At 49.1% G+C, this 121,829-nt stretch overlaps 6 protein-coding genes and 2 non-coding genes across 12 annotated transcripts; 3 read left to right on the top strand and 5 right to left on the bottom strand.

The window, feature by feature from the left end:
- The first annotated feature begins 9,147 nt into the window (after positions 1-9,147).
- Positions 9,148-55,800, top strand: Dnmt1 (DNA methyltransferase 1). 4 transcript variants are annotated; one of them, XM_027411471.2, is made up of 39 exons: positions 9,148-9,303; positions 18,887-18,923; positions 19,542-19,649; positions 19,740-19,950; positions 20,848-20,923; positions 23,060-23,132; positions 24,232-24,263; positions 24,619-24,697; positions 26,494-26,531; positions 28,882-28,969; positions 31,335-31,375; positions 32,226-32,310; positions 36,761-36,795; positions 37,078-37,123; positions 37,216-37,296; positions 37,375-37,487; positions 39,043-39,161; positions 39,365-39,457; positions 40,198-40,349; positions 40,655-40,842; positions 40,933-41,116; positions 42,988-43,085; positions 43,235-43,382; positions 44,852-44,967; positions 45,120-45,321; positions 45,396-45,535; positions 46,250-46,423; positions 47,454-47,672; positions 48,968-49,160; positions 50,151-50,235; positions 50,493-50,621; positions 50,738-51,020; positions 51,171-51,312; positions 52,622-52,788; positions 53,018-53,195; positions 53,610-53,805; positions 54,175-54,458; positions 55,073-55,163; positions 55,484-55,800. In XM_027411471.2, the coding sequence occupies exons 1-39, from the start codon at positions 9,224-9,226 to the stop codon at positions 55,519-55,521; spliced, it is 4,842 nt and encodes a 1,613-aa protein (XP_027267272.1). In that variant the 5' UTR covers positions 9,148-9,223; the 3' UTR covers positions 55,522-55,800. The 4 variants fall into 4 exon arrangements, with proteins under 4 accessions (XP_027267272.1, XP_027267274.1, XP_035299384.1 ...); XM_027411473.2 differs by lacking the exon at positions 9,148-9,303 and adding an exon at positions 9,483-9,616; XM_035443493.1 differs by lacking the exon at positions 9,148-9,303 and adding an exon at positions 16,727-16,855.
- A 5,209-nt stretch (positions 55,801-61,009) lies between these two features.
- On the top strand, positions 61,010-65,980 carry Eif3g (eukaryotic translation initiation factor 3 subunit G). The gene is made up of 11 exons (XM_027411469.2): positions 61,010-61,120; positions 61,237-61,283; positions 61,476-61,559; positions 61,664-61,752; positions 61,875-61,934; positions 63,885-63,989; positions 64,081-64,270; positions 65,056-65,163; positions 65,296-65,432; positions 65,530-65,636; positions 65,889-65,980. Exons 1-11 carry the CDS (start codon positions 61,101-61,103, stop codon positions 65,902-65,904), a joined length of 963 nt encoding a protein of 320 aa, XP_027267270.1. The 5' UTR covers positions 61,010-61,100; the 3' UTR covers positions 65,905-65,980.
- P2ry11 (purinergic receptor P2Y11) lies at positions 65,979-68,087 on the bottom strand. The gene is made up of 2 exons (XM_027411468.2): positions 67,951-68,087; positions 65,979-67,227 (listed from the first exon to the last, which is right to left on the bottom strand). Exons 1-2 carry the CDS (start codon positions 67,964-67,966, stop codon positions 66,140-66,142), a joined length of 1,104 nt encoding a protein of 367 aa, XP_027267269.1. The 5' UTR covers positions 67,967-68,087; the 3' UTR covers positions 65,979-66,139.
- Positions 68,088-68,181: 94 nt separating this feature from the next.
- Positions 68,182-71,920, bottom strand: LOC100772531 (suppressor of SWI4 1 homolog). The gene is made up of 12 exons (XM_027411464.2): positions 71,785-71,920; positions 71,525-71,695; positions 70,923-71,024; positions 70,686-70,736; positions 70,428-70,598; positions 69,725-69,801; positions 69,431-69,538; positions 69,216-69,339; positions 69,063-69,141; positions 68,848-68,977; positions 68,605-68,774; positions 68,182-68,522 (listed from the first exon to the last, which is right to left on the bottom strand). The coding sequence occupies exons 1-12, from the start codon at positions 71,800-71,802 to the stop codon at positions 68,314-68,316; spliced, it is 1,410 nt and encodes a 469-aa protein (XP_027267265.1). The 5' UTR covers positions 71,803-71,920; the 3' UTR covers positions 68,182-68,313.
- Positions 69,611-69,690, bottom strand: LOC113835268. The gene has a single exon (XR_003484644.1). It is a non-coding gene; the product is annotated as a small nucleolar RNA U105B (small nucleolar RNA).
- LOC113835267 lies at positions 70,800-70,883 on the bottom strand. Its single transcript, XR_003484643.1, has one exon. It is a non-coding gene; the product is annotated as a small nucleolar RNA SNORD105 (small nucleolar RNA).
- A 173-nt stretch (positions 71,921-72,093) lies between the features above and the next one.
- Angptl6 (angiopoietin like 6) lies at positions 72,094-81,577 on the top strand. The gene is made up of 7 exons (XM_027411466.2): positions 72,094-74,899; positions 75,556-75,619; positions 76,605-77,156; positions 78,732-78,909; positions 79,773-79,960; positions 80,046-80,316; positions 81,310-81,577. The coding sequence occupies exons 3-7, from the start codon at positions 76,611-76,613 to the stop codon at positions 81,498-81,500; spliced, it is 1,374 nt and encodes a 457-aa protein (XP_027267267.1). The 5' UTR covers positions 72,094-74,899; positions 75,556-75,619; positions 76,605-76,610; the 3' UTR covers positions 81,501-81,577.
- Positions 81,578-81,619: 42 nt separating this feature from the next.
- On the bottom strand, positions 81,620-86,574 carry Shfl (shiftless antiviral inhibitor of ribosomal frameshifting). Of its 2 annotated transcripts, none has more exons than XM_027411470.2 (8): positions 86,554-86,574; positions 86,044-86,167; positions 85,857-85,906; positions 84,411-84,449; positions 84,136-84,285; positions 82,435-82,538; positions 82,164-82,318; positions 81,620-81,837 (listed from the first exon to the last, which is right to left on the bottom strand). In XM_027411470.2, the coding sequence occupies exons 1-8, from the start codon at positions 86,572-86,574 to the stop codon at positions 81,620-81,622; spliced, it is 861 nt and encodes a 286-aa protein (XP_027267271.1). The 2 variants fall into 2 exon arrangements, with proteins under 2 accessions (XP_027267271.1, XP_035299033.1); XM_035443142.1 differs by having other exon boundaries at positions 82,164-82,210.
- Positions 86,575-121,829: the final 35,255 nt, after the last annotated feature.

Raw genomic sequence — 121,829 nt, 5'->3', positions numbered from 1 at the left:
CCGCTTGCAGTCATCAATTGTCTCTTTTCCACCAAGGGGGCCTGGGATTAGAATCAGGTTGTCACATTAGTAGCGAGGGACTTTACCCATTGAGCCATCTGGCTGGTGCAACATCAGGTTTCTAAGATGGAAGTCAGGGCCTTGAGCCTGCAGCCTTTGCCCATGTACTGGTACACATGCTTCTGCTTTGGGCTGCCTTGGATCAAGTGTCTTTTGGCACTGTGTTATCATAGCAACAGGAATCTACCATGCTTATTGCTATGATTATGACAGGATAATTTTTGAAATTTGCTTCATGACTCAGAGGTTCTTTTTCTCAGTGGTATCTAAATTAGACACAGTTGTAATTGATAATTACTGATACAAATCCTACTGAATTCAATGACAGGAAAAGTGAGTTTTCTCACATTTAAAAGAGATTCGAAGTACTGACAATTTTATCATCTATTCACCCATCTACCCACTAATACATCCTTCCTTCCTTCCATCCACCTACAATCAATCTATCCATTGATCCATCCTCCTACCCATCCATCCTCCTACTTACTCATCTATCTATGCATTCATGTACTCATCTACCCACCCACTTACCCATCCATCCATCCATCCATCCATCCATCCATCCACCCGGTCAACTGTTCATCCACCCATCTATCTACTCAATGTAAATACTCCTATGAATTTCCTAAGATTAAGACACTCTTCTACAAAACCCCAATAACTCTAAAAAGCAGCAATCTACAGACCGCATCAGATTTCACCAATAACCTCTCTACTGATCAGGTTATCCTTGTGTCCATTGTCTCTGTCAGTTGGAAGTATCACTTTCCCCTTGTCTTTCACAGCCTGGACACATTGGAAACAGAGGTCTGTTAGTTGCTAGCTGCTTCCCATGCTCAGGAGGCACCTGCTGACAGCCCCATCACTGGTCTTATGCACTGCTATCCTTTGCAATCCCAGCACCAGAAAAAAACAATTTCCTCTGATCACTCATCTGAGTCAGTGTCTGTCTGTCTGTCTGTCTGTCTGTCTGTCTGTCTGTCTGTCTGTCTTCTCCCCATTGGGGCTGCTATTTCCTTTTCATAATTGTGAAGGTCCTGTGGTGAGATCTCCTCAGGGTACAACTTCCTGTATGACTCAGCCCACTTTCACCTTCTCTCGCCAGCTCTTGCTTAGCCCTATTCTCTCTCATTATTTAGAAGCAAACATGAGAAGTGAAATAATGTATTTTTCAAAACTTTGCTTTGTATCTCTAAAAGATAGCCAACACAGGGAGGAAAAAAAGCTTAACCACAATACTATCATGCTTACCGTGAGTATCACAATTGGCCAGGCATGGTGGCACACACCTTTAATCCCAGCAGAGGCAGGCAGATCTTTGAGTTTGAGGCCAGCCTGGTCTATAGAGGAGTTCCAGGACAGCCAAGGCTACACAAGGAACCCTGTCTTGAACCCCCACACCCCAAAACAAACCCCCCAAAAGAAGAAAGGAAAAGTGTAAGAATTGAACCGAGATGACTCTCCTGGCGAGGGCACTTGCCACTGAAGGTGGTGACCAAAGTTCCATCCTTAGAACCCACAAGCTAGAAGCAGAGAACTGCTCTAGTGGGGTGTCCTCTGATCTCCACACACTTACACAATAAATAACCTAATTGAATTATTGCTTGTTTGTTCTGTGAAACAGGGTTTCTCTGTGTAGCCCTGGCTCTCCTAAAGCTCACTATGTAGATCAGGCTGGCCTCAAACTCATAGAGATTCACCTGGGATTAAAGTGCTGGGATTAAAGGCATGCTCAACCACTTTGGTCCTAATTTAAACTTTTTTTTAAAGCATCAGAGTTAAAAGTCCCCCATGTGAACTTCTTGGGAAGGAGGACTGATCAGGAGTGGGGAGGAGGAGAGAGAAAGTCACAGGGTGAAAAAGAAAAGACTAAATAACATTTATGCATGTAGGGAATTTCCAAAGAATAGTAAATTAAAGAAAAAAAAACCCAAAAAGTTTAAGTTGCTCTCATGTGTCTCAGTTTCCTTCCTTCCCTCCCACACATACTCTTCCCCCATTTCTTTCTTGTGAAAGGGTCTCTCATTAAGTAGCCTAGGCTTTGCTGGGCCATAGCAATGCAAGCCTTTAGTCCCAGCACTTGAGAGGCAGAAGCAGACAGAACTCTGTGAGTTCCAGGCCAGCCTGGTCTACAAACCAAGTTCCAGGACAGCCAGGGCTACACACAGAAACCCTATCTCAAAAATAAAACAACCCCCCAAAACAAAAGAAACAAAAGTAGCCCAGGCTAGCCTTGAACTCCTGATCCTCGTGCTTCGGCCTCCCAACCATTAACAATGTAGCTTGAGCCACTACATCTAGTTTCCACTTTTCTTCTTTAGATTTCACTTTAAAACAAAATCAGAATCCAAACAAGGTTTTCACAGGCATTTAATCAAGGACTCTATTTAACCTTTAGATCTTGAGACCTTCAACCCTCCCCCCTTGTAATTTGTGTGTGTATGCTAAATTTTACGTGTTTGGGTGTGTTGCATACATGAAGAGCTGCACTATGTGCCTAGTGTCCATGGAGGCCAGAAGAAGGCCTGGAACTTGGCTGTGGGCTGCTGTGTGGGTTCTGGCAGTTGAACCCAGGTGCTCTGGAAGAGCTGTTAACACTCCTAACCATTCAGCCATCTCTCCAGCCTTTTAATTAATTTGTGGAATGACTAGGTTAATTTGAGACTTTGCCATAGTTCAGATACTGCTGACACCTCCTTATGCTATTTAACTTCCTCTTCAGCGCCCCAAGCAGGGTTAGGATCAACTATTACTTTGGGCTTCAGCTTACCATAATAGATGGTTCTGGAAACATTTTTAGAAGCCATTGATGTCTGTCTGTCTACCCCTTGTAATGATAACTAAGACTGACCCAAAAGTTTCAGGAGCCTCTCTTTGTCAATTTTTTTTTCAAGACAGTGTTTCTCTGTACCTTTGGAGACTGTCCTGCAACTGGCTCTGTAGAACAGGCTGGCTTCAAACTCACAGAGATCCACCTGCCTCTGCCTCCCAAGTGCTGGGATTAAAAGTGTGCACCACCACCACCTGGCCATCAATTTTTTTTTATTTTGTTGTGTGTGTGTGTGTGTGTGTGTGTGTGTGTGTTGTGTGTGTGTGTGTGTGTTAGAGAGAGAGAGAGAGAGAGAGAGAGAGAGAGAGAGAGAGAGACAGAGACAGACAGAGACAGACAGAGACAGAGACAGAGACAGAGAGACCGAGAGGTCAGAAGACAACTTGTGGGAATAAGCTTTCTCCCTCCACCTGTGGGTTCCAAGAATTGAACTCAGGTCCTCAGTCTTGGTAGCTTTACCATTGAGCTACCGTCCTAGCTCTCTCTGTCAATTTTTCATTTGAATCTTCTTTCCCCTTGATTTATTATCTATAATGTGCATTCCCTGGATTCATCATGTGATTAACATCCTGGTCAATTCCCAAGAGGAGTTATGCTCCAAAGCTACTCAGACATACCCTGTTTCCAAAAACAACAACAACAAAAACAAAAAAATAAACAACTTCCCAAAATTTAGACCACTAACACCTGCCATTACCCCCACAAAGTTTTTTGTTTTGTTTTGGGACAGGGTTTCTCTGTGTACCTCTGCGGTCTTGGAACTCCATCTGTAGACCAGGCTGGCCTCAAACTCAAAGATCCACCTGCCTCTGCCTCCTGAGTGCTGGTATTAAAGGTCAGAGTTGCCACCACCACCCAGCTCCCTCAAAGTCTTTTTTTTTAACACTTAATTCACTTTATTCCTTAAAGTCTTATTTGGGATTACTTGCCCCTGCCAAAATCAGGAAATGGAAGAGCTAGAGAGATTTCTCAGTGGTTAAGATATCCTCCAGAGGTCTGGGGTGCAATTCCCGGCACCCACATGGCAGCTCACAACTGGCTGTAACTCCAGTTCCAGCAGATATGTCCTCTTCTAGGCCCACTGGGCACCAGGCATGTTTGTGTTACACAGACGTATGTGCAGGCAAAACACTCAAATACATAAAATAACAATAAATAGAAAATCAGGAAATAAAAGAAAATGGAGCTGGGTGTGGTGGCCACACACTGTGATCCCAGTTCTTGGTAGGCAGAGGCAGGAGGATCCAGGGGCTCAGCTGGTAGAGTTGACCTGGAGTGTACAAGGCTCTGGGTGCGGCGGTCCTGAGCACTGAATAAACCTCGCATGGGGCAGGCCAGGTGGTTCACCAGGTGAAGCAGCCACCAAGAAAGACAACCTAGATTTGATGCCCAGAACCCACATGGTGTAAGGAGAGAACCAGCTGTCAAGAGTTGTTCTCTGACTTTCAGGATGCTGGTCTCCTGTGATTCACTTCTAGTAGCCATTTATGGTGTAAGATTGCCTACAGCCCTTCACGACCCAAGTAGGTTTCAGGCAGACCACCTGACAATGCACAGCTCTTCTATTTTTTTTTTAAAGACAGTTTTGCTATGTTGGCCATGAACCCATAATCCTCTTGCCTCAGCCTTCTAAGTGTTTAGAGGACAGGCATGAACTGTCTGTCACACTTAGCTTAGTTTGCTGTGTCCCCCATCCCCCTGAGCCACCCCACCCCACACCCTGCAACCAAGGGTTTCATGTAGCCCAGGCTGACCTCAAGCTTACATTGTAACTGTGAATGCCTTCCAATTCTTTGCCTGGCTCTGCCTCTTCAGTGTTGGGATGACACACATCCCTAAATGGCGCTGAGGGTAGAACACATGGCCTTGGGGATTCCAGGCAAGTCCTCCTTCAAAAGAGCTACATTCGGGCTGGAGAGATGGCTCAGAGGTTAAGAGCACTGACTGCTCTTCCAGAGGTCCTGAATTCAATTCCCAGCAACCACATGGTGGCTCACAACCATCCATTATAAGATCTGGTGCCCTCTTCTGATGTGCAGATATATATGGAAGCAGAATGGCTCACAACCATCCATTGTAAGATCTGGTGCCCTCTTCTGATGTGCAGATATATATGGAAGCAGAATGTTGTATACATAATAAATAAATAAATAAAATCTTAAAAAAAAAGAGCTACATTCCCCAGCCCCCATTCTATCTCTATCTGCTCTGATGATTTAGGGTTCCCAATCCAAGATTGGGACTGTAGAGGGAAATAGTGGAGGAAACTTCTAGAAACATCCCCAATACCCTGACTGGAGAGTATTGTCTGTGTCACGCACGTGCTTTCAATGATTTGTGATGACTTCCTTTGGAGCATCTGCTGGGGTTGACGGTCATTTGGGACAGGACCCAGCAGGTGGAAGCCCTCTAGTTTGATGGCCAGGGTGGGGTTGGCCCTTATATCTACAGGGCTCTCATCTACAGGGCTCTCACTTTGCTGCTCAGAACCAGAGGCAGTGCTGCGGGACTTCTCGTCTTTCCTAAGGTGGGCCATTCTCTGAGCACAGATGGCTGCTGTTCTCTAGGGCTGTAAGTGGGCAAGGGGCATGTCTCTGGGTTCAAATGATGAGAGAACAGCCCTCTGTAAGTAAGAAGGAAGGTCATGCTTAAAGTGGGTGAGGAAATCTTGGAGGTCGGTTTTGGGAGAGTTACAGAAATACAGTTCTGGGGTGTATGCTTGCCCTAGCTTCTCCCTTGTGCACCATAAGTTGTAACTGTATCCTTTCTCTGATTTCTGCTGTCAGGTTTGCCTATGTGCTGGATTAGCACTGTCCCAGAGCTATGTCCCTATTATGTGTTTCTGATTGAAGCTGTAACCTACTTCTTCAGGAGGGATTGTCAAACTGCTATCCATGGGTCAGATCCACTATGTAGCCTCTAACCCAGGCTGGCCTTGAATTCCCAACTTAATCAAGGATAATTTTGTCCCCTCCCCTCCCCCCCAAAAAAACCAGGGTTTCTCTGTGTAGTTCTGGCTGTCAGTTTGTAGGTGAGGCTGTCCTCAAACTCAAGGGTCTGACTGCCTCTGCCTCCCAAATATTGAAACTAAAGGCGTGTGCTGCTGCCTGCTTAGTTAAGAGTAACTCTCAGGCGGGCGTTGGTGGCGCACGTCTTTAATCCCAGCACTCGGGAGGCAGAGGCAGGCGGATCTCTGTGAGTTCGAGACCAGCCTGGTCTACAACAGCTAGTTCCAGGACAGCTTCCAAAGCCACAGAGAAACCCTGTCTCGAAAAAAAAAAAAAAAAAAAAAAAAAAAAAAAAAAAAAAAAACAAACAAAAAAAACCTCTCAATTCCCGAGTCTCCTGTTTCCCCATGCTTCAGTGTTGAGAGTGCCACCACACATGGTTTATATGGGGCTGAGATGGAACCTGGGGCTTCCTGAATGCGAGGCAAGTGCTCCATTTACTGAGCCCCATCCCCAGCCTTTATAGGTTTATCTTCATAGGACAGTAAACTGAACTATGAATGGTTATTCCACTTTTTACATTGTAGAAAACAGCTATTATCCCACAATTGATGACTCCTCGGGACAGCATGAAAGGCAGGTTTGGGTGCTTATGAAGAGCTTCACTGGCACGTAGCCCGAGCTCATTGGGGCTTTGGTGTCTTCACAGGCAGAGCTGGCATTTGTAACATCACCTGTGGGGCCCACACATTGTAAATTACTTGCAGCTTAATTCCTTTGTGAAAACTTTGATGGTGTTGGGTCTGTAGCTCAGTGGGTAGGATGCTTGCCTAGCATGCACAAAGCTTGGGGTCTCTCCCCAGATCTGTATCAACCAGGCATGGTGGTGTATGCCTAACATTGAAGCACAGGGGAGGTGGAGGCAGGACTGGGAGTTTGAGGTCATCCTTGGCTGTGTAGCGTCTTACATGACGAGTTCCAGGTTTCCCTTTGCAGCTGAAGGAACAACCTATCACCAACCTGAGATGACACATTCCATTTCATGGTGAAGTAATTGGCTTGGGTTTGGGACTGTTGTAAGGAAACTGCTTTGAACATTTTTGCATATATCATCCAGTTACTACACAAGTGCTCAAGGCGTGTAATTGCTGGGTCCTAGAGTGGGAATACACTAAACAGTACATGTTGCCAAACCAACTTCCAAAGTGGCTCATTTAAAATTTCACTTAAATTGATCATGCTTTTTTGTTTGTATATACATGTGTGTGGGTAAATACATGTCATGGTGTGTGTGTGCGTAGGTCAGAGGACACTTAGCAGCAGGGAGTCAGGTCTCTCCTTCCACCTTTTGGGTCCCAGGGATTGAACTCAGGTCTTTGGGCTTGGCGGCAAGCATCTTTACCTGCTGAACTGTTTTATGCCCCCCCCTTTTTTTTCTGAGGTAGGGTTTCTCTGTGGCTTTGGAGCCTATCCTGGCACTTGCTCTGGAGACCAGACCGCTTGCCTCTGCCTCCCGGGTGCTGGGACTAAAGGCATGCGCCACCACCGCCTGGTTGGCCCTCACTTTTTAATTGCATATGTATGCTGTGTGTGCAGTGTCACACATCTGTGGAAGTCGAGGGCAGCTTTCAGGAGTTGATTCCGTTTCCACCTGTACTTGGGTTCTAGAGCTCCAATGCAGGTTGTCGGGCTTCTGTGGCAAGTGCTTTTCTTACTCATGGAGCCAGCTCACTAGCCCACTGTACTGGTTTTCGACTTCTTGCAGTGCCAGGAAAGTGTTCCAATATTAACATTGAAATTTTCCTTTTCCTTCTAAAATTTGACCCCTCTCTCTCTCTCTCTCTCTCTCTCTCTCTCTCTCTCTCTCTCTCTGTGTGTGTGTGTGTGTGAGTGTGTGAGAGAGAGAGAGAGAGAGAGAGAAGGGGAGAGAGAGATTTTTATGCTTCTGTGATGACTAATGAGCTTGGGCAGTTGAACCAGATGAGCTCCTTTTACCACCATTGTGGGTGAAGCATCTCAGTAGCCCTTTCTGTCCCCAAAGGCCCATCATTGAATTTGAAGGCGTTCTGACTATAGGCTATAGCTAGCTTTTTATCAGGCCTGTAGGCTGCTGTGGAGGCTGAGGGGGTCACCAGGAACTCTGAGAAGTCACTCAGGTGTAGTGAGGAGGGCCAGGTGTTCTGATGCATATGACTTTGCCCAGCTCCTCCCTGGGCCTGAGTCTAGGCTAGCATCAGCTGGAAGGTCAGGAGCCTAGGGTTGGGGAGGGCACCTGGAGGGCCAGTTTGCCAGCTGACTCAAGGGCTATTTGATATAAAACTGGCAGGTGCTGGAGCCAGTACTTGTGATGCCAGACAGAGTTCTGGGCTTGCTCAAGGAGCTCTGGAGGAGGAGGTGGCTCTGCCCAGCATACTCCAAGGAACTTGGCTATCTAGATTTCTGGCTTGGGCAAATTACTCAAGTCTGGAGAGAGGGTGTGTTTAATTTTCTGTATTTAAAAGCATTTTCCTATTAATAGGTCTGACTGTCCTGGAACTCGGTATGTAGACCAGAAGGTCAACAGAAGAGACTATCACTTCTGTGTTCTGTTAATTATTTTTATTCAATGAAATGTATGGACATGGTTCCTGGCCTCTCCATCATGCTATATCCTTGGTATATTGGCTTAAAAGTCTCTTTGTGAACTGGACAGTGGTGGTGCACGCCTTTGATCCCAGCGCTAAGGAGGCAGAGGCGGGATCATCTGAGTTTGAGGCCAGCCTGGTCTACAGAGTGAGTTCCAGGACAGGCTCCAAAGCTACATAGAGAAAACAAAAAACCAAACGCACAGCAACTTCTTGTGAACTGAATTTTCAAGGACGTGCTTTCAGCCCTGGTTGGCTGATGAGAACACAGGATGAGTCCGGATGGTGTATTCAAGGTCGTTTTAGAGGGCAAGGGGCAAAGACTGGACTAGATGTGAGGCCTTTTGTGTAGCACCGCTCATATTTTTTTTTTTCCTTTTTCAAAATTGTCTTTGTGTGTGTGTGCATGTGAGGGCAGTGCCCACAGAAGCCAGAAAAGGGCGTGAGATCCCTTAGAAGTAGAGTTACAAGGGCTTTAAGAGATGGGATGTGGGCACTGGCAACCCACCCGGGGTCCCCTCCAGGGAAAGAGGAGGTGAGTGGCGCCAGCCCCAGAGTGCGGACTAGCCCACTGCAGCAGGAGGTGCGGGTGCGATGTCCTGCGCATGCGTGCTCGCTTCGGCGCAGCGCGGGCTTCCCCAAGTCCCTCACCCTGTGGTACACGCTGCTTCCGCTTGCGCCGCCCCCTTCCAGTTGGTTTCCGCGCGCGCGAAAAAGCCAGAGTCTCGTTCAGAGCTGCCCTGTCGCCTGCAACCTGCGGGATGCCAGCACGAACAGCCCCGGCCCGAGTGCCCGCGCTCGCCTCCCCGGCAGGCTCGCTGCCCGACCATGTCCGCAGGCGGTAGGTGCCGTGCAGGGTGGGAGTGGGGCCCGCGCCGATGCCAGGCGTTTGTGCGGGCATCTCCTCTCAGGCTGGCCCTGCGGCCGCTGACAGCCGGGGCGCGCATGCGCAGGGCAGTGCTTGGCGCGGGCCGCGCTTCCGGTCGCGCGTCCCCCAGGCTGTTGGCGCCAAAATGGGTGGGGGCCAGTTTGCTGTCGAGTCCACTGACTGGGAACTTGAGGCAGAAAGGCGAGAGTACCACCTAGCCTCCTGAAACAGAACGTGATTGGAGGCATCTTCAGGGTTCCTCCTCTCTGGTCAGCCAGGCTCCTGGGTATGCAGGAAATGCACCCCTCACCCCCGCGGCCTGGGGACAGACACTCCTCGGCCCCCACCAGCTCCGGCCTCCACTTCCGGTGCCCTGTAGGCCCCACGGTGCCCACCCCAGGGCCGTTCCGCAGGGTCCCCGAGGCCCCCGTGCAGGAGGCCTTCCTCTGCGTCCCCCTCCTTCCCCGCTCAGCTGTCAGGTTCTAGGAGCTGCTTGAGCTGCTTCCACGGTGCGGCCCGCGCAGGGCCCCTGGCTGGGCAGCTTGCAGCCCACGTGGGTTTTTGTTTTGTTTTTATCCTAAAGTAAAGGAGCTCCTGCGATCCTGGAGAGGGATGGTGCAGAATGGACCCTCCACTTTTGCAGTGACGTAAACCAGGTCCTGAGATCCAGAGCAATCGAGGAAACGTTTGACCCTGTCCAAAGTGTGTATCATGGGGAGGGAACGATGGATACTGATGGCAGTGAGCTGTCTCGGCCCCAGCCCCATGATGGTAACCTCTGTGGACCAATTCCTTTTATCCTGGCACCCTTGAAGTTTTTTGGTTTTTGTTTTTTTCTTTTTGTTTTTTCGAGACAAGGTTTCTTTGTGTAGCTTTGGAGCCTATCCTGACACTCACTCTGGAGGCCAGGCTGGCCTCGAACTCAGATCCACCTGCCTCTGCCTCCCGAGTGCTGGGATTAAAGGCGTGCGCCACCAACGCCCGACTAGCACTTGGTTCTATAGACAGTGAGATGACCTACCTTACACTCTTTCCTGTCCTTTTCTTCATTTGTTCATTTGTTTTTGTTTTCCAGAAAGGAATTTCTTTAGCCCAGGTAGGCTAGCCTCAGCCTGTGCCCAGGCTAGTCTTGATCTTTTTGTATCTACTTCCCCAGTGCTGGGATTACAGGACACCATATCTGGCTTAACTTGATTTAGGAAAATTTAGTAACATTATAATCTACAGTATGAAGAGGTACCTACATCTGGTAGGATAGTCAGACGGTAGCTGAATTAGGGCTTGTAGTAGCTTCTGCATATGCTATTTATTTAAACGGCAGTTTAAGTTTGCATAGTTCTGCCAGACATATAAAATGTTTTCTACATTTTGGATTTGGATTCTAGGTCTTATTTAGTATGAATGTGAGTACATGCTTCAGTTTGGGTGTGGAGGTCAGAGGGCATTCTGCAGGAGCTGGTCTTTCTGAGTTTTGGGTACCCAGAGCCCAGATCATTGGTAGCATTTCCCTTACTTGGTGAAATATCCTGCCAGCCCCAGACTGTTTTCTTTAAAATATACTAAACCCTACATATTTTCCCCAACAAAACCCACATGGAGTTTATTGGGGAGGGGGAGAAAGAGGGGAGGAGTTGGTGTTGGCCCACCAAGAGTGGAAATGGAAAAGGTAAACCCCACATCTTTGAAAAAGTCATGATTTTTAGTCAGGTGTGGTGGCACATGGCCTATAACCTAAGCCCTTGGAAGGCATATGCAGGTGGTTCACAAGTTAGAATTCAACCGAAGCCTTGTTTTAAAAATTCATGTCTTTCAGATGAGGTATTTTCCTGAACAAGGTGGTATCTTTTTCCATAGCTGACTCCTTGTTGACTCAGATTTCTAATTTCTTTGAATTTTATAAAATTTCTTGAAGCATAGTCTGTGTGGTTCCAATGGCCTTGAACTTAATGATTCCTGTGCCTCCTGAGTACTATATTGACACACATGCGTTATGTGGCCTGTCTTGCTTACATTTTTTTCTAAACTTATGTATGAATGGTGTGTTTGATGTACATGTGCCACAGCATGTGTGTGTATAAGGACAACTTTTTAATTACGTGCACATGTACCACAGTGTGAGTGTGGCAGTTAGAAGACTTGTTTATACTGTCACCCGCCTTCACATGTGGATTTGGGGTCAAACTGAGCTTGTCAGGCCTGTGTGACGAGTGCTTCTGCCCACTAATCCAAGTCAGTCATTACTTATTTGCTATGTCTGTGTGCACATGCTTACCATGTGGAGGTCCAAGGACCCCTTTCCTGAGTCAGTTCTGAGGGGGTCTTGGAGTTGACAGTCTGTAGCACAATAAAAGATCTAGAGACAGAATTCAAGCTTCAAGCTGAAGACAGCAAAGCAGCCAGCCACCAGCTCTTTCCTCTACCTCAGCTCAGACCAAAGAGGTGATCCTCAGACTGCTCCTGACTTCACTGTTCCTCAAATTCATTCAGACTGCTATGCTCTCAACGTGGCTAGAGACTAATCCTCAGACTAAATGTCTCTACCTTTTACAACTCTCCTATCCTGGGATTAAAGGTGTAGGCTCTGATTCACTCTCAGTAGCTCAGGGTGGTCTTGGACTCAGATTCTTCTACCTCTTAATCCTGAGTCCTGGGATTAAAGGTGTGTATCGCCACTGCCTGATGTCTATAGCTTGAGGCTGGGTTCGCTGTCTGAATCTTCAGGTAAGCTTTAATCGTAAGTAATATACCACCACAAAAGTCAGGATGGCAACAACTCAATAAATCGGACAAGTGAGCAACCGGTGCTTTTTTTCACTCATGGGCCATCTCATCTGACCTTTAAAAGTTTGGGTTTTTTTGTTTTGTGTTTGAGACGGGTCTCGCTATGTAGCCTTGTCTGTCCTGAAATTCCTTGTAGACCAAACTGTCCTCAAACTCGTATCCACCTGCCTTTGCCTCACAGATACTGGGATTAAAGGCGTGTGAAATCATGCCTAGGTTGTTACATTTAAATTTTTTAGAGTTGATTTTTTGCCTTCTTTATGCTGAGTGTGTCTTTGTGCATGCACTTGTGTGTATGCGTGTGCATGTAGAGGTTGTAGGTGTTTTGCCTAAGGGTATATCTGTGTGCCACGTGTGCCTGGTGCCCAAGGAAGCCAGAAGAGGGCAGTGGATTCCTGGGACTGATTTTTGCTTTCAACCTTATTTTGAGACAACCTGGCTATTCTGGAACTTGATATGTAAACTAAGTCTACCTGGAACTCTATAGACCTCTTCTACCTGTGTCTGAGTATGAGATTAATAACTTTTTCTTTGAGACTGATTGCTCATAACCTTGAGCCAGTCGGGCTGGCCAGCAAGCCCAGAGGTTCTTTTTCCGGTGTTTGTCTTTCCTTGGGTACTGGTATCCAGACTTCGTTCTTGTGCTTGTGTGACAATCGCTTTACTGACCATCCCCAGCTCTCTTTTACTGAGTTTTTCAGATGGGTGGGTAGCCTAGGCTAGCTTCAGTAGCTCTGTGTAGCTTAAGATGACCTGTATTTCTGATCCTTCTGCCTGCACTTCCAGGTGCTGATACCCATGCATGCAGGTTTACATGGTGCATGCCAGCAGAGGGCAACCGATCTCATAAAGGGTGGTTGTGAGCCACCATGTGGTTGCTGGTAATTGGACTCACGACTTCTGGAAAACCAGCTAGTGTTCTTAACCACTGAGCCATCTCTCCAGCGGGGGGCCCCCTCTTTTTTTTTTTTTTTTTAGACAGGGTTTCTCTGTAGCTTTGGAGCCTGACCTGGAACTTGCTCTGTAGATTGGACTGGCCTTGAACTCGCAGAGATCCACCTGCCTCTCCCTCACCAATGCTGAGACTAAAGGTGTGCGTCACTACCACCTGGCTCCGTGTCCATTTTTTAAAGACTTTTACTTATGAATGTGTCATGTGCATGCAGGGTACCCATAGAGACCCTTCTGTTTTGAAACGGGGTCTTTGAAACCCAGGCTATTTTTGAATTCTTTGTCCTGCCTCAGCCTTCTAAGTGCTTGCTGTTGGGGTTCCTGGCATGAGCTGTGAAGACTAGTTTTAGATCTTTTTCTTTGGTGTTGATGTGACCCTCTATTCATTTTCTTTTTGTATCTCCTTTTAGTGCTGGCTGTGGGTCTGTGCTAGGCAAGTGTTGTCTGTGTCTCTGAGCCACACCACAACTAAAGACTGTCAATCTCTTGTGGTGTTCTGGAGGTCAGAAATGAGGGAAGAATGGGGTAGAAACTCAAGATGTTCCTAGGCTGGGGTCCTTTCTAGAAGTACATAGGAAAGAATGTGCCCTCTCTGGGGAACTGGCAATTTAGCTTATTGCTATTACAGGTGTGGGTTGTTTTCTTGTGTGTGTTTGTAATTTTTTTTCTTTAATTTTAAGACAGGGTCTCATACCTCAGACTGATCTTGAATTTAGTGTTCCTATTCCAACCTTGTGATTATTGTGATAAGTTGTTAGACCTAGCTAGTTCTCTTTATTGTGCGTATGTGTGTGAATGCAGGTGTCCTCATCAGCATGTGTATAGACATCCAAGGACTATTAACTTTATTTGTGATTTAAAAAAAAAAGTTGATATAACAATAGTGAGCCTGGGGGTTGCTGTGCTGCCTTGGAGTGTATGTGAAAGGCAGAGGTCAAATTGTTGGCATTGATGCTCTTTGCACTTCTGTATGGATTCTGGGAATCAGACTTAGGTTTCCAAACTTGTGTGGCAAAGTTTAACTGCTGAGCCTTCTCACTGGTGATGTGGTTTTTAGTACATTTATCTGTATAGGTGTGTTTAGGTAGGCCAGAGGTCAGTGTTGGCTTGTCTTCCAAAATTGTCTCCCTTATTTTTTGAGACACCTCTCACTGAGCCTAGAGCTGAGTTCTTTGGCTAGATTGGTGGCCAATAAACCTAGCATCATTTTCTCCTTACAGTGTTTAACACTGGTCCTTAGAACTCTAATTTGGGTCCTTGCTAAGTCATCTCCCCAGCCCTCTCCAGACTTGTCATGTAACTAGGATGACCTGGAACTTGTTATGTTCCTGCCTCCGCCTTTTGAGTGTTGGAATTACAGGTGTGCACCACTGTGTCTGGCTAGGTCTGTTTTGTCAGTGTAAACTGAGGACTGTCTCCAGCTTCTGAAATGGTCTGACCATTTGACTCCTATCCCCTCTTCCTATCCCTGCCCTCAGCTAGCCTCTTGGGCCATGTCCTTGTCGCTGACCTTTCCTCCATGCTTTAGTGTCTTTTGCAGTGCAGCTGTAAAGCTCCGCTGAGGGAGTTTAGATTAGACCAGGCCCATGCTGATTGTCCCTGGGGGTCTTCCCATCTTTCCAATCAGTCGCTGTTGCCACATAAGAGTCAGGTCCTGGGGTGAGGGCAGCAGCATGGTGTGAGAGAGATCACATCAGATTGCCTCACTCACCCCATCTGTCTAGCCAGAGGCTGTGGGTATAGCTCAGTGGGAGAGTGTCTTTAGCACATTTCAGGGCCCTGGCTTTCATCCCCAGCAGTGGACAGAAAGGGCAGGTTTCTAGAACCCTGGGCTTGCCTTGCAGGCCCCATTTCACTTCCAAATTATCTCAGACCAGCATTTCTGGTTTAAGATGGTGAAGTAATATAACCTTTGCAATCTCCTGTCTAGTTCATGTTTCTGTCAGACTGATTTTCCTAAAATTGAGGTTCCAATATTGTGGTTCTCTCTCTCCATGGTTCCTTGGATGGTCTTTTGACCTTGGAATAAGGTCAGTGCTTCTGAGCACTCCTCTCTGGACTTCTTTCTGCACTGTTTTTTGTTTTTCAAGATGGGGTTTCTCAGCTTTGGAGGCTGTCCTGGAACTAGCTCTGTAGACCAGGCTGGCTTCGAACTCACAGATCCGCCTGCCTCTGCCTCCCAAGTACTGGTATTAAAGGCATGAGCCACCAAAGCCTGGCTTCTTTCAGTACTGTTAATGGCTATTCTTGGGTGTGTCCTGAAGAAGCTTCCCCACTGAGACTGAGACTCTCTTGGGGAGGCTCCCCTCTGGATCTCCTTGTGCTACTGGGCTTGTCTTCTCACCAGAGAAGAGCTACGGTTTGTGTGTTTGTGTTTGAGACAGTTTCCTGTGTAGCGCTGGCTGTCCTAGAACTCAATCTGTAAACCAAGCTGGCCTTGAACTTGGGTCTACCCGCCTGTCTTCCTGAGTGCTGGAGTTAAAGGTGTGTGTCCCCACTGCCTGGCTACATTAGGTTTATTGTGTGTGGCGCGTGTATGTGGAGGTTAGGACAGCTTCAAGAGCTGGTTCTTTTCCTTCCACTTGCAGGAGTTGAACCTTGGTCAGGTTTGCAGGAAGTGTCTTTACCTGCTGAACCATCAACTGGGGTCCTACATTATGTTTCAGACAGACTAGAGCAATAAAACCCACATTGGCCTGAAACTTGCCATCCTCCTGCCTCTAACTCTTAAGTATTGGATCGCAGTTCAGTGCTGCTGTACCTGGCTATGTCTGCCTACTTCTTCAAGGGTTTATGTATATTTTATCCTCCCTAGGTGGCTAAGCTGTTGGAAATAGGAATGAATTGTGGCCTGTAAAGTCAACATGGGGCTAAGGATGTTCTCCACTTGGATTTTCTGTCTGTCTCTGTCTCTCCCTCTCTGTGACATACTGCTTCTTGTAGCATACTGCTTCTTGTAGCACAGGTTAGCTTTGAACTTGAGATCATCCTCTGCTAGGAATCTAGGCCTGCACCACCAAACTCAACTAAGTCTTACCTGGTAGAATCCCAGGGTCTAGGGACTATTGAGTTAGTCACAGTAGTTGTGTCCTGTCCCATCACCATCTTAAGGGAGAGTAACTGGGTTTAGGAGTATGACTCAGTGGTAGGCCTCTTGCCCAACACTTGGTCTTGGTTCCATCTCTGCATCTGGTGGGGCACAAAAGGGACAGTCATGTGGGCTGCTGAAGCAGCTGTGTTTATGCCTTTGGCTACAGATGTCCACTGTGCAGCCGCCTTTCTTTGAGTCTTGCCTTTGGCCAAGTTACTGTAGAGTGGGATGACTTTTGCCTGTGTGGGGCTCTGAGCTCCTAGAGGGTTTTTCTTTTCCTTCTGGGTGCTGGGGTAAAACTCAGGGCTTTGTGTGTGTTAGGCAGCACTCTGTCACATTCCAACCTGAGCTTCTGGAAAACAGCCATTCAGAGCCTTTTGTTTTAGATTTATTATGTATACAGTGTTCTGCCTGCATGTATGCCTGCAGGCCAGAAGAGGGCACCAACCAGATCTTATTACAGATGGCTATGAGCCATATGGTTTGCTGGGAATTGAACTCAGGACCTCTGGAAGAAGTCGGTGCTCTTAACCTCTGAGCCATCTTTCCAGCCCTCTCCAGAGCCTCTTTATTTTTAGTCTCATGGAGCCTAGGCTGGCCTTGAACTCCTGAACTTCCTTCCACTAACTCCGAAGTGCTGGGCTCACAGATGTGCACCACCACACCTGGGTGCTGGGGTAGAACCCAAAATGTGTATACCAGGCAAGTATTCTCAAGCCCTAGCTCTCCAGAGCTTTTGTCCTGTTACAGTGTAATTAACCATTAAGTACAGTTTCAGGGTATGGAGTAGTATCTTTTCTAAGTGAGAGCCCTTTTGCTGATATTAGTCAGCTTACCCAGCTTCTGGCCTGGAACTAGATAGGCACCCTTGTACGGGAATGGTGCTAGAGGGAGGAGGCAGGATGTGCCAATAGCTGGAGTAACCACAGTGCCCCTGGTCCAGCAGCTGCCGGGAAGATTGAATCTGTTCTATAGCTACTGAAAAACTGAGCATCAGACTTCAAGCCTGCTGGGATGGGGCAGAGAGATGGCACAGACCTGACTCCTGTCCATGGTGGTTAAACCTGTTTACCCTCCACTGTCCCCATGCTGGTCACAGGCTACCACTTCTTCTGTGGCTTTTCCTTCCTCTAGTCCTCCCTAACCAGAGAGGTAAGGTAATCAGTAATCTGACCACAATTTTCCCAGACAAATCCAAGAGAATTCTGTACTTTCAAACTTAAGTACATATTCTGGAGGTTGTACTCTAAGATTTTTGGCTTGCTTTGTTGTCACTCCCCGGTAGTGCTGGGAATAGAATTCAAGGCCTTGATGTGCCAGGCAGTACTCTACTCCTGAGCTGCATTCTCAGCTCATCAGCTGACTCTCAGATTTCATCTCTAGGGCCTCTGTATGTGGGCATGTCTGATGCCCCAGACGCATCATTTTCCCCATTTAATTAGTTCTACAATGGAAGGCTGCCACTGCATACCTGGCCTTTAGAAGCCATCAGTTGGTTGGTCCCTACAATGTAGCCATGACTCATGCTGATATCATTCATGCTGTGGTGGGCCTTTTAGGAACTGACCCAATTGGGAAAACAGTTGTAGGCCATCCCGATTATTGAAGGACACTGACTGACCTGTTCCCCATTTCCTTTCTTGTACTTTCTCCCTCTGCTCTGAGACAGCGTCTCCTGTAGTTCAAGCTAGCCTCAAACTCACAATGTACAAGCAAGGATGACTTTGAATTCTTGATCCTCCTTGCCCCTTCATACTGAGTGCTGGAATTACAGGTGTGTACCACCATACAGTTTATGAAGAGCTAGGAATGGAACCCAGTGGCTCATGAATTCTAGGCAACCACTCTACTGGCTGAGCCACCTCTCCAGCCCTGTTACTTTGAGGTAGGGTCTCGCTATGTAGCCCAGAGTGTAGCCCAGAGTGTGATGCTGACAGTATGAGCAGCTATCTGCTAGCTCCTTTGCTATCCTTTACCCTTCCATGAAACTCGTGTACTTGCTGTTCAGACTAAGGACGTCATGGGAAGGCATAGAAGTGCACCCTAGAAATGGGGCATGGTGGGATGTACTTTTAGTCTCAGTGCTCTGGAGGTGGAGGCAGGAGAAATAGAGTTGGAGGGCTTCCTCAGCCACCCAGCAATAAGGAGACCCTGTCTCTAGAAAAGAGCCAAGGAGAAAGTTGTTAGACACTAGGGCCAGCAGCCAGAGGGTACTGTGGTTTTTCCCAACACTCAATGTTCACTCCTTTTTCGTTATTTGGTGGTGGGGGGGGTTGTTTGTTTTTTTAAATTTGAAAATAAATTTAATGCACAATAAACAGAAAGAAATTAAAAGCAGGCAGACAGATTAAAAAACCAGAGTCCGGGTTGTTTATTGAGACAGGGTTTCTCCGTATAACCCTGGCTGTCCCAGAACTCCAAGACCTGCTGGCCTTGAACTCAAGAGACCACCTGCCCCTGCCTCCTGAGTACTGGATTGAAGGCATATGCTACCATTGTGCCCGGCTTTTCTTTTTTAGGATACAGTTCTCACTATGTTGCCCAAGTTGGCTACAAATTTGTAGGCTTGAGTTCTCCTCCTGCCTTAGCCTTTTGAGTGGCTATACCACAGGCACTTAACACCGCCCCGCCCCCCCCAATGCTGGCGCTCCAAAGTTTTTTTGTTACAGATTGTGGCATTGATTCTCAAAGGTAAATGGAGTTGCTTATTTTTGTATCATTTCCTTTACCCAGGCTCAAAGACTTGGAAAGAGATGGTTTAACAGAAAAGGTAACTGTTCCTTCAGATATTCACTTGTATATGTACTCTATGTGCCTGTGCATGTGTTCACATATATATGGGTGCCTATATGCAATCAGGTGTATGCATGTTCGTGTAGTGGTCAGAGGTTGATGTCTGTCTTTATCACTGTCTCCTTACTTAACTGTGGTGGAGACTCAATGAATCTGGAACTCATGTGTTCAGCCAATCTGAAGTAGTCAAGCTTGGTCTAGGGATTCCCTTTCTGCCTACTGAGTACTGGATTCTGCCAAGCTTTTTATGCCAGCACTGGGAATCTGAACCCTCGTCTTCGTGCTTGCACGACAAGTGCTTTAATGACCAAGCTATGTCCCCAGCCCCCTAGTTCCTTTCTGAGGCAGGGTTTTGATCCATAGCTTGGGCTGACCTTGAACTTAGTAGATCACAGTGGCCTCATTAAGTTGGCAGCCCTCCTTCCTGAGTGTTGATCTCGGGCATCCTGCACTATGACTCACTTGTATTTAGATTTTTGCAGAGCCAGGGCTGCTTAGCACCCAGCCACTGGGGCAGCCAGGTGGCTTAGTCTTTGTATTAGTTTTTTAATTGCTCTTGGGAGTTTGGGGGTTCCTCAGTTGTGTCCTTCCACAGGAGTGTGTGAAAGAGAAATTGAACCTGTTGCATGAATTCCTGCAAACAGAAATAAAGAGCCAGTTAAATGACTTGGAAACCAAATTACATAAAGAGGAATTGTCTGAGGTAAGTCTGTTTCCCAGTTTTTAGAGAAGCAGAGGCTCTTATTTGTTTTATTGTGATGTCTTCCTACTAAATTATCCTTCCCTGTTATAGGAGGGCTACCTGGCTAAAGTGAAATCCCTTTTAAATAAAGATTTGTCCTTGGAGAACGGAACTCTGTCTCACACTCGGAAGGCCAACGACTATCCAGCCAACGGGAGCCGGCCAAGCCGGAGAACAGGAATGGCAGACTCAAAACAACCCTCCAAACTCATGCCTAAAGCTCGGGCACCCAGGAGGAGCAAGTCGGACAGTGAGACCAATTGTAAGGACACATGGCATAGTGGTTTAGTTTGCTTATTTTGGGTTTTCTGGCTGTCTTGAGACAGTGCCTGTCTATATAATGTAGGCTAGCCTTAAACAGTGTCCTCCCGTTTCAGCCTTCTGAGTGCTGGGATAATTGACAGGCCTGTGCTACCTTGTCTGTCTCACATGACTGGTTTCCCTCTTGGAGGCTGTGTGGTTCCCATGAAGAGACGGTTCATTTTGAACCTAAGAGCATGTGCCACATAAATTCTAGTTTTTCCTGTTAGCTTCTGGTGCTAAATAGGAAGCCTAAGGTCCTGTGAACACTTAAGTACATGCTGACATTCAGCTGCACCCTTATTCTCTGGTTAGTTTCTTAACCTTCCTTTCCTTGTCTATCTGTCCTGTTTGTCTCTGCTTCTTTTGCAGTACCAGGGATGGAACCCAAGACCTGCAGTGTGCTAGGGAAGGGTACATCTGCCTAGCCCCAGCTGTTTTCTCTTTTGGGGTAGTGGTGGGTAGTAGAGTTGGAGCCCAGAGCCATGTGCATGCTGTATAGGTGTTTTGCCATGGAGCTGCACCGAGCCTCTAGTTTATTTTCTGTGCACTTGGACCTAGTTTAGATTCACACAAATGGTTTGGTCCCTATATAAGGTTTCAGTTCAGGGGTTTTGATGTTTATAATGACAGTGTGCGGTCACTGTAAACCATTCTTGGATTCTGGGCTTTCTTTCCCTGGGTTGTATGATGCTATTGCCATATCCTGAGCAATGGCAGCTCTGACATGTGCAAGCTGGTATTCAATTTAGTGTAGATTGAAAGCTTAGAAGTGTATATTCTTGCAGCACCTGGCCACTTGCAGTCATTTGTTCTCACTGAAGAGTGTGATGTCCTTTTTCTTTTTGTTTATAAACAGCTGAAGCTTCATCGAGCTCCATGGCTTTGAGGAGAACCACCAGGCAGACCTCCATCACCTCACACTTCACGAAGGGGTCAGTATGTAAGGAAGGGGCTGTTGGTCATTTCTTAGGGTCTGGTGATTCTGGGAAAACATGAATGGAATCAGAGTAAACTGCCTATCTTTCATAATTCATAAGTTTCATTTTTTTTGCCTTTATCTTAGTACTGAGGATAGAATCTGGGGTGTGGTTCATGTTAGAAACTCTACCACTGAGCCATGCCCCTGCCCCTCATAGGGATTTCGGGCAGAGGATTCCCACTGAGCTGCAGCCCTACGTAGATATCCATTTTGCAGGTTGTGTTCACTAGACATTCTCTTCACTTTCTTAGAAAACTTAAAGCATAAACAAAGCTGTAGCATATAGTACAAGAACCCTAATGCTCAGTGCCAGAGATATGGTTTAGCAGATCCATCCACTGGCTGCTCTTGTGGAGGAACTGGATTCAAGTCCCTCAACCCACGTGGTAGTTAATTGCCATCTGTAACTTCAGTCCTGGCAATATGATGCCCTCTTCCAGCCTCGTTGAGTACTGCGTGCATGCAGTGCAGACAGACATGCAGACAAAACATCCATATACATAAAACCAATAAAGAACAAAGAACCCTCACACTCATCAACCAGTATTAGAAAATACTGTTTCCATTTTTTTTTAAGATTTTATTTATGTATACAACATTCTGCTTCCATGTATATCTGCACACCAGAAGAGGGCACCAGATCTCATAAGGGATGGTCGTGAGCCACCATGTGGTTGCTGGGAATTGAACTCAGGACCTCTGGAAGAGCAGTTGGGGCTAGAGAGATGGCTCAGAGGTTAAGAGCACCATGTTTCCATTTGTATAATAATAATTATTATTTCGAGACAGGGTTTCTCTGTGGCTTTGGAGACTGTCCTGGAATTAGCTCTTGTAGACCAGACTGGTCTCGAACTCAGATCGTCTGCCTCTGCTTCCTGGATGCTGGGATTAAAGGTGTGTGCCACCACCGCCCAGCTGGCTTCTTACTTTACAAAGAGGCACAACAGGTTTTTGACAAACATGACTCTGTCCTTTGAGTCAGTCTCAGAAAGTACAAAACTGAGGAGCTGCTTTCCCAGAAGACCTGGCTTTAATTCCCAGCACTTTGTGGTTCACAACCATCTCAGGGATCTGCTGTCCTCTTCTGGCTTCTGCAGGTACCAGGCATACACAGTGCATAAACATGCGTGTAAACAAAACATTCTAAAAATCTTAAACTATAAAACTGGAGACAGCTGGGTGGTGGTGGTGGTGGTGCCTTTAATCCCAACACTCAGGAGTCAGAGGCAGGCGGATATCTGAGTTTGAGGCCAGCCTGGTCTACAAAGCCACGCAGAAAAACCCTCTCTCGAAAAATCAAAAATAACTGGAGAAGTGGAATGACCTAGTAGGCAAAGTGCATGCTTGCTCTTCAAGTACAAGAATCTGTCTTCAAATCTCCAACACTCATGTTAAAGCCAAGAAAGCCAGTGCCTGTAATCTTAGTATGGAGAAGGCAGAGACAGGCAGATTCTGGTGGCTGGCTGGCTGGAAAGTCTAGCCAAGCCTGTGAGCTCCATGATCAGTGAAGGACATTGTCTCAAAAGCAAAGAGCAGCTTCCCCAATCCCAAATGGACAGTCACGTTGCAGAAATGCATACCCATAACATCATACACAATCACAATGTGTTTAATATACGTGCGAGGCTAGAGACACTGCTCCCTTGGCAGTCCTGAGTTCAGGGCTCAGCACCTGGCAGCTCCCAACCATTAGTAACTCCAGTTCCAGGGGGCCCAACATCTTCAGAACCCTTGCAGGCATTGCACACATGATACATGGACACAAATGCAGGCATGAAATTAAATCTAAAAGTTTTCAAAAACAAACATATGGTGTTGATCAATGGTATTCACAGCTGTCTGTAACTCCAGCTCCAGGGTACCTAATACTCCTCTAGATTCAAGAGCACATGCACAAGTAATTCAAAATAATACAAGGATTAATTTAAAAGAAACGAGACAAAAAAACTCAGTCCTGGAAAGATGGACCTCTCCTGGAGGGAAGATAACCTGTGCTTTCAAGAGGTTCTTTGTGAAAGAAGGGAATTTATTGAAGGCCACTGGGTGTCTGTGCATCTCAGAATTAAGTCTCTTCTTCACTTTGTGGCAGCAACAATAAACGGAAAACCAAGGAAGAATCTGAAAAGACGATCTCGGATGAGTCTGCAGAGGAGAGAGACCAGGTAGGTCAGTCCTCTTGACTTTGTATTTGTTGGCAAAGTGAGCAAAGGTGGTTTGTCTAAACAAGCATGTGGTAGGGGTGTTGAGAGCATGTGGGTTAAAGGGAGGAACAAAGCTGTTATGTTGTGCTGAATATGGCAGTCCTGTAACGGCTGATGCTGTGCTTCTGATCTGAAGGCATCAGGAGGCAGAGTTCTATTTATTTCAATGTTGGGATCAAACCTAGGGCCTCACCCACGTAAGGACTATACCACACAGGGTATACAAATATATTGAGGATTGTATTGTGTAGCACGGACTGGGCTTTGAACTGTGTGTAGTTGAGCCTGGGCTTGAACTCTTGGTCTTCCTACCTGCCTCCACCTCCTACGTACTAGGATGACAAGTTTGCACCACTCTCCCAGCTGGTTGGGATTGGGGGGGGAGTGTTGCTTTTTTTCTTGGTTTGAGACAGGGTTTCTCTTTATAGCTTTGGAGCCTATCCTGGCACTCTCTCTGGAGACCAGGCTGGCCTCGTTCTCAGAGATCCACCTGCCTCTGCCTCCCAAGTGCTGGGATTAAAGGCATGCGCCATCACCACTAAGCTACTGGTTGGGACTTTATGTGTATATTTGTAGTTCTTGTGTGTGCACATGCGTACAAGTGCTCAAGGAAGCCAGGGGTGCCAGATCCCTGGAGCTCATTACTGGGAGTGGTGAACCACTGACATGGGCCCTGGAACTGAATTCTAGTCCTGGAAGAGCAAAATGCACTCTTGGTGACTGAGCTGTCTCTTCATGCACCTTGCTCCCCCTTTTTAAGACAGGTGTCACTGTATAATCCAGGCTGGCCTTGAATTTATGGTTCTTCTGTCTTGGTCTCTCAAATGCTGGGTTGCAGGTGTGGGCTAGCATACTTGACTTTGCCCACCCTGTTTAACTTGTGTTTGGGGGTTGATCTGCCCTTTTTTTTTTTTTTTTGTCTTTTGTTTTGGAGTTGAGTACTAAACCCAGTGCCTTGCGCTTGCTGCTAGGCAAGCACTGTACCACTGAGATAATGCCCAACACCTGATCTGCCTTTCAAACCAACATTGTCTTATTCTCTATTCCTCCCTCTGCCCAGGATAAGAGACGCAGAGTTACAGGCACAGAGCGGTAAGGCTCCTATAACCTCTTTGATTTGTCTGTTATAGAAATTACTTTCTGAAAGCTGAAGAGTCTGTAGTAAGTTACCCTGGCAACTATAAACCTGTTAAAAATGTTAAATTTGGGAGCAAAGCATTAATCTTCTAATTCATGTAGAATTCTCATCACAGAACGAGTTATGGTCTCCTGGTATTATAAAGCTTGGGTTGAAAGGTCGCCTCTATTCGATGTGAGAACCCTCGACTGTCATGGTCCTGGGGTGGTGACTCCTTGCTCTTAGCATAAGAAGCTGGGCTCATGAAGCTGCTTCTGGGGACTGAGCTGCTTGGGTCCTGCCTATATAATATTCTACTTTGCCTGACAGTGGTACTGGAATTTCTACAGCAGAACTGGAGAGAGTAACACTGGGAACCAAATTGTGTCAGGAAGAGCAAGGTGAACAGGTAAACCTCCTTTACCTTTCCTTCAGCGTGTCTCTGGTTCTCAGAATGAGGTGGAGGTGGGGAGAGCAGAGCAGTTCTTGAGTCACAGCTGATTTAGGAAGCCTTGACTGGAGGTCTCCTTTTTGAGCATAGGAAGTGCTGGAAGTTCCATAGCACATCCAGATACAAAACTGACTTCGTGGGCAGGGTCCTAGCTCAGTGGCAGAGTTGGTGTAGCATGCTTGAGGCTCTGGGTTCCATCCTCAGGTTTTCTTTTTGTTTTAGGATACTATTTAACTTATTTAATTTGTTTAGGATACTATTGCCCCATGGCTGAGAATGTGATCATTTCTTTCAAACCAGCACTATGAGAAAATAACGGTTAAGGTTCTGAGCTACACAGATACTTTGTTTAGCAGTAAGACATCGATAAGACTTTTTATACACACACACACACACACACACACACACACACACTTGAGTGTATGCACACGCGCCTGGCCATAATAGCTTAGTTGGAGTACTTGCCTACCATGCATGCAGCCTTGGGTTTCATATCCAAGAACAGAAAATTTCCAGGCATGCTTATATTCCTAGTACTTGGGAAGTGGAGGTCATCCTTTGCTACATAGCAAGCTCAAGGCCAGTCTGGCTACATGAGACTATATCAAAAAAGCAAACAAAACCAAAAAATTGGTTTTTACACTTAGTTGTGTCTGTGGGTCCACATAAGTAGATTTAAAAAAAAAAAAAACAAAACCTTTTAGGGTTTAGTTCTTAAATCATGTGGGGTCCAGATATCAAACTCTGATCATCAGGCTAGATAGCAAGGGCCTTAATCCCTGAGCCATTTTACGGGTTTGGCTTTCTTGTGTTCAAAGAACTCCAACTCATGTCATCAGGTCTGTGTGGCAGGCCTTTTACTGAGATATTTCCTTAGCCCTTCAAAAATATTTACATATGTGAGTGTGTGCACATGAGCTACAATACCTATCAGCCCAGGGTTTGGTTTAATTTTGCTTCCCCCATCCCCACCCCCAGGGTTTGTCTCGTCTCAGCACTCAGGAAAGCAGAGTCAAGCAGATCTGAGTTCGAGGACAGCCAAGGCTACTTAGAGAAACCCTGCTCCCCAAAACAAAAATCTTGGCAGTCTGCTGACTCTACCAAAAGGCAGTAGTTTTCTTTGTTGGTTTTGTTTTTGTTTTTTGAGACAGGCTCATTTTGGAGCCTGTCCTAGAACTCATTCTTTAGACCAGACTGGCCTCAAACTCAGATCCACCTTCCTTTGCCTCCCAAGTGCTGGTATTAAAGGTGTGTATCACCGACGCCCAGCGGCAGTAGTTTTCTTATGTAATTTACTTTGGTTTTTCGAGACAGGGTTTCTTTGTGTAGCCTTGGCTGTCGTGGAACTGGTTCTGTAAACCAGGCTGGCCTCAAACTCAGATTCATCTGCTTCTGCCTCCTGAGTGCTGGGATTAAAGGCGTGTGCCACCACCACCCTGCTAATAAAGATACTTTAATGTGGGTTTATGTGAGGGTTGAGAGAAACACCTTAGCAGCCTGGGTGTGGCTTCTCGGTCAGAGTAAGACAAATACAATTGTGGGTCTGGACTCCAGGGAGAGCCACCCAAAACAGTGGTCTTGATAAGTATTCACCTTACCAACTTCACTAACTAGAATCTAGGATTATTGCAGGTCTGTTAATTTCATAGCAGGAATTCAAGACAAATCAAAAATGACTTGGTGGTGGTGCCATATGTGTGTGTGCCTGACAGGAACTCAATGTGTAGACTAGACTGCTTTTTATTATCTTTCAGGAACACAACAGGAGACTTCGACGTCAAACCAGAGAACTGTAAGTGCAGCTGATAAGCCTCTATGTCTGCTCAGTTGTACCACAGTGTGAATGAGTACTGAGCACTGTTGTGTTTTGTAGTCTATGGAAAGTTCTGAGAAAAGCCAGAACAAGGCGGGCTGGAGAGATGACTTGGCTAAAAACACTAGTTCCTCTTCCAGAGGAACTTGGGTTCTGTTTCTGATAACCACATGGAAACTAACAACTGGCTTTAACTCCAGATCCCAGGGGAACTGGACACCCTCTTCTGGTCTCTGATACATGATGATGAAACACTTGTATGCATAAAATATTATTAATAGCTGAAAAACAGACCAAGGCCCAGTTACATGGCTCACCAAGTAAAGTTCTTGTTGCAGAAGTCTGACAACTTGAGTTCAGTCCCTGGAACCCACACATTAGAGACCTATTCCTGAAAGTTGTCTTATTTCCGTATATGTCTACAGTCACATTATACAGATAAAGTCAAAGCAGTGGCATGGAGGACACATCTGTAATCTCATCGTGGAAGGCTGGAGGCTAAGGCAGGAAGGTTACCATGAATTAGGGGCCAGCCTGAGATAGTGAGACACTCCCTAAAAAAAAAAATGGGAGCATTGTGGTGCATGCCTTTCATCATAGCCCTCAGGAGAGACAGAGGTGGATCTAAGTTCCGGGCCAGCCAGGACTACATAGACACCTTGCCTCAACAAAAGCAAGTCAGACTACCCCATCAAAGACTTACATCATAGTGACCTTCTCCTGACTCAGGCCCTGCCTCAGTGGCCACACTTCCTTTAGTAGTGTGGCTGAGTGAGTGGTTATATAAGTTAGCTTGTACTTGGAGTGGTGGCTGATAGTCCCAAAGCTCAGCAGCTTAAAGCTAGGCATCCATTGAGCTCACCCGAGGCCTGCTAGCCGGCAGCTGATCCTGGCAGGGAGAGTGGACTGACTTAATTGTCCCATGACTTATTCCACTTGAACACATTCTTGTGGCAGTGGAAAGGCACAAGCAAGTAGTGCTGATCTCTTAATATTTGTGATTTTGTTTGTATACTTTTTTAAAATTGTTTTTTAAAGATTTATGTATACAGTGTTCTGCCAGCATATTTGCCTGCAGACCAGACGAGGGCACCAGATCTCATTACAGATGGTTGTGAGCCACCATGTGGTTGCTGGGAATTGAACTCAGGACCTCTGGAACAGCAGCCAGTGCTCTTAACCTCTGAGCCATCTCTCCAGCCCCTTGTTTGTTTTTAATGGATAGGATCTCCTAGGTATCTCAGGCTGGCCCCAGACTTGACTCGCCTGCCTCAGCATCTGGAATGCAGAGATTGTAGGCCTGTCCCACATCCAAATAGAACCTTTCAGGGTTTTTTTTTTTTTTTTTTTTTTGACATATCTTACTTGTGGGCATGTGTGTATAGATGGATTTAGTAGCCAGAGGCTGACATAAGTGTCTTCCTGTTGCACCTGTTCATTCAGGCAGGAACTCAATTGAATACAGGGTCACTGGTAGGACTAGTCTTATGAGCCAGCCCTCTGAGGCTCCCCTGGAACTACAGGTGGATTGCCACACCCAGCAGTCATAGCCAGTGTTTATGTAGTGTGCTGGGCAATCTGGACTCTAGTCCTTCTGAGCTATTTTCCCAGTCTCAGAGATAGTAGGTTTTGCTTTTGTTTTTTTAAAGCTTCGGTTAATACTGATGCAAATATTGAAGTCCCAGGTCCAGAGGACAGCCAGATACCTGACCTGAGGCAGGGCTGCTCTGTGAGGCTGGCCATCCTTTGTGCTTGCTGATGCTGGCCACATTCCACTCATTCTTCTCAGTAATGTTCACAGGGCAGGTGAAGACAGTCCTTCCAGGCCCCAGATTGCCAGTGGAAGCCTGGCAATTAAGACAAAGTGATTTTGTCTTAATCACTAGCGTCTCTGATTATCACTCATTTGAAGAACTGAGGGGTAAAGCTCATAGGTCCAGGCACTTATGCATGTGCACACAAGTATATTTGAAACTACTCGTGCTACAGGTTGCCTGCATAGGTAAGAGGACTGCTCTCAGGGTTCAGTTCACAACCTCTCATAGTGAATTGTGGGGATCTAACTCAAATCTTCATGTTTAAATGGCAAGTCCTTTATCTCAAGCCATCTGGTGGGTCACAATTGAGTATTGTCATCAGTTCATGATGCACTAGGTTTGAGACCCAATTCTGCAAAAAATACATAATGGATCAGCAGGTGGAAGATGGGAAAGATGGCCTATTCTTGACTCGGAGGAGGTCATTTAAACCCTCCTTTTGACTGCTTGGATGATGCCCAGAGCCTTGGTCACCAGTGTTCATGTGACTTTTTGCTTGTTTTATGTGGCAGAACATTGAGGCAGAGATCAAGGGAAGAGCCAGACAGAGAATCGAGACCAGGAACTCACAAGGAAATGGACGATGACGAAGAAGAAAAGGCAAAGTCCTTATCTATCTTAAATGGGCTTTGTGCACTACTACTGGATTGGCAGAGATGGTGCTGGGCAGGGTTCTAGGTGCAAAATCTACCCTACTTGTGACTTGGGCAGATTTGCCTGGTCACCCTTGGGTGTTGGCTGTCATTGCATGTCTGGTCCTCTTTGCCTGAACCAAGGTCCATGTGAAATCTGCTTTTTTGGAGACCCGATCCACTTAGAGTTGAAGCTTTAAGTTGTTGGTCCAGCAAGCCTGCTCCCTGAAGTCCTAAGTTCAATTCTTAAAAACTTATTATTTACTTAGTTTTTTTGAGACCATGTTTCTCTGTAGCTTTGGAGGCTGTCCTGGAACTCGCTCTGTAGACCAGGTTGGCCTGGAACCCAGAGATCCACCTGCCTCTTCCTCCCAAGTACTGGTATCAAAGGTGTGCTCCACCACCACTTGGCCTAAGTTCGGTTTTTGACTCCCTCTTCCCCCCCCCCTACCTGATCAACTGAGCACTCCCATAATCTTAAACAAGCCAAGCAAGCCGGGCGTTGGTGGTGCATGCCTTTAATCCCAGCACTTTGGAGGCAGAGGCAGGCGGATTTCTGTGAGTTCGAGGCCAGCCTGGTCTCCAGAGCGAGTGCCAGGGTAGGCTCCAAAGCCACACAGAGAAATCCTGTCTCGAGAAAAAAAAAAAAAAAAGCCGAGCAAAATGGTACACACCTGTGGTCTTAGCACCAGTAGGGACAGACAGGAGCAGGAATTTCATCTCTCTACCTAAAGATGAGGATCAAGGCCAGCCTAGGCTTTTGGAGACCATCTCAAAACTACCAAAATCCTCCCTTTGAAGCTAAAGCATGCAGTTGGGAGGATGGTTCAAGGATTCTCAGTAAAATTTGCTGAGGTTGTTGTGTAAACAGCCAGTGTTTGCCTGGGGTCCTCATGACCTCCATAAGTCCCCTCTCGTGCATGTGTGTTGTCTAATGCTACTGTTACAGTATTGTTTAGGGAACAGTGCAAGGACAGTCTGTGTGGTCTCGGGACCATTTTCTGAGCCTCTAGCAGCTGCGATTGGTTGAATCTCAGGGACATTGAAGACTGATTGCCTGGGTGTGAGGCCTCTGTTAGGGTACAGTGCTCAGTCTGGAGTCCTGCTTCATGGAGCTCTAGAGCAGTAGGTGAGGTCACACACTGTGTCTCAGGTCTCCACCTTACGACATGCCTGGGAAATGTCCACCTGCTTTCCTCCCCATTGAGATTCAGAGTGGAGGCAGAGCCAGTGAGTTCTCTTTGGTGGCCTGCTGCAAGGGGCCAGCAGGTGAAACTTTGGTATCACCCCAGCGTGTAGTGATGCTTCCATACCTCACTCTGCCCAGATGACAGTGGGTGGCTTTCAGTGCTTGCCTCCAATCGGGAGCTTTTGTTTGTATTCTGCTTTTCTGTATGTGTGGGTGCATGTAGATGATGGCTTGTACGAATTGTTTGTCTGCCACGTGGAGCCCTAAGATAGTCAGGCTTATTTGCAAGTGCCGAGTCATCCTGTTGGCTGAGCTCTGCTTTTGGGATGAGCTCACCCTATGGGACCAGGATGGCCTCAAGCTTGTGTCTCTCTAGCCGCCATGTGGTGGAAGGGGGGCTGAGGTGAACACTCGGTTGATGTGGATAGACCCATTCATTCCAGATGGGCTTATCAGTGAGGTATACTCCACAAGCTCAAATTGCTAGGTTATCTGTGTCCAGGTGTGTTCTGTTTTGCTTTTCTATTTTAAACAGTCTCACCATATAGCCAAGGGTCACCTTGAACTGGTTCTCCTGTCCCACACTGTAGCCCCCCCAGTGCTGGGATCACAGGTCTGTGCCACTACTCCCAGTTCATACTGAGCTGAGGGTGGAACCCAGTACATCCTGCATGCTTGGCAGGAACCATACCCGCTGAGTCCTAGCACCTGTTATTTGAGACAGGTCTTGCTATGTAGTCCTGGCTGGCCTAGAACTCAATGTGTTGACCAGGTTGGCTTCAAATTTAGGGGGTCCTCTGCCTCCCAAGTGATGGTATGGCAAGTGGGTGTCACCACACACTCAGCTGTGTTTTTTTTGTTTGTTTTATGGCAAGGTCCATGTCGCCTTGGACATAAAGGAAGCCGCCTGCTTTTCCTCCTAGTGTTAGGTTAGAAAGTTCTTCAGATTAGCAAGTTCTTTAGTTCTGCTGATTTGTGGAATTGGGGAAATGGGGAGTTAGTCTTAGCCTCTGGTCTCAGGAGAGAATGTCTCCTGGTGTTCAGAACCAAGATGCTGACCCTGCACACTTCTGCTTGCAGTCACCCTGCTTAGCTTCTGGAAGTAACATTGTTTTCCCTCATTTTCTCCATTTTTTGCTGTCAGGATAAAAGAAGGTCCAGGTCCAGAAGTCAACCCAAAGATCTGTAAGTGTCAAAAGTGCTTGTGCCTTGCTGTCCTCCTAACTCCTAAAGGCTCTTCTAGGAGAGTTACTGGAGTAGACAGAATAGGACAGACGTGGGGAGCCAGGCTATACACCTGCTCAGCTGTGTATGGCTCAGCTCCATCACCTAGCTGGTGAACCTGGGCCATCTGCAGTCCTCATGACTGTTCAGTTTGGGAGTTGGGAGTATTCAGTCATGTCTCTTGAAGCCCATGCTGAACTTGAGTTCCTTATGCTCTGCCTCCATCTTCCCGGGGCTGAGATTACAGGTGTGGACCACCATGCTTGGACTCAATTACTGAGCCTTTTCTCCAGCCTCTTGCTTTTTGTTTTGTTTTCTTCAGTACTGAGAATCTAATGCTACCAGGCTCTTTACCACTGAGCTATGTCCCTTATTGGGTTTTTTTGAGGCAAGGTCTCACTGTGCTCAGGCAAGCCTAGAGCTCATGATCCTGCCTTAGCCTTCTAAGTACTAGGATTGCAAGTATGAGTTACCATACAAGGCAGTGTTTTTGTATGTATTTGTGTATAGTCAAGAGGTTCACACACTGGGCCTTTCACCTGAAGCTCACTGATGGTGGTTACACTAGCTGACCAGAAAACCCCAGGTATCCTGTCTCTAACTCTCCAGCGCTGGGATTTTGGGCCTGTGTCTGCTGTGTCAACTTTACATGGATGCTGGGTATTAAACTGGGGTCCTTAGACTTGTAAGATGTTTTAGGTCCTGAGCTATCTCAACTGCCAGTGTTTTGCTCTTTGAGAGGTGTTTATCTATCATTTTCAGAATAGGTATGCTGGAGTTTTTTTTCCAAGCTAATGTTCCTTGTTCACAGAACCACCAAACGGAGACCCAAGGAAGCAGAATCGGAGCAGATGACTTTAGAGTCTGCTGAGGACGGTTCTGAAGAGGAGGAAAGGGTAAGAAGAGCATTGGCTCTTCTGTTCCTTAACTAACTTAAAGAAAAAGCTGGGGAGGGGGGTGCACACCTTTAATCACAGTGCAGAGGTGGGTGGATCTGAGTCTTAAGACCAGCCTGGACTCAGCAGAGCTATTATAGAGAGAAACCCTGTCTTAAACAAAACAAAACAAATTACTGTACATGTGTGGGCATTTTGCCTGCGTGTATGTCTGTACCATATCCATGCAGTGCTCACAGAAGCTAGAAGAGGGGTCACTTCACCTGGAAATAGCTATGTGTACTAGGAAGGAACAGCCAGTGTTCTTAACTGAGGCAACTTTTGAGCTTCACTTTCATTTGTTTGGGTCATGATCTGCTTGTGTAGCCCAGGCTGACTACAAACTCCAGAAGTCATGCATACCATGACACATTTACACCCACACATAATACACATACATGCACAAGATAGACAAATGTAATTTTAAAATACCTAAGAGGGAAGGACTTGTGTGAATAGAACCACAATGCCACAGTGAATAAAACACTAGCACGTAACTAGTCCGTTAGGGTCTTGGTATTCCAGGGTTTATTTGTATTGAGACAAGGTCTCCTTATAAACATAGTCTGGCACCCCCAGGGTTGGACACAGGCATGTGCCATGTCACTTTGCTTTCTTTGTGCTGTTTTTTTTTTTTTTTTTTTTTTTTTTTTTTCCTTAAGGTTTATTACGTATACAGTGTTCCCTCTTCTGGCCTGCAGGGACACATGCAGAGGGCACCAGATCTCATCACAGATGTTTGTGAGCCACCATATGGTTGCTGGGAATTGAACTCAGGACTTCTGAAAGAGCAGCCAGTGCTCTTAACCTCAGAACCATCTCTCTAGCATTTGTCTGCTGTTTTTTGTTTTGTTTTTTTTTGTTTTGGGTTTTTTTTTGTTTTTTTCCAGTGTGAATTGTGACCTACGTTAAGATCTAGACTATGTTAAACCAAAATGAAAAAAGCTGAGTAGTAGTGGCACCTGCCTTTCATCTCCGTCAGAACTTGAAATCAAAGCAGACAGATCTCTTGAGTTTGAGGCCAGCCTGATCTATAAGTTCCGGGACTGCCAAGGCTATACCAAGAGATCCTGTCCTGGAGCGAAAAAAATCAAATGCTACCTAATGACTTGAATGTGTTCCAGGAAATTAGTCATTAGATAGCTTTGTCCCTAACAAGTCATGGCATGTAGTTACGAAAAACAAAGATTCTTATCACTGTCATCTATATGGTCCATAGCTGATCCAAGCATCGTTATGTGGCTCAGTTTTGTTACAAATAATGTAGAAGTTTTCAGCATAGGCTCTAACTTGTGGAAAGTGTCCTGTGGCTTCCCAGCTTCTTAGTTGTCTTTTGTCTGGCCTGTTTCTTTGTTTCTCGAGACAGGGTTTCTCTGTGTAGCTTTGGAACCTATCCTTGCACTAGCTCTAGAGACCAAGCTGGTCTCCAACTCACAGACATCCGCCTGCCCCTGCCTCCCGAGTGCTGGGATTAAAGGCGTGTGCCACCAGCGCCCGGCCTCTGGCCTGTTTCTTGCTGCTGACTTTTCTTTAGGAACTCGAGTGTGAGTCAGTGGCCCCGTGGTGAGATTTTTTTAGCCCAGGCTTAGGCACTGTGGGCTTCACTGCCCAGTGTACTGTCTCTTTCAGCCTCATAGCATGCTTACATGTGGGGATGAGAGAGCCAAGTCTGTCTGCTAGTCAAGTGCTCTGCTACTGAGCCACATTGTCAGTTCTAACCCCATGTTTTTATTCTTTTTGTTGTTGTTGTTGTTGTTGTTGTTTCTCAAGACAGGGTTTCCCTTTGTTGCTTTGGAGGTTGTCCTGGAACTCACTCTGTAGACCAGGCTGACCTCAAACTCAGAGGCCTGCCTGCCTCTGCCTGGGATTAAAGGTGTGTGCCACCACTGCCGGGCTTTTTTTTTTTTTTTAAAACAATGTCTTATTCTGTAGTCCAGGTTTATCTCAATTCCCTGTATCAATCTACTGAGTGCTAGAGTATAGACATGAGCCACCATACCTGCTTTCCCTAATGTCTTAGTGTTACCTAAAACTGAGTAGGAGTACCTTGAGTGCAAGAAGCTGATTCTCTCCTTTGCTTATTTATGGGAATTCTTTTGAAACTACTGCCTTTTTGCGTAGTAGCTTGAGCCATGTTTTCTTGCTGCTTGAGATAGTGGGTGTCTGGGGTCAAACCTCCATGGACAGTTGCAAGTTAGGCCACTCTGGTGGCCATCTAGCCTGTGCAAGGCTCTGGATTCCATATCCAGCTCTGCAAAGGGAAAAGGGAAAAGTTGAAGGGAGCCCAGGTATAGTGTCTGCTTTCAAAGCACCTGGGGCAAGTGTCTGCTTTCAAAGCACCTGGGGCAAAGGCAGGTTTGCTTTACAATTGAGGTCATGGTGAGCACCAGGGCAGTCAGTGGGACATACTCATGACTCTGGTCACTGTGTTTCCAGATGCCACAAAAAGCATGGTGCTACCTCCCAAATTCCTAAAAACAACCAACAGCCTGACGTCTGCAGGAGACGGGGCTGGCCAGATCCAGAACCTGGGAAACCAGACTGCCTTCCACAAGTTAGGACTACATATTTGAAGCACATAGGCTACATAATACTTGATCAACAGTGGATCACTTATGTGTCAGCTCCTGTGGTTGTCACCCAGTGCTGTCATATCCATCTGTAAGTTCTGACACTGACAGTACATTGTCTCTCGTATGGGTACTAATTTGAACTGTAAAAAACGGCACAGAGAAAGCAAGGTATGGTGGCTCATAGCCATAATCCCAGCATCAGGAAGCTAAGAAGGATCTAGTATTCAATGTCAGCCTGAGCTACACAGCCAGATAATTTTGGGGAAAAAAGTCATTTAATTGAAGACTTGACAGTTTTCATGAGAGGTCAGTTTGAAGCACACAACTAACCTACCTTTCCTAAACAAGGGACGCATTTAGGTGTCGGAATAGTGCTGCTTCTGTGAAAAGCATAACCCAGAGTGTCTGTGCTTCTGGAGCTAGGGTGCTTAGGGATGGGAGGGAAGTGTGAGACCTTGGATCCAACAGGTCTTGACATTGTATGGGGAGAGGGAGCACCGGAGTTTACTCCAGCTCCTTTACTTACTGCTTACAGTTGCCATTCTATATCTATGGCTCATGAGGACCTGCAGAGTAGCCACAACCTCATACTCGAGGCAAGAGGCAGATCTCTTTAAGTTTGAGACCAGCCTGGTCTCCATAGGTACTTATTTCCAGGGCAGCTAGGGGCTACATACTGGGACCCTGACTTTTTTTTTTTTCTTCTAGATGGGGTTTCTTTGTAGTCTTGGCTGTCCTGAAACTCGCCTTGTAGATTAGGCTGGCCTAGATTTTAGAGATCCACCTGCCTCTGCCTCCTAAGTGCTGGAATTAAAGGCATGTGCCATCACTACCTGGCTGTAACCTGACTTCCCTTTTTGAGTTTACTGAAACTCATTATAAATTGAAGTGATTCTATATTGTAGCCTTGGTCAGGCTGCCTGCAATAGGCATCTCCAGTAATGCATGTATCTTTTGAAGCTTGTGACTTCAAGAGGTCCATATTTAGGAGGACCCCACAGTTAAGCTGTTAGAGAGGCTGCTCTGACTACCAGACAGATCCCTTTGGTGTTGCTATGTGTCCTCACACGACTTTTATAGTACATGGAGAGACTGGCATATCTTTTGGATCAGTGCCTCACTGTTAGGGCCTTGTTAAACCTCACTCACCTTCCTAAGGGCCCTAGCTCCTACTGCACTCATGCTAGGGGTGGGCTTATTTACTCTTGTGTTCTTATTTTATTTTATTTTTTTTTTATTTTTTTATTTTTTTTGAGACGGGTTTCTCCGTATAGCCTTGGCTGTCCTAGAACTTGTTCTGTAGACTGGGCGGGCTTTGAACTCAAGAGATCTGCCTGCCTCTGCCTCCCAAGTGCTGGGATTAAAGGCGTGTGCCACCACCTGTTTTCTTTCTTTCTTTTTTTTTTTTTTTTTTTTGAGATAGGGTCTTGCCAAGTATCCCAGGTTGACGTCCAACTCATGATCCTCCTGCCTTAGACTTCTGAGTACTGAGGTTAGGGCAGACTTCTCATGGGATTTGCATATTGGTGTGATTTGGTCCTTATTACCTGAGCCTTAACCAGCGCCCCCCCCCCCCCCCGAGTTTTATGACATGACAGTCACATACAGAAATAGTCTTTTGGGGGGTGGGGTGGGGGTGTCTCTGTAGTTTTAGCTGTCCTGGAATTCACTCTGTAGACCAGGTTAGCCTCAAACTCAGATTCACCTGCTTCTGCCTCCTGAGTGCTGACATTAAAAGTGTGTGCCCACCACTGCCTGGCATTAAAGGAAGTTCTTAATCTAAAGTGCCATCCAAGCCTAAGATGTCCTGACTGTCTGTTCCTCTTGCTCCTGTTTAGGAGGAGAAGAAACGAAAAATGACACCCAAAGAACCGTAAGCACTTAACTTTTCCTTACAGAGCAGGTGATGCTGTTAGACAATTCTAGAAAGAGGGGTGAGAGGTGTCTGTTAGTGAACTACCAGACCAGCCTTAGCTTTCTGTGGGATTGGAGTGGAGGCCAGGTACTCTGCTTCTGCCAGGCAACCCCTCAATGCTGACAGTCACTGGATATTGGCCTCAACATGCATGGAGTAGTTCAGGAAGAGTTAGTGCAAGTCTGATGGTAGGTAGTGTATTGCAGTTTGAAATACCAACAAGCTTGTCTTTCCTTCCAGAATGGTGAAAGAGGAGACTCTAACCAGATCAGCCGCATTCCCAAAGGTAAGGGCACATCCAGGAACTTGGCCCACAGCAGTATGGCAATTCCCAGATGTTGGAGACCTGCCCTGAGGCCATACCTGTTCTTCCCACAGGCGGCCTCACCACGGTGCCCCCAGTGTGGCCAGTTCCTAGATGACCCTGATCTGAAGTACCAGCAGCACCTTCCAGATGCTGTGAGTCCATGCTCTGCCTTCACCCTTTTATCCCCGGCCTCCTGGTATGCCCATGTCTCACTGTTCCCTATCCTTCAGGTGGATGAACTGCAAATGTTGGTCAGTGAGAAACTGTCCATCTATGATGAGTCCAGCTCGACTGTATATGAAAGCTACGAGTCATCTCCCCAGCACAAGGTGACCTGCTTCAGGTAACCACCATGCCCTGTGGTTGTCTCCTACTGGTGGGCACCTATATTCAAGGCATCCAAGTATAGTCATTGGTCCTAACCACAGGACTTCTCAAACTGTTCTTCCTTTGACAATAGCCAAGAAGCCAATTAAGGTTGGGTAGACTTCAGCTACAAGTATAAATTTTGTTATTGCTGTTTGTTGGGTTTTCTGGGTGGGTTTTTTTTTTTTTTTGCTTGGGCCAGCCTCCAACTTGATAGGTAGTCATGGATGACCTTAAACTCCTGGCCTTCTTGTGCTACTAGTCCCAGATTGTATAGTGCTCTGGGGAGTCAGTCTAGAGCTTCATTTATATCAGGCAAGCACTTCACAGATCAGCCATGTTTCCAGCCCTGGTTTTGGTTTTTGAGATAGGGTCTTTATGTCACCACTAAGCTTAACTTAAGTTGGGGGCGGCGGGATCTAGAACTCGCTATGTAGCCCTGGCTAGAACTTTCTAAATTGATCAAGCTGGACTCTAACTCAGATCCAAGCCTAGCTTTGTTACTGTTATATTTTTTTCACTGCTGGGGATAGCACACAGGGCCTCCTGCTTTCTAGGCATGAGATCTAACACTGGGCCACACCCCAGATTGGTTTGCTGCTTTGAATGTTAAATCTTTAGTTCATGCCATTCTGGAGCTTATCCCCTTGCTTATACAATGACTAGGTCTGTTCAGGGTGCCAAGTCAACCGGCACCTCAGACCCTTGCTCTTCTGGTCACAGAAAACCAGTGAGAACTCTGAGGTTGCCAATTCTGCACTGGCTGTGGGCAGAGTTGACCGGTGGAGAAGCAGGGCCAGATGTGATGGGGCTGGGACACAAGTCCTTCTGGGCTGTATGTGGTGGAAAAGTCCCCTCAGTGCACCACTGGTATCCCAGTAGACATCATTGTTGGGTGTTAAATGTTGAACCCACCATGCCCTAGCGTTTCTGGGACTTTTGGATCAAGATCCCTGGGTGTGGCTGTGACAGTACTCCCTACCCACTGGAACATTGATTCCCCTAAAGGATGTCTGCCAGCTATCTACAGGGTTAGGCCCTAATAGAACTGGACCCTCAGGTCTACTGCCTATCTTGCTTGTAGATAGTAGTCAGCTGTGAATCCCACTGTGGTATCCTTGGGAGAGCTGAGACCAAACTTTCTCCTTCACTCAATTACATAGCCTTCTAACTGGTGGGGTAAGATAGCTGAGGGCAATGTAGCCCTTGACTGTGTGGCTGGTTAAACGGGCCCTATGCAGGTTTAGGCCTGGTATTCTGGTTCTTCTTAGTCAGAGATGACTCAGTAGTCAACTCCAGTTCCTGATAAACCTATGTAGGCAGCTCATAACCAACCAGCTGTGACTCCAGGGTCAGGGGAATCCTTTGACGTCTTGGTATGCATATGTCATGCAACAGGGGTAGGAGATACTGTTGGGTGATGGACATTGCTGAGTCCAGAACCTTCACTTTGTCAAACTCAAGCTACACAGACTGACTTATGACCCTCTGTACTGAGTTGGGTGGTAAAGTGATGTTTGTTGCCTGTGTAGTGTATATTGCAATCGAGGTCACCTGTGTCCTGTCGACACTGGTCTAATTGAGAAGAACATTGAACTCTACTTTTCTGGTTGTGCCAAAGCAATATATGATGACAATCCATCTGTGGAAGGTATGTGGCATGGTCAAGGTAGGTGCAATGTTCAAGGGTTGTCTAAATAAGCAAGCAAAATTTGAGGCAAGATGTCCCGTGGGAGGTTCTGTCATCAACTGGACAAAGTGACCCTAAAGAGAAGGCTGCATGTTGGCTGGGTGTCTAGCTGGGGTGAAAGTTGAGTCATGTTTAGTCTGTTTCTTATCAAGACTTTCTCACAGGTGGTGTCAATGCCAAAAACCTTGGGCCGATCAACGAGTGGTGGATCACTGGCTATGATGGCGGTGAAAAGGCGCTCATTGGCTTTAGCACCCGTAAGTTTATGCCCAGTCACAGGTGTTTTGGAGCCTCTGCCTGACTGAGCTTGGTCAGCCTTGGAGGGAGGTCCCGTCAGGCACGAGGAGGACCTGGTGACCTGTGTTCATCATGACTAGCCTGGAAGCTGATCCTCCAGTTGTATGACAGTCAGGTGTTTTCAACTCATAGTCCAAATCTCAGCTGACTCATTTCCATCTGGCTCCAGCAAGCCCAGGTGGAACTAGCTAACAGAGAAATTGGATTCTTTTGGGTTGGGTTGGGTTGGGGGTTTTAAATTTTACTTTGTTCTGGAAGCTCAAGATGAATATTTGCCTGTGTTCAGCCTGGAGGCCATCAGATTGAGATGGCCTTAATTTTTTCTTTATATTGTGTGGATGGGTGTGTGCACCATAGCATGCATGTGGGGTCAGGACAACTTGTAGGAGTTGAGTCTTTCCACCATCTGAGTCCCTGGATCAAGCTCCGGTTGTCTAGCTTATAGGAAAGTGCCCTTATCTGCTGAGCCATCTCAACTGGCCCTCAAACAGCTTTTTAAAATGTATTACCTGCTGAATATAGCAGATAACTTGTCCTAACTATTCAGACTGAGGAGTTTGGGGCTAGCCTAAGCAACGTGACAGACCTCATTAAACACACCAAACAGCTGTCTGCGTAAGGCAGGTGTTGGAGGAGACAGAAATGCTAACAATCACCTAGCTGGACTGCTCTTTAAAGCCAAGTCATATGTCCCTCCCAGCATTTGCAGAGTACATTCTGATGGAACCCAGCCCAGACTATGCACCGATATTTGGGCTGATGCAGGAGAAAATTTACATCAGTAAGATTGTGGTTGAGTTCCTGAGAGACAATCCTCACGCCATCTATGAAGACCTAATAAATAAGATCCAGGTGAGAGCTTTGCCTTCTCTAAGAGGGAGGGGTTTGTATCCCCATATAGTATGGATGATGCAAGAGAAAACTGCATTCAGAATCAAACTTCCACCAGTAGAAGTTTGGTAGATTAATGCAACAAGCCTGGGGGTGTGGCTCAGTTGTAGAGTCCCTGCCTAGAAACCCCAATTTGGGTCTGGGGGTGTGCAGCTTTTGGTACATTGCTTGCCTAGCATACTTGAAATACTAGGGTCCACCTCCCCCAGTATTACAAGGAGGCAAAATATTAGAAACATCTGTTTTGTTCTTTCTCTCTCCCAAAGACCACTGTCCCTCCTTCTGCCCTTAACCTGAACCGGTTCACAGAGGACTCCCTCCTTCGCCATGCCGAGTTTGTGGTCAATCAGGTAGAGAGTTACAATGATGCCAAGGACAATGATGAGACACCCATCTTCTTGTCTCCGTGCATGAGAGCCCTGATCGGGTTGGCTGGGGTCACCCTGGGACAGAGGTAAGGATGTAGTAAGGATTGGATGGGAGACTTGAGACCAGAGAAGGCAGTCTGTGTCTGGTTCCCTAAAATGGCAGCCATCTCTCTCAGGCGAGCAGATAGACGCCGTAAGATCGATGTTTCTGCTAAGGAGAAGGACAAAGGGCCCACAAAAGCCACCACCACCAAGTTGGTCTACCAGATCTTTGACACTTTCTTCTCAGAGCAGATTGAGAAGGATGATATGGAAGACAAGGAGAATGCCTTTAAGCGTCGCCGGTGTGGTGTCTGTGAGGTGAGCAGGCCTAGCCACTCCCCTGAGCCATCCTTGGGTCTTCTTAGATGTATGTGAGGAGTCAGAACTCTGGACAGATGGGCTGAAGTAAACAAGTGTGTCCAGGGCCTTCGATGTGGGTGATGCCATTGGCTATATAGCCTGGTTTCCTAAGACACATTAGCTCTACCTCCATGTCCTGTGGGTGCTGAGAGACGGCTGACCCCAGAGCCACTCCCAGGCTGAAGTCTCTATCCTACCTAATTCTTCCAAGAGCTGGGTTTATAGACCTGTGCCACTATGCCTGGCTCTTGTGAATACTCTTCATATAGATGGCCTTGGAATCAACCTATGTCACATTAAAACAAAACTCAATGTGGGTAAGCTGGAGACGCAAGCCTGTGATCCAGGCACTTGAGAAGTGGAGGCAGGGGAGATCAGGATTTCAAGGTCATTCTCAGTTGCATAGTGAGTTTGAGGTCACCCTGGTCTACAGGAGACTGTTTGAAAAATTAACTTATATCCTGAACCATGGCCTGCATGTGCACATGTATTTTGTTTTTCAAGACAGAATTTCACTGTGTAGCTTTGGAGTCTGTCCTGGCACTCACTCTGTAGACCAGGCTGGCCTTGAACTCGGATCCCCCTGCCTCTGCCTCCCAAGTTGCTGCGACTAAAGGTGTGTACCACCACTGCCCAGTGTGTGCATGTGTATTCTGAGGCAGCTATGTAGACAAGGCTATCCTGAAACTGCTGATGCTCCTTCCTCTGCCTGCTGAGAGCTGGGCATCTAGGTACTGCACTGCCATGCCTAGCCCTGTGATGTCAGTGTCCTGACACCAGCTTTTGGGGCTCACCTTGACTCAGGCTGTAAAAGGGACTTGGGCATCCTGAGAGCTCTGAGAGAGACTTTTACATGTTAGTACCCAATGGACTGCTGGGGTTTTTAGAGGCTGTCACTCTAACCCTGTAACAGCTCAGGTTTCAATCTGTTTCGACATTCCCTGGGTGCAGTAGAACCTGGCTGGTCCCCATGCCGACAGTAGTGCTCAGCCTTTTCTCGTGGCAGCCCTCCTCAGGGTGCCCTGTCCTCATCATGCTTTGACTTTTTCTCGGTGTCCTGGTACCTAATGTGAATCCCTTTTAAAGTGAACAAGGGAGCTGGGTGCTTGGTAGCCCTTTTGTTACCTTGTTCTCATGCTGTTTTTGTTATTGGCTGTCCCCACTGACTCCTCAGTGACAGTTGGGGACATTGGTAGATGTGTAACAGAGCTGTTGGTGAGTTTCTAGGATACTCAGCACCCTGTGTACCTTCAAATACTCAGATGCAGAGGACCCTTCTAAGGGTACAGTGTTGGCACCTGTGCATATCTGTCACAGGGCCCTGAGTCATAGCTGGATGACTTGATACCTAACAAAGGTTAAGTCTGTGCAGTTGTCATGCTGTATCCCTTAGGGAATGGGTGGGAAAAATCTAAAATGCTCAGCATGGATGCAGTATGTCTTACTGGTGACGGTGTGCACACAGGCTGCTGTGTACATGTGGAGGTCAGAAGTAACTTTGTGGAGTTTGTTTTCTATGTTGCTGTGGGTCTTGGGCATTGAACTTGGCTTGGGAGGTTTGGCAGCAAGCTCCTTTACCCACTGAGACATCTCACTGGCCCTGAGCATGCATATATTTTTGAAAGTTTGGGTTGGGTGTGGTGACGCACCTTAATTCCCAGCATTTGTCTGTAGAGGCAGGAGGGTCTGAGCTTGAGGCTAGCCTGGTCTACATTGAGTTCTTCTAGGTCAGCCAGAACTATGTAGAGAGACCTTGTCTCAGAAACACAACAAACTCAAAGTTCCTAGTTATGAATGGCTGGTTGATCAACCCTTTTAATATTTTTCAGGTCTGTCAGCAGCCTGAGTGTGGGAAGTGCAAGGCCTGCAAGGATATGGTTAAGTTTGGTGGCACTGGACGGAGTAAACAGGCTTGCCTCAACAGGAGGTAGGCTGTGCTATGTTCCATTCTTCCGACAAGAGAAGCCAGGGCAGCTGGAGCAACTGTACTGCAGTGTCCTGTGGTGACGAGGTGCGGTGCGGAGCTGGTGGGCGGGATGCTTCTCCCTTGGGTTGGCAGTGGTGTATGTTCTGCAGGTGTCCTAACTTGGCTGTGAAGGAGGCAGATGATGATGAGGAAGTTGATGATGACATCCCAGAGGTGCCATCGCCCAAAAAGATGCATCAAGGGAAGAAAAAGAAACAGAACAAGGATAGAATCTCCTGGCTGGGACAGCCGTTGAAGGTAAGGCCTCTTCCTCTTGTGTGCTGCTGCGCCTCAGCCTAGCCCTGTAGCCAGGAAGCAGGTGCTACCCAGCTGCTGTCCCCTTCCCTCCCAACACTTGAGAGTGGAATGCAAGACCTCAGGCTGGAGCTCTACAACTGAGCCGTATCAGCCTCATTGGCAAATCTGAGCTGCCTTTGTAGCCTGGGCAGCCCATGTACTTGTACACTTCACGCCGCTCTGTTTCCACTTCAAGGGCTAAAGTTATAGACACATTATGCCACCATGTCAGGTTTGGGTTTTTTTGTTTTTTGAGATAGGGTTTCTCCGTAAGCTCTGCCTGTCTTGGAACTCCTAATGTAGACCAGGCTGGCCTCGAACTCCGAGATCTACCTTGCTCTGTCTTCCAAGTCTGGCAGAATCGGGTGGATCGGAGTTTGAGGCAAGCCTAGTCTACAAAGTAAGTTCCAGGACAGCCAGGGCTACATGGAGACTGCCTCGACAAACAAAATTAAAAATTAAGCTGGGTGGTAGTGGTACACTCCTTTAATCCCAGCAGTTGGGAGGCAGAAGCAGACAGATCTGAGTTCAAGGCCAGTCTGGTTTACAGAGCAAGTTCTAGGACAGCCAGGGCTACACAGAGAAAGTCATTCATTCTGAAGCCTTGTTCTTTGGTTTTAGAGATAAGCTCTTACTGTATAGCCCAAGTTGGGTTAGAACTTTATTTTTTTAGATTTATCACATGTAGATTTGTCTACACGTATGTACATGCAAGATGTGTGTGCCGGTGCCCACAGAGGTCAGAAGGGTGTATAGAATCCCCTGAAACTGGAGTTACGAATGGTTGTGAGCCACTGTGGGTCTAGGAACCGAACCCAGGCTTTCTGTAAGGGCAAAAGTTACTTTTTGCTCCTGAGCCATCTATAGTTGCTAGCCTGGAAATCTTGGTTCTCTTTTTAGCCTTTGCTGGGTTAGGATTGCAGGCATGTGTTACCATTTCCCAGCAGCTCATGTCTTTTTTTTCTTCTTTGAGTCAGGGTTTTACTGTGTAGCTGTGGCTGGCCTGGACCTCACGTAGGCTAGGTAGGCCTGACTCTACTTCCAGAGTGCTAGGATTAAAGGTGTCATTACACCTGGCTTTCTTAGTTTTATTACATTATTTGTGAATGCACACATACCACAGTATGAGTGTGTCGGACAGCCTGCATGAGTCATTTCTCACTGTCCTCCGTGTTATAGGTCTCAGACATCAAACTCAGATCAAACTTAGTGGCAAAGCTCCTCTACCCATTGAGCCATCTTATTAGCCCTCGTGACTTATAAAATAAGTTGTGTTTTCACTTTTTTGAGTTGCTGAGGTGGAGCTCAGAGCCTGGCATCTGTTCAGTACTCTTTGCACTGCTGACCTACACCTTAGTCCCAAGTAAGTGTCAGAAAGTTAGGGAGGGAGTTGGACCTGACCATCACCTAGTTCCAGCATTTGGTTTCAGATTGAAGAGAAGAGAACTTACTATCAGAAGGTGTGCATTGATGAAGAGACGCTGGAGGTGGGGGACTGCGTCTCTGTCATTCCAGATGATTCCTCCAAGCCACTGTATCTAGCCAGGTGTGTGTCCTCCTTTTGGCAGACTTGAGTGCCTGCTTTTTCACTTAAACCTGAAATCCATTGTGTCAGAATTAAACCAAAAGGTTTTGTGTGGTCAAGTTCTGCTGGCTCCATATATGGTATATATGCCCTGTCCCATCTTATGACTGCAGGGTCACAGCACTGTGGGAAGACAAGAATGGGCAGATGTTCCATGCACACTGGTTCTGTGCTGGGACAGACACAGTCCTTGGAGCCACCTCTGACCCACTGGAGCTGTTCCTGGTGGGCGAGTGTGAAGACATGCAGCTCTCCTACATTCACAGCAAGGTCAAGGTTGTCTACAGAGCACCCTCTGAAAACTGGGCCATGGAGGTGAGTGCCTCCTCTCCTTCCCGCAGGCTACTTGACTGTTAAGAGCCAAGACTGACCCTGTTTTGTTCCCACAGGGAGGCATGGATCTGGAGACCGTGTTGCCAGGGGCTGAGGATGATGGGAAGACCTATTTCTACCAGCTCTGGTACAACCAGGACTATGCAAGGTTTGAATCCCCTCCCAAGACCCAGCCAACACAGGACAACAAGCACAAGTGAGTGTGTGAGCCGCTATAGGCCCTCTTTGTGCCCCCACCCCCTGCTCTGGGAGTCCTTCCATTCTCAGACTCCAAAGCTACACAGAGAAACCCTGTCTTGAACACCCCCCCACCCCCCCCACCCCGAAAAAAAAAAGTGTGGACCTAGCTGGGCGGTAGTGGTGTGTATGGCTTTTAGTCCAGCACTTGGGAGGCACAGGCAGGCAGCTCTTGGGTTCGAGGCCAGCCTGGTCCTACAGAGTGAGTTCCAGGTCTGTAACACAGAAAACCCTGTCTTTTTTTTTTTTTTTTTTTAAATGTGTGCACCACCTGGGATTTACCTTAAGCAAATCTGGCCATCGGTTTAAAAATACTCATTTGTCCTGGGCAGTTGGTGGTGCATGCCTTTAATCCCAGCACTTGGGAGACAGAGACAGGTGGATCTTTTTGAATTCGAGACCATACTGGTCTACAGAGCAAGTTCCAGGACAGGCTCCAAAGCTACAGGAAACCCTGTCTTGGGGGGTGGGGGGACTAAACAAGCAAACAAAATTAGCTAGCATTAATTTTTTGTCTTTGAGCTGTGGTTCACAAGAATTGTCTTCAAAGTGTGGACGTAGAAGAGTACACTTCCTCTAGATACCTGCAGATCCATTCTTCTCTTGGATTTCAGTGGCTGCCATGGTCACTTCTGCCACTTCAGAGCCTTGAGTTTGTCCTTGGCTTCTACAGGTTCTGCCTATCCTGTATCCGGCTGGGTGAGCTGAGACATAAAGAAATGCCCAAGGTCCTGGAGCAACTTGATGAGGTGGATGGCCGACTCTACTGCAGTTCTATCACCAAGAATGGTGTTGTCTACCGAATAGGTGACAGTGTGTACCTGCCTCCTGAGGCCTTTACCTTCAAGTGAGTGTCCCCATGGTTGAGTTTGTAATCTTTCCAGCTTCTCCTACGTCCTAAGCACTAGGACAAGTTGGAATTGCAGCTTGTGCTCTCTGAACATAGTTGAGTATCTGTTCTTGAGGGTCCAGTGTTCAGTGTTCAGTGTTTCCTAGTGTTCAGTGAGACCTTGGAGTCCCCAAGTTTAGCTTAGTTGCTGTGACCCATGGAACTGAGGAATGAGTGGTTGCCTCTGCTCGGTGGTGTTGGGTGTTTTACCTAATCTTGAAGTGCTCATCTTTGGTGTCTTCTATATGTTATGTGTGGTGTTGTCTACGCCATAGAAGCACACCAGTTAGGCCACACTGGGACACTTAGGGCTGCTTCTGGGGCTTGAAAGTCAAGTGAACTGCCAGCCAGAGTGGGAGCCACCTTGTAAGGTCACTTTCCTGTGTCCTTGTGGGTCCCTGTGGGTAGAATATCAAGAGTGGGCAACCAGCTTTGCCATGAGTCACACCCTATTCTTTACATCACTTTTACATCAGTGCTCCATAGCCAGGGAGGTGATCATGCCATAGGTAATCCCTTGAGGCACCGGACTTCTCAGGACACAGTGGTTGCTTTCTTGGCTGACACCTGGGGAGATGGTACCTGTGCCGTCTCAAGCTGCTGGTTTACCTAGTGAGGAGTCCCCTCCTATGACATTTCAAATTGTGCTTGCTTGACAGGACCTTGTCATATACCTGTCAGTAAGTACACAATGCCACATGGCTGAGAGGCAGGTCTGGGTTGACCTAAAACTCAAGTAGTCTAAGCTTACCTGGAACCTCCTGAGCCTCCTGCATCAATCAGTTTTTCTCCCAAATTCTGGGATGACAAGCACATGCAGCCACAACCACCTGAGCTCTGGGAGTTGAGTTGTGTTTTAAACAGATTTCGAGTTATCTTGCCTAAATGGTATTTGGCTGTACCAGCTGTGAGGAATAGGCTCACTCTAGTCTGTCATGTGGACTCTAAAGCCTCGAGCTCAGGTGTATCCTTGTGTTCCTCTCTGCAGCCTCAAGCTAGCTAGCCCCTTGAAGCGCACAAAGAAGGAGCCTGTAGATGAGAACCTGTACCCTGAGCATTACCGCAAGTATTCTGACTACATCAAAGGAAGCAACCTGGATGCTCCTGAGCCCTATCGCATTGGTCGGATAAAAGCGATTCATTGTGGCAAGAAGAATGGCAAGGCCAATGAGGCTGACATCAAGATCAGGATCAACAAGTTCTACAGGTTGGTGTGGGTTCTGCTTGCTTGGGAGGTCCTTCCAAAGGTTCTGGTAGAGATGGCTGCTTCTAGTTATCCTGAGGGCACAGGTGTATTGCATAGTTGTGGCCTTTAGGGTTGGGTGTGGCTGAGTCTGGGAGCTTGTGTCTGGTATATGGGGTACTATGGGCTCTAACTCAACTTGCAAGGACCAAAAGCTGCAGAGTGGCAGAGAGCAGTCCTGCTTTGTGTGGGTGCTCTGCACCTTCTTTCTGGTTCTTGGGTTTGTTTTCCAGCCCTTGGCTTAAAACCCTACCACCTACCTCTGTCTCTTGCCCGCCCCACTCCATTTGCCCTTGTGTATGTATGGCTTCTTGAGGCTAGGTTTCAGCCAGGCAGCAGGAAAGAGGCCATGGTGAAAAAAAACTGGCCCAGATGACCAGTATGTTGCTTGCTTCACCAGCACATCTGGAACTTGAGATTCCCCCTGTAATTGTGCATCTCAAGTACTAGGATAACAGGCACCTGTCACTATACCTGAGTTTTCTGGAGTCTTTGTAATCAATGTGGTTACAAAAGAATGGAGCACCCAGCACTGGTGGGCAGGATGAAGACAAAAAAGCAACGCATCCCTGATCTGGTTCCCAGGAATCTCATTCCTGCTGTGGTTTTGGGTTCAAGTAAGGGTGGTAGTCACCACACTGAAACTAGGACGTGTGGTCCTTTCCATTATGCTGTTTATAGGTTAAACATCCCCAAACCAAAATACTCAAACTATACAGCTCACCACCTCTTACAGGCTACTTTTAGGTGCACTTAATGCCATGTAAGGGCTGGAGAGATGGCTCAGTGCTTAAGATTTGAGAATTCCCAACACCCACATCTCTAACTCCAGTTCCACAGGCTTCGATGCCCTCTTCTGGCCTCCATGAGCACTGTACTTTCCTGTTGCACAGATAATATGCCAGCAAAGCACCCATACACATTGAGTAGAAATTTATAAATCTTTCTTTTATATGGTGTCTAAAATGTCCTGTGGAGACTGGGTTGGTAGTTGTTACCTGTCATCCCAGCGCTTGAAGTGTTGTGGCAGGAGGATCACTGAGTTTGGAGGTCAGCCTGGGAAGCAGAGCAAGACACTGCCTCAAAAATAAAGGCCTTGTATCCTAAACAAAAAATAAAGGCCTTGAGGTATACAAGACAAGATCCCTAATCTCACACTCAACACCCCAATTGCTGGTTCCAGGAACTTTGGATGAGGGTGCTGTGACCTGTGAGTGATTATAGTAAAGTAATACTTACCTGGTGTCCATCTTTTACAGGCCTGAGAACACCCACAGATCCGCCTCGGCCTTCTACGGTACAGACATCAACCTGCTGTTCTGGAGTGATGAGGAAGCTGTGGTGGACTTCAGTGACGTGCAAGGCCGTTGTACTGTGGAGTTTGAGGATGACCTGCTTGAGAACCTCCAGGATTACTCGAAGGGCGGGCCTGACCGCTTCTACTTCTCTGAGGTGGAGCCAGGCTTTAGGGGCAAATGTGCAAGAGCGGGTTCCCACGAAAGCAGCTCAGGCCGGGGCAGAGCCCAGTGGTAGGGCCTTTGCTGGGCCGTCCTGGGTTTGTCTTAGGATGGGAGATACACGTTAGACCAAGGAAGCAGCTAATGTTCATGTGTGGAGTGGGTTTTGTTTTGTTTTGAGATAGGGTCTCTAATAGCCCTGGAACTGGATATGTAGACCAGGCTGGCCTTGAACTGACAGATCACCTGCCTCTTCCTTCTAAGTGCTGGAATTTAAAGATTTGTGGTCCCCGTACCACCCAGCCTATGTAGTCTTTTGGTTTTTCAAAACAGGATTTCTCTGGGTAGCCCTGTAGTAGTCCAGGCTGGCCTCTTAGGAGTCAGATTTGGGCTTTTACTGCACCATTAAAATTTATCTGAGGGACTGTTTTTGAGGGCCTCTACCAGCCCTACCTAGGGTCTTAATGTGATAGGAAGGTCCCCCTCCTTCAGAGGAGTACACTTTGGCTTTATCTCGTGACCAGGTGGTGGCCCTGGTTTGGAGAAAGGATCCAAGAGCCTCTTGTAGTAGACCCATTTGAATACCTGGAGCTTTGCTCTTTCTTTTAAGATAAGCACCCTTTTTCCCAGATTCTATGTGTGCATGTTTGTGACATTAGACAGCAGGATCCCGTGATGCCTTCCCTTTCCTTAGAATGTACACTCTAGGTGCTTACAGTAGCAGATGTTGGTGCAGAGCACAGGGAGGGCTAATAGATGTGATTTTTAGACAGCCTCTCTATAGAGTGGACTGGCCTCAAGCTCCTAATACTTGTGCCTCACCCTCAGCACCATGACCAACTGGCTGCAGTCTTGTCTGTTTCCAATAAGATAAATTCTGTTGGTGACTGATTGGCCCTTGGTTCTCCTAGGAGATAAGACTATCAGACCAACTGTGAGGGGTCTGTGCATTTCTTCTGGACTAATATGGCTCCTCTCTGTGCAGGCCTACAATGCAAAGAGCAAAAAATTTGAAGACCCTCCAAACCACGCCCGTAACCCTCTGAACAAAGGGAAAGGGAAGGGGAAGGGTGAGTCCCCATCTGTCACTCTCCTGTGTGTATGGTCTTCATAAGACAAGGTTTCATGCTGTCTAAGCCATCCTGGAACCCTGAAACTTCCTGCCTCCACTGCCCAAATTTTGGGTGCTTGTATTTGGGAGGCAGAATCGGGAAGGTTTCCAAGAGGCTACTCTAGGTCACATAACAAGATAGTCTCCTGAATAAAGCCTCTGAGGAGAGGAGTCTGGTAGGCCGTTCTCACAGCTAGTGGCCTGTTCCTCCTTCAGGGAAAGGGAATGCAAAGTGTCAGGTATCAGAGCCCAAAGAGCCTGAGACAGCCATCAAATTGCCTAAGCTGCGGACCCTGGACGTGTTTTCTGGCTGTGGAGGGTTGTCAGAAGGATTCCATCAAGCAGGTAAGCTCTGGGGAAGCTTCAGAGCATGATCCTAGCTGGGCAAGGTGACCATGGCATGTCTGAGCAAATGAAGTGAAAACGGCAGCTCCAAAACAAATCTCTGCTCTGTCCTCCAGGCATCTCAGAGACACTGTGGGCCATCGAGATGTGGGACCCGGCAGCCCAAGCATTTCGGCTGAACAACCCTAGCTCCACGGTGTTCACAGAGGACTGCAACGTGCTGCTTAAGCTGGTCATGGCTGGCAAGCTGACCAACTCCCTGGGCCAGAGGCTGCCACAGAAGGGCGATGTGGAGATGCTGTGTGGTGGACCACCCTGCCAGGGTTTCAGTGGCATGAACCGTTTCAACTCCCGTACTTACTCCACATTCAAAAACTCCCTGGTGGTCTCCTTCCTCAGGTAAGCATGGACAGCCCTCTATCACTTGTTGTCTGGAGTTAACTCCAGGCTAGATACACCTTTGTGGGAGCCCTTCCCTGGTGGGAGATGCCTGCGCCCTGGTGCCTGTGAGGGTTTGTGATGACCTGTTGTGTTCCTCCTGCCCCACAGTTACTGCGACTACTACCGGCCACGCTTCTTCCTGTTGGAGAATGTAAGGAACTTTGTGTCCTTCAAGCGCTCCATGGTGCTGAAGCTTACGCTGCGCTGCTTAGTCCGCATGGGTTACCAGTGCACCTTTGGTGTGCTGCAGGTGGGTACCACACAGCAGGCAGAAGGATAGAAATGGCCTCCCGCCACTAAACAGTGTTTTAGGCCTGCTGGGGACAGTAGAGGGGTCTGTATGATCACCAGTGTGTTGGTGAGGATAGAGGTGGCTCATAGCTCAGACAGAAAAAGCATAGGGTTAGCCTTGTATGGTGGTGCCTACCTTTAATCCCACCACTAGAGAGGCAGGTAGGCAGAACTCAGTTTGAGGCCAGCCTAATCTACAGAGCAAGTTCTAGCACTGCCAGAGCCACAAAGAAACCCTGTCTTGGAAAACAAAAACAAAAACAAAAAAACATGGGGTGACTAGGTATGGTGGCACAGGCCTGCCATTCCAGTCTTGAAAGGCTGAAGTAGATCATGGGCTCAGGGCCAGTGTCTCAGGATTAAGAGCTGGGCTGTAGCTCAGTGCAGTGTATTCACCAGCAACACATTGACTGTACTACATTTGCCAAAAGTAAGCAGGGTTGGCTGGGGCCCAGTTGGTAGAGTGCTTACTAACCTTCAGGAAGCCTAGGTTCCATCCCTTCACCACTAGCCCAAATATACATGCAGCTGTCATCCCAACAAGTAGGAGGTAGGATCAGAACTTCAAGATATGTCATCTTTGTATCCATAGCAAGTTTGTGGCCAGCATGAGACCTTAATTCCAAAATCAAACAACAAAAATAGCTGTCCGAATGAAGTAACTAGAGGTCATGACACCTTACATGGGCAAGTGCTGCATTTCCAACCCTGTCCTGTAGCCAGGGCTGGGACAACAGCCACACAGCTGTAACACCAGTGAAAAAGTGGGCCCACAGCAAGACAGGTTTAATTCAGAGGAAACCTGGGATTGGGGCTTTGCAGTTGGTCACCCAGAGGTCTTGCCATGACCTTCAAATTCATGAATTACTGTGAGGAGGTGGCGGGGAAGACTACAAAGACAAGTGACTAGTTCTGGAAACTCAAATTATTGTAGTCTTGAGGATTGTAACCATTTAACCAAAATGGGAGTTTTGCAAATGGTGTGGCCACTCTTGCTTGTCAGCCAGTGTCAACCTGATGAGTTGCAAGTGTTACCTGCTGGGCGTTGGTGGCGTACGCCTTTAATCCCAGCACTTGGGAGGCAGAGGCAGGAGGATCTGAGTTGCATGCCAACCTGGTCTACAGAGCAAAAGTCACAGAGAAACCCTGTCTCAAAACAAACAAAAAAAGCAAGCGTGTTACCTGCTTCCCAGTTCTGGTTCTCAGCACAGAGGCCAGCTAGGCAGACACTCCATCTGATGCCACCTGCCTCCATTCCCCTGTCACAGGCTGGACAGTATGGTGTGGCCCAGACACGGAGGCGAGCCATCATCTTGGCTGCAGCCCCAGGAGAGAAGCTGCCTCTGTTTCCTGAGCCTCTGCATGTATTTGCACCTCGTGCTTGCCAGCTGAGTGTTGTGGTGGACGACAAGAAGTTTGTTAGCAACATTACTAGGTAGGAGCTGAATTTGGCACCCCCATGTGTCAGACAGGGGTAGTAGGTCATAATGCCCTCATTGCTGAGGTTTGTGCCCGGCTCTGTTTAGAAGCTCAAGACTGCCTCAGGTTCTGCCTTGTGTGCAGGCAGCTGACTTGATTAGAGCACATACTGCAGCTGCCCTTCACATCCTAAGATTCAGCAGAGACTGCCTGCATAGCATCTAAGAGGGCATCCTCTCCTGCAGGCTAACCTCGGGCCCCTACCGGACCATCACCGTGCGGGATACCATGTCTGACCTCCCTGAGATCCAGAACGGAGCCTCGGCACCTGAGATCTCCTACAGTGGAGAGCCGCAGTCTTGGTTCCAGAGGCAGCTGCGGGACTCGGCCTACCAACCCATCCTCAGGGACCATATCTGCAAGGTAGCTACCCTGGGTCTGGTGCTCCCTGGGGTCTTGCCTTGTCCAACTTATCTCAGTGCTTACTGGCATCTCCACGGGCATGCAAGTTCAACAGCTCCAGACTCCCACCCCCGTGGCCAGATGGCATCCGAGCACCCCCCCAATACAACCTCTCCTGATAGCCTTTCTGTATGGGCTTGTGGTACACATTGGACCTTGCCTTTTGTGTGCTTCCCTGGCTGACTTCACCCTGATCCTCTGTCCTGTGCATTTGCCCTGTGCATTGTCCTTCTAGACGTGCTCTTGCCTCTGTTCTTACATGGTTGGCTCTCTTACAGCTACAGTTGGGTAGTTGCTCCTCCTGATAGGATCTGCGCCTCTGGTTCCCTTTTGTGCTTCCTGACCTGGGTTTCAGCGGGGATCCCTATGTTCTAGGACATGAGCCCATTGGTGGCTGCCCGAATGAAGAACATTCCACGGTCCCCAGGATCAGATTGGCGTGACCTGCCCAATATAGAAGTGCTGCTGTCAGATGGCGTTAGAACAAAGAAGCTTCGCTACAACTTCCATGACAAGAAGAATGGCCGTAGCAGCACCGGCGCCATGCGTGGGGTCTGTTCCTGTGTGGAAGGTGTGACCCCAGGCCGTGGTTGTCCCCCTTTCACTCAATGTTCTCCACAAATATGACGCCAGCCCCATGTGTGGTCTGCCACTTAGTAGATGGCTTCTTAAGTTTCCCACAGTCCCACTTGGCATATCTGCTGATTAACCCAGAGGCCCTGACCATGCCTGGGTGCTACTAAGTAGCAGCCAGAGTGTGAGGTTAAACAGTTGTCTGCATGTCTGCAGTACAGGGGTACCAGATGCTCTGCGTCTGGATTAGGCAGCCATCAGGTGCCCCCCCCACCCCTACCCACCCCCCCACCCTTGTGTCTGTGTCTGCGCCCCCGTCCCCCAGCCCTGGCATCAGCCCTGGCTATAGCACAGTGTTCTGTTGCAGCTGGCAAGCTCTGCGACCCCTCGGCCAAACAGTTCAACACCCTCATCCCCTGGTGCCTGCCGCACACTGGGAACCGGCACAACCATTGGGCCGGCCTCTATGGGCGCCTGGAGTGGGATGGCTTCTTCAGCACCACTGTCACCAACCCTGAGCCCATGGGCAAGCAGGGCCGTGTGCTCCACCCAGAGCAGCACCGGGTGGTGAGCGTGAGGGAGTGTGCCCGCTCCCAGGGCTTTCGGGACACCTACCGGTTCTTCGGCAGCATCCTGGACAGACACCGGCAGGTTAGCCCAGCATCAGGACTTGTCGCCAAGCAGCCTCTGCTCTCATGTAGGGAGTAGGGCCCAGGGTTTGTGCGTTGGGCTGTCACTGAGTGTGGGTCATCAGAAGTAACACAGCATAAATGCTTTTCCTAGGCTGGCTGTCCCTAGTCATGAACTGTTATTGGAAGGAAGCTCGTGCCAGCACTGGTCAGGCCTGGGCTCCATGCAGACCAGCCCCATGCTTCCTCAAACCTTTGTTTGGCTCATAGTGGGAATCAAAGTGGGCTTAGATGTGTCTGTTTTACTTCCCAGATTTTCCTAAAGCCTTTTAAAAGCTCACTGTTGGCCAGGTATGGTGGCTCACACCTTTAATCCCAACACTAGAGAGGCAGAAGCAGGTTGATTTCTGAGTTCTAGGCCCGGATGGTCTACATAGAGACCCTGTCTTTAAACAAGACCAGACAAAAAGAACTCCGTTAGTGACCTGTTCTGTGGGTCTCAGGACATCACAATAGAAAGCATTTGAGAAGACGGAGTCCCCAGTGCCCAGGTCACAGTCCTGTCTTGGTTGGAGCTGAGGCAGGCCACTGGTGAGCCTGGTGTCAATCTGGTGTTAACCTCTTTTCTTCCCACAGGTGGGTAATGCTGTGCCGCCACCACTGGCCAAAGCCATTGGCCTCGAGATAAAGCTCTGTATGTTGGCCAGAGCTCAGGAGATGGCCTCAGGTATGTGCCACTTACCTCATGGGCAGCTCTAGGTCCTAGAACTTGGGCACACCACCAACTCTACATGAGGACACAGTAGTGGAAGCCAGGGCTGACTGCACGGTGGTTTTGGAGGCAGTGTGAGTCTTCCTGCTGACATGGTCAGCAGGCACTGGCCTCAAGTAGCGCTGACCCAGACACCAGGGTGCAGAAACTTCAGGAAGATGGCTCAACCCTGAATGTTTCCAGCTGCTGCCAGTTCTCCTCCAGGCCAGCCGTGAGCTTACATGCTGCCTGCCATATGTGTGCTCAGGGTGACTTCTCCTTTCCTTTCTCTTCAGCTGCAGTTAAAGTACAGGAAACTGCTGAGACGGAATAGTTCTGCTCTACCCAGAGCCCCACATGCACTGGTGTTTTTAACCTGTTCAGCTCCATCATTTGAAATGTTGTACACAGTGACTTTGGCCATGGCTGACACTAAGCTGTTTGTGTGAGGTTTGCTTTGTGACTAAGCCGTGCAGTACTTCGTGCATTCTGGATTTGTAAGTCTTTTGGTTTTTAACTCTATTCTATCAGATCTGCCCCTGTGGGTGGCAAGCAAGACTTGATGTAGTTTTTATATGTTGCATATTTCTTCAATAAAGTGCTCTGTAAAGCATCTCAGGTAGTGATTGGTTTATCTGCTGCTTCCCCAACAGAAGAGGGGGAGGGCCTCTGGCTGGGGGCACTCTTGAGGTGCTGCCTGCATCCACCTCACCAGATACATTTCTGTGATTTCGTTTTGGCCAGTGAGAGGCAAATTTGTAGTAAGGCTTTCCAGAAAGCCTCTTAAGAAAATGGTCATTGGGGCTGGAGAGATGGCTCAGAGGTTAAGAGCACTGGCTGCTCTTCCAGAGGTCCTGAGTTCAATTCCCAGCAACCACATGGTGGCTCACAACCATCTGTAATGAGATCTGGTGCTCTCTGCTGACCTGCAGGCAGGACACTGTATACATAATAAATAAATCTTTGAAAAGAAAATGGTCGTGGTTATCTCCGTGGCTGCTTTGCCCTTTTTGTTTTGGAGTTGACTGTTTACTGTGGGGTCTGCTAATGCAGCAGCCATCCTGTGGTCATGAGTACATAACACCTGGATGGTGTGGATGGTGGTGCAAGGACGAGGAGCTATAGCTGAGCTGCCCTCCAAACCCCAGTCTGTCTGCTTTTAAGCAGAACCCTGTTTGGTTAAAACCTGCCTTGCCTTCTGACCGGATCTCCTGAATTCTACGTGAACAAAGCTTCATTTTGTCCTTAGGAAACGTCCACTAGAAAATGCAAACATATGGGGGCTGGAGAGATGGCTCAGAGGTTAAGAGTACTGGCTGCTCTTCCAGAGGTCCTGAGTTCAATTCCCAGCAATCACATGGTGGCTCACAAACATTTGTAATGAGATCTGGTGCCCCCTTCTGGCCTGCAGGAATACATGCAGGCAGAACACTGTATACCTAAGTAAATAAATCTTGAAGAAAAATTCTGTCATTCTCCATGTTATTCCTTAAAACAGGGCCTCTCACTGAGCCCAGAGCTCACTTGTTTCACTGGTTTCTTGGCTACCCTGGCCGTCAGAAAGCCTTAGTGATCCTCCTATGCCTGCCTCTCTGGTACAGGGGTTGCAGGTGTAAGGGGCAATGACAAGATTTTTACATGGTGCTGGGGATCTGAACTCAGGTCCTTTAGCAATTTCATACATGCATAATGCATTCTGGTTCCTCCTACCACACCCTCTTACTTGCCTCCCATCCCTGTCATTCCCCCATTCTCCCTCCCTCTTCCATGCCTGGTGGGCTCACCCTTGGGCACACAACTCAAGTCGATGACTGTACCTTTCTAGAATTCATGTCTGCCAGTAGTTCAGCAGGCAGGGAGGGCTTCATGAGCTCATTCTCGTCCAGGCCAGTCCTGTGCAGCTTACCTGCCGAAGTTGCTGAGACACGTCTGCAATGTCTGCCTTGTCCTGGACTCTCGGCTTTTTACATTCTTTCCTGTCCTCGTTTCAGTGGAGTACATGCCTGCTCAGGGCTGAGCATTCAAGTATCACTTGTTCGAAGTATCCTGAGCAGCCTTGGGTCTGCACCCACCTCCCTTCATTGTCCAGGCCTCTGGTGTCCTCGGGGCCTCTTCTGTTTTTTGAGATAGGCTCTCGCTTTATAGCAAGTTCAAAGTGGCCTTGAACTTGCCATTACCTTGCTTCCTTGGCCTTCTAAGTGCTGGCATTGTTGGTGTGAATGATGGTGGTTGTTTTGAGACAGGTTTGGTTTGTAGCTCAGGATAACCTAGAGCTCATTTGTGTAGGCCCAGGCCAATCTCAAACTGGCAGTAATTCTCCTGCCTCAGACTGTATTCTAGTGCTGAGGTTGCAGGTATGAGTCGCCTTGTGTTTCTGTCTATTTCAAAGGTTCCATCTAGCATATGGTAGAAGGCTGGTGCTTAAGGTAAATAAATACCTAGAAGTGAGTGGAATACTACAGGGTCTGAGAAATCCACTGAATCCCCTGTAAATGCTGCAGAATTATATTCTGTTTCTGAAATAGAGGTTCCTGTAGCCCAGGCTGTTCTTATGTAGCTGAGACTGGCCTTGAACTCTTGATCTTCCTGCCTTCACTTCTGGAGTGTGAATAGATGAAGTGTGCTTCTCCCCTACCCCCACCCCCAACCCCATCCCCAAAGAGAGTGGTCTGAAAGGCAGCCAGGCACAGAGGTAAAAAACTCAAGCCTTAAATCTGCCCCCTCAAACATAAAGCACAGTGCCAAGATGAAGGTGAGTTTAAGCCAAGGTGAAAGGAAAGGCTTTCAGCAGTGATGTGGTTGAAAACCGTACAGGGGCTACGAAGATGGCTCAGTGGGTAAACCCTTGCAGCCAAGCCTAACGGCCTGAGTTGGAGCTCTGGTACCCAGATGATAGAAGATGAGAAGCAACTCAAAGTTTTCTCTGATCGTCCTACAAGTGCACACAAGATAAAAAACAAAACAAAAAAATGCCTAAAAGAAACTTAAGAGTAGATTGTGGAAAGATGTCTTTAATTCTGCACTCGGTAAGGCAGAGGAATGTGAATCTAAAGAGATTGAGGCCAGCCTGGTCTACACAGTGATACTATGTTTTGTTTTAAAGGTTGAGCAAGGTGGTGCACACATTTAATCCCAACACTGGGGAGACAGAGGCAGGTTCGGTGTGTTTGAAGCCAGCCTGTTTTATGGAGTGAGTTCCAGGACACTCAGAACTACACCGAGAAACCCTGTCTTGAAAAACCCCAAACAGGCCAGGAGGTGGTGGCACATGCCTTTAATCCCAGCACTCGGGAGGCAGAGGCAGATGGATCTCTGTGAATCTGAGACCAGCCTGGTCTACAAGAGCTAGTTCCAGGACAGCCTCCAAAGCTACAGAGAAACCCTGTCTCAAATTCCCCTCCCCCCCAAAAAAAAAATGAAAAGGAAAAGAAGAGAAAAACCCCAAACAGAACAAAACAAGCCATGCATTACAGGCCAGGAAGCAGCACTCCTCCATGGCCTCTCCTTCAGTTCTTGTCTCCATGCTCCTGCCTTAAGTCCCTGCACTGACTTCCCTCAGTGAAGGACTATAAGCTGGAAGATAAAATGAACAATTTCCTTCCTGAGTTGCTTTTGGTCATAGTGTTTATCACAGCAATTGAAAATTGACTAAGACAGCTTTCCCAGCATGCACTGGGCTCCATCCCTGGCATTAAATAAGCCAATCTGGTGGTGCTTGCCTGTCATCCCCTCACTGGGGAGGTGGAGGTAGAATCAGTAGCTTGACACCAGCATGGGCTACACAAGACTGCTCCTCAGAAAAAGAGCAAAACTATTTCTCTATAGGTTTTCACTAGTGCAAGCATCGTTTGAAAGGTCACCACTTACACCTCAGCCATCTGAGTGCCAGATGACAGGTGTGTGCCACCACTCCCCACTGCACAGCCTTCTTACTGTCACGTCTTTGCATACAATTTGCTCATAAGTTAAACTATTACCTGGCTCCAAGGAAAGATCTTATTAATACCTTATTTCTGTACTTTTAAGTTTATTATTACTGTATGTGGGTGGGTGTTTTGCCTGTATCTGTGTTTGTGCACCACGTGCATGCCTGGCACCTGTGGATGAGGTCATTGGATCCCTGGGACTAGAGCTATGGACAGTTGTGAGCTGCCATTTGGGTGCTGAGAATGGAACCCAGGTCTGCTGGAAGTGCAGCCAGTGCCTTTAACCACTGAGTCAATGCTGTCCACTTAAATTTTGTTTTTAGAATTTTCCCATTTGTAGACAGGTGATGGTGGCTTATGTCCCTAATCCCAGCACTAGTGAGGCAGAGGCAGGCAGATCTCTGTGAATTTGAGGCCAGCCTGGTCTACAGAGCAAGCTCCAGGAGAGTCTCCAAAGCTACACAGAGAAACCTTGTCTTGAAAAAACAAAACAAAAACAAAAACAAAGCAAAGGCCATTTGTCTGGATTTTGCATTTCTCTAGTAAATTTTTTGTTTTGTTTTTGTTTGGTTGGTTTTGTTTTTCAAGACAGGGTTTCTCTGTAGCCCTGGCTGTCATGCACTTACTTTGTAGACCAGGTTGGTCTCAAACTCAGAGACCCACCTGTCTCTGCCTCCACAAGTGCTGGGATTAAAGGTATGCACTCCTGCACACGCACGCGCGCGCGCGCGCATACACACACACACACACACACACACACACACACACACACACGGCTCCATAATACAAATTCTACGTGCTGGAAATATAGGTCATCACAAGTGCGCCCAGCGTGTGCTTTCCATCTGCACTAGCAACCCAAACTAAGAAAGAACTTCTTGGAATGCATGTTCCCAGAGGCTGAGAATCAAGTAAAGGAAGATTATACCAGAGTTCTAGGGGGTGTAGCTCTGAGGAAGGAGAAAAGCTTAGTATGGGAAATAGTTTAAGATGACACTGGTAGGAACCCATTTCACATAGAGGAATATTCCCTGAGCCTAGACACACGGGGGAGGGCCTACGTCCTATCCCAAAGGATATGACAAACTGATGACCCCCCCCTATGGAAGGCCTCACCCTCCCTGGGGAGCAGAAAGGGCATGGGATAGGTAGGGTGTTACTTGGGGGAGGGAGGCAGAGGAGGAGGGGAGGGAGAGGGAACTGGGATTAACATGTAAAACAATGTTGTTGCTTTCTTCCTTTTTTTTGGGGGGGGGTTCGAGACAGGGTTTCTCTGTGTAGCTTTGGAGCCTGTCCTGGCATTCGCTCTGGAGACCAGGCTGACCTCGAACTCAGAGATCTGTGCCTCTGCCTTCCGAGTGCTGGGATTAAAGGCGTGTGTCACCAACGCCCGGCCTTTTTTGGTGTTTTTTATTTTTGTTTTGTTTTGTTGACAATGTTGTTTCTAATTCAAATAAAAAACGGAGGAAAAAAAAAAGATGACACCGGTAGAACTTGCAAGATGTCTTTGCAGCTAAGAAGGCTGACTGCCAAGCCTGAAGACCTGGGCTCAGTCCACAAGAGAATAAACTGGGGAGATTGCTATGAGTGCAAACCCAGCCTTCGGTACATCAGTGCGTGGTGCTCATGCCTATAATTTCAGCCCTTCGGAGGTTGAGGCAGGAGGATTGTCGGGAATTGCTGGTTATCCTAGCTACAGAGTGATACAGTGACTTCTAATCCCATCACTCCCCCCCAAAAAAACAATAAATTAAGTGGGTGCGGAGAGTTTAAGAAGTTCTGGACGGTCTCTCTGGGACCTCCTTCCAGCTTGGGTCCCCGTACTTCGCTGCACACGAGAGTCGCGTGTCCGCCTTCGTCCATAGGGAGGCGCTGTGCTCGCCGCGGTCTGGCCGCTCTAGGCTGCAGGGGCGGCACCGGAAGCCTCGTTCTCCCCGGGCTTCCGCTCTCTACCCGGGCTGGGAGCTGCGTGGAGCTAGACTTCGCGATGCCGACGGGCGACTTTGAGTGAGGACGGGGCGGTGGCGGGCTCTCCAGAGAGGCGGTGTGGGGCAGCGCTGGGTGTGTGGTGATCCGGGCGGCGCGGGGGTCGGGACCCGCTCACCCTTCTCGTGTCTCCGCAGCTCGAAGCCCAGCTGGGCCGACCAGGTGGAAGAGGAGGGCGAGGACGGTGAGTGCGCGTGTGCGTGTGAGTGAGTGCGTGAGTGCGTGCGTGTGAGTGCCTGTGCGCGGCCCTCCGCGCCCTGTCCCGGGGCGGGCCGAGCCCCCGGAGTCCCCAAACCCACCCACACCTTGGCCTGGACGTCCCAGCCGTGTGTTTCACTTTCCGTCCCCCCCGCCGCCCCCGCATTGCCTCTGACAGACAAGTGTGTCACCAGCGAGCTCCTGAAGGGAATCCCTCTGCCCACCGGGGACACCAGTCCAGAGCCGGAGCTACTGCCCGGAGGTGAGCCCCGTCCAGCCCTGCCGTCCCCTCCCCCTTCCGGCCCTCGAGCCCGTTCCCAGCAAGTCCCCGTTATCCAGGACTCAGTTCCTGTTGTCTTCCCACAGAGCCACTGCCACCTCCCAAGGAAGTCATCAACGGGAACGTAAAGACTGTGACCGAGTACAAGGTAGATGAAGATGGCAAGAAGTTCAAGGTGAGGCCGAGGTGGCCGCGGGGGCGCTTGGATTGGCGATGAGGGCTGTGAGTGTTGGTTTGGATTGGTGAGGAAGGAAGGCCTTGAGGTTCTGGAAGTCCTTTCTCCCTTTCCATCTTCAGATTGTCAGGACCTTCAGGATTGAGACCCGGAAGGCATCGAAGGCTGTGGCCAGGAGGAAGGTGAGGCCCTCCCATCTGACTCACTTTGGTGTGTGTATGCGGAGGGGTCTCCAGGACTGGCCCAGAGGAGTTGGGAAGTCCTTTCCTGTTGATGTAGAATTAAAAATTTAGTGTCAGGCCCTGGAAATTCAGGGTCCAGGAGTAGTTGAGGTTAGATTTTTTTCCCCCCTTTTGTGTGCTCCTGTGTACAGTGTCATTCCTCCAGCAAATTCCTCTTGCATTGAGATGGGCTTTTGTCATCAGGAATTAGATTTGACTAGCTGGCCACCTATCCCCAGTGAGCCTGTTGTCTCTACCTTTGGAGATAACAATCACATGCTTCTGTGCCCAGCTTTTCATTGTGGGTGCTTGGGATTGGACTTTGATGGGTACTTTTGTGACAAATAATTTGCTAACTGGGACATATCCATCCTCTTGAGTTTTTTGTTTTGTTGTTATTTTTATTTATTTTTTGGTTTTTCGAGACAGGGTTTCTCTGTGTAGCTTTGGAGCCTATCCTGGCACTCGCTCTGGAGACCAGGCTGGCCTCAAACTCAGAGATCCGCCTGCCTCTGCCTCCTGAGTGCTGGGATTAAAGGCGTATGCTACCAACGCCCAGCCTTAATTTATTTATTTTTAAAGATTGATTTATTTGTTTATTATGTATACAGTGTTCTGCCTGCATGTCAGAAGAGGGAACCAAATCTCATTACAGATGGTTGTGAGCCACTATGTGGTTCCTGGGAATTGAACTCAGATCTCTGGAAGAGCACTCAGTGCTCTTAACCTCTGAGCCATCTCTCCAGCCCCATTTGTTGTTATTTTTGAGAGGCTCTTGCTGTGTAGTATTCAGATTCTAAATGCTTCTGCCTAGCCTCCTGGGTCCTGACTTAGATTCTTACTCCTTTGCTCTGTCTACTTGAAGGAACAAGCAGCCTCTACTGAGCAAGGGGCAAGGGCTTCTGGAGGAAGGACATCAACACATTGAGAGCAAGGCTCCATGCCAGGCATTTAGCAAGACATGGCTTCCCAACCTCTAGATCAGGCTAGGGAGGCAGGGAGCTTTGTGGTCCCATTTAACTAGCTTAAGGTTCCTGTGATCTGAGTGACTCTTGGACATCCTCCAGCTTCCTCCCTGGTGGGAGCCCGCCCTGCACCTGCCTAGAAACTTCAGTGGCACAGTTGTGTGCCATTCTACTCTGAGTCTCCTTGCTGTTTCCTGGAGTTTTTTTTTTGCTTCTCTCCTTATGGGGTGTGTGTGGGGGGGGGTAGGTGTGTGGGTGTGTCTCGGGGTCATGAATGGCTGTATATTCACACTCAGACTAGAGGAGGAGATTGGGTGACTTGCTCTGTCATGTCACTTTACAACTTATTCTCTTTAGATAGGGTCCCCTGCCCCTGGGCTATATTTAACTCTTTGGTTTGTTTGTTTTTTGTTTTTCAAGACAGGGTTTCTCTGTGTAGCTATGGAGGCTGTCTTGGCACTGGCTCTGGAGACCAGGCTGACCTTGAACTCACATAGATCTGCCTGCCTCTGCCTCCCAAGTGCTGGGATTAAAAATGTGTGCCGCTACCACCTGGCTCATACTTTCTATATGAGAGTTTTGGGTTCTTTCATGTACAATAACCGGTTTTACACACGGAACCACCTCACCAACACCCTCCCCCCTTCTCCCCCACTCCTTTGTTTTGGCCTCATACAGCAGAGCTCAGGCTGGTTTTGAACTTGTGTATCTCAGGGTGACCTTGAGCTCGGAATCTTCTGTTTCCACCTTTAAGTGTCAGGGTAACAGTTACATTCCACCAAGCCTAGCTTAGGAAATGAGAATTGTCACCATTATCACATGGGAGGCCTCTGGGGACACGAGAATGTAGGATTTAAGGCTCTGACGGGGTTGTCTGTCTGGGGTACCCCACTCTGCTATCTTACTGCCTTTGTCCCCATTTTTCCCTATTCTTCTGGGAACCCAGAATTGGAAGAAGTTTGGCTACTCTGAGTTTGACCCACCGGGGCCCAATGTGGCCACCACCACAGTCAGCGATGATGTCTCCATGACATTCATCACTAGCAAAGAGGTGAGCAGGGTGAAGCTGGAGACCCAGAAGTGCAGTGGGGGTGGGGTGGACAGCGGCCGGCTCTGAGCCACTCTTCCCTATTCCCCACTAGGACCTAAACTGCCAGGAGGAGGAAGACCCAATGAACAAGCTCAAGGGCCAGAAGATTGTGTCCTGCCGCATTTGCAAGGGCGACCATTGGACCACCCGCTGCCCTTACAAGGACACACTGGGGCCCATGCAGAAGGAACTGGCTGAGCAACTGGGCCTGTCTACTGGGGAAAAGGAGAAGCTTCCGGGAGGTATGGGCCTAGGGCATGGGAGGGGCCTCAACACTTTTTTTTTTTTCCGAGATAGGGTTTCTCTGTGTAGCTTTGGAGCCTATCCTGGCACTTGCTCTGGAGACCAGGCTGGCCTTGAACTCGCAGAGATCCGCCTGCCTCTGCCTCCTGACTGCTGCGATTAAAGGCGTGTGCACCACCAACGCCTGGCTAACTTTGTGGTGTGCTGTTTTCTTTCTCTGTGGCCATGTTGGTGCAGCCTATGCCTGGGTACCCTCATAGTTACCTCGTTTGCTTGGGGCATGGTCATTCCTATGTATATGTGGCTGGTGACTTATTCTAACGCGCGCGCGCGCGCGCGCGCGCGCGTGTGTGTGTGTGTGTGTGTGTGTGTGTGTGAGAGAGTGTGTGAGTGTGTGTGTGTAGGGAGTATCCGTGTGCTGAGCTCACTGGCTCTGTAGGTCAAAATCTAATGTGCCATGTATGTAGCTGCCTGTTGGTGACTTGTGACTTGTGTGGAGCTTTGCCTCTCACCTATCATGAACAGCCCAGGGACACCCTCTGTCATAGCCTGTAGTCTGGGCTCTGAGAGCCTGGTGTTCTCTAGCTCGTGGGGCTCTGCAGTGCTGGGCTGTGGGTGCCAGCACCACACCTGTCCTGTAGCTTGCTCACTTTACCCATACTGTCTCAGTGGAGACTTTGAAGGGTGGTAGCTTCTGGATGTGACCATTGGGGTCACCAAAGCATGACTGAATGCCTGTAGCTCAGGGCTAGGGCTGAATGTGACTTTGTCCACTGCTTTCCAGAGCTGGAGCCTGTGCAGGCCACCCAGAACAAGACAGGGAAGTATGTGCCCCCGAGTCTCCGGGATGGGGCCAGTCGCCGTGGGGAGTCCATGCAGCCTAACCGAAGAGGTAAGAGGCTAGGAATAGCCTAGGTAGCAAGTACATAACTAGACACCCTGTAATTATCCTGTGTTGTGGGTGTGGGGTCTAATGTGGCGTTCTTCTCACCACCAACTCACCTTCCCTGCCTTGCTCACATAGCCGATGACAATGCCACCATCCGAGTCACTAACCTGTCTGAGGACACACGTGAGACTGATCTCCAGGAACTCTTCCGGCCTTTTGGCTCCATTTCTCGTATATACTTGGCCAAGGACAAGACCACTGGCCAGTCCAAGGTGGGTGGGTTGGTCTGGGGAATGGGTAGCTGGATAGTACTGGTTCTGGGACCCACTTCTTACCCTCCGGCCCTGACTATCTGCCCTTGGCCCCCAGGGTTTTGCTTTTATTAGCTTCCACCGCCGGGAGGATGCTGCACGAGCCATTGCAGGGGTGTCTGGTTTTGGCTACGACCACCTCATCCTCAATGTTGAATGGGCCAAGTAAGATGTCCTCCCCACCCTTCCCACATCCTCTGTAGCTCACTGTGGTTCTGTATCAGTTGTGTGGTTGTCGGGCCTATCTGAAGGAAGGTCCTTTGTTGTGCTCTGGGAAAACCTTTGCCAGATTTGATACCACTGTTCCTAAGCAGGCAAGGCCCGGGCTTCCCTGGTGTGTGACTGTGGAGTCTCGGGTACCCTTCAGGGTCACAAGTCCCTGGCTGTATTCTTAACCTCCTCCCTCCCTCTTTCTAGGCCATCAACGAACTAATAAGACACCTGCTGCCTGCTGCTGTCACCCAGACCCTCAGGGACAGAAAGCTTCCATTAAATAGACTCCAAACACACTTGTTTCTTGCTTGTTCTCATGGATCTCCATTGTCGGGGGTGGGGGTGGGGATGGAGGAAGAGCTGATCCCTGCCTCAGGCTGAGGTCTTGTAAAGAATCTGCCTCAATGGGAGGCAGCCTCCACTGATAAGGGGGTAGCTGCACCTCAGGGCTGTTGTCACAACCCCGTCTGTGAGGAGGAGGCTTCAGGGCTCAGCTGGCTTTGGGAAGTGGTTGCGCTTGCTAGAGGCAGGTCTTGGTGAGGGCTCTGGTCCTCAGGGTCCCCATGGCATGAGTGGCAGTTCAGGCTCGGCGCCACTGCCATGTAGAGCAGCGGGTGCATGCATGTGGCCAGGGGCACAAGGATGCGCGTTGTCTGGTAGCCAAAGAAGGCCCTTGGGTTTAGCGCTGCCTTGGCCTGTGACTCAGTGGAGAATCCGGGGCAGAGAGCCTTCCAGCTCAACAGGGAATTCACATAGAGCACTTGTGTGATGTGGTAGGGTACATAGGAGCAGGCGTAGAGAGCCACACCACTGGTCACCAGCACTACCACATGCAGCTTCTGGGCTGTGGTCATGCTCAGGCTGCGCAGCACCACTGACCCCAGTGCACTGTAGGCCATTAGTGTGAGCAGCAGAGGCAGGATGCCTCCCAGGCATGCCAGCACCAGGCTGTAGTTTCTGAAGGTCTCTATCTGGCTGTCCTCCATCATCCCCAGGCACTTGACACAGGCCTCGCGATTGGTGTTATTGCATGACCCAGGTTTTGACTGGGGCTGGTTCTGATGGGAGAAGCCCAGCATGGGGGCAGCCAGCAGGATGGCCATGGCCCAGCTGGCAGCACTAATAACCCAGGCGTGCTTGGGCCGCAGGTGTCTTCGTGTGAAGAAAGGGTGCACAACCACCATATACCGGCTGAGGCTGATGCAGGTGATGAAGATGATGCCACCCAGCAGGTTGCAGGTGAAGACAAAGCGCTCCAGGCGGCAGGCCACCTCCCCAAAGCTCCAGTTTTTGGGTGGGTAGAAGTAGGCAGCCAGAGGAGGTAGCGTGAATGAATAGCACAGGTTGCTGACTGCCAGCTGTGCAGAGAAGACCACAGCCGGGTTCCAGGGCCTTTGCTCTTGGGTGATAAAGCGGAACAGGGCTAGGCCATTGCCCCCTACTGCCACCAGGAACTCTGCCATCAGGATGGCCCAGAGGTAGCCCTCCTGAAAGCGCCTGTACTCCTGTTCAGCAGCTTCCACGTATTTTTCTGGGCAGTCACCTGTGGGCACAGTAAACGCCTGAGCCACAGCCTGCCTCAGCCCAGCTCCTGCATGGCATGCATACCAATTCCCGAGAGTGAGTGGTGAGCAAGTGGAGGCCTGCATGTAAATGCAGCCTGGCAGGTCCCCATTGCCACCTCAAGGGGACCAGCCTACCTTCAGTCTGGTTTTGAAACAAGCTGGGGTAGCCGTGAGACCCTGTACTGAGTCTGCACAGAAGCCTGCAGCCACCATCCAAGCAGGCCCCCACCACACTACCCCTCTGCTAGCACCGGGGTGTATATTCAACAAGAGGGTACCCACAGGTATCAGCCAGGGGCTGCTACTCTCTAAATTCCTACCATTTCCCAACTCTGAGCCTTGCTTTGTTCCTACACACTTAACCATTCCTATTGAGCAGGTAGCCTCTTCAAAATACCATATGCAGTTCAGAAAGACTGCTTCAGCAGTCTGTAGCACCTACCCCTGATCCTTAAAGAGATGTCCCTCCAAGCTAGTGTCTAGTAGGATCTGGTCAGCACACATCCCATGTCTTTTTTCTTTTTTGAGACGGGGTTTCTCTGGCTTTGGAGGCTGTCCTGGAACTAGCTCTTGTAGACCAGGCTGGTCTCCAACTCACAGAGATCCGCCTGCCTCTGCCTCCGAGTGCTGGGATTAAAGGCGTGCGCCACCATTGCCTGGCATGTCCCATGTCTTAACTGGCCAAACGTTAGCTTACCTACCTGAGAAGGCAGCCATGGTCCTCACAGCAGCTCTGGGTTACAGAAGGTCCCTCCTTGGTTCCCAGCAGTGTGGCCACTGGCCCATCTCAACTTGTACAGCCAGTCAGGGTGACACCTCCCACTTAGCCCACTTTCTCCTTGTACTATCTGGGCTGAGCCTGTCTCTCGGCCTGTCACAACTAAGTACTGTTAGCCCCAGTCCCGCCCCAACTAGTGAGACAGACTCAAAACGCCATGTTGAGGTTTATTGGAGGTGAGAACTGGGTAGTTCCTTTATGAAAGGAAACCAGGCTGCACTGGAGCCCAGGGCAGCTCCCAAGCCCCAATGTGGGGCATCCATGGTCCATCCACTGCCAAGCAGGATCAGGTTCTTCTTGATGGCTGCCCCAGGTTGCGGCGTGTGGCTCTGGGTCCCAGCTTGGTCTTGACTCCTTGGGATCTACCCTTTGGTTTTGGAGGCCGCCAGTTGCCACCTTGACCTCTGCCTGAAACAGGCCTCTGTTTCTTCTCTTGCTGTTTCTTGCCTGGAGGACCTCCCTGCCGTCTCCGCTTGGCCACTCTGGGGAACATGTCTGTAGGGAGAGAATGGTCAAAGTCCTCAAGAAGGAATGAAGGGCCTCCTTGGGAGTCAGCACCACAGACCCCGCCACACACCTTCATCAGGCTCCTCGCCCACAGCTTGGCGAAAATACTCAGCGTCATCCTCCTCCTCTTCCTCCAGCCGCCCTGCCCCCACCGCCTCTAGAGGTGCCCCAGGGTCCTCGGCATCACTGTCGCCATCTGTCCTTGTCCGGGCTCGCTTCATGCCTGCCAGGCTCTTCTTCCTGGAGGACAAGAGTGTCACGGGTTAGGGTGTTCGGGTTCCCACACACCTTCCGCCCTCAAGCCTTTGCATACTTGTGGGCTTCTCGAAGTTCCCGCTTGCGTTCTAAGTTCTCAGCCTGCTGGTTCTGACGCTGTGCCTTGAGCTGTAGTTTCTCCTCCTTTGCTGCCAAGATGGCCTGCAGTTCCTCCTCAGTCTTGTGCACTGTGACCAAGACCAGACATACCTGTCAGGATCACAATGGGATCTAGCACCATTCTGACAGGCTGGCCTTACCCTGCCCTCTTACCAAAACTGTGGAAGAGGACATTGCCATTCCCAACACCTTCTTGGATCTTAATGAGCTGTAGTGTCATCCGGGGCCCAATCTAGAGATAATGGATGAGGGTCAGGCTGGCCTCAGGACTGAAGGCCGTGGGAGCCACCCCGAGCCGCACCTCACCTCTGTAAGTCTGATGGCACTCTGCTGGGCCTGCATGTTGCCACGGCCAGCCACAGCCTGGGGCAGTTCTGTGATATTGTGCTCACCATCTGGTTCCGCCTCACTCTCCGACAGCCCCGCACCCCTGTGTGGGACAGCAGGTTACCTTCAGCGCTCCACAGACCAGCTATGGGACCCCTGCGCTCCAATTGCCACCCACCCAGAGCCTTTCTCACGTGGCCAGCAGCTCACTGATGTCCTGCAGTCGGCTCATGTTGGGAAACTTCTCCTGTAGGAGCTTTTTCATGCCCCGGCTTGCACCCACAGGCACCACTTTGATGCTGCTGCAATGGTAGGAGCAGAGGGAGGAGTGAAGAGCCTCAGGGTCCAAGGTCAGTTCCATACCCTCCCGCTTCTGTGCATGCATCAGGGCGTTTACTTTGAGTCTGAGCAGTCACATGGTCTCAGCAGCAGAGTTCTCATCAGGCGCATGGGGTATCCCACCTCGAGTCCCTCCCACCAACACTCACTAGTGTCGGAAGTCCAGCTCTTGGGAGTCCGGGTTGTAGTTAATAAGGAGGCAGCGCTTAATGGTGTTCAGGTTCACCTGGGGGGCCAAGAAGAGGTTCCAACCAGGTACCTGTACTGACTCCTGCCAGCAGCCCGAATCTGTGGAAGGCACTTGGAATGCTCCACGGGGTTTGGGGCTGCAATCAGTGTCTACAGACTGTCTGGAGCACTGGCTAAAAGGCTCAGTTGCAGGAACCACCAAAGTCAACCTTCAGACTTCTTCTAAGTGGCACCTTGTAATGAGCCTAATCTGAGAACCACCGGGCCAGGTTTAGCAGCTGAAACTAATTCTGCTGGGCTCGGTGGCTGGGCTAACATAAGGCCCTTTGTCAAGAAATGTGGCTAGGATGGGTGGAGTGCTTGCCTACCATACACAAAGTCCAAGTTTGATTACCAACACCTGAAATCAGGTGTACACCACTCAAGGTGTACTAAGCATGCAAGAGATGGAGAGCTACTAGTTCAAGTCCAGCCTCAGTCACACAGCAAATTGGAAGACAGCCTGAGGTACAGGAGATCTTGTCTCAGTAACAAAATCACACCAACTCCAGCCCTGCCTTTGAATTTGAGATCAAGTCTCTCTACACAATAAGGACACAACACGGGGCCTGCAACACCCTACCCAACTGCCCACCCCAGCGGCTGCCAAGAGATGTGGCCCACCGTGTGCACGTTGATGGATGGGAACAGGTTCTGGAACATGGTGGCCATGAGCTTGATGTGCATGCCCTGGGGGCTAAAACTGTTGAGCACCAGGAGGGGTGGGTGGTTAAACTGCTGCTCGTGCATCCGGTGTCGCCGCAGGGAAGAGACAACGTCTCGTACCAGTGTGTACTGAGGGGAGAGTGGAGGCTGAGGGCCATCTGCGTGGCCAGCGCCCCCCCAGGCAAGCTATGCTTTCCTATCACCTGTACCCCTCACCTTGTTGATCTGGAAGGTCAAAGTCGGGCCTCCCGGGAGGCGCATCAGCTTCTGCCGGAGAAAGGATGGGTGAGGCTGGAGGGGTCTGGCTAGGAGGTAGGCGGGCAAGGGGGAAACCTGCTCCATTGCTTCAGAGCGTTTACTTTGAAGCCAGCATCACAACAGCTCAGGGCAGTGGGTTCATCATGAGGCTGGAGCAGACGGGGACAGGGAGGGACAGGCATGGTTCCCACTCACCAAATACACACTGCTGTCTGTTTTGCTCAAGATAAGGAAGTGCGTGACACCGAGGGGGCCAGCTACTGCCACACAGTCCTTCAGTGAGTTCTTCTTTCGAACCTGATAATTAGAAAAAGGAACAGATAATAGATACGTCTTATTGAGCAAACATGCTTAAACGGAGGCTTCTGAGATGTTATTTCTAACCCGCCCCCCAACTTTCTGGGGGTACAAGAGTCTTATCTGTTTCTGAGTTATAGCCCCAGCACTCAATATAATTTTTACAAAGTATTACTTTGCGGGCAATCGTGCAGGGGGCGCACAGGTGGAGGTCAGAGGACAACCTTCACGAGTTGGTCCACCCCTTCCACTACGTAGGTCACGCGGACTGAACTCGGGCTTAGCAGCAATCCCCCCTGGCCGCGGAGTCCTCGCTAGACTGCGCCCCCCATGCCCCGCGCCTTTTCTCTTGCACACACAAGACCTCACCATATACCCACGGCTGCCCCCCGCCCCACAAGGTCCCCTTCCCCTCTCGGGCGCTGCCGCCGCCGCCGAGCCTAACCATCAGGCTCCGGCCCCAGTGCTCGCCGGGGCCGGGGCCGGGACGGGAGGCCGACCTGCAGGCGGGTGGCGGTGAGCGGCTCCATGACCCGCCGCACATCCTGGCTGAGCTGCTGGACGCTGCGCCCCGCCCGGCCTCGCGTGAACACGAACGAGTGCGGCTGTGCGGCGTAGGCCTCGAGGTTGCGGAGCTGGGCCTGGGCGCGCGCGCGCTTCTGGTGCCGGGACTGCAGGGGCGACAGGCGGGAGGTGAGCGCCCCGGCCTCGGCTGCGGCCCCACCGGGGCCCCCTGCCCGCCCGGGCCGCCGTGCCTCACCCGCCCCGACTGCCCCATGCTGCCTGCTCCTCCACGCGGTTGCCTCTGCCGCTTCCGGCGCGCACCGCTCACTTCCGATGCCCGAGGCTCAATGCAGACGTCACGCTCCGCGGACCACTTCCGGCGCCGCGCGGCTCGTACGCTACCCACTTCCGGCGCGCCCGCCAGTGACGTCACTCGGCGGTCCTTAGCGCTACGTGGTTTAAGGACCAAGACTGGATTGCTATAGATTTACCCTGCGGGTTTCTGGGGAAACGGGGGAAGGCGGGCTGGAGGCGGGGGGTGGGGGAGGGCGGGACATGAGCACAGTCTCTTCAGGGTTCGAATCCCGATCCTGCATGTTTCTGCAAAATGACTCTATCCTTTTACCTCCTCCTTCTAGGCTGCTTGCAACTAACCCGCTTGCCTGTGCTGAGCTGTGGGATTAGAGGCATGTGCCACTGTGTCTGACTAGAGAGGTCATTCATTTATATGAACGTATATATGTATACATTAAGTATTACACATTTTTATGACAGGGTCTCAGTGTAGCCCTGGCTGGTCAGCTCACACAGGTCTGCGGGCCTGTCTTCCAAACACTGGGATTAATGGCATACACCACCATGTTTGCTTCCTTCCCAAATGAGTTGCACTTATTTATCTGTGGTGGTGCATATGTCAAGGCACACGGCGAGGTCAGAGGGTAACTAGTAAACTAGAGTTGGCTCTCCTTCCACAATGAAGCCTGAGATGTCAGGTACTCAGGCTTGGTGGCAGTTGCCTCTACTCACTGAGCCATCTTGCCAGATCTCTAAAAATGTTTTAAGTTATTTATTATTTTATGTGTACGGGTATTTTGCCAGCATGATTGTTTGTGTACCATCTCCATGCTTGGTGCCTGAGGAGGCCAGAAGACGGCATCCTGAAGAGGAAACGAGCTAAAGATGGTTGTGAACTGCCCTGTGGGTGCTGGAGATTGAACCTGTGTTCTCGAAAGAAGCAACAAGAGCACTGGGTGGTGTTGGCAGACACCTTTAATCCCCTTATGATTTTTCTTACATCCTTAGGTTGACTTCATTTTCTCTTTCTTCCCTCTCTCCATTTCCTTCCTTTCTGTCTTTTCTCCTCCCCATTCTTTCATTGTGCAATCCACGCTAGCACTGGACTCGGCATCCTCCCGCCAAGTAGGGCATCTTGCTGGCATCAATCTCCCCATCTCTTGTATTTTAACAACAATTTCCTCTACTCTGAGGCTCCTAATAGACCCCTAACTAAGTGTCCTGTCTCCCTGCCCTCAATAAAGAAAGATACCATACTGGTCCTGGGCACAATGGTCCCTAGCATATGGGGTTCAGTCAGTCAATGGATTGAACGCTGAGTGATCCTTCATATTTGTCTTTCAGATCCTGAGGGCCAGTTCTGCTCCCCAGGGTCTCTTTCTGCAGATGGGTGGAAGCTTCCTCTGGAAACTACGCACTCTGAATCTCAAATGGTTCCCCTTCCCATTTTACTCCCCAACATCATCTTGGGCTCAGGCTCCCCCCCCAAAAAAAAAAAAAACAAACAAAACTTTCAGTGAAGGGAGGGACACTCACCTCACCTCAAGGCTTAGCATGTTGTCTCTCCCAGGAGCCTGCACCCAGTAACCCCTTCCTAGCTTCCTAGCTTTTCACCTGTTTACTTCTCCAACCCATCTAGCTTTCTGATTTTACTCCTCCCCTTACAGCATCATCACCAACTGGTCTTTTTCATTATCTCTAAAGTTTTCTCTTTCTCCTGTCTCTGTCTCCATCCATTCCATCTTCCTGCCTCCTATTGCTGCCTCCTCAGTCTCCTGGTCCTTTAGTCCTTTTCTGACTCCAGAGGTTTCTTCTCTCTGTCGGTATCGGGGCACAGGGGGCTGTGTAGGCCCTGCTGTAGCCCAGGGCTGGCAGACGCTTTCTAGTCTGAAACAGCCCTTTCTTTTCTTGGCCCTGGAGTGTCCTCAGTTTTGGGGAATTGAGGAGGACCTTGCTAGGCAGGGAGAGGTATGGTGGGAGATCCTGGGTCTGGGCTGTGGAATCTGTCTCTGGGAAGTGACCACATGGACTTTTTGCTCTTGTTCTGTCTCTGAGTGGTTTGACTGATATGAAAATGTGACTTTGTGAGAGAAAAACAGAATCTGTAGTGGGATGTGTGAGAATTGGCTGTGCTGTGCAGTGTGTGTGCCATGCAGTGTGTGTACTCTGCAGTGTGTACTGTGCAGTGTGCCTGCTGGCCTACATGGCTCTAAGGCAAGTGCTTCTACACAGGCCCAAGCTGTTTTCTTTTTAAGGTTTGCAATAGTACAGGAGTGTGAGAAGTTTCATCCTTTCTTCTCTTTTTCTTTCTTTCTTTCTTTTTTTTTTTTTTAAGACAGGGTCTCACTCACTATATAGACCAGACTAGCCTGGAACACACAGAGATCCACCTGACTCAGACTCCTGAGTGCTGAGATAAAAGGCTTGTGCCACCACACCCAGTGAATAGTTAATGGTTTGAATGAGGCTCATATATTTGAATGTTTGGTACCCAGTTGATCGAACAGTTTGGGAAGGAATAGGAGGTGTGGTCTTGTTGGAGGAGGTGTGTCACTGGGCCTAGGCTTCAAAGTTTCAAAAGGCCCAGTGTCTTTCTCTGCCTCCTGCTTGTGAATCAAATGTAATGATTATGTCTCCCTGCCTGCTGCCATGCACCCTGCCATGCTGGTCAAGGACTCACCCTTTGAAACTATAGGCAAGCCCCAATTAAATGCTTTCTTATGTAAATTGCCTATGGTGTCTCTTCATAGAGGTAGAATAGTAACTAAGACAAAGATCTGAAACAGCCTCAGATATCTTAGAAACTCCCTGCAGATACCGATAAGAGCACCGGGAACTCCCTGCAAATACTGGTAAGAGCACCTTGCCTGACAAGAAAGCCTACATAGTAATGAGAACATCTGCAGTCAGGAGCCAGGAGAAACCTGACCAGGTCAGCATATGATAAAAACATCTGCTGGCATGGCTCAGCCCTGAGACTACAAACACACAGATAAAATTTCCATCTCTTCTCTGCCCTCTGCACCTTGGCACACAGTCTCCACTTCTGCAGTAAAGGACAGCGTGCTTCTGTTGGGGTCAGTCTTCTTTGTTTTATTTCACGTTGCCTCCATCAATCCTGAACTAACACCCACCAACCCCACCCCCTTTTTAGATAGGGGCTCACTGGATGGCTTGGAACTCACAGAGATCCAACTGCCTCTACCTCCCAAGCAAACAGATTAAGCATGTGCCACCACATATTGAGATTTTGTTTTCTTCTTGAAGTACTGGGCACCAACTCAGCACCTTACACGTGATCTACAACTGAGCCATGGCCCAGGCCCTCCATGGGGAATTCTAGGCAGGGGTTCTATAATTGAGTCACACCCCTAGCCTGGCTGCTAGGGTTAAATCAGCAACACCAAGCAGGTTGCTCACTGATACCAGTCATTGTCATTTCAGTTATGTCATAGTTGTCTGAGTCTAGATCCCACACGTCTACCAGGGTACAGGGCCTCCCATGCTCTGTGAGCTTCTGAGAAAAGGGAAGAAACTCAGGGAGGGCAGTGGCCTCTGTTATCACACTCTGGAGGCCTGGGCAAGGGGATCTGGCTTTTCTGCCTGGATTCTCACACTAGAAATACTAAATATTTACACTTGCTGTACTCCCAGGCTCGGGGGATGGGTGGTTCGGTTCTGTCCCTTCAGCCTTCTTTATCCAGACAGCTCAGAGACCCTCTCAATCCTTCAGGTCTCACTCAGATTTTGTGGGCTTGCTGCAAACCTCACTGGAGTCAGCATCTGGGTCGTGAGAGGTGAGAGTGGGGTAGAAGTGGTGGTAGCTGTTTGTCTAGAGACTCCTGGTTTTGATTTGGATATGGGGGGGGCGGGTAGGGTTCCAAGGCCTCTTGTTTAACTCTAGGCTTGCCTGAGAAGGCAGCCACATGGGCCAAAGAGAAAAACCCTGCTTGGTGCTTGGAAGCTCCTGCATGATGGGGGGTTGCTGCAGCTAACACACCCAGGGTCTAGCTCAGAGAGCTCCATGGTTGCCTGCGCTTCAGAGTAGAGTCCTTTGACTCAGTGCTCTCCGTGTTCCTGCTCACTCTTCTCTTCTATGCCACCCTCACAGGCCTCCTTGCTATTTGTCCTTTTCAGTACATCTGAAATGAGATCCAACCCCAGGACCTTTGCACTCATGCTTGCTTCTGAGTAGGTGCGAGTGTGTGACACGGGTGTGGGAGTGGTGGCATGGGGACCTGGGTGTGGGTTCTGCAGGGCCAGAATGGGGAATCCATGAATATTAACCTGGTTGAAGACACTATATGGAGCGTGTCACCGTGGAACACACCAGCCATCTAGCGATGGAGAGGCCCAGGTAGTGGGTAGGATACCAAGTTCTGAACCAGTCTGAGTTACATAGTGATACCTGTCTCAAATTAGAAATGAGTGGCTCAATATGAGCAAGACCTAGATCCCCAGTAACCGCCCCCTCCCCCAACACACACAGCAGAGGTTTTCTCCTGAGGTGGGAGCCACCGAGGGTTCTGAGGGGAGAGTGGTGATCGGGTCCAGGTTTCCAGGTGGCAAGGGATTCTGGGTGTACACAGATGCTGCTTGCCGGATCAGCCATGATAAAAGGAGAATCTGCGCTGTCAGCTGCAGCTCAGCTGTGCCGCAGAGCACTACCGCGGGAGGTGACGCTCGGGGATGAAGACTTCACAGTTCTCCCTGGGTCCTGGGAGCTTTGGGACCAGTGTGAGCTGAGACAGACAGTAGCCTCCTCCTCCCTCTCCTCTGCAGGTGGCCATGGGGGGTGTCGTGTTGCGCACGCTGCAGCTGCTGCTCCTGCTGGCCGCCTGGCGGGCACGTGGAGGTGCCGCGCGATGCCGCGTCACGCTGGTACTGTCCCCGCAGAAGGCGACCGGCGCGGCCTGCCGGACCTCCGACGCCGTCCACGACGGCCAACTGGCCGCGCTGCGCTTGCGCGTAGGCCGCCACGAAGAGCTGCTGCGCGGGCTGCAAAGGCGCGCGGCCGAGGGAGGCGCGCTCGAGGGCGAGGTGCGCGCGCTGCGTGAGCACAGCCACGGCCTCAACAAGCGCCTGGGTCAGCTGCGCACGCAGCTGCAGCCGGAGCCGGGGGCGGAGCCCGACCCTGGGGCGGAGCCTGCTGCCGCGCTCAGTCTGCTGGCGGAGCGCGCGCTGTACGCCGAGGCCGAGGCGCGCCGAACGGCGGCGCGCCTGCAGCAGCTGGACGCACAGCTCCGCGAGCATGCGCAGCTCGTGAGCCAGCATACCCGCCTCCTGGGTCGCCTGCAGCGCGCGTGCGCCAGCCCGGACCAGGGCCAGCAGCAGGTACCTACGCCGGGCAGTCACAGGTCCGCAATCTGAAACGGTGCCTGCCTGCGGCGCCACCCACTGCTCCTCCGGGCCCACCGCTGGGGAGAGCCTCATCCGCTCCACAGAAGAATAGTCCCAGGCGCCCAGGCTCGCGCTCGCTATCACCACACCCAAGGACAGCATATTCTTTTGTGTTTGTTTTTTCAAGGCAAGGTTTCTCTGCCTAGCTCGTGGAAGTCGCTTTGTAGGTCTGGCCTGGAACTCACAGAGATCCACCTGCTTCTGCCTCCTGAGTGCTGGGATTAAAGGCGTGCACCACCATTGCCGGGCTTTTGAATATATATATATATATATATATATATTCTGTTCTTTGATCTTGTTTTTAAAGAATTTTGTCCTAATGTGTGTGTGTGTATTTTGCCTGCACATATGTCTGCTTACCGTGTGTGTGCAGTGTCCAGATAGGCCAGAAGCCATCTGGAACTGGAGTTACAGACAGTTGTGAGCCACCATGTAGGTGCTGGGAACTGAACCTGGGTTCAGTTAAGAGCAGCCAGTGCTCTTAACTGCTGAGCTTGCTTTCCAGCCCCTAAGACAATATATTCTTGTAGCTACACGAGGCTTCTGAACTTTGGGCTATTTCTTCCTGTCACCAGCTTTTTTTTGTTTTGTTTTGTTTTTTTAATTAGAACCCAAGCTGGGTTCTAATTCCTTGTGTAGCTGAGGATTTCCTTGATTCTCATGCACTGCCTCTTAAGTGCTGGAATGACAGACATTTGACAACAGGTCTGGCTTGGACTGTTTTTTAATTCCTGTTAGTAGAGACAACTGCTCTACTGCTGAGCTATACCCCAGTGTTGGCCCTGAATTCTGGATTGGTGGTGGTTCTGCAGATTTTCCTACATCATCCAAGGTCCATGTGCCCCACTCAGCAGATGGGTGCAATGAAGCTGTGATCAACAGCAGAGTGGGAATCGGCCTGGCTTCCCCAAGGGCTGAAGCACAGAGGAAGGCAGGCGTGGGACACAGCACCTGCAATCCCCAGTACAGGAGGCAGAGGCTGGAGGGTAGTTGCAAGTTCCAGGCCAGCCAGTTGGACAGAGAATCTTTCTGAAACAAAAAAACAAAACACAATAAATAAATCAGGGTTGGGAAGAGTGCTTGCTGTATGTGTGAACATGAACACCTGAGCTCCAAGCCCCAGCACCACAGGAAGCCTGAGGCTGCTTGCCTGTACTCCAGTGAGTGGGCAGATGGAGGTTTACTGTGGCTTGCTAGCTGCCAGGCCAACTCAAGTGCAGTGAAAGATCCCATCTGAAATGAACAGGAAGAGCAACAGAGCAAGAAACCCAGTGCCTTCCTCTGCCCTCCATTCTTTGAATGTATACCCTACCAACAAAAAGCCCAGAGCTAGACTTTCGGTAGGGTGGGTGGTAACACTGAGACATTACCCTGTCTTATTTTCTGTTTTTCTGGTGGGAGATTTGATCTACTGACCCTGCCTGTCCCCCCACCCCACCCCTATGCCAGGGGATACCTGGACTCCTCAGCTGAGGGTTAATGTCATTATGTCTGACTATGTGTCCCCAGGTCCTACCACTGCCTCTGGTGCCTCTGGCTCCTCTGAGTCTAGTGGGCAGTGCCGGCAACACCAGCAGGAGTCTGGACCAAACTCCAGAGCACCAGAGAGATCAGAGCTTGAGGCAGCAGGAGCCCCCATCTCCTCCCCTGCCTACTGGGCACCTTGCTGTTTCCATCAGACCAGTGGGTAAGTCAAGACAGGCACAAGGCATGCACACAAGATGAAGACTCAGGGGTTCCAGTGTGATGTGGGTAGATGGAAATACTAGAGTTAGGATTTGGCTCATTGTGTGGGGACTAGAGGAAATGATGCTCTTATTTTGATGAGGGGACAAGAAAGGACTATTAGTCTGTGAAAAGAACAGCCTGGAGATGTGGTTCATTGATAGAGCACCAAGGTTTTCAGATCCTTCCAACAGTAAAGAAACAAAACAAAACAAATCCTCTATTCTTTTTTTTTTTTGTTTTGTTTTGTTTTTCAAGACAGGGTTTCTCTGTGGCTTTGGAGGCTGTCCTGGAAGTAAGTCTTGTAGACCATGCTGGTCTCAAACTCGCAGAAATCTGCCTGCCTCTGCCTGCTTCGTGCTGGGGGTAAAGGTGTACACCACCGCCACCACCACCTGGCTCCAAATCCTCTTTTTTTAAATTATTTTTCTCTGTGCATTGGTGTTTTGCCTGCATTTATGTCTGTGTGAGGGTGTCAGAGCTTGGAGTTACAGTTGGTAGCTTCCATGTGGGTGCTGGAAATTGAACCTGGGTCCTCCAGGAGGGCAGTCAAGGCTCTTAAACCACTGAGTGTGAAAATAGGAAGAAGAGAAGATAGGCATGGGGTATTTTTATTTTGATGAGGGCATGAACGATTAGGACTGCTACTTTGGTGAGAAGTTGGCTCATAGGACTGTTTATTGAGAGGAGAGGAACTGGTAAGGAAATGGCTCTTCCTCAGATGAGGACAGAGATGGCTTTTATTTGGGTAAGAGTACTGGTGAGAATCAGGACTCTGATCCAGTAAGGGCCTGCCTGGTTGGCTCATGCTGCACCTCACCACAGGCCCGTGGAGGGACTGTGCAGAGGCTCACGGGGCAGGTCACAGGCAGAGTGGAGTGTATGAGCTGCGACTGGGCCGACGTGTGCTATCAGTGTGGTGTGAACAGCAGCAGGAGGGCGGAGGCTGGACCGTCATCCAGAGGCGGCAAGATGGCTCGGTCAATTTCTTCACCAACTGGCAGCACTACAAGGTGGGTGCTTGAGGCAGGGGTGATGGAGACCGCTGGGCATGGGGGGTCACCCTGTCCTGACCTCCTGCTCCTCCTGCCCTTCCAGGCAGGCTTTGGGAGGCCAGATGGGGAATACTGGCTTGGCTTGGAACCAGTGCATCAGGTGACCAGCCGTGGGGACCATGAGCTGCTGATACTCTTAGAGGACTGGGGTGGCCGTGGGGCACGAGCCCACTATGACAGCTTCTCTTTGGAACCTGAGAGTGACCACTACCGTCTGCGGCTTGGCCAGTACCATGGTGATGCTGGGGATTCCCTCTCCTGGCACAATGACAAACCGTTCAGCACTGTGGACAGGGACCGAGACTCCTATTCTGGTAAGGAGAGCTTTTTTAAAAATTCTGGTGGGAGGGCGGGAAGGTGGGGCAGCTAATCTGGTTAGAGTGAAAAGCAGTAAAGTGAAGTTTTCCCCTATGGGAGGTGGAGATGGTGCAGCAGTTAAGAGCACAAACTCTTCCTCCTGGGTTTGATTCTCAGCACCCACACTGGGTAGCTCTAGCCCCAGGGGATCCAGTACTTCTAGCCTCTGTAGGCACCTATACTAAAACTAAATGTAAAGTTTCCTTCTGGTGAGCTGGGTGTGGTGGCACAGGCCTGCAGTCCTAGCTCTAGGAGATGGAGGCCAGAGGGGCAGGAATTCCAGGTCATCCTTGGGATAGCAAGTTCAAGATCAGCCTGGGCTACAGGATACCCTGTCTCAGCAAGAAATCCTCTCAGGTAAGTACTTCAGTGTAAGGAGATGGCTGTGCTAAGCAGAGAAAAAGAGGGGGCAGAGCCCCAATTCTTCTCTGATGAGTAAGACCTAGGCACCCTGCACTGTGAGAAGGCTGAGAGCGAAAGCAAAGTTTCTTTTGGTGGGGGACAGAGCTGGGCCCCCCTACAATCTAAGCTATATCCTAGCCCACGTGTATTATTGAGATAGGATCTCACTAAGAAGCCCAGGGTGGTCTGAAACTCCAAACCTCTTTGTTCTGCCTCCCACATACTGGGATTACAGGTATGTGCCAGTCTACCTTGAATAAACCACCTAGAAAGGAAACAGAAGCCCCCCCCCAAAGGAATAAATGATAGATTACTACTTTGCAGAAAATATGGGAAAGGCATGCCTCTTATTTTGATAAAGAGATAGAGAATTAAGATCATTACTCTGAAGAAGAAAGTGAGAAGCCAGAGCCTTTTATTTTGGTGAGGAGATGGAGGATTAGTGCTTCTATTCAATAAGATACGGAAGGTTGAGGGATGCTTGCACAAAGAAATGCTGATAGAGACTTTTATTTTGGTGGGAAAACAAACTCTGTCTCTGCCCTCAGGTAACTGTGCCCTGTACCATCGTGGGGGCTGGTGGTACCACGCCTGTGCCCACTCCAACCTCAATGGTGTGTGGTATCATGGAGGTCACTACCGGAGCCGCTACCAGGACGGGGTCTACTGGGCCGAGTTCCGCGGTGGGGCGTACTCTCTCAAGAAGGCTGTTATGCTGACCCGGCTTGTGCGGTGGTGACTGTCCCATGAGTACTCCCAAGGGTATTTCTATCTCCTTGAGCTGGTATCTTATAGCAACACAATGTGTCCACACATTGATTGTGTCTGTCGTTCCTGTGTGTGTGTGTGTGGCCAGGGTCATTCTCGGGACCCACCGTCCTCCTCGTCCTCCTCCTCCTCCTTTAGGTCTTCCAGGATGAGATGGTCCAGGTCATCCACGAGACCACCTTGGCTCAGGCATGTGGCCACTGTGGAGCCGCTGCTGATGTGAGGGTTGCTGGGGTGCAGCACTCTGGGGAGGTGGTTCTGCTTACGGCTCTTGGGGTGGGCACAGGAAGTCCCAGGCACATGGGGCTCTAGGGGAAGGAGAGTTGCTGAGGTCTGAGACTCTGGAGATAAGAGGGTCTGGGGCTCTGCAGGAACCCACTGGAGCCAAATGACAAAGAAGTCAGAGGTGTTGAAACTCTTTGGCAAGATGGGAACTTGGCCACAAAAACAGACTCACAGGTAATAGGGACCATGGGCCTAACAGGCTGGACAGTGTGGAGCTGCTTGGAAAATCCATGGGAGGAGTGGGGGAGCAGTCAGCTCCAGGGAGCCATGGAGGACTCATGGAAGGAGGAAGCAGCCAGGGGTCAATATACAGGAGATGAAGAATGTAGGGAATACACCAGGGCCTCACCTCTGCGATTGTAGCAATCTGCAGCTGAGCAGGAGTGGGTGTGTGTGCTGCGCCGATCCAGGTCACGGTCCCAGCGTGGGGGCAGGATCCGAGTGGGGTACACGGGGAAGCCGCACCCGTAGCAGGGTGATGGGGACCCCATCTGTGCCCAGCCCCTGGGGGCCAGCAGGGCTGTGAGGGGCTGAGGGGGCAGCTGGGCCCCAGGGGACAGGAGGAGGGGACTAGGCTAGGGCTGGGCTGAGGGTGGGCTGGGGTGGGACAGGACCCTCACCGGAAGTTGTGACGACACTTTGGGCAGTGGAACTCGGCCAGGCCCCACATCTTGTCACCTGGCACTGGTTCATAACGCTTCCGACACTTGCGACACCTTGACACCTGAGAGCAGGGAAGGGCCCACGTGTCAGACAGACATGTCTCACATGGCCCAGGCTGGCTTTGAACTCATGATCCTCCTGCCTCCACCTCTTAAGTGCTGGGATCGCAGGCCTGCACCGCTCTACCTAGTATGTAGTGCTGGGGATGGAACCCAGGCCTTCATGAATGCTATGCTATTGCCATGCTAATGGCACCATAGCCTCAGCGCTTATCAGAAGTATACTGATTATCAAAAGATTAGGAAGCCTAGCTGGGTGTGGTGGCCCACACTTTTTTTTTTTTTTTTTGGTTTTTTCAAGACAGGGTTTCTCTGTGGCTTTGGAGGCTGTCCTGGAACTAGCTCTTGTAGACCAGGCTGGTCTGGAACTCACAGAGATCCGCCTGCCTCTGCCTCCCGAGTGCTGGGATTAAAGGCGTGCGCCACCACTGCCCGGCGGAGCCTAGCACTTGGGCACAGGCAGGTGGATCTTTGAATCCCAGGTCAGCCAGAACTACATGGAGAGACCCTGTCTAAAGAAAAAAAGGAAAGAGGTTAGGAAACTAGCTTTGGGTTTGATTTCTGCCCCAGCTGTCAAAGCCAAGGGTTTGACTTCTCAAGTTCAAGGATGAATGGCTCCAGATGGATATTGAAGTTGAGCTTGCCTAGCTTGCATGAAGCCCCTGGTTATGACCCAAACCAGGCCATATGAACCAGGTGTGGAGGCAGGAGGATTAGCAGTTAAGGTCATCCTCAGCTACATACTGAGTCTGAGAGCAGCCTAGGCTACACGAGACCCTCTCAAAAAAACAAAAGGGGCTGGGGAGATGGTTCAATGGTTAAGGGCATTTGTTATTCCTGCAGAGGACCCAGGTTCAGTTCTCAGCACCCATTTGGCACTGTGGTGTACTGACATACATAGGAGCAAAATACTAGTATGCATAAAATAAATAAGCCCCCAAACCTAAAAAAACACAGAAGGGTAGAGAGATGACTCAGTGGGTAAAGTCTGCTGTGCTCATGGGACTGAGTTCAAATCCATAACACCCATCTAAGAGCCAGGCATGGCTAAATGCACACAACCCCCTAGTGCTGGGCAGGCTGAAACTGGAGGTTTCATGGGCCATGCTAGCCAACCTCTTAACTGAACCGGTGAGAGACCCTGTTTAAAAAAAATAAGATGGAGCTGGAGAGATGGCTCAGAGGTTAAGAACACTGACTGCTCTTCTAGAAGTCCCGAGTTCAATTCCCAGCAACCACATGGTGCCCTCTTCTGGTGTGCAGATATACATGGAAGCAGAATGTTGTATACATAATAAATAAATCTCTCTCTCTAAAAAAAAAAAGATGGAGGGCAACTGAGAAAGAAAGATACCACCACCAAACTCTGGCCTCCACATGCACACTCATGCTTGCATGCATACAGGCAGGCACAAGCTGGCGCGTGAACACACACACACACACACACACACATACACACACACACACACACACACACACAAATGAATGCATGAATGAACACACACATGCAGCTGATGACCTTCAGTCATAAAAATAATTTCTGGACACAGACAACAGGAGTGGAGTACAGGAGGGAATCCAGTAAGTCTGGGGTACCACCTCCTTCCTCTGGGGCACACGGCGCCACCACACGTGGTCACAGGAGGAGCAGGCAAACTGTCGGTCCACGGCAGGGATGAGGTCGTCTTGGGCTCTTTGGAACATTCGAAGATTGGCTTTTGTCAGGGGCAACAGAGAGGTGGCCACTGCCTGAAACATGGATGAATGGGGACAAAACAGGGTCACCTCTGCCTGTGGAGCCCACAGCGACCATCCTTACTGCTATATACCTTGGACAGTTATCCATCCTGCCTCATCCCAGCCAAAAAACACACCTGGATATCTCGGTCTTGCTTCATGTCCTCGGGTGGGTCCTGAGGGGAGACACGGAAAAGGAGTACAGAGACTGGAAAGGCTCTATCTAGGAGTCCTATACCCATGTTGAATGGGGGAGAAGCCCCTGCATGGGGCTCCTGGACTTCAGACAGAGATGAAACATTATTGCCTGTGTTGACAGATAGAGCCAGTGCCTACAATGAATGAAGTCCCAAAGATCCTTAAGAAGCAAATACTTGGCTAGTCTCATTTCCCAGAATCTGAACCCACTCAGTGATCGTGGCCCATGGAACCCAGAGCCCTGGATGACCTTTCAATCTGCAGAGGCCACACATGTGACACCTGGCCACTGAAGCCACATAGCTTTTAAAGATTAAAAAGTTTAAAAATGTGTATGTCTGTGTACATGTACATATGTGTAGTGCCCATAGAGGCCAGAAGAGGGTGTCAGATACCCCTGGAACTGGAGTGGTTGTGAACTGTCCCATGTAGGTGCTGAGAATGGAATTAGGGTCCCCTGTGAGAGCAGCAAGTGCTCTCAACAGCTGAGGTATCTCTCAGCTCCTTGGCCACATGGCTTTAAAAGGCTCCAGTTTGGGGGCTTGCAACCGGTTGGCTGCTCTATTGCTCCCAGATGGGGATGGTGGGCAAGTCCCTCTCTTTGAGGGTTCTCACAGAAGGGCCTCTCAGAGCCCGAGCTTCATTGCAAATGGCTAGAATTTGAATCCCTGAAGTCAAATGCTGGTCCCCAGAACTTGGTGAAATGTCATGAGCCTGAGCTTTCTTGTGTAATAGGATTGCCTCCCGGAAGCAGAAGAAAGGGATATGAAATGAACCAAGGCCTGGAGGTTTGCCCCTCAGGCTCTCTCCATGAAGGCAACTTCCTTCTATTATTAATTTGTCATATTCCTTATAGACCTAAACCAAAGGAATATGATTTGTCAGATTCTTTTAGGTGCCCAGCATGGTGGTGCACGCCTTTGATTCCCAGTGCTTGGGAGGCAGAGGCAGGTGGATCTCTGTGAGTTCAAAGCCAGCTTGGCCTGTAAAGTGAGTTTCAGGACAGTCCAGGGCTACATAGTGAGACCCTGTCTCAAAAAAACAAAACAAAACAAAACTTTGGCAAGCCTTTCAAGCAAGTTCAGCACACAGGGTACAGCCACAGAAGTGATTCTATGAATTTATCCCTTCTCCTCCATTGGGACCTCTTTCCCCCCCAGGCCAGCCCAGCCTTTCTTCTAGTGAAAGGTAGAATTAGTTTCCTTGAGCCTTCCTCAACAGCCAGGACCTCCTTATCCGACTGTCCTGTCTCCTCCTCCATCTGAGGCAATCAGCACATAATGAGCGCCTACTGTTTGCAGGCTGCTTCGGACAAGGAAGGAACTTAGATAGCAAGATGGGCTCTCACAGTATCTCTCTTTGAGGAGAGAGGGAGTTCAGGTTACCTGAGCGTCCAAATCGTTGCTCAGCTCCTGTCCATCTTTCTGCTTGACACCTAGTGGGGAAATATGGGAAGGGCTCTTGAAGGGTGAGTAGGAGTTCCAGGTGGTGGAGAGCCTCCTGTCAAGGGGAGCCAGGGTCGCTACAGCGAGCGACAACCACACCCACGCAGTACCCCCTGGGCGGACTCACCATACACGATAGAGCGCCCTACTCCGGTGTGGTCGCTGCCAAACTTCCTCATAAGAGCCCCTGCCTTCTTGGGGGACACTTTTCCATGAAACTTCTCCCGGAGGCGCCTGACGCTCTTCTCCAACTGGGATGGAGGGGAGGTGAGCGCTGGTGTGGGGGACGACTGGGGAGCGGCGCCCGCCCCTCATTCTCCTGAACTTGACCCCGGCTTCTGGCCTCCGCACCCTCTCCCCTCCCCCTCCCTTTAAGCCATTTCCTGGAAAAATCCAAAGTTCTCCAGGCATTGGGGGATGGTGCAGACTGCGGCGGGTGCCAGCCTGCCGGGTGCGAATTTGCGGTCTGGCGTGCGTGCGTGTGAGCCGGGATGCAGGCCAGGTCACCCCCTTTCCTTCTAACCTCTGACCCTGCAGCCCCGCTACGGCCGGGACGGAGGGGGAGGCGGCCCAGGGGGTCGGGGTGTCCCCGGAGCCCTCCCCGCGCGGCCTGTCTCGGGTGGCGCGACTGTCCTACCTCCACGCCGTCCTGAGCCATGGTGGCCGGTGCGCACCTGGCCGCGCCCGGGTCCGGGCCCCGCAGGGCTGGGTGGCGTCGGCGCGGCTCCGCCTCCCTCGGTCCCCTCTTTCGGTTTCGTTTCTGCGCGAAGCTGGGGACCCCGCGGGGACCCCGCCCCGGCCGTGCGGCTGCGTGTCTGCTCGCGCGCCCCGCGGTGCTCCCGGGGCGGTGCTCCCGGCCTCAGCGCGCGCCTCCCCGCGTCCTGCGCAGCAGCGCGGCCGGGCCGGGGATGCAGCGCGCGGCCTCTGCAGTCGGTCACATGTCCCCACGCTGCGCGGGGTCCGCGTCTTCACGTCCCCCGTGGGGGCGGGGCCGCACCGCGCGCGGACGCGGGTCTCGGTGCTCCCACGCTGCTCCTCCTAGACCGCGGGCGAGCTTTGCTCTACTCAGAGGCTCCTACCCGCAGCATCTTTTCCCCCTAGCTCCCTCCAGCCAGTCTCAGTTTCCTCCTCTGTAAAATGGGCACGCAAGCCAGGCTTGGCGACACACACTGGTCACCTCAGCATTTGGAAAGTGGGGGCAGGAGAAGCAAGAGTTCAAGGCTGTCCTGGGCTACATGGACCCTGTTTCAAAAAGAAAGGAAAAAAAAAAAAAAGAAAAGAGGAAAATATCCCAGGACAAAATGAGAGAACTTTTTTTGGGGCAACTTTCATGAACTTCTTGAGCGGTGAATGGGCCCTAGATTTAAGAGGCCTGCCTGCCTGGGTTTTCCTTGCTGCGACCCTCTTTCTTGCCCTTTTTGGTACAGGGGTTGGGTTTCTCACTTTGACCCAGGAGCACTCAAAGCTTGGTTTCCTTCACTAATCAGGGTGGATAGCACAAGTGCAGATAATGGTGGTATAATGGTGAACCGGAAACCAACACCAGAGGGAAGTGGAAACTATCTTCCCACCCCCCCTCCTCTTTCCAGGGCCCTGTAGTTTCAAGGCGGCTCCCTTAATCCAGGCTCCCCTGGACTTTGTATGTCACTGTCTCCCCCTGCCTCTACATTCTGAATTCTGGGGTCACAGATGTGTACCTAGGGTCTCACAGCATAGCCCAGGCTGGCCTTGAATGTGGTTTGGTGGCCCTTCAGCCTCAGTCTCCCCAGTACTGAGATTACAGATGTGAGCCTCCATGTTTGGTCTTCCAGGGGGACTTAATGGCACTCAGCACAATGTGGGACATAGATAATGCACCAATCATCGGGTGACCTTTGGAGTTTCATGCAGGTTGGAGGCAGAGTAAGGATGTGAAGAAAACACACTCTTGGTCCCTAACACCTTGTACTTCTGGCTCATGGGAATACACATTGCAAATTTAAAGGCTAATAACCATGTGGGCAGTGTGTGTGAGACCCTGGTTTCCCCCCGGGCCTGGAAGGAACACCTCCACATGGATCGGCATCAATAAATTATATTGAAATATTACAGCTATTATGGGGAAATGGGCTAGAATTTCCTCAGGAAATAGAATGAACATAAGAGCTGTCAATCGACTACTAGGAATATTCCTGTTGGAAAGGAAACCAGCACGTTAATCAGGAATCCCTGATGAGAGCAGTGGTGGTGGTGTATGGCTTTAATCCCAGCACTTGGGAGGCAGAGGCAGGTGGATCTCTGTGATTTTGAGGCCAGCCTGTTCTACAGAGATAGTTCCAGCACAGCCAAGGCTACACAGAGAAACACTGTCTTGAAAAAAAAAAGAAAAAGAAAAAAATTAGCAAGTATGACATTCTAATTATGAGGGTTACGAGGTGAGGAGTAACCAAGGACAGATCTCAGAATTTGGGGCCAGCCTAGGGCCAGCCTGGTCTATAGTTCCAGGACAGCCAAGACTATACAAAGAAACCTTGTCTTGAAAAACAAACAAACAAAAAAAGACAGAAAGAAAAAAGTGCCTGATGCTTGCTTCTGTGTGCATGTGGCATTGTTCACAAGAGCCATGATGTGGAACCCACCTACATGTCCATTAGTATGTGAGTGGATAAAGAAAATGTAGTTTGCACACATCATGGAATATTACTTACCCATCAAAAAGAAGCCTTATTATTTGCTGTAATAGGGATAAGGCTGTTGGACATTATGTCAAGGTAAGTAAGCCATTTGACCTCAGTCAGTGGAGGCTAAAGAAATTGATCTAGAAGCAGTAGCAGGTGGGACTGTTGGAGAAACCCTGGTCAAGGGTTACAGTGTACCGTTAGAATGCAAGAGTAAACTCCATTGTGCTGACTACTGTTTCAAAATATTTAGAAGATACCTGCAGACTCACAGGAAGAAACATGTTTGTTGTGAAGGCTACACTAATGCGCCATTTCTATCATTATTCCATGGTCACAGGTGGTAAAGCATTACAATGTAGCCACCCCCCAAAATGTGCAGTTATGTGCCAATGATCCCAGCACTTGGAGGCAAAGGCAGGCAGATCTCCATGAGTTTGAGGCCAGCCTGGTCTACAGAAAATAGTTCCAGTATATCCAGGGCTATACAGAGAAACCCTGTCTTGAAAACAAACAAACAAAAAAAGAAAGAAAGAAAGAAAGAAAGAAAGAAAAAGAAAACAGCAAGTATGACATTCTGACTATGAGGGTTACGTGGTGAGAAGTAAACAAGGAGGGATCTGGTTTGTGTTCCTCCAAGAGCACAATAGATTTAGGAACTAGACACATGCCAGATGCCTTTGGTAGCACACACATTTGTGGTTTGGCTGTTGTCAACCCTGCTCCATCAAACTTTTCTCAGAATGCATCTCCAGACAGAGATGGAGGAGACTGTTCAGGGCTGTGCTCAGGTGAATTTGGTGAGCATGGAAACTGCAGGCTGGGACTGGACTCAGTGGGGACAGCACTTGTGTAGCATGGAGTCCTGGGTCCCATCCCAGCACTGAACTGGCTGAGGTGGTGGTGGGGAGAGCATTTAAAACTTGCCTGCTCAGTAAGACTCTTTTATCTTCAGGGAGGATGGGAGGAAGATGGAAGGATTAGGACCCCGTGGACAATCCTTTTATGCTTTCATGGATTAGTGTGTGAATTAATGGGTCATTTTATAGCAGCTGAGATATTTGAACCAATCGGTCTGGGACTTGTACATGTGGTCTCTCCCTCCCCTCACCCCCTTTTGTTTTTTGAGACAGAGTTTCTCTGTACAGCCCTGTCTGTCCTGGAATTAGCTCTGTAGACCAGGCTGGCCTGGAACTCACAGAGATCTACTTGCCTTTGCCTCCTGAGTGCTGGGATTAAATACATACTGCCAAGCTTTTTTTTTTTTTTTAATCATTGATTGACTGTGTTGTGAGTGTGTCATGGCAGGAGTATGGGAGTCGGGGAAACTTGGGGGAGTCAGTGTTCTCCTACCACATGGAGTTCAGGGATTGCATGTAGGTGTTCAGGCTAGTCAGCAGAGAGTTTTACCTGCTGAGCCCTCTTGCCAGCTTCTCAATGTTCTTATCTCTTGCCATGTGATGCCCTGGCTGCCAGGGAATACAGCCAGCAGGGAGTCCATCACCAGATGGGCACCTGTTCCATGACCTTGGATGGGAATCTCCATGCCAAAATAATCTGTGGTCTTTTTAGCTTAGTCAGTCTCTGCCAGTGAGTTATCAGCAGCAGAAAGCACACAGGATTCCCAGTGTTAGAGAGTAAGAAAATCATGTATGTGTGGCCTACCTTATTTTTTTATTTTTTATTTTTTTAAGGGCTGGGTATAAACCCAGGACCTCACACAGTCTACACAAGGTATTTTAGCTGAGCCACATCCCAGCCCCTCACTGGGGGATTCTAGGCAGGGTCTCTACCACTGAGCAATGCCACAGCTCTAGATTTTAAAGGGAGAATTCTTTGCACAGAGGACAGTGAGTGCACAGAGGGACAGCAAGCACAAAGGTTTGTGGTAGAAATCGATATGGGTGTTGAAAGGACACAAAGGAAGCTGTTAAGTCCAGATGGTGTGAGACAGTGGTGGGTGACAGGCACTTCATGCATGACATCCATTTAAAACTGGGGCAGAGAGAAATACCCCACTGGATGTCACAGGCTGAATTCTTTATTTGAGGACAAGCCAAATTTTCCAGGCCTCCTTGAAGAGTCTTCCTCCCTCCCTGGTCTCAGGACTATGTATTAGAGTCTGGCCTGGGTGGAGGAGAGCTGGTTTGGTTTGGTCACTTTGGCTGAGGGACCATGCCTAGGAATGGGCGGGACAATTAATACTTTAATGAGATACTGGACTTTTTCTTCCCAGCATCCTCTCCCCTAGTGCAGAAGCTTATGGACAGCAGCCACGAAGGGTCCTAAGTCTGTCTGCTGTGGTGGTTTGAGTGAGGTTGGCTCCCATAGGTTCATGTATTTGCATGTTTGGTTCCCAGTGGGCTGTGGGAAGGATTAGGAAGTGTGGCCTTGTTGGAGGAGGTGTGTCACTGGGGGTGGACTTTGAGGTTTCAAAAGCCCATGCCAGGCGCAGTGTTGCTTTCTCTGTCTTCTGCCTGAGGTTGAGGACATAGATCTCAGCTACTTCTCCAGCACCATGCCTTCCTGCCACCACCACCCTTCCCACCATGATGATAGTGGGGAAACCTCTGAAATTGTAATCCAGCCCCAATTAAATGATTTCTCTTTATTTCTTCCTTTCTTTTTTTCTTTTGGTTTTTCGAGGCCAGGTTTCTCTGTAGCTTTGAACCTGTCCTAGAACTTGCTCCACAGAGCAAGCTGGCCTTGAACTCACAGAGATCCACCTGCCTCTGCCTCCTGAGTGTTGGGATTAAAGGTGTGTGCCACCCCCATATGTTTTCTTTCATAAGACTTGCCATCGTCATGGTGTCTCTTCACAGCAAGAGAACAGGGACCATGACACCATTTTTCTAAATTATTCCAAAAAATGTAACTTTTCTTCTATGTCTTTTCTAAACATGCTTTCCTGAGCCTTGGGGTTTCCCCTCAGTATTTTCAGTTTCCTTACTTACTCTGAAGCTCGGCACTTCCCCCATGTGCCTGACTTTGGTGGCGTGGCATTTCCCCTTCTCCAGCCTCCTCCTCTGGCCCACAGCTGACACTGATATTTGACTTTTTCTCCTAACAAACCATCCTTGTGCTCCATTTCAGTACTCTCCTTTTTTTATTTTTATTTTTTTTTTTTTGGTTTTTTGAGACAGGGTTTCTCTGTGTAGATTTGGAGCCTATCCTGGCACTTGCTCTGGAGACCAGGCTGGCCTCGAACTCACAGAGATCTGCCTGTCTCTGCCTCCTGAGTGCTGGGATTAAAGGCGTGTGCCACCAATGCCTGGCCGAGTCCTTTCCTTTTAAAATTTTATTTAACTTATTTTGTGTGCATTGGTGTGAGGTGTCAGATCCCCTGGAACTGGAGTCACAGACAGGTGTGAGCTGCCAAATGGGTGCTGGGACTTGAACCTGGGTCCTGTGGAAGAGCAGCCAGTGCTCTTAACTGCTGAGACATCTCTCCAGCCCTTGAGCCCATTGTTAATTTTTTTTTTTGAGACAAGGTTTCTCTGTGTAACAGTCCTGGCCATCCTGGGACTCACTCTGTAGACCAGGTTGTCTTGGAACTCACAGAAATCCACCTGTGTCTGCCTCCCTAGTGCTGGAATTAAATGCGTGCACCATCACTGTCCAGCTCTTAAAATCTTTTATTAATGAGACTAACACCCCCAAAGGGGGACCCAGTTTCCTCTGTCTTTGCAGCCGTGGTGGTTACATATTCTGAGCCGCTCCAGTGTCTCCTGTCCCATAACCTCTTTGTTGGCCAATGCATGAGGAATATCTTCTTGTCCAAGAAGTAAGTGTTTGAGTGGGAGGCATGGAGATGGGAGAATAGTCAAGGACAGCCTGCTGTCCCTCCCCACCTGGACCACCTTTCCTGCTCCCCTGACTGTGAGAATCTCAGTGTGGGGGCTGGGCTGGTCACTCTCTCAGGAAAGGGCTTGTCAAGCAGTTGTGAAGACCGCAGGGCTGGATCTCACAACCCACATGAAAGCCAAGTAGTCATGGCAGTGCCTTGAATCTCAGCACTCAGAAGGCAGAGATGGGACCCTGGGGACAAGCTGGCTAGATGGAATAGCCAGGACCAGTGAGCTCTGGGTTAAGTAAAAGGCTCCACCTCCAAGTACAAGTGGGGAGGAATCTACTTCTGGCCTCCAAAGGCACATGTACTCCCTCCTCCATGGATCCACACACATGTGAGCACACATGCATACAAGAAATTCATTATGGAGTATGTCCAATACAAGGTCTCTTTGGTCTCCTAGCTGCTAGCCCCTATGACTGGAGATTTTGGGGGGAAATGTCCCCCTTTGCCTGTCCACTGCCCTCTGTTGGATAACTGAGTCCTAACACACACACCATCCCCACAAGCATGAGGGTCCCTGGAGTTGTCCAGTGCATAACCTGTGCCTCCACTCTAGACAGAATTGGCACCCAGACAGAATGAACTGTGGAACCAAGGGCTGGGCTGGAGAGGGGAAGAGCACTTTACAACCTGGGGTTGGATTTCCAGTGATGACTGGCCCATGGTGAGGTATGATGCCTGTTCTTGCAGTCCTAGGGAGCCTTGGCAGGTGGTGTGGGTGACGAATTTCTTCTTGTGGTGTGACATGACAGGGTCTGTTCCTGGAAAGGACACAATGCCGGTATGGCCCTCCCCACAAGGGACTTCCACTCCTAGGGTAGGCTGCGTCCCATTTTCTTGTCATGTGGGTCCTACCTGCCTTGAGGATGGCTTGGAGTTGTATCATGTAGAGATGTAGGGGTTCAGGACAGGCCTGTGCAGCCCCCAACTTGACCTTGTGCTCTAGGGGGAGGCACAGAGTGGCAAACGGCATTGCTATCTGGTTGCAGGCGGGAGCCACCGGTTCCATACTGCTCACCCACACACATCAAAGTGCACCCCTGCCTCACCTGGCATTCCTCCTGATATCTGCTGTCATCCTTCCTCAGGGAGGCACACAGTCCAGCAAGGTCAGGTGGAGGCCGCTCTGATGCTGGAGTGGCTGGAGGGCATCCCTCCACACCTCTGCATCTGCTCTCCATCTCTCCAACCACTTGGCTTTCCAGATCTTTGGATCCACCATTGCTGTGCAGGGCTCACTCCTATCTTTCTTTTTGACCTCATGTAGCACAGGCAGGCTTTGAACTCACCATGTAGCTGAGGATGACCTTGACTTTCTACTCCTGCCTATCACACCCTGTTTATTTGGTGCTGGGGTGGGGGGTAACCCAGGGCTTTCTGCATGGTTGACAAGTCTCAGTCCTGGCCTCAGCCCCTTTCTCTTCTGATAGACAGTTGGCCTTGCTTAGAATGGTGTCCTTCACTTCAAGGATAGAGGCTGGTATTCAGCAGGTGATTAATAATGCTTGTTTTGGGATCAGACTTGGGCAAGGAAGAACATGGAGAGGCCATTGAGACACTTCAGTGGGTAAAGTAACTTGCAGCAAGGTTGGTCCTCCTGCCTCAACCTCCCAATGCTGGGATTGCAGATATTTGCCCTGTGCTGTTGTAGAGTAGTGTCCTCTGACTTGAAGTAGTCCCTTCAGGTGAGGCAGGAGAGGGTAAACAAATTGCATATCTAGGAAAAATTAAATGTACACGATTTACCAGGGTCCTTCCCAGAGACATGGAAGACATGCACACATGCTGCGGGAGGAGACGGTTTTCTGGCCTGTGCAGATGCTTGCACATTGTGCAGAGTTCTGCAAATGCAGCGTCTGTGAGTCATCGCCTGTGTTGGGTTGGGCTTTTCGGTTATGTAGCTACTTGGAGTCATCCCTGCTCCATGTGAGTAACCTCTCACCCAAACTCCTGTTAGTAACCCAGTGAGTTGTTACTTTGTCTGCATTGGTTCCCTTTCCAGTGTGTGTGTGTGTGTGTGTGTGTGTGTGTGTGTGTGTGTGTGTGTGTGTGTGTGGTGTGGTGTGGTGTGGTGTCTCCCCAGGAAAAGTCTCTCATATGACATGACCAACGAGGAAGGGTATTTTTCTGGCTCATAGAAGTGCTCCTGTGACCAAGAAATGACCCAACCATGTAGCTGATGCTCATAAATGTGGGCTAAACAAAATTATGGTTACTCCCAGTGGGAAGCAGTTAAGTAACCCAGTAAAGCAGCAGCTGGAGGCTGGAGGCACAGCTCACTGTCAGGGGCAGGTTGCAGAGTTACATTTACCTAGAATAGGTAGCAGATCTCCTTCCAGGCCTCCGAGGATGCATGGTACACGGTCAGGATCCACCAGGCAGAAAGGCTTCCCATGTTTGTAGCCACATGGGGCTGTTCTTCTCAAGCCCCACCTTAGCTTACAAGACTCTTGAATATCCAGAAGACCCATAAAGGGCTGGTGAGAGAGCTCAGTGGATAATGGTGTTGCCACCAAGCCTCATAAACCTGTTTGATATTTGGAACACACATGTAAGATAGTGAAAAGTAAAAGAAACTAAGCCAAAAAAAAAAAAAAAACAGGGGTAGGTACAGTGGCGCACACCTTTAATCCCAGCACTCAGGAAGCACAGGCAGGTGGATCTCTGTGAGTTCAAGGCCAGCCTGGTGTACAAAGCAAGTTTCAGTCAAATCTATATAATGATACATAATGAAATACTGTCTGGAAAAAACAAAACAAAAAGAAAAGAAAATGATGGTGGAAGAGGAGGCATCATCGGTGCACTGAGGAACAAGGTCTCGCAGGCACTGACTGCCACACAAGAGTGAGGAGTAGTCCTGCTGCTAAACACCCTCCTAAGTTTATGACAGCTTTTGCTTTGTTGCAGCACAGGCTCATGGATGTTAGGCAGGTCCTGCAAGGCTCACTGGGGATTCAGGGTAGGTGTGTGCTGCTGAGTCCACCTTCAGATCACGGTGTGTGTGCTCTATGGCAGTGAGGCCACTGAGGGGGTTGATGGTGTCTTTGCTCCTGCCACCTCTTCGTGGAGTACACCTGTGCATTCCTCAGAACACTATCTTTGCTAATCACTCCTGGTAGACATTATTGTGATCAATGGTCCACTGAACATTCAAGGTTCTGTTGGGGATATTGATTTTGACAAAGACATTGATTTCAGCACTCTGGAAGGGGACAGCTTGTCTGAAGTGGATCAAGGCTTCAAGGGCCACAGCACGGTGGTCTGGGTGTTGGAACACAGGCAGCAGTTCAGGACCACAAACAGTGTCCCATCATACTAGGGCTCTGTCCAGCATCCTGAAGGGCTCAGAGTGGTTTGGACCTGGTGCATGAGCACTATTGGTGCTCCCCAATTCAACACCATGGAGAAACACTCGTGCATTGGAATGGGAACCCCAGTAATTTGGTGACTCCAGCTCTGCTTCCCAAAACCCCATTCAAGCATTACAGACAGCTGTGTGGGTTTCGAGATACACCAGCACCTTGGTTACCACACCCTGTCCCTGTCCCCAAGGTCCTCAGCATTATGGATGTCCACAGCCATGCTCCTCTAGGCCCCAATTCAGCACCGTGTACAGAACTGTGGTAGCTCCCTTCAGATAGGGCTGGATGAGCTAGCACCTGTGCTGGTCCCTCTTTCTCAAAATCCTTGTCAGCACTGCGGACAGCTCCCATGGGGCACCTTGCCTTAACACCCACTCCCTGGCAGTCTACTCAGGACCACGGACAGCTCCTTGCCTTGCCGTGGGTCTGGGTGCATCAACACCTTACTCCCAGTTCCTGGCTTCCCCAGTTTGTATCACCTGGGTGGACCCAAAGCTACCTCTCAGCTCCCACTTGTCAACCAATCGCTCTGCAATAGCGTGTGTCTTACTGTGCAGACCTAGCTGCAGCTTCTGTATCAGTGCCTAGGCTGTCAAAAGAAGATGGGGTTTGGTCCCGCTTGTCCACTGGCCAACAGCTTTCATCGGCAAGAGGCACATGTATCCATTTATGCAGATCTGGGCTGCACAGCTTCACCTGTTCTGAGTCACCTAGCCTCATTTCTTTTTACTGTCCTTTAATTGTTTTTGGAGAGGGGTCTTACGTAGTCCAGGCTGGCTCCAAATTCACTATGTAGACACTGTGAACTCCTGTCCCTTCTGCCTCTACCTCCTGAGAGCTACAGGTGTGCACCACTACACCCAGTTTGTAATGTTCTGGGAAAGGAACCCAGGACTTTGTGTACAAAATGCATATCCACATATCCAGCCCTGTTTTGTTAAAATTAATTAATCCATTAAAATGTTTTTTTTTTTTTTTTGAGACAGTGTAGACTTAACTGTCCTGGACCTCACAGAGATCTGCCTGTCTCTGCCTCCTGAGTACTAGGATTAAAGGTGTGCGCCACCACCTCCTGGCTAAGGGTTTTTTGTTTATTTGTTTTTATAATGTTTGTGAGACAGGGTCTCACCATGTAGCTCAGGCTGTCCCAGAAGTCATGTATTGATCAGGCTGGTCTTGAATTCACGGTGCTCTTCCTGCCTCAGCCTCTTGAGTACTGGGATGGTAGGCAAGTCTGTCTCACCTGCAATTTACGAAAAACCCATCACTAAATGTGGACAACACTAATCATGTTACAAGATAGGGCTCCAGCTACTCAGATGCGGATAACTGAGGTTCAACAAAGATCCTTGAAGTCCCTTCAATTCCAGTGAAAGCACACTTCCCTAATTTCACTCTGGACATGAGGATGGAGAGGACAGGAAGTAGCTATTTGGGGGTCATGGGGGCTGATCCTTCTGAATAACCCATATTTCACGGAGTTCAGTTAATCTTTGACCATGTTATGTTTTCTCCTCCCACATTTCTTCTTCCAGCCCGTCTCAGTTCCTTCCTTTCACCCCTTTCCTCTACTTCCTCCCCATTTCTCTTTCCTTTTCCTCGACAGGGCATCACTATATAGCCCAGGCTGACTTCCAGCTCCGGCTCTTCCTGCCTCAGCCTCCCATGTGCTAGAGGTCTGGTGTGTGTGATTGTGCCTAGCTGCATCTGTGCGTTTAGTGGCCACCCAGCCTCCAATCTCTACGTCCCTCCCCATCGTCTCTCTCAGCCAGTGTCTGTCTCCATTAGCGATTACACACTGGTGTGTTTGCCAACTGCCTGCTTTCCCGGGAGATGGCGGGACCTTGGAAGACGAGTACCCTGTGTATCTTACTTGTCTTTGCCTCTCAGGGTCTGAGCTTGAGAGTTGGCACATAACAGTTTCTCAGTAAGCACTGACAGCTCACATAATGTTGTATTTGAAGTGATGTTTGTGCCTACCCTGGGACTTTTAGTGTGGTCAGCCACCCACATGGCTGGTGAAGCTGTCTGAGTGGTAAGTTGGCTTGGGGGCTGAAGATGAGAACCAGTGTGTATGAGGCTATAGCTGCAGTAAAGTTCTCTGAATGGTGTGTGTGGGTGTCTCCAGAAAGCTATCAGCTCCCTAGATGCCTCTAATCAAATTCTACAGAGTCAGAGGGAGGAAGTTAGAAGAGGCCTCTGGAGGGGTAAAGAAGCTCCAGAGGAGCTGGAGGATGGGTATCTATACCGACGCCATCCCTGGGCCACACAAATGGACCCCTTCATCCAGAGCAATGAGAATGAAGGCTGTGAGGGGCATGTCTGCTTCCGAGCCCTGGTATCCATCCTGGGTGTGGAGATTCACACATGTGATCTCTGGAGCATTCCAGAGACACTTAGCTGAGTTTTGAAATGTTCTCAGGCACCTGTAGGGAGTAACCCTAGCCCCGCCCAATAGTCCTGGGGCAGGTACCAGGTGGACCTGGGGACTCGCCCATAAGGGCGGGGTGAAGGAAAGCCGGCATGACGTAAGAGGGGCTTCTTAAAGGACTGCACGGGGGGACCGCGCTCTCTCTTTGTTCTGGCTGCGCTGGCTGGGTTCTTAACCTAGCTCTGGCCTGTGTAACACCCGGTTGTGCTTGGAAATAAAGAGACCTTAATCCAATAGGCACCCAGTGTGGCTGGGATAGTATAGTATAGCTGGAGGCAAAATGGTGAGAGGGGAAGGGAAGGAGGGAGAGAAGGAGGGGTTGCTCTGGATATGCCTGGGTGGGGTCTGTCATTCTAAGTAAGGCAGAGTGTGTAGCTCAGTGGTAAGCGCTTGACGAGTGTCTTAGTTAGGCTTGCTTCCTCCTCCTCCTCCTCCTCTTCCTCCTCTTCCTCCTCCTCCTCCTCCTTCTTCGTTTTTCGAGCCAGGATTTCTCTGTGTAGCTTTGTAGACCAGGCTGGCCTTGGACTCACAGATATTTGCCTGCCTCTGCCTCCAGAGTGCTGGGATTAAAGGTGTGCACCACCCCTTCCCCCCCAGATTAGTTAGGGTTTCTATTGCTGTGAAGAGATACCATGACCACAGCAACTCTTTTTTCTCTTTTCTTGTTTTCTTCATTTTTTTATTTGAATTAGAAACAAGATTGTTTTACATGTCAATCCCAGTTCCCTCTCCCTCCCCTCCTCTCCTGCCCCCTCCCAACTAACACCCTACCTATCCCATCCCCTTTATGATCCCCAGGGAGGGTGAGGCCTTCCATAGGGGGTCTTCAGAGTCTATCATATCCTTTGGGATAGGGCTTAGGTCCACCCCCATGTGTCTAGGCTCAGGGAGTATCCCTCTATGTGGGATGGGCTCTCACATTCCTATACTAGGGATAAGTACTGATCTACTACAATGGTCCCATAGATTTCCGAGGTCTCCTCACTGACACCCACATTCATGGGGTCTGGATCAGTCCCATGCTGGTTTCCCAGCTATCAGTCTAGAGACCAAGAGCTCCCCCTTGTTCAGTTCAGCTGTTTCTGTGGGTTTCACCAGCCTGGTCTGGACCCCTTTGCTCTTCACTCCTTCTTCTCTGCAACTGGATTCCAGTTCAGTTCAGTGTTTAGCTGTGGGTGTCTGCTTCTGCTTCTACCAGCTGCTGGATGAAGGCTATAGGATGGCTTATAAGTCAGTCATCCATCTCATTACCAGGGGAGGGCACTTCAGGTAGCCCACAGCAACTCTTATAAAGGAAAACATTTAATTGGGTGGCTTACAGTTCAGAGGTTCAGTCCATTGTCATCATGGTGGGACATGGTGACATGCAGACAGACATGATGCTGGAGAAGGAGCTGAGAGTTCTACATCTTGATCTGCAGGCAACAGGAAGTGAACTGAGTCACAAGGCACAGATTGAGCATAGACCTCAAAGCCTTCTGTCACAGTGACATACTTCCTCTAACAAGGCCATGCCACTTCCAAAGGGAGTGGCACTATTTTTCAAACTGCCACACCTAGCAGTCCTGGGTTCCTTCCTAGCTCTCTATCCAATCTCACAGCATCCTAAAAACAACCACATCTGATAAGGAAATTGAGGACTAAAAAGCCAAAGCTTAATACAGTTTGTAAGTGGAGAATTCAGGCTTCAAACTCCTATTTAGTTCCAACTTTAGCCCTCACCCCGAACTGAATTCAATAGTGCCCCAGTGAATTCATATTCACCCTAGAGTGCTCTATTTGGAAATAGGGTTTCTACAGGTAGATTTAGAAGTCACCCTTGATTGTGTGGGCATCAAGGCCAATGCCTGACATCCTTGTAAGAAGGGTTGTAAGGAGCTGGGTGAGGCTCAGAGGTAGAGCATGTGCCTACAGTCTACCAGAGAGGGGCTTTGGAGCATAGCGTAATGGTTGAACCCTGCCGAGAAGCCCCCAGTGAAGTCATGGGCCTTGGCTTTTGTAGAGCACCCACCTAAGATGAAAAACGCAGTCCCCAGCCGGGCGTTGGTGGCGCATGCCTTTAATCCCAGCCCTCGGGAGGCAGAGGCAGGCGGATCTCTGTGAGTTAGAGACCAGCCTGGTCTACAAGAGCTAGTTCCAGGACAGCCTCCAAAGCCACAGAGAAACCCTGTCTCGAAAAAAAGAAAAAAGAAAATGAAAAAGAAAAAGAAAAAGGCAGTCCTCAGGTCCATAAAAATGTTGGCACACACCTGTTATCTAGGCACTAGGGAGCGAGGTTGAGCTACTATCCTTGACAGTGAACATCACTCTCTGTGTCTCATCTGGTGTGGGCCCCATTAAGATGCAGAGACCTAAAAGCTTGGTGATAGTGGTGCACATCTTTAATCCCAGAACTCGGGAAGTAGAGGCTGGGGATCTCTGTGAATTTGAGGCTAGCCTTGTCTAAAAAGCAAGTTCCAGGGCAGTCAGGGTCACACAGTGAAACCCTGTCTCAACCCCCTCCCCCCAAAAAAAATTAGCTGCAGAGACCTAAGTTTAGTTTGAATGACCCAGGCCAAGGAATAGCAGACACCTGTATGGGTGCCATGGGTGCCACGGATGCCACGGCCACAGGGTCTCTCTCCAGGAAATCGCCATCTTCTGCTTGCCTCTGGGTAATGACCCATGGCCCAGAGTGATCTCAGGTCAAGCACCTGTTGCTGTTACTATGGGACAGGCCATGCTGACAATTGGGGACATGTAGCTGTTGAGTCTATCAGGAGCAGGGGAGAGTGGCGATAGGGAGGCCACCGGTAGTTTGTATGTAATATGTCCTCCACAGGTTCATGCATTTGGACAGTTGGTTGTCAGCTGGTGGCAGTGTTTCAAAAAGTCGTGGAACCTTTAGGAGGTGGCTCCTTGCTGGAGGAGGCAGGTAACGGGGGTGGGTGGGCTTACGGTTTTACAGTATGGCCCCACATCATGTTTTCTCTCTGCTTCCTGACTGTGACCAACCTGCCTGCTGTTCCTGCCACAATGGATTGGTCCCTGTGAGTCCCTTTGATGGCTTCTTGTTGGGGATTCTGTCACAGCAACAGAATAGCAACAGCCGCAGGGGCATCAGCCTTCATGGAAGGGGCTGCTCACCAAACCTCAGAATCATGTAGCCTCTCCAGGCAGTGGAGACAGGTGTGTCAGGTCTGTCCTTACCACATGCTTCCCGGGAGAAGTGGTAGCCTCCGTTTTTGCTGTGATGGGTCAGCATCTGGGTGTGACCTGGAGGAAGAGGGTTGGCATGTGGGGAGAGCAGGCAGCCAGCCTCTGTTACCAAGGAGACCAGGCAGCCAGCCTCTGTTACCAAGGAGAGGCTGGAGCATGAGGACTGGGTGTAGGTATGGCTTTGGTCCACACCGTGTTTAATTTGTAATTTATTTATGTGTTTGCTTATGTGAGTGCGGGTGGCATATATTCATCACAGTACACACTCAGGGGTCAGATGATGCTTTCAGGAGTTGGTTTTCACCTTCCACAATGTGGGTCCTGGGGATAGAACTCAGGTCATCAGGCTTGGTGACAAGTGCTTTTACTCACTGAACCATCTTGCCATCATGACATAGCTGGGTGACAGCTGGGGGAGGAGACACAACCAGGCACATGAAGGAGGGGCTTTAGAGCTGAGGGGACTTGCTGAAGACTGAGGGCCCAGTTACAATTGTCTGAGAGTCCCCTTGGGAATGCTGGAGAATGGTGTGCCTCAGAGCACTGCTTAGACAGACTGCAGACAGGGCGACATGGGACCCATGAGTGTCCTTGAGGTGCTTCCTGAATGAAAACTCAGGCCTTTCCGTGTCTCTGTCAACAGAAAGGTAATCTCAGGATGGAGTAGAATCTACCTCTTGGGTAGATTTGGATGTTTTGAATGTTGCTAATTTTTCTTTAGCACTGGAAATCAAATTCAGAGCCTTGTGAATGCTAGGCAAGAACTTCAAGCTGAACCCTGCCCCAGGCTCCTACTGGGGAATTCTAGTCAGGGGCTCTACCATTAAGTCATATTTCCAGTTTTCCTTCTCCTTCCTTTCTCTCTCTCTCTGTGTCTTCTCTCTGTGTCTTCTCTCTGTCTCTGTCTCTGTCTCTGTCTCTGTCTCTCCCTCTCCCTCTCTCATTTGTGGGCTCACTTGTGTGAGTTTGGAGGACAGAGAGGTCAACTGAAGGTGATATTCTGTATCTCTCTTCCCCTAATTTTTTTTTTTTTATTGTTTGAGACAGGTTTCTCTGGGCGCTGCCTGTTTATGCCCAGTTCCTGGTGCTGAGGTTACTAGGATGACTGTCAGTGGCTTTGTAATGTTGGTGCTCAGAATTTGAACTCAGATCCTTATTCTCGAAGTAGCACTTTACCTTCTAAGTCATCTCCTCCTCATGTACTTTTTTATTTTGAGACAGGATCTTGTAGCCCAGGCTGGTCTTTTATCCTCTGTCTCTTTAGTATCCAGCAGGTGAGGGCCATCACGCCCAATGTGACTATTGCTGTTTGGGTATTATCAAAGCTATCTGCAGATTTGGTATTTGGGTGACACTGGAGTGACAGTATCTGGGGATGACCTGGATGGCTGGTGCCTGGGTGTGCCTCTGATGTCCATATCTTGTTGGCAGGTGGGGGAGGTTTCACCATGCAAGCATTGTATGATACCATCCCCAGGTGTCACTCTGTGGTTTGCTGTCTTGGCTCCACGGTGGAAATCAGGGCGTCTCCTGTCAGATTGCAAGCAGGTGAATTGAGAGTATTTTGGGATGACTACTGGGGAGCTGGGGTCACCTGGGGAACTGGGGTACCATAGCTGCCTTCTGGAGAGTTGCATATCCCTTGTTAAGGTTCCTCAGGGGCTGAACTTACAATTCACCACTGACAGTGGTCCTCCGCAACCTTTCCCCACTGGCCCGAGGCATCCAGGCAGCTAGTCAAGATAATCACAGAGGCTGGGTGTGGTGGCATGTGCCTTTAATCCCAGCACTCCGGAGGCAGATCTCTGTGAGTTCAAGAGCAGCCTGGTCTACAGAGCGAGTTCCAGGACAGATAGGGCTACACCTATCTCGAAAAACCCAAACCAAACCAAAGAGACCTGCAGGTGCCTGCTTGCTGTCTGGGTGACCACAGGGACCTGTAACACACCCTGCACCTCACTGAATGTCAGACTGCCATGGCCACCTGTCCAAGGATGTCACCTGTCAGGTGACATCTTCGTGACACATGGCTCACAAGCTCACTGCAGATGGCCGCCCTGAGGCCGGCAATCTCAGAGAGGGCGCCTCCACCCTCCTGACCCATGACCCTACTGCACACCCTGGATGCTGATGGACACCTCTGTCTCAGTTCCTGTTAACTTGCTCAAAAACTTCCCCCTACCCCCACCTTTGACTCAGTTGACCTGAACAGGTGCAAAGTTTATGGGATCAGGAGTATCAGGGTATGCAGAGTATGGGGAGGGCTGGACACCTCAATTCAGCCCCCTACCCTGCTGGCTTGGTCTAGGACTCCACATGGCCTCTGCCAGCCCCAGCAAACCTTGAAGGCTCAACAGGATGTTGTTGAAGAGTCTTTTTCTCAGCTGCCCCCCCAACCCCTGACTGTGGGAGGAAGATGCAAACTTAAAATAGTCACCATGGCAGCAGTAACTACAGTTCCAGTGAGAGCAAAAGCAAGTGCAGTCAAGCCACGAGAGCAGAGGTTTGGGATTCAAATCTCAGCTCTTCTGCTTAGAGCTGTGTGGCTTTAGGCAGATTAACTAACCTCTCTGTGCCTCATTCTTTTTTTTCTATAAAAGGAAGATAATCAACCTGGTGGTAGCCAGGTGGTAGCTGGTGGTAGCACCAGCCTGTTCTACAGAGCCAGTTCCAGGACAGCCAAGGCTACACAAAGAAACCCTGTCTTGAAAAAGCAACAATAACAACACAGAAACCACCACAACAAAAACAGAGTAATCAGAATTCCTACCTTAGATGTTTGCTCCTTACCTCAATGAGTTGATATTCTTTTTTTTCCCCCAAGGGGAAAAATAGACTTCATTTCCAAGTAATAATATTTAGAAAAGACCCATCCCTGGACCTTCAAAACCTTCCCATAGTTCCATAGCCCACCACAGTGCAAGTCTGAGGAAGGTGAAGTGTGAGCTGCCATTCAAGGCTGCCCCCTGTCCCACCCCTGACACACAGGACCCATCTGTCCTGGAGAGTTGATATTCTTTTTTAAAAGACTATTTATTTTATGTGTATGAGGATTCTATCTACATGTACCCCTCTATGTCAGAAGAGGGCATCAGATCCCACTACAGATGATTCTGAGCCACCATGTAGTTGCTGGGAATTGAACTCTGGATGTCTGGAAGAGCAGTCAGTGCTGTTAACCGCTGAGTCATTGCTCCAGGCGTGAGGGGATATTCTTAAGGAATTTTTTGTTTTCACTTTTATTTATGTGGCATTTGTGACTCTGTTTGGATGTGCAGGCCTGGGGAGGACAGAAGTGTAACCCCCCAGGGAGTTACATCATAAGTATCTGATGGAGGTGCTGGGAACAGGACCCTGGTCCTATGCAGGAGTAGCCAGTGCTCATCCAGCATCTCCCCAGCCCAGAGCAGGTGCCTTAGGATATTTGTCTGTAAAGAAGGAAGGGCTTATCTGAGGGATTCAGGGTAAAGATGGCATGGTGTCTGCTGGGGACAAGGAGAGGGAGATGCTGGTACCAGAGCTTGTGTTTCACACTGTCTCAGTCAGGGAAACATTGCCATGACAAAACACCATGACCAAAAGGCAAGTTGCTCACACTTCAGCATTGCTGCACATTGCTGAAGGAAGCCAGGACAGGAGCTCAAATAGGGCAGGAACCTGGAGGCTGAAGCTGATGCAGAGGCCCTAGAGGGGTGCTGCTTACTGGCTTATTTCCCCTGGCTCTCTCAGCCTGCTTTCTTATAGAACCCAGGACCACCAGTTCAGGGATGGCCACACCCACCATGGTCTGGGCCCTCTCCCATTGTTCACTAAATGAGAAAATGCCTTTCAGCTGGATCTCATGCAGGCATTTCCTTAGCTGAGGCTTCTTCCTCTAATGATTCTATAGCTTGTTTCAAGTTGACACACAAAACCACCCAGTACACATGCGCTTAAGTAGATGCACAGATTTGGTAGGGTCTGTCACCTAGTGGCTTTGAGATGCAGACCTGCTGCTAAGCATCTTGATTCTAGTTTGCCAGTGAAGGGACCAGCTCCCCATTTCGGCAGCCATAACAGCTGAACACATATTTGTCTGACCTTGTCTTATTCACTAAGGTCAGATGCCTGCCCCTTTCGGCAGCCATAACAGCTGAACACATATTTGTCTGACCTTGTCTTATTCACTAAGGTCAGATGCCTGCCCCTTTCGGCAGCCATAACAGCCGAACACGTGCTTGTCTGACTGTGTCTTAGTCACTAGGAAGTCAGATGCCTGCCTTGTGTCTAGGAACCAATCAGAAGTTAACTGGTGGTGCTATGGCTCTGGGTGTGCTTTACAGACAAGTGCACAGCAATGACGCGCAGAGCACAGCAACCACCCTGGGAGGGCCTATGGGCCATAACAACCAGTTGACCAAGCAACACAGGGCAAACCCTCCAAGCATGGAGCCACACCAATCCTGAGCCTGTGCGTACCCATAGATACTCCCCTTACGCTGCCCTATAAGATCTCTATGCAGCTGCTTCGAACTGTCTTTTGTAGCCATCTGCCATGGTGGATGGATGAAAGACCTGAGCTAACATGGGGTTAGCTTGTTAAACAACAATAAAGCCTCATGCAGCTTGCATCAAGCTTTCGACTCTGCTTGGTGATTGGGGTGACTGTGGTCCTGGGTTAAGATCCTGGAAGCCTGAGCTTTCCGGGGGTCTTACATTTGGGACTCGTCCCTCACCTGAGTGGAGTCGATCTTGGAGGTAAGCGTGTACCCTGTATTGTCTGTGCCTTTGTGTTTTTGTGCCAGCTGAAATCTGGTTCTGTGCTTTGCAGTCACTCGTGTCTCGGGAAGAGACGAAAGCTCTGGTCTTGGGAGGAGACAGAGTGTGATCAGCAGACATGCTAGGAGATCACTGACTGCCACCCTGGAAGACGTTCCAGGAAGTCTGTGGGAACCTCAGGGACACTTGGGAGATTCCCGTCTGGGAGCTGGTGAGGGTACGGTAGTTCTCCTTGATTGGGGAAGTTATATGCCCTCCTGGCCGTCTGTATTTCTGGAGTGGTTTTGTCTGTCTAGGTGGAGACAGACATCTGTTAGTTTTTGTCTGTGTGTCTTGGGTTTCTGTTTTGTCTTATTTGTGCTAGTCTTTGTTTCTGTATGGTTTCTGTACAAGAATTGTTTAGGGCAGAGGTTCGGATGACAGCTTCCACAGTCTGTAGGAGCGGGCACTTGGTAGGACCAAGTTGCTTGCTCCATCTGTAAGGGGACCTAGGCGGGTTGCCAATCTGTAGGGGAGACTTGGTTTTGGACCAAGTTGATCTCCATGGGGCTAGCCATCTGAAATTCCGAATACGACCCTGGTCTGTGTTACTGTGCTGTCTGTCCAAGTCTCACATTTGTGCTGTGTGTTTGTTAAGTGTCTTTCTCTGTCCTTACTGCCCACGCACGTGGCATGCATGGGTCAGTGATCTTTTGCTGTCCTGAGCACGTGTCTCGGACAGGAGTTCCTCTGCCACGCGCCAAGGATTAGTGTTAGACCTCCGGAAAACTCAGGCTTCCAGGGTCTTAGCCCAGGACCGCGGTCACCCCCAATCACCAGGCGGATTCGAGAGCTTGCTGCAAACTGCACGAGGCTTTATTGTAATTTAACGAGCTAACCCCATGTTAGCTCGGGTCTTTCACCCACCCGCCATGGCAGACGGCTAGAAAAAGACGGCTCCTAAGGTCTCCCCAAAGATCTTATAGGGCAGCGTAAGGGGAGTGTCTAGGGGTACGCACAGGCTTACGCACAGGCTCATGATTGGTGTGCCTCCAGGCTTGGAGGGCTTGCCCTGTGTTGATTGGTCAACTGGTTGTTATGGCCCATAGGCCCTCCCAGGGTGGTTGCTATGCTCTCTACGTCATTGCTGTGCGCTTGTCCGTAAAGCACACCCAGGGTCGTAAAGCATAGCGCCACCAGCTAACTTCCGATTGGTTCCTTGTCACGAGACAGGCATCTGACCTCTACGTGACCAAGGTAGGTTTATGGCAAGCACGTGTTCGGCTGTTATGGCTGCCAAAAGGGAAGCCGGTTCCTTCATTCCCCCATTTTCTTTTTTGTAAATTCCAATCATGGAATTGCTGTCTCTCTAGCATCCCCATCAGGGAGTGATAGATATTGACATCCCCATGCAAGGGAGTTCCTTTTGACTTAGCATTTTAACCAGGGAAAATGGACGGCGAAATTCTTTTCCAAACTGCTTCCTGCTGACTTTGGGACGAAGTTAGGGACCCCAGAAGGTTGAAATGCTAGTCAAAAGCAAAAAGGAATTTAGGCAATGGGGAATCCATCAGGGGCTTCTGGTTAGCAGACACTGTTGCAGAGACAGGGGGTGTCCACATCAGCTGACTGGTTCACATCCACAGCAAGTCTAGGGCTCGCAGTCTACTTAGAACAGCCTGTAGTCAGCAACTGATACTCAGATGTCAGCCAGAAGCAGAAACCTGTTTAAGACATGTTTAAACTAGGAACAGAGGTTAAAACTTATTTACTGAAGCCCACAGTGCAGAAAAAGCAGATATCTGGATATCTGTTTAAACAGCAGGAACATACTTAGCAAAAACTACAGATTTGGGCTATAAGCATGTACATTTTTCTTCTGTCCAGAGTGCCAGGTATGGATTGGACAGAGGTGCCTTTGGCCTGATGAAAAGCCCTTTAAGTTTGTACTTAGATGACAACCAAAATAAACTTAAAAACCTTGAACTCGTGCCTGAACAGTAGATAGTTACTATTTTATCAGCTAACATACTGACTAGTCTATAGTGGATCTGACTGACTGATGCTGTCAAGCTGACAACCAGTAATATTTCAGAGATCTGAGAAGGGTATATTTTATCCGAATCTATTAAAAAGTGACAGAAGCCAGTTAGAAGCAAGTCCATATACAGTTAGCCAAACCCAAGTTTCTCCATTATCGTTGGAGGCAGCTGTCTCAAAGAACAGTAATCTCCACCAGGCCTATACTGTGAGAGGTTTTTTTCCTCTCTGTGGAAGAGGGACATGGAAAAGACTGACCTTGTTTTGTCTAGGCAAAGGGGTACAATCAATTTTCCAGTGTCCAGTAGCTTTGTCCACAGTCTCGGCCAGGTTCTGGCAGGCGGCAGGTTTCACATCTGAGCATCTCGCTCACTGGTCCAGGTGCAGGAACTGAGGTGCCTCGTAATCTTCTTTGGAGACTTTGGGTCACTGTCCGGATCTGGCGGTCTGTCTGACATTATAAACTTTAAAGATAACAATTTAAATGCCATATTCTGAAGATCTCTGAAGCATTAGAGGTCTGTTTTAATTACTTGCCTTAAGCATACAAGAAGCACACAGGTGGCTAGTTAAAGTCTTTCTGTAATACAGCTGAACTTAAAACTATATAGAGCTACCTTACATTTTTTAAACAGTAGCTTAACTTCTTTCTGAGGCAGGGTTTTTCTGTGACTTTGGAGCCTGTCCTGGAATTCGATCTGCCGGACCAGGCAGGCCTTGAACTCATAAGGATCCATCTGCCTCTTCCTCCCGAATGGTGGGATTAAAGGCGTGTGCCATCTACACCCTGAGCTTAAAGGTGTGTGCTATCAACATCCTAAACTTAACTTCTGAAAACACAAACTGTAACAGATTAGCATCTTTTATAAAACAAGAACTTTACATTGTCAGGCTTTGCTTAGAAATAATTTTAAATTGAAGCTCTTTAAGTACAAACATTAATAAAAACAAACATTTGAAAACTGGTTTTAAAAAGAAATTTAAATTCCCTTAAGGTCTTTCTGTAATATATAGAAGCATTAACATTTTAAATCTTAATTGAAAAACTTGTTTCTAAGATGGTACCTCTAATTTCCATGGGGTCACCTTTAGTCAAGATGGCGGCTTAAGTATTTTTTTTAACTTTAGCAAAATGGCGACCAGTCAAGTCATGTGACCAGTTGGCCATGTGCTGGCTAAACCAGGAAACAGAACATTTTAAAACAAATATATATAAATTACTTGAGAAATAAACAGGACTTTTTAAAACAGAATTAGCTTAATATGGTTAAAATTTTAACTTATATTACCATTTTTAAAATTTATTTGTAGACATGAGAAACCATAGCACAGTTTACATTTTTTTTTTAATTTGTAACAACCTTTTCTCTGACCTTCGACAACTTTTCTCTGACCTTCTACAACTTATTTTAACCCTCTATAACTTTTACCATTTGCTTTAACTCTCTTTAACCTTTTATTTTATTTTTTTGACTTTCTTAGACATTTTTAGACAATTTTTTTTTCTTTATTACTTAAGTCTTTTACATTTTTTTTTTTATTTTTTAGTTAACATAAAAATTTTGTCAAAGTCCCTTGTATAGTTCTTAATAACTTTAAGGCCATTTAGATGTCCGGATCAGGCCAGATAAGTTCATACGCTCGAGCTCCATATGCTCAAGGCAGAGAGACCTGGGGTAGGGGTGCTGCTGGTAACCCCAGACCCTAGGCCAATCCAGGTGTGGGAAAAAGACTCCTGCGGCCCCCCTGCATACCATGTGTGTAGAGCACAAAGAATGCCGGGCAGCTAGGCAAATGGCAGGGACCCACGGGACCGGCAAGTGGGGATAGGGAAAGACTCACCTACATGGGCCAGGCTCAGCTGTAAGGGCTGCAGCAGTGGTTCGAGTTCAGAAAAGCAGCCTCGGGGGACTCCAACATAACACATTCTAACCCGTGACACATGGCAGAACTCCTTTCCCGTGCCATGTGCTTAGGGCAACAAGAAAAGACCCCTGACCCATGCATGCCATAAACATGGAGACATTAGACAGGACAGACATTAGACAGGACAAACCGAGGCAAAGAAATGGTGCCCCAAACCAAAATTACAACCAAACCTTGGACTTTCATCCAGGGTGGAACCAAGGTTCTCGCAAGTCTGCTTACCCTATGGTTCAATTACAAATTCTGCGCAGATCAAATACAAATTACAAATTCTGCGCAGATCAAATCAAGCAACCCTCGGACTTTCATCCAGGGCAGGACTTTAGGGTCATCCCCAGAAGTCCGAATTACAAATACAAATTCTGCGCAGATCAAATACAAATCATGGCACCAAACAAAACAGCAAGAGACAAAACAAGAAACATAGAACATTGAACATATATAAGTTTCGAGCTCGAATCATCTTACCTCCAAGATCGAATCCACTCAGGTGAAGGGTGGTCGCAAATCCCGGACGAGCCCCCAAAATGTTAGACCCCCGAAAACTCAAGTATCCGGGGTCTCAGGCCAGGTTCGCGGTCACCCCAATCACCAGGCGGATTCGAGAGCTTGCTGCAAACTGCACGAGGCTTTATTGTAATTTAACGAACTAACCCCATGTTAGCTCGGGTCTTTCACCCACCCGCCATGGCAGACGGCTAGAAAAAGACGGCTCCTAAGGTCTCCCCAAAGATCTTATAGGGCAGCGTAAGGGGAGTGTCTAGGGGTACGCACAGGCTTACGCACAGGCTCATGATTGGTGTGCCTCCAGGCTTGGAGGGCTTGCCCTGTGTTGATTGGTCAACTGGTTGTTATGGCCCATAGGCCCTCCCAGGGTGGTTGCTATGCTCTCTACGTCATTGCTGTGCGCTTGTCCGTAAAGCACACCCAGGGTCGTAAAGCATAGCGCCACCAGCTAACTTCCGATTGGTTCCTTGTCACGAGACAGGCATCTGACCTCTACGTGACCAAGGTAGGTTTATGGCAAGCACGTGTTCAGCTGTTATGGCTGCCAAAAGGGAAGCCGGTTCCTTCAGTATAAGAAGGGACTTTGAGAGCCCATCCCACGTGAAGGGATTCACTCTGTCCCTGGACACATGGGGAAGGGCCTAGGCCCAGCACAGGAAGATTTGGTGAACTTTGCAGAGCCCCTGTTGAGGGCCTTACCCTGCCTGGGGAGTGGTGGGTGGATGGGTAGGGGGGTAGGTTGGGGGTGGAGGAGGAGGATGGGGGTGAGGGGAGGGAGACAGAGAAGGGACTTACATGTGAAACAAGCCTGTTCCCTAACTTGAATTAATAATATATATATTTCATATATATATATATATATATATATATATATATATTATATATAAAGACCCCTGACCCATGCATGCCATGTGTGTGGGCAGTAGGGACAGAAAGAGATGTTTTACAAAATTAACAGAAATAGTAAAACTGACATATCACCGAAAAGCAGGCAATGAGGGCGTGGACTGCAACAGATCAGATAACATAGATAACAAACCTGCTGCTCAACTGCCCAGTCACCCAGCCCATTCCAATCCTCCAGGCTTTACAGAAAACCACACAGAAACAAAGACTGGAGAAGAAAGTTACCTAGTATGGCACCACGTGACTCAATGAAAGGGGGTGTTGTGGTGGATCCTGAATTGGAAACCAATGATGAAAACACAGAGACAGAATAGACAGAAAAGAACAGACGCCAACCCAATCCGCCCAAGTCGTTTATAAGGCAATGGCCCACAGCAATGTCACGCAGAGCATAGCAACCACCCTGGGAGGGCCTATGGGCCATAACAACCAGTTGATCAATCAACACAGGGCAAGCCCTCCAAGCCTGGAGGCACACCAATCCTAAGCCTGTGTGTACCCCTAGACAGTCCCCTTACACTTATAAGATCTCTATGCAGCCGCTTTGAACTGTCTTTTGTAGCCATCTGCCATGGTGGATGGATGAAAGACCTGAGCTAACATGGGGTTAGCTTGTTAAACAACAATAAAGCCTGGTGCAGTTTGCATCAAGCTTTCGACTCAGCCTGGTGATTGGGGTGGCGGCAGTCCTGGGCTAAGATCCTGGAAGCCTGAGCTTTCCAGGTGTCTTACACCAGCAGGCTCACACCTGTGACCCAGCACTGGGGAGGCAGAGGTGGAAGCTCAGGAGCTGGAGGTCATCCTGGCTATGTGAATTCAAGGCCAGCCTAAAATACAAAACAAAACAAAAAGCACCATTTGATTTATTTTTTTAAATCCAGGGCTGGGATGTGTGTGACTCAGTGGAAGAGTATTTCTGCCTTATGTGCAGAGGGCCCTGAGTTCAATTCCCAACATCACCAATGCAATAATAACCACATTAACTCTGAATTTCTAATTGTTAGGATTAATTTTTTTTTTTTTGTCTTTTTGAGACAGGGTTTCTCTGTGTAGCTTTGGAGCCTGTCCTGGAACTCACTCTGTAGACCACCTGGCCTCAAACTCATCGAGATTTAATCCCAAGTGCTGGGATTTAAGGCGTGCTAAATCACTGCTTGGCTAATTGCTGAATTTTTTTTTTTAACCTTGATTTGACACACATGTGGGTTATTTCCACAGCTCTCTGACTATTCTATGGGTGACACGATAGTCTGGTCTTATAAATGAGGAAATGGAGGCTCAGAGAAATATAATAAGTCACCCAATGTCATACAGCAAAGATAACATTTGAAGTCACAGCTTCAAATGACGCTTCCTGGCTTCTCAAGCCAGCCTACGGATGAGTTTCCCCCACCCCTCCCCCACATCTCACTCCCATTCTCAGATTAGTCACAGAGACTGGGACTGTGGAAACCCTGCTTCTCCGCCCCTGCTCCTGCAGCAGCATGACTTACCAATTACAGAATTACCCAAACCAAGCAAATCTTCTTCATGTGGTCCTGGTGCCCTCCATATCCCAATCTTTTTGTTTTTTTTTTTGGGGGGGGTGATTCGAGACAGGGTTTCTCTGTGTGGCTTTGGAGGCTGTCCTGGAACTAACTCTTGTAGACCAGGCTGGTCTCGAACTCACAGAGATCCGCCTGCCTCTGCCTCCCGAGTGCTGGGATTAAAGGCGTGTGCCACCACTGCTCTGCTCACATCCCAATCTTGACAGCGAGAATTGTGAAGGACACAGTCTTGGCAGGTGGGGGCCCAGCTACCACCTGGCTGAGTCACTGGACACACAGTGACTCCTTATGGGGGAATTCCACTTGGTCCTAGAGCAGGAGGGACTGAACCTGTGCTCAGCGGTATCACACACACACACACACACACACACACACACACACACACACACACACACACACACACACACTCAGAGTACAGATTGGTGCTGGCCTGCTTCTGTTGTTTCCTGCTTTCTGCCTTCAGTTCCTCATCTCCAACCCAAATCATTGTACCTATTGGTTGGAGTTAGTGTGACATTTAAATGAGATATTTAAATGTGACATTTAAATGGGGCTGGAGATACAGCTCAGCAGTTAAGAGCATATGCTACTCTTGCAGAGGAGCTGAATTCAATTCCCAGAACCCCCAGTGGAGGCCCACAACTGTCTTTAACTACAGCTACAGGGGATTCGATGCCTCTCTGTCCTCTGAGGACACTCCAACAGAAATGAAATCTTCACAAGATTTCTGCTTTACCATCACCTCAAGGGTTCTGAGATGATGATGATGATGATGAATTTTTTGTTTGGTTTTTCGAGACAGGGTTTCTCTGTGGCTTTGGAGCCTATCCTGGTCCTGGACCACAGAGATCCACCTGCCTCTGCCTCCTGAGTGCTGGGATTAAAGGTGATGATGATGGTTATTATTATTATTATTATTATTTTGGTATTTTGAGACAGGATTTCTTTGTGTAACCCAGCTCCAGCTTTTTATATAACTGCTGGGGATCAAACTCAGGACCTTGTGTCTGCATCACCCACAAAGCTGTCTCCACAGCCCTTCCTCATTTTTGGATGAGGAAACCCGCTCAGATCCTGAGATCACACTGCTGGAAGAAAGCAGCATGATGAGCACCAGGGAAGCCCAGGGCGCTGGTGTCATCTGAGAGAGATGGAGGTCCCGATGAAGTTCTTTTTGGTTCTGTGGACACAGTAATCAGCCTGTACTTCTGCAGGCCTCCAGACACCTGTTAGGACAGGGGAGGCGAGGGGCTATGGCTATGGAATTGATATGTGAACAGAGAGGCAGAATCTGGAGAAGGTCAGGACTTAGTCATCTCCGCCCTCTGAACAAGCTCTGGATGGTAATCTGCTGGGAATCCATCTTGACCTGAAGATGGCTAATGTGTGTCCACACACTGGCTTGTTGAAGACACACCTGGGGAGTGGAGGACCTCGTGACAGGCACATCTGGAGAGTGGAGGACTTGGTGACAGGCACACCTGGGGAGTGGAGGACCTCGTGACAGGCACACCTGGAGAGTGGAGGACCTCCTGATGGCTTGGACCTATGATCTCATGATTTCAGAGTGTGTTGCTTGGACCTCACTGCATCCCAAACATGAGCCTGGGACCAGGATACGCCTCTATGTGTAGCATACTTGCTTAGCATGCTCGGAGTCTTGGGATCCTTCATTTCCACAGGCTAATAGGCAGAAACCTGTGACTCCAGCACTCAAGGGGTGGATGCAGGAGGCTGCCTGGTAGCAGTGCAGCTCTGGGAGAGGCCAAGGTGTAACAGGTCTTTCTCTGTCCCACCAGGCAGCTCCCAAATCATGACATGGAGACTTATTATTAATTATGGAAGTTCAGCCTGTAGCTTAGGCTTGTCTCACTAGCTCTTATAACATAAATTAACCTAATTTTTCTCATCTACATATTCCCATGTGACTTGTGGCTTTTACCTCTCCTTCAGCTTGTCTGTTCTTTCTGCCACCACTGACAGGCGACTCCACCTTTCTTCTTTTTCCCAGCAACCTCCAGTGTCTGGAAATCCTGCCTAGCTTTTGGGTGTTCAGGTTTTTATTAAACCAATCAGAGTGATATTTTCACAGTGTACAAAAAGATTATTTCGCATTTCCTCCCTTTGTCTAAGTAAAAAGGAAAGATTTTAACTCTAATACAGTAAAATTATACACAATAAGATTATCAGGCAAGAATTAGTCACAATGTCCACCCTATTTGTATTTGGCAAATTTAGAGAAATTATTCCGTTAGCTATTCTCTCTTGATGAGTCCAGAGTTTTGTACCTAATTTACTTTCTATCATGAAAACTAAGAGGAAAACTCTAACTATAACTATCTAGTCTTCAACTACAACCAAGACCCAAGAAGGATACAATACCTGAGTAAACAGGAAGTGTAGAGCAAGCAACTTCCAAAATGACAGAGACAGATGGCTTCCTGGACAGTCATACAAGTTTCCTCTGCCGTGTTGGGGCATCCATCTTCAGCCTACAGGCCTAGAATATCTGTCTGACTTCTCTGTGAAGCAGAAACTTTGAAGGACTGCCCTACCTTGTCTTGGCAAAGTTCAGCAGTCACCTTCTTTTGTGTCTTGCTTATCCAGTTTGGACAACTTTCTGTCAGCAGAAGAGGCAAAGGCAGTTCTTTGCCCAGATGGCTATCTTTGCCACACTGAAAGCAATATGTATTGCCATACATATTGAGGTTCTCTGATACCCATCATCGTTTTTTGAAGTAGATTGGTGCTGCCAGGAGCAGACAAGTCTCACTGTCATGAAAAACCTTATGTTATTAAACATCTTAAATCCTGTAGGTCTTTGAAGTGTTTGAAGACCACTGTCTATCTAAAATATATCTGTTTGACCTTGAAAACATACTTAACTTGACTACACCAAGGTGGCTTTTAACAACTAATATGGGGATTGTGGGGCTAGAGAGATGGCCCAGTAGGTAAGAGCATTGTCCTCCCTTCAGGGTTTCTGCTTTAGCCACAGAGACATTGCTTTTCCTCATTGTTGTGACAGAAGCAACTTAAAGAGGAATGGGTTGTTTGGCTCAGAGTTTTAGGGGAGTTTCAGTCTATCAGAGCAAGATGGTGGACTTCAAGGCCCTGGGGCATGGATCAGACTGTAGCGGCAGACAGGTGACAGGAAGCAGGGCAGGGCTGTAGCCTTCAGAGCCACTCCCAGTGGCCCACTTCCTTCAGATAGGCTCCACCTCTGAGAGGCCCTGCAACAGCTCCGGCAGCAGCTGTGCGGGAAGCCCAGCATTCCAGAACATGAGCTCACGGGGGACATTCCACAGTCACACCGTAACAGTACCAAGTCCACTTTCCGTCCAGTTTCTTGGTGTTCCTGGTCCTCTAGCAGGGTGGGGGATCAAGAGGACTCACTGGGCTTGGATGCCAACATCCAATGCCTCGTTGCTGAGGTGAAATACTGTCTTGTTTGGCTTCAGCTGAACCTCAAAAGATGGAAGCACTGGGCATGATAAAAACGATGGTACCCTAAGCATGTCACTTGTCTCCTCCCTGTCCTTCCTCTATGACTTCCATGGATCTCCCTTCCGGATTTCATGTGTTCTATCCATGTCTTGTCACTGGACTCCTTCCCATCTCAGGTGTCCCTGAATGTCTGTCTGTCTGTGCTTTGCTAATTGGCCTCCATGATCCAGGTCCCTAAATTGTGACAGGAAGTTGGGGGAGAGGAGGAAAGTGACTTCCTATGCTGTCATCTTTTGAGGAGTACACCAGGTTTCTGGTTCCTTGGGTTCTCTTGGGGTCTCTCGCCCTAGAAGCAAAGCCTTAGGCCAGATCTTGGGAAAAGAAGTAGCTGAAGGTCCCTGTTGTTGGGAGCAAGGCTACCATGGGCCATTGTACAGGTTGCTCATCACACAAGGATATTCCCAGGAAGAGGAATGAGGTACAGTTTGCACTCAGTTTCCTAAAATATCAGTAGAGGGTGCTTCCTACTTTATCAGTTTCTTCAGGTGGAAACTGCTGGCCTTTGTTGGCCATTAGGCTCTGGCTGGTCACAGAGGCTCCTTCTGGGTTCTGCTGGTACAAGAGGCAGGCCTTGTAACTGTCCTCTGTTAGGGTCTCGATGACTTGTGCCTCCAGCACACAACTCAACTCCACCTCCTAAGTGCCCCCGTCCCCTGCCTGGGATCACCCTGATGCCCAGAGTGAAACATCTGGATAAACGGGATCCACCCTGTATTTCACAGGAAGCACCAGCTACTGGCCTAGGAGAGACCAGATGGCCCTGAGCATTGGACAGAGGACAGGAGGGAGAGATGCCTCAGGGAGATGAGGCAGCTCCTGTGGGCAGAAGGAGGAGACCTTGGGAATTGGTGAGGATTTTAGGGCGTTTGAGATAAGAGCTTGTGGTAGTTTGAATAATGGCCTCATAGGGGCACCATTGTTTGTAAGGATTAGGATATATGACCTTGTTAAAAGTAGGTGTGGCCTTATTGGGGTTGGGCTTTGAGGTTTCAGAAGCTTAAGACAGGCCCAGTGGCTCATTCTCTTCCTGCTGCCTGCTGTTCAAGATGTAGAACTCTTAGCTCCTTCTATAGCACCATGTCTGCCTGCATGCCCCATGTCCTACCATGATGACAATGGACTAAACCTCTGAACTGTAAGCCAGACTCAATTAAATGCTTTCCTTTGTAAGAGTTATCATGGTCATCTCCTAAGTAATAGAAACCCAAACTAAGACAGAGCTTCTGCCCCCATGTACCCAGGGGTGCAGATGGTCTTGTCTGTCAGTGTTGCGAAACTCCAGTACCACCTTCTCTATGGACAAGGATTTGGAGCTAGGCATCTGGGGATGATGACATGTTGCTGTCTTTGTCTAGGGTAGTGGGGTACACCAGGCTCCCAGGGAGCTGGAGAGAGGTATTCACTTCTCCTCAGGTTCTGTTGGGGGTGTTCTCCCACTTCTGGTCAAGATAATCACAGAGGCTGGGTGTGGTGGCGCGCGCCTTTAATCCCAGCACTCGGGAGGCAGAGGCAGAGGCAGGAGGATCTCTGTGAGTTCCAGGCCAGCCTGATCTCCAGAGAAAGTTCCAAGACAGCCTCCAAAGCCACAGAGAAACTCTGTCTCATAAAAACCAAAATAAGTGAATCTTCCCACTTCAATAGATTTTGTTAAGAAAAAAAAAATCCCTGTTGGGTGGTGGTGACATGTACCTTTAATCCTAGCACTTAGGAGGCAGAGACCAGTGGATCTTTGAGTTTGAGGCCAGTCTGGTTTACAAAGTGAGTTCCATGACAGTCAGAACTGCAACACAGAGAAACCCTGTCTCAGAAAAAAGAAATAAATTAAAAAGAAAGAAAAAAATCCCTCACAGGTGTGCCCAGCCACTTGGGTTTTAGTTAATTCTGGATGTACGCAAGTTGACAGCCGGGAAGAGCCATCAGACCAGGCATTTGAACCATGAAGCCATTTTCCACCAGCAGTGAGCAGGCTCCTGGACAACTGTCTTCCTCATGGGAGAGTCCCGCACCATGATGGTTACCTCAGGAGGTGTCTCCTGAAGTCTGAGTGGGTTCTCAGACCTGCTGACTTTCATGACTTGGGGGCCCCCGGGCGGTAACCTACCTGTCAGGGGACAGAAGCACCATGAGAGGAAGTCAGTGCTGGGAGAGTCAAGCCAGGGAGAGCTGCCTGGTACACACAGTGGTTCAGTGTGGTCCAAGAGGCTGCCCTTAAGGACCAGGAAGAAGCCCAGGATCCAGGGATGATTCATGGTGCATCCAAGACACAGCCCCAGACTGCTGGCATTGACTCATCTTGGCAGAGTTAATTTCTAAACAACTCAAGAGGGGGATAACTATAAATCCAATAGAAGGGACTGAGGGGATGCCTCTCAGTCTTACCAGACCTTCCAGGGGTGCTAGGAACAGTAGCTTTGAGATAAGACCCAGTCTAAAGGGTCAGAGTGACATGAGGAGATCCATAGATGGTTTATCGTTTATCTCCTCTGTTGGCAGAGAGCCATGTGGTACCAGGGCAGTGACCTCAGGGCTATCTTGGGATTGTCTGCTAGTGACAAGTGGCACATTCCCCCCACCCCCAGGCCTGGATGGCTATTGTGTTTCTGTGATAGCTGCTCCCACAGGACACACTAAGCATTTTATCCAGGTTCCTGGTTCCAGGCTTGAGAGACCTTTTGGCACTCATCCTGCTGGGTCCAGGAGCTCCTTCCTTATAAACATGGATCAAACCTTCCCATGGGTGGTGAGATGCCACCAAGCCCCGGGCCCCAAATTCCATCCCTAGGCTCCACGTGATGTAAAGAGAGAACTGACTTCTGAAAGCTGTCCTCTGATCTCCATATGAGCACTCTGGGGGCACACACAACTGATGTAATAAAGGATTAAAAAATCTTGTGGGCTGGAGACTGGGCTCAATAGGTAGAGTGCTGGCTTATGCATACAGAGGCCTGATTTCATACTCAGCACCACCTGTCCTCAGCCTGGAAGTCAGAGGCAGGTGGATTTTTAGGAGTCAAGGTCATCAAAACAAAAAATAAAATGATAACAAGTTCAAAATCATCCTCCACTAAATCTGGAGCTCCAGGACAGCCTGGGCTACATGAAACTACCTTTCTTTCTTTCTTTCTTTCTTTCTTTCTTTCTTTCTTTCTTTCTTTCTTTCCTTTCTTTCTTTTCTTTCTTTCTCTCTTTCTTTCTTTCTTAAAAAGATTTTATTTATTTATTATGTATACAACAATCTGCTTCCATGTATATCTGCACATCAGAAGAGAGCACCAGATCTCATAATGGATGGTTGCAAGCCACCATGTGGTTGCTGGGAATTGAAAGGATCTCTGGAAGAGCAGTCAGTGCTCTTAACCTCTGAGTCATCTCTCCAACCCCGAAACTACGTTTTTTAAAAAAGGAATTGAATAGAAGAGGGAAACCCTCAGTCTGAAGGGAACGCAGAAGGCTCCAGGCGGCAAGGATAACAGGTGCAAAAAAGTCCAGAGGCACGAGGGGACTGAGAGCTGCCCCCCAAAACAATGGAAGGGGCAAGGAGATGGCTTGTCACTAAAGTGCTTGTTGCAACAATGTGAAGATCTGAGTTAGCCCCCGCCCCCGCCCCCCTCCCCCGCCCCCACCACCATGTAAAAGCCAGGCATGGTGGTATGTGCTTGAAGTCCCAGTGCTGGGGACAGAGACAGTGGGTCCCCAGGGTTCACCATTGGCTAGTTAGTATAAACACACCAGCAAGTTCCAGGTTCAGTGAGAGACCCTGTCTCAAAGACAGGGGAGCCAGGTGGCAGCGCACACCTTTAATCTCAGCAGAGGCAGAGGCAGAGGCAGAGGCAGAGGCAGAGGCAGAGGCAGAGGCAGAGGCAGAGGCAGAGGCAGAGGCAGAGGCAGAGGCAGAGGATTTCTGAGTTCGAGGCCAGCCTGGTCTCCAGAGCGAGTTCCAGGACAGCCAGAGCTACACAGAGAAAGCCTGTCTCGAAAAACCAAACTAAGCATGAGATGGAAAGCAGGGCAAGCGCACATGCACGCGCACACGCAATGCACGCCCTTGCTGAGCTGGCCGTCGATTTCTGCGCCCAGCAAGCGTTCACTAGGCTTCTCCTCGCAGGCAGCGGTTGCTCTTGGTAAATCATTGTTCCTGAGCTATGTCAGCCTCCTTTCCCAGAAAGTGAATGAGGCTTATTAAAGGCAGGGAGGAAAGCACATTCCTGGAAGAAACCTTGCTCTGTCCCCCAGAAAGTCTGGCTGGCTGGTGTGTGTGTTAAGGAGAATGATGATCTGGTTTGGACACAGCTGGAGTTGCAGAGAAATCTGTCTGAGATTTTGTCTGCCAGCTTGGACAAGTTATTATTATTTTAGTTTTGAGATAGTCTATACATGTAGCTTAGGCTACACTTGAAATCACCATTTAGCCAAGGATGACCCTAAACTCCCTGATCCTCTTGCCTCTGCTCCTTGAGTGCTGGGATTACAGGTGTGCCCACTACAAAGGGTTTACGTGGTGCTGGGGGCAGAACTCAGGGCTCCCGGCATGGTGGGTCGTCACTACCAACTGAGCAACAGCCTAGTCTGAGCTTGAACAACCTTGCTTGCCTCTTGTGTGGCATCTGATGTCCAGAAGAATTTTCTCTTGGATCTGGCTCTGCTTAGCACACCAGGAACATGGCCATGAATATGACAAATAAAATCACTTCTGTGAGTGTAACCATTTCTTGAGAACTTGAAAGCCCAATATGCATTTTCTTCTCCTTAAATCTTACAGCTTACAGTAAGCTGGGTATGGCAACACAGGTCTATAATCTTAGCACTCTGGGAGCTGGAGGCAGAAGACCAGCCTAGGCCGCATAAGTCCCTGCATGGAAATAGACAAGCAAGGCTGTGTGTGCCTTTAATCCCAGCACTCAGGAGGCAGAGGCAGGTGGATCTCTGTGAATTCAAGCCCAGCTTGGTCTAATGAGTGAGACCCTGTCTCAAAAACAGAAGAAAAGCACAACAAATTTAAAAAGCACATATTTACAGGGAGCTGGAAAGGGGTCTTCATGGGTAAGAGTGCTTGCTGTAAACGCAAGAGGACCCAGGTTCAAATCCCCAGCATACATGTAAAATAGCTGGGCATAGAGCAACAAGCTGGTTCATAGGTAAAGCCACCTGTCAGCAAGATTGAAGACTCACAGGTGAAAGGAGAAAACTGACTCTTGAAAGTCCTCCTCTCATCTCCGGGTGTCTGTGGTCCAGCAGATGGCTC

Source organism: Cricetulus griseus, chromosome 4 (assembly GCF_003668045.3).
Source record: "Cricetulus griseus strain 17A/GY chromosome 4, alternate assembly CriGri-PICRH-1.0, whole genome shotgun sequence".
Classification (NCBI taxonomy): domain Eukaryota; kingdom Metazoa; phylum Chordata; class Mammalia; order Rodentia; family Cricetidae; genus Cricetulus; species Cricetulus griseus.
Note: the sequence above shows the minus strand (reverse complement) of the source record. Positions and strands in the feature narration are given on the sequence as shown.

Coding starts and splice junctions, on each gene's coding strand:
- Angptl6 (XM_027411466.2), top strand. CDS start 76,611: ATGGGGGGTGTCGTGTTGCGCACGCTGCAGCTGCTGCTCCTGCTGGCC. Junction 77,157..78,731: donor CGGACCAGGGCCAGCAGCAG/GTACCTACGCCG, acceptor ATGTGTCCCCAG/GTCCTACCACTGCCTCTGGT. Junction 79,961..80,045: donor CCAACTGGCAGCACTACAAG/GTGGGTGCTTGA, acceptor CTGCCCTTCCAG/GCAGGCTTTGGGAGGCCAGA.
- Eif3g (XM_027411469.2), top strand. CDS start 61,101: ATGCCGACGGGCGACTTTGA. Junction 61,121..61,236: donor ATGCCGACGGGCGACTTTGA/GTGAGGACGGGG, acceptor GTGTCTCCGCAG/CTCGAAGCCCAGCTGGGCCG. Junction 65,433..65,529: donor AGACCACTGGCCAGTCCAAG/GTGGGTGGGTTG, acceptor CTTGGCCCCCAG/GGTTTTGCTTTTATTAGCTT.
- LOC100772531 (XM_027411464.2), bottom strand. Junction 69,142..69,215: donor GTGCCATCAGACTTACAGAG/GTGAGGTGCGGC, acceptor CATTATCTCTAG/ATTGGGCCCCGGATGACACT. Junction 68,978..69,062: donor TGTCCTCTTCCACAGTTTTG/GTAAGAGGGCAG, acceptor TCTTGGTCACAG/TGCACAAGACTGAGGAGGAA.
- Dnmt1 (XM_027411471.2), top strand. CDS start 9,224: ATGCCAGCACGAACAGCCCCGGCCCGAGTGCCCGCGCTCGCCTCCCCG. Junction 39,162..39,364: donor TGACAATCCATCTGTGGAAG/GTATGTGGCATG, acceptor ACTTTCTCACAG/GTGGTGTCAATGCCAAAAAC. Junction 55,164..55,483: donor AGCTCAGGAGATGGCCTCAG/GTATGTGCCACT, acceptor CTTTCTCTTCAG/CTGCAGTTAAAGTACAGGAA.
- Shfl (XM_027411470.2), bottom strand. CDS start 86,574: ATGGCTCAGGACGGCGTGGAG. Junction 82,539..84,135: donor GTGTGCCCCAGAGGAAGGAG/GTGGTACCCCAG, acceptor CCCTGCTCTCAG/GTGTCAAGGTGTCGCAAGTG. Junction 81,838..82,163: donor AGATTGCTACAATCGCAGAG/GTGAGGCCCTGG, acceptor TCCTTCCCCTAG/AGCCCCATGTGCCTGGGACT.